We start from the raw sequence: 144179 nt of genomic DNA, 5'->3' as shown, positions 1-144179 counted from the left end.
CTTGCTTTTCCAATGAGATCCAGGACTTGTTATGGTGGGAGAGTTGGGTTCTGATTATGCCAAGTAACCTTGATTTCTGTTGCTTCTGTTCTTACATTTGCCTCCCGTCATCTGATTATCTCTAGTGCTACCTGCCCTTTCTATATCTGACTGTAGCCTGTCCTTCCAGTGATCCTGGTTGTGTTAGAACTCCTCAGATTTCAGCTGTCTCTTGACCTGGAGGTCCTGGGTGTGTCGGAGCTCCTGGGATTTCAGCTGCCTCTGGAAACATGAGATCCTTGTGTGACCAAACTCCTGTGATGCTGTGATCCTGGGTGTGTTAGAGCTCCTGGGAGTGGAGCTTTTTCTGGAGTTGGGGGTCTTATTGCAGAGTTTTTGCCCAAGGTCTGATCAGGGCATTGTCCCAGACTGGAAGGAACCCATTCCACTGTTCAATCGGAGTCCCTGGGTCCCACTGGTCCCAGTTACTCCCCAGTCTTGGGGCAGATGTTGTGTCCTCCTCACCTCTGATCCTATGACCCTACAAGTGTTAGAGCACCGCGGAGTCTACTTTTTTCTTTTCAACATCTTGCTGTGCAGCTTTCTTTGCCCTTTTTGCTCAAATGCTTGGCATTGCCATGAGCCGTGCAGATACTGGCAAGACCCTTAAAGTTCTTCTCTTCATCTGGATGACTCTGGTCTTGTCCTTTTTGTACACATTCTGGATGAGCATTACAGGTCCTTCTTGCTCCCTTTCTCTCTTCCCTCTGTCCCTTCTCTGTCCATTCCTCACCACCACCCTCTCTCCATATGTTCATGGCCTACTTCTACCTCTACCTCTCTCTCTCTCTCTCTCTCTCTGTCTCTCTCTCTCTCTCTCTCTCTCTCTCTCTCTCTCTCTCTCTCTTTCTTAGTCTCTACTACCCTCTCAACTTCCTTCCCTATGCCCTAAGTAAATTCTTTTCTATACTATACCATCTAGTGGCTGATACCTCAGAGGGAAAGGATGCCTCAGCATGGTCCTGCAGAGGCACCCACTTCCCCCACACCATACTGCAACTCCACCAAACATATCCCTGGCTTCTTTTTCTTTTTTATGAAACATAACACCATGTCTACCTGCACACTACCATGCTTCCCACAATGATGATAATAGATTAACCATCTGAAACTGTATGCCAGCTCAAATTAAATGTTTGCCTTATAGGAGTTGCTTTGTTGATATCAAAGCAATACAAGCCTAATACTGGAACACACACACACACACACACACACACACACACACACACACACACAAAATTGAAAGAGATTAAGGAGATGCTATACTACATTAGAGGTATTAGAGAGAAAAAAGAGAAGAGAAGACAGAAATGATGTATCTATATTATTATATAAAAAATACAATTATATCTTCAATTTTTTTCTGAGCGAAGGATTGGAATCTTTGGCATAATTACATAACCTTTAAATTTTATTTTTCTCAAAATGAAATTAATTCTAACACTGATACAATAAAAGTAGTAGTTTTCAGTAGCTAAATTATCTAGGGGGGATAGTTAGCTATGTCTTTTGGGGGTACTATTTCTATGGTCTTACATAATATTTATGTCTAAATTCTGTGTTTATGGAAACCTACCAAGGACAATTCTGCAGAGATATTAAAATTCTGTGTTACTACCCAGTAGTTTTCCATAGTTACTCTAAGAATGCATAAAAGACAACTTGAGGTTCATTCAAGAAACTATGTCATAACCCAGTGCAGTATTGAGTTCATTTGAATTAATGAATATTAATTGATACAATAAATACCATCAAACTATCTACTCAGTTAAAGATTATGTTGTGTGATCTGCCACCAGATGCAAGATAAAGTGCCAAAGTAGCTTCTATATTGAGGAGTATGAGCATGTTGAATGCCCCTGTGGTTCAGGTACAATTGATGATAGAAGATACTCTAGATAAATGAACTTATGTCACCACAATATAGAGAGATTATTTACAAAGTCATCATTGGCTTAAATTCATTTAAATATTCATAGAAACCATAACATGAAGCTAACTTCATTTCTATGAGAGCTTTGACAATAACTAAGTTGTGTTTCTCAGTTATTTTTTTTTTTTGTGGTTAGTCTATGTTCACATATTTAAATGTCTTTTTTGAAGCAAGATCTTATGAAGCCCAGGCTAGTTGCACGTTTAATATGTGGTGAGCTTCTTTCTCTAGTTCCAAATGGTGGTTTTACAACTTTATGCTACTACAAGCTAAGAATTTTGTAATTGTTACATTTATTTTTACAAAATATGATATGATAATTTTAAACATACGTGATATAGATAGTTTAACTTCATTGGGTTTTATCATTTGAAGTTTTTACTGACTTTTATATTTTCAGTAACTCACTAAAATGAGCAATGCAATCAATACTAATCAATTTTATAATTTAAATTTTGTATTATACCCACTGTTTACTTAAGTTTGTGAGGTATTTCCTGACACAGCTAAGTTATTTATAGTAAAATACCTTTGGAGATACTGATTTGAGCTCTTTTGTTATCTAAGATCTTTCAAGAAGTAATCCTAAATTGTTTGCATAGTAAACTCAAAGGAAGAATTTATAGTCTCCAGTGTTGTTCAGCTCACTTTCTCTGTGTTTACTTTATTAGTAGTATTTATGAATTATAGATATTTATATAATTTAAATGTCACAGGAATGCACTTAATAAAGCAGTTTCTGGGGATCTGGTATATACACTGAGTCACTGAAGAGTCTTTCAAGTTGATCTGTTTGTATCTTTGCTTTAAGACTTAATGGCTTTACAGCCTCACAATATTATGATTTGTAAGCTATCAGTTCTGTTCAAAGAGCATTTGTCAAAGAAAATTTGACTCCTGGGGCTCATAGCTTGTATATAGCTATTCATTCTCTTCCTGACTGCAAGCACATTGGCCTTATATATAGCAGCTAGGTGAATACCTAAGAAAGTATCTTTCAATATTTGAGAGGACATAAATGCAACTCTCTGACCTATTTTTTATCTAGCCTATTTCTTTTTCGAGACGGGGTTTCTCTATGTATCCCTGGCTGTCCTGGAACTCACTCTGTAGACCAGGCTGGCCTCGAACTTAAAAATCTGCCTGCCTCTGCCTCCTAAGTGCTGGGATTAAAGGTGTGTGCCACCACCGCCCGGCATCTCGACTATTTTAAACTGAATCTGAATAGTGATCATATAATTTGGTTATTTAAAAAGAACTATTTGAAAGAAAAATATTTAAACCACAAATGGGGGATGTATGTGATTTTATACAATGCTCTTAGGTTTTCTAGGTCCTACTCCTTTCTTTGTTAAGTGACAGTCACCTTTCTTGTTGGTCTAATATCTGATTACCTCACTTTAAACTCTCATAAAATTCAAGTTAACATTTCTGTACATTAGCTAATTGTGAATAATTATATTTGAGGAATAAGTCTTTTATACATTATTAAATTCAATTATAATGTAAATAAGTCAAGGTATGCAGTTTATACATAACCTATACTAAAAATTAGATTAGTTTAATTGCTTCCTGAACACCAAACATAGTTTAAGGCAACAGTAGGGATTTCAGTGTTCTATGATGTCCAATACCAACCCCAGGAAACCAAATTTGTTCAGTTTTGTAATTACTTTTTGAGTGTTAAATGATACTATTAAATGAAGTTTCACAAAATAAGTATTGAAATGAACTGACCTGAACAACAAGCCGAATGTGCCTGAGGCATCAAACAGGTTTCTACTTTATTTTTATTCCCTTTCATTTGTGAGGATGATACGACAGAAGAGTCTTTGGTGATTTTTGAATACTAAATAAATTAGTCATGCCTGGGATGGCATTTCAATCATCCTCAGTGAGCAGACTCTGTCCTCAAAGATCACCTGCTTATGGCTTTTCTGAGAACTGGAACAAGCTGGGATGAAGTGTTGACAAATGCCAAGCAATTCAGGACAGCCTGGCACTCAGAGGACAAATATGGGGCTATGCCATATGAGAGCTGGAGCTCACACAAAGGCCTTTTTCTGGTAATGTCCCACATTCATCCACCTTTATAGGACAAACAGGATGAAAGTGGGAGAGATGGAAAGAAAGAGACAAATACTACCCTGAATGAAGTACACTACATGGTAGTACCTATGCTACCTCTCCCTATGTTCCTTATTCCATTTAAGGAATTGTGGGACTTTTGGGAAAGCAGGAACTATTTGGGAGTCCAGATAAATTACTTAAAGAAGCCAGTACCTCTAACTTATAGGTTTATCGTAATTAACTAATAAATTATTTCATTTTAAAATTTATGGATATTATTTGTAAAAAATATTTGTTTCATTATGACATTTTCTTAAATGTGTCCAATGCACTATGATCACATTTTTCTTCAAAAAAATAAATAGAAAACATGGTCTCAGGTAGCACACATTGACCTTGAATTCCTTTTATAGTAGATGATGACCTTGAACTTCTAAGCATCCTGCCTCCACTTTTCAAATTTCTCTCTGATACTCATATCTTCCTCCCACCCGCAAGCCCTAAAGTACAAGAATGTGTCATCATGAACAGTGTATGTGGTTCTGGAGATAATTCCTAGGGCTTTGTGCACACTGAGTATGGACACTAACAACAGGGCTATATCTCCATCACCTTTCCTGCTCTTTCTTTTTCTCCTCTGCTTGACTGTAATTCTCCTTTTCCCAAGGGCTATTTTGCTCTACATTTTTTTTCCTCTTAGACTAGATTCTATCAAGGTTAAAAATTTATAATCTTGTTTTGGGCTGGTGGTACATGCCTGTAATTCCAGCACTTGAGAGGCAGAGGCAGAGGCCAGCCTGGTATGCAAACCAGATTCCAGGACAGCCAGGGCTGAGATGAAGAGAAGCTGTGCCTCAAACAAACAAACACCCATTAGAAATTTGTAAGCTTGATGAGGTCTGTTTGTTTTGTACATCTTAGATAGTGACTAAATGTGAAAAGAACTCACCACGAGGTCACTGCTATGAGCTTTATGTTAACTTATATTTTAGTCTGCTGAATCTGAGTAAATAAATATTTTTTCTAGTCCTTAGTATAGATTAAGATGTAACATTAAGTTCAGTCTTTTTGTCTTTATTCCCTCTTCTTCTAGCTTTAACTGTCAATAAGACAAAGCCCAGGCTATAGCCTTAGACTCCCCTTTAAAGGAGGTTTAAATTCAGGATTTGCTCAAATAAGAACGAACTATAGGCATATGTATGAATATTATATGATTGTAGGGTCTAGACCACTGAAGATGAAGCCATTCTCAGACAGAAAGCTAGCTAAAAATGAGTTGTGAGCTAGCCCGCTGCAGTCTGTGTTCCTCAATGGTTTCTGCTTCAAGGTTCTGCTTGAATTTCCTCCCTGACTTCCTTCAGGAATGAACTGCAACCTGTAAGCTGAAATAAATTCTCCCGCCCCCCAGGCTTGTAGTTGTCAGCCTATGAGTTACGACCCCTTCTGGACTCATTTCACAGGGGATGTATATAAGATATACTCTTTATCAAATCACTATTTATAACAGTAGCAAAATGACAGTTATGAAGTAGCAGTGACAATAATTTTATTTTTGGAGGTCATTACAACAAAATGAACTGTATTAAGGGGTTGCAGCATTAGGAAGATTGAACCATAAGGCAGTTTTGGTCATGATACTTGGAATAGCATCAGGATGAAACTAGAAAGTAGAGCAGTCCTTTAAGAAAACATGTCCTTATAAAGATCACATTGCTGCCGAGTTTCCATAGAATATCAAAAAGGAGTTAGCAGTAAAATCTTCTAGTATATGTGGGTTCATTAATAATGTGTTGCTAATTTCTTTAAAAAATCATTTCTTGCTGTTAGAGAGAAGGCTATGAAGTAATTTAATCTTGGTATTTGAAAAACAATGGCTGGAAATTTTGAAAGGACACACTAAGGATTACAAAATAGACTATTCTTACCAAATAAACTCCCACTTTCTGATTTTTGTACTTATTTGCTAGAAAAAGAGAAGAAGATGCCATAGGCATATGTTGGCGGTACATAGCTAGTAAGTGATGAACTTGAATTCCAACCTAAATTCCAATTTCAAAATCCAACCCCCTTTAACCATCAAGGCTTCTCTCAGTGTTCAAGATTTATAGATTTCAAACAAGCTCATGCTTGTATACCTATACTCCCAAGCTTAGAACAAGGAATACAGAGGGAACATACAGCTTGTATTAGAGGTACTTTTGTGTGCTTGAGACTGACCATCCACAGTTCAGTTTTAATAAGTGACCTTTTGAATAGTTAGCGGAAAAAAAAAATTCCTTCACAGTGCCAGGACATAGTATAAGGCTCTGGTGACCTTTAGAGCTTCTGTTTCCATTAGCAGGGTTGCCTTCTGGTATGCCTTTGTCACCTGGAATCATTGATTTAAATTACCTTACATCCTCTTGTCATCTGTGTAGTGGGGGAAATCAATAAACTTCTCTGATCCTCCACCCTAGCACACCCTATTGCCTTTTTCAAAAAGCCAGGTTCATAACACCAACCTCCTCACTTTATTGGAAGAGATAAAATCGTCCACTTTGAGTGATGATACTTAGAGCATAATGAATGTCCTCCGGTCTCATCATGAAGGGCTATTAGGCACGATAAGTCAAAGCTGGTCCAAGTGTGCATATAATTTTCTATGTTCTATGAGTGGGAGGGGCTGCTTCTTCTGTTTTATAATGTGATCATTGATGGAAAGGAGGGGGCCATGGAAGACAAATCACATGCTCTGGAGACAAATAGCCTTCAGAATTTCTTCTGGTTCTATTGTGCCAGGAAGTATTCGTGAACCCAAAAGACCACCAAGGACTCGATTCTCATGAAACCATATTAGGCTCTTTATTTGCAGGCTCTGGCATGGGCCATATTGCCATCTCAGACAGCAAATGAGTGGGTACAGCCCTGAGCTCTTAAGGGGAGAATGCTTTGGAGGAAATAATGAGCAAGCGAGAGGAGTTGAGCCTGCCAAGTATCTAATTGAATAACTATTATACTCAGACAGGTTGCTGAGCTGAAGCAAGACCTTAAACAATCATGAACTGTCTGGAACAATCTGTAACAATTAGACTAATCAGTGACTAACTGTTGCTAGGAAGTAGCTAAGGAGTAACTCTGCCCAGGGTCCCTTTCTTGTAGGTGGGTATAGTTTGAGTTCTGCTGTAGGCCAAGTTCTCAGAATTTTTTGTTTTTCTTTTCTTTTAAGATGGCAGCCTGTTCCAAGATGGAGTAGGTTTGGCCTCTCAGTTCAAATTTTGGCAAAAGAGAAAATGTCCATAATGTGCATTAGTGATGATAAATAGAGAATCACAAATTACTTATGATACAGTTAATGATTAAATGAGTAAAGTAACTAAAGTAGTCTTAGAGAGCATAAAGGGAAGTTGGAAGGACGAGCTATAGGAAAATCTATTCCATTATTATCTGTATTGTAAAAAAAGGTGTGCAATGCTTTCTTGACAAAGAATACATTCTAGTTACAGTATTAACAAACAGCCCTGACCCTTCTACACAAGACATTCACCAGATTTCTGCTTCTTGGAAAATGGGGTCAGTATTAGCCTATTTGTCTAAAAACTATATTTAAGTGATGATTATATCTTCAACTTTTGGGGCAAATTCTAAAGCATCTGTTATAATGCATGTGAATTCATGTGACGTTAAACACAATAAGGAAAATCAGGACAGCCTTTAGTATTCCTTCTGCCTTACAACATTTTAAAAAAGCAAGCATCAAGAGAAAGACAGCCAAGTACTTTCCCACTTGTGAAAGCCACTTCCTAAGTTCCCTCTCAGATCCCTTCCTTATTCTCTGTGCTTAGTTCAGGGTTGTCAGGGGAATCCTCGGGCATCGGTTTTGCTACTTGCCAGAGAATGCAATTTAGAGCATTCAGAGTATAGTTCCGTGGTGTTTAATTTCTCAAACTAAACTCACCAACTAGTTTAATAAGTGCACTTAAGCACATAAATTTGCCATTTGCAGTTGGATTCAATTAAATGTTTATTTCTCCAACCAAACATGCTCACAATAGATGTATACCAGAAGAGTGATTTGAGACAAGTAGGTCTTTTGTGACATTTTTTTTTGTCACTAGTTTTTCATGGAGAGAAGCTAATATTGTAAAAGTATGTGTTTCTGTTAGCCCCTATTTGATATGTGTTTCCTGGGGACAAACTTCTGAGCGTGCAAGACTCTAGGAGTTCTTGCCTGAATGTGTTCACTGAATCTCTATTTGGCAAAAGCAATCACACTGTCACAAAAGCAGTCACACTGTCACAGTACCTCTCAGTGACAGACAGAGCAAATTTATTTGAGCAGGAGTAGACAAAGGTCCAGTTCACTACTTAGAAGAATTCTGCAAGTGTTTTTACAGATCCAAACTTCCATCAGTTTTATGAGAAGGACCTATCCACATGATTGACAATGAGCCTCTTGTTCATCCTATAGAAACCCATAGGCATGTTTCTATAAAAAAACACATCAAATAATTTAATGCATATTTATGAATACAATTTGGCTGGAAATATGAAGAAATTAAAATAACACAGACATTTACAAGGAGTTAAGAGGATAACTATGAATATTCAGTGGGGTAATTCTAATGTAATAAGCCGGACAAATGATGTGGTGTTTCTTACATGGTTTGAGAACATACAAAGCACTTCATTATAGTGAAGTAAGACATTTTCTGTGGAAAACATAAGGACATTTCTGGCATTTCATGCATGCTTTACACATGTTCAAGATGAATTGTGTATTTTTAAAACTGTTTATGTGTGTACACTCATATTTAAAAGAAAATGATTTATCTCCACATGTACAGATACATAGTTTAGCTGACTGCACTGGTCACAGCTAACTGCATACTCTAGGCTCTAGTACATTTTGCTTACTGAATTCAATTTTGTCTCCCTTTGCATTTTGGGTAGACACTGCTGTAAAACCTATAAGAAAAATGTGCACAGAATCCAGCCCTAGTGCTCTGAGAGATCTCATCTCAGAAATCTAAATGCAAGTCAGAGGCCTGGACGGAGCTCTGCTTCTGACAGCTGCCCCAAGACTCCAGGGAACAGGGCCTGTAATCACAAAGCCCATAAAGAGAATTCACAAGGGGAGGTGCCTTCCACTCAACCAAGAAAAGAAAGGACTTGATAACCATCCCCCAGCCCAGCTTCCTCCAACTAGGACAAGTCTATCCTTCAATGATGGCTAAAGTTCTTAATAGAGAAACTGGAAGGCCTGACAGTCTGGAGGGAAAAGGGGCCTCATACAATGAGAATCTGCCCTTGGGCAAATCTACTTTACATAGTCATGGTAATTATTTTGTATGGTTATGCCTCTTTAATTATCATTAGTATTAGCACATTTAATATAGGAAAAAAAAGTGTTTTCTTTCTCCTCTCTCATAGACACCATTATTCAATAGTTTTAACATCCATTCAGAAACTAACAGTTAATGCTGTTTCTTATTAAAGTTCTTGAATTTTTGTTACATGGCTTGTTTTTTGGATTTGGTTTTGGTTTTGGTTTATTTTCACCAAGGTAAATATGCAAACTTACTTTCCTTTCCCTATATATTATTTGGCTCTGCAGCCTTATATGAAAGCAGACAATACAATATATATATATATGAAATGAATGATCAGATGTTGCATGAGAAATATAGGAAATTATTGCTATGTAAGTGAGTTTTCTATTGCTTTACAGATGAATCTCTTATTGGGATTGCTTATAGAATTAAGTTTCTAGACAATAAATAAGCTTGCATTAAATACTCTGAATACCATAAATCAATCTGTGTTTTAATTATTTAGGAAATAACTTTGTTGTGTTTAAAAGTAGTTCTGAAAAACCTTTGGCTGTACTTCCGACAACATCTGTTACAACTGCTGATTAATATCCTTCCTGGCAGGCCATGGGTAAGGAGGCATTAAGCAGTGCCTGCTGGTATAAGGAATGGGAAAGCCTCCTGTTTCAGCAAATGAGAGAAGCTCACCTTTGGAGATGTCTCTCTCCTGGGCTGTGATGACTAAGGACCTACATTTGCAAATTGATACAGGTGAGTTTTGGTTTGTAGAGAGGCAACAGAAAAAAAAAAGGGACTGTAAGCAAGCATAGTTGCACATTACCCAAATATGAAACACACTGCCAACTATTTTACCCTGGGCTTTGTTCTGGAGGCAGGTCTTTAATTCGTTAATTTCACTGTCTCCTTAGGGTCTGGTTTGGCTCCAGGCTGCTGAGTTACAGAATATCTTTCTCACTTTCTATACTGACAGGACCCGGACAACCTTTCTTCTGTTTGCTCCACACCTGCTCTCTGCTGTCTGGAGCCCATCTGTCCACAGCGCTGTCTAGATAGGTCTCTCATGGGTATATAGTATAGGTCCACGGTGCTTCAGAAGCAAATCAATTAAAGAAGTCTGAGAGTCTGTCTGTTCCGATTGTAGCTGCTAACATATTTTCTCACAGAAAATCGTCCATTTCTGTTGTAAGCTGTGAGAACTAAAGGCTTTTATTTTCTTGAGGAACCCTACCTGCTTGCAACTCTGTGGTATGACGAAGAACAGAAGATTGAGTTTTTAGACAACAACGTCTGCTTACTTTAAAATTGACTGTAATTTTACTTTCTTTGAACTAATGACCATGGACTCAGATGCTATAACAAACCAAGTGCCTTCCATTTCAAATATACTGTAGCAGAGTTAATGTGAGTCACCTAGACTAGCAATAACAGTAGCAGGACTCTCAAAGGCTATTGTTTTTTCACCTTTCTGGTTATTAAAACATGAATACCTGGTTCTGTGAACTGGAGAGAGATAAGATTCCAGAGAAAGAGAGCATCCATTGACGTTCTATAAAATCAAAACACTGTCCATTACAACCTGCCAGCATTAAGTAGATAACCTGATTTGCCCACTTCCAGTAGTAGGATGAGTAATGTTCAAATAAATTCCATATGGAAGATTGTGTTAGACTATCCAATTATCTAATTGGTAGCTTTTTTATTTTGATACACTTAGCTACTTCTTTGAATTCCATTTCTGTTCAATGTGAAAAGAATATTGTTTAGATTTTTAAGTTCTTATATTTTAGAATAGTTATAACAATTAAACAAAAAATTATATTAAAGGCATTGATTAACAATGTGCAGCAAATTATGAAGTGATGCTTTCTTTGTTATTACTGCCCCCAACTAAACAACCTGTTTTCATTAATCATCTTTGTTCCTGAGCTTCTGTCCCACTAATTAACTGTCTCCAACATTTAAAAGTTTTATGATTGTTTGTTTTATCCTCAGGATGCAGGACTTTTTCAGCGACTACATCAGGCAGTGAATAGTTAGGGTGAGTTCAAATTGCACATTATTAAACCAGGTCATATGCTAGGAGACCAAACAAATCGCAACATAAAACTTTTATATTTAGGAATAGGGAAATTAGAGCATTTTATTGTAAGATAGCTTCTTCCTTTCTCCCTTGGAGATATTTTGACCTCTTTTGCAGGGTTGTTGAGATGACTGTCTAATAAAAAGTGCTAGAAAGCACTTTGCAAAAATGAAGTACAACCATAATTGCTTAATAATAATAATAATTAGATTGGAGTCCATTAGCACACAAAACAATCGCCATAATGATAGCAAATAATTTAATTGTTCTGCCTGTTTTCCTATAGGATTTCATGTTTGGTCTCAGGATGGTGACCCTCCTTATTTCTGAATGGCTCTTTCTAACTGCACTGGCATCAACAAGGCTACAAAACTGCTGAGAGTCTCCCCCTCTCCAACACCTTTGTTCTGAGGCTATGGGGAGCTTTGCTGAGCTAAAAGAGTTTACTGCCCAAGTTCCCTGGGTTGAACTATGAAGTACGCAAAATAGCTTCACCTTATAATTAGAAACAGCCATGTTTTCCTTTTGAGTAACAGCATGCAGAATGGTTTCTTTACAATTACCCACTGTGTGGTACATTCATGACTTATGTTTCTGTTTAATATAAATGTCTGAGTTTTTAGTCCTTCCATCATATTTGATATACAAAAATGATTTAAGGTGTACCATGCAATATTTTGATACTGTGTATGGTGGCAGTGTTCAAATTAGGGCAGTACATTTATTTGTCAGTTAATTGTGGTAAGATCAATTAAAAAGTCCTTCTAACTTTTTTGAAAGATTTGTATTTCTTATGGATCTTTTTGCAATGAGCTCAGAAAGATTGAGACTTATTTTCCACACTGTAATCAATTAACAGCACTGCTACCACCACTGAGAGAACTAACTGGTATTCACTGAGTATTTGCATATATTCCTAGTTCTATGATAAGTGTAAAATAAGCATTGTGTGTTACTTCACAGCAACAAATCCAGTTCCTAAGATGTCTTGCTTAGATCCTTGTTCAAAATTATATGTATAAAAGAAAGACTCTAATTTAAGAGTTATTTCCACATATGTACTATTGTCATGATGAGGCTAGGGAGATGGCTCAGGGTAGGGTAATTATAACCAAGTCTGATGACATGATTTTGATATCTGCAACCCAAAGGGAGGAAGGAGATGACCAACTTCTATAAGATGCCCTCTGACCTCCACGATGCCACATGTATGTGCACACACACAACAGAAATACATAACCGTAGGAACTATTTATAATAAGAATAGTTTAACTGCAAAAAGAAGTCAGTGGGTGTTTTTTTTTTTTGTTTTGTTTTTTTTGGTTTTTTTTTTTTTTTTTTGTGAACCTATAAACCTCTGGTCAGTTATTTGTAAGAAATCCTGTTTTGAATTTTTAATGCCATAACTATCATGTTAGCTCCCCTTTTCCCCTGCATAACCATGGAGCCTAAAGTTAGCATTAGCTTCAACATGTGTACCAGAGGAAAGTAATAATAAATATGACAGTAATCTCTAACAACCTAAACTGCATAGAAGCACATGGTTGGGGATTCGTGTGAATTAACTTATTTCTCCTTCAGGGCAATCGTCAAAGGCAGGTCCTTAGCAACCTGCTGAAGATTCAGACCAGGTGAGTGAGAAGCTGATTCATCTCCTAACTTAAGTCAAATGCTCATAATATTAGTATATGTTTGGATATATATAGTTGATTATCTCATATGCAAGATGCTCTGAAATTCTCTTAACGCACTGGGTAACAATAGCAGTAACAAGGAAAGAACATTCCGTAAATCAAGTGCTCATACCCTTAGTATCTTTTTGGATGCGTATACCTGATTATCTTATATGCAAGGTGCTCTGAAATTCTCTTTAGGCACTGGAAAATAATAGCAAGAACAAGGGAGGATTATTCTAGGTGTTGTATATTTTAAGATTCAATCATAGACAAAAGCCATGAATAGGAAGCTTCTTTGCTCTCAAGAAGCATTGTTCCACGGTTTTAATATATTAGTTAGACATGTCCTTATGTCCTCAGGTTAAAATACCTTGTATTCCTCATCTTGTAGGAATTTTTTCATGAAGGGTGATTTATAAATCATTCAGTAACAGATGATGTTATAACTAAAGCAGTGGGAGTTTTGAAACATCTACTTTGGATTAAGCTTGTGTTTATTTCAAAAAAGGCTCTGATCTAGTTTAGATTTTTGGCAGGCTCAACATGAGCACAACATGAACTATTGTAATCAAAGCGCCTTTTTTTGAAAGTCAAACTTGGATTATTTCCAGTCCCAATTAAATATCATTTGATCTATTTAGACTTATCTTTTTGTTTTCCATTTTTTTGGAAAGAAAAAAAACTTTCTCATTCTACTCTTATACTGATGGTTATGAGAAGTTTATGATTTAAGAAGTTGTTATGGAAAATTATAAGAAATACTCAAGACTTTTTAAAATTTTATATGAAAAAAATCATAGACATGAAATCCATAGAAAATGTTAAATGTAAATATAGTCATCAAATACACAAATTTAACTTTGTCTTCTTTTTCTAATTGTTTCAAACATGGGAAAATCTGGAATAATGATAATTGCTTTGTATCTCCTCTATGGATTGCTTCAGTACTTTACAGATGGGACTTATAATTATGTACTAATAAATAACCCATTCCTGATTTAACCAACCAAAAGTGTGAGGCAGCAGTCACACCAATGGGGGTTACTCAAGGGAAGACTCTTTAAATGTCTCTCAAGAGATTTTGTTAACAAAATAATTTATGATTATCTCATACTGTGCATGAATAACCCTCATAAATAAGGCACAGTACAATCCAATTAATTATGCATCCTAAATGACTTGATAATTTATGAAATTGTGGGATTCTGTTTAGCCTGACTTTGAAAACTGAATACACAGATCAGGAAAAAGGGAAACTCACTAACATCAAATTATTAACATGTTATATATATGTGTGTGTGTGTGTGTGTGTGTGTGTAATGCAGCAGCTCTCACCATGCAGTGTGGATTTCTGTATTTAGGGTCAAATCAATTTATATATATATATATATATATGTATATATATATATATATCTTACAGTTTGGCATTTAGATTTGGAGGTATTTCTTGCTCAAGTGATTACTTCATATTTTAGCTGAGTTGCACCGTCAGTAATTCATTTTATAGCATGAAAAATATAAAATAAGAAAGTGTTCCCATCTAGTAACCAGAACTTCATGTCAGAATAAAAGTATATCAATTTGAAACCATCGACAAAATGCTTAAATAATTTACATTTTAGGTATGAAGGATGAGGAAAGAAACACAAAGCCAGGGAAGGCACAGTAGTACTTATTTTAAAGATGAGAAATGCAGTTGTCATCTATCCACCTGTGACAAAGCTCTACATGACCTTAGGAGGATTAAAGCCCTGGTTCTTTTGTAGGGTCTAAAAGTTTCACATTGCTGTCAGCTCTGGGAACAAAAGCCCAGCTGGCTGTGTAGCTTCCACAGCATCTGTGAGGGTTTCTTGCTGTATTCCACTGTTTTGAGGGTGTCTTGCTGTATTCCACTGCTTGGAATTACTATTACTTGTTTTAGAAGCTGTTAATTTTCAAAGGATCAATACATTATGGGTGCATTCCCTTCGTGAAGAGTGGATGAATGGAAATGCCTCTGACTGATATTGAGATAAAGGAGGAAGTTCGTATCTGTGGGCAGTTATTGGAGAAGAGGTAACAAGGCATCCTTATATCTCAGTTAATTTTCAATCAATAAAACTTGTAGAGGCAGTGCATTGAATTGATTTCCAAACCCAAGGATAATATTCCATAGCATATTGTTTTCAATTCTCTTAATAATGGCTTTTTAGTTTGAAGCAATTATATATTTACAGAGTTTCAATGACAGATTCAAGAAGACTTCATAAACTCCAACCCTTTACTCCACTTCTTCTAATAATATTTTGCCTATAAAACACTATTAACCCTGAGCCTTGGTTTGGTCACAAGTCACAACTAGATTTAGATGTCAGTACTCAGTATTTTTGTTTATTTTTTTGGTATTCGTGTGTATGGGTTTCTGTATAATTTTATGTTACTGTAGCTATTACCATAAAATATACTGTAGCTATTACCATAAAATATATCATTGTAGTGTAGTCTTTTTAGATTCATGTTGTCTATTATATACTCATCATCGATTATTTGAATCCTGTCACACTGGCTAATTTTTCTTTCCTCATGCATTTGATTGCTCAGAAGAGGCAATTAAAATATTTAACTGCAATGACTGATTTTCAATTTCTTTCAACTTATCAATTTTTGATGGGTTTTGAAGTTCTGGTATTTGCTTATTATGTAGCCAAAATTATTACTCATAATTTATGACTTGATCTTTTCACTGTTATGCAAAAACACTGTTTCCATAGTAATTTACCTGATTTTTGTCTTCTATTTTTATGACACTAATATTTTTTTAATGTCGGCATGAAATATTTTTAGTCTTTTTTCCATTCAGCCCATTTATGTTATATTTAAGCATGTTTGGATTATCACATAGTTGAGTTGCAAGCTCCTGTGTGTGTGTGTGTGTGTGTGTGTGTGTGTGTTTCAAGCTGACACTCTTGATCTCTGTGTTTTGATTACGTCTTTACCACTAAAACAACAACAGAACAAACAAGCAAAAACTAATCTGCTTCTTTCCTATTTCTGATTCCTAAACTTCTCAGTTTTTTTACTGTTGGATTTTCAACATTCACTTTTCAGTCATTAGAACCTATGATGTATTTTATCATTTCAAATGATTGTTGGAACCTTCCATTTAGGATACCCTTTCCTCTCAATTAGAATAAAGCACACTTTCTTTTGCTTCATATGTTGGAATTCCATACTAAGTGAATGAATTTTTATTTCAGTCATAAAATTCAATTGAAGAAATTTCATTTCATTTTAAATATCATCATCACTACTTTTACCCAATATGGCCTTCTTTCTACTTGAAAAATGCCAAACATGTTTTATTATCCTCTCTCTGTGTTTTAAAATGCACCCTTTAAACCTTCCTTAAAGTTAGATCTGGTAATCAATTCTCTTTATTTTGTCTTCTCAGATTACCTTTGTTTTTTTATGCTAGAGATCTGATAGTAGCAGTTCTTAAATTTCAGCATTTTAAAAAATGCCATCTTTTTCCTCTCTGCCTGTATATTCTTGGATGAAGCCAGAAATGTTAATGTGTAGCTTATCATTGGATCATGCTCACCTTACTATCAGTTCTCAGAGGATGCTGGGACTTGGTATAAACTTCTTTTACTATGTTCTTATAGTGAACAGGTTATATTTTTATCAACTTAACAATGACCCATGGCTCAGGCCCCATTTGTGGCAGAGGATAGCCTTGTTGGACATCAGTGGGAGGAGTTGCTCTTGGCCCTGAGGGGGTTCAATGACCCAGTGTAGGGGAATGCCAGAATAGGAAGACAGAAGTAGGAGGATTGGTGGGGAAACACCCTTATAGAGGCAGGGGGAGGGGAGACAGGATAGGGGGGTTCAGGAGAGGAGACCTGGGAAGGGAAAAACATTTGAAATGTAAATAAAGAAAATATGCAATAAAAGAAAAAATATTCATTTTTTAAAAAGAATGGATTTATTCAGTGTTTATGCTACAAATGTTTATAAGTTTTTGGCTGGAGAGATTTTTCAGTGGTTAAGAGCACTGACTGATCTCCCAGAGATCCAGAGTTCAATTCCCAGCAGCAACATGGTGGCTTACAACCTCCTGTAATGGGATCCCGTGCCCTCTTATTCTGGTGTGTCTGAAGACAGCTACAATGTATACATATACATATACATCATATACATATACATATACATCATATACATAGACATAGACATATACAATTTCCATTTAACAATTTCAAAGCAAATTTTGTTAACAAAATTTTCAATTCTTTTTAATTTTTAAAAAAATGAATCAAAATATCCCTACACTTTTAATTAAAAGTACTTTTTATATTTAAAAATATAATTTTGTTCCCTTTTACCTTAATAATAATATTGTATGTATGTTATGACATACCATGTTATATATAGCTGTTGGAATTTTTTTAGATAATTTCAATGTCTTACTTATCTTGAATTTAATTTTTCTTGCCTTCAAGTCATGTTTTACTTGATTGAGTGTGAGAGTTTCCCATTGTTTGAAGTAGGACATATTAATTTCACAAAATGTTATGCTGTCCCATAATATTTTCACGAATTCACATAATGTGTTGATTGTATGTGTCTCCCTTATAAATATATTTCATGTACCCTCCTTGCTGACAGTTTTCTTTTCTTAAAAGTTTCCCACTAGGTTCTACATATAAGATAAAACATGAGAGGCTTTTTTTTCTAAGTTTAATTTTCTTTGTGATAAACTCCAATTACATTTTGTTTGCAAAAAAATATAATTTTGTTTTTTTACATGATTTTGTATTTTGCCTTAAAATATGGTATGCATGATATACTATGGTATATATGGGTGTATGTGTATATACATATACATCATATACATATTAATTATCCTTTTGTCTTTTCTTGAATATTTCTGTCAATTCCATGTCTAAACATGCTGAGATTTGGTATAATTAAGTGAAATAATAGGACTTTTCATTTAAGTTTAAACTCGAAGTGTCTTCATGATAAAAAGCCCTGAGACAATTAGGAAGAGAACATTTACACATGCACCCAATGGTGTCTACAGATAAGAAATATATAGTAGCCCAGAGCACACTGAAGGACGTGAGAAAAGGTATCTATTTCTACTATTCTTATTTAGTGTCTTCCCTATACATGCAGGAAAAGCTGTAAAGGAAAGGAAAGAAATGAGGAAAGAAATTTATTTCCTGTAAATAAAAAGGAACGGAATCAAATTATCCTTAACAATAGAGGATATGGTGTTGTAGTTACATAATGTAAAGATTCCCTCAGAGGACTGATAAATTTGAAAAATTATTTTTAGCACAGTCGCAGGAAAGACAATCAATGTACTGAAATCGGAAGCTTTTCTTTAGAATAAGTTCACTAAGAAGGAACTGAAAATAAACATCTAACTCATATACCAATTTTCTCAATTAAAGTATCTTGGAATATACATAACATAAAGACCTCTTCAATGAAACCTATAAAATAGCTAAGAAACTATTAAGGCAGTAGCAGAAAGAACGCCTTTGCATGGTCATGGGTCAGTAGAATTAATATTGCTCAAATGGCCATATTGTAAAGTTCAACAGGTTGAATGCAATAACCACCAAAATTGTAATTGTATGCTTCAGAGAATGCTTTCAAACAATCCTATAATGAACATTGAAACAGACAGCCTTGAATAGAAAAAAGGTAATACTGAGCAAAAAGAGAAAAGTTTGAAGCATCACATATTAATATTCCAGATGGTTAATATCTAGAACCAATAAACTGAATATATATATATGTGTGTATATATATATATATAATATTCCAACCAATAACTTGGAAAATTATTTGAAAATACACTTTTGAAAAGAAGTACATATGACTAGCCACTATATGTCCAATCTTTTTTACCCATTAGAGAAATATAAGTCAAAACTAAACTGGGATTTAACCTCACTTCAGTCTAAAAACCTGTCATCAAGAAAACAAGAAACAACATCTAAGGGCTGGCAAATTCTTGATTCTATTTAAATATTTTGATTTGTCAGGCAGCCATCTTATATTAAGATCAGCATGTGAATACAGGCCAAGTTTACTACTAAACCTCCAAAAAATGGTACGTATTCAGAGACCTTACAGTACTGTTCTAATGTTCCTTGCCCTTTGGTGTCTCTGAGGCTACTGAATAACTATTGCTACGTTACTGCATAGCTCCTGCATTACTGGGAAAACCTAGTACTCTCCCATGGGAAGTACTGTCCAGGTTGGGAATGGTTGTCATCTGCCATGAAAAGCACGGCTAAAATAAGGTAGGAATTTTATCGATGGCCGCACCTAGATCTATGCAGGAGACTTTCTGGTTTGATCTGTAGCTGGAAGCTCCTAGAAAGTTCTCTGGGTTCCTTTCTATTTTTGCCATTGCTTTCTCTACTGAATGTACCTTTGTTTGGTTGGTTTGGTACTTTTAAAGATTTCATCTATTGTAAATTCTGAGTTACAGCTTGCTGGACAACGCATGAATACATATGGAAAATAAAGAGAAATTCCAAGAAGCTCACTGTGATTTGAAGGTCTGGGGAGCACTAACTTTGTGATTTTCCATTTTTATATTTATTAGTCATCTTATTGTTATTGTTGAACTCTATCCAGGATACCAACTTGTTTCTAGAACCATAGTCTCTAACATCCTAGAGTTTGATTATGCTACTGTTATGAATGATAATGTAAATATCTGTGTTTTCCATTGCTCTGATGTCTGAAGAACTCACAATTCACAGGTTGAGAACCTCTGTTCTATAGGCTTTCTTTTTTTTTTTTTTTTTTTTTTTTTTTTTTTTGAAAATTTGCATAATATAATTGAATTGTGTTAAATGAATTAACATTGAATTTTTAAAGATTGTATAATTGTCGCATTAAACTGTGAAGTCATTATTTTCTTAAAAATAAAAAAAAATGTCTATTAAGCCAAAATGTGTGATCCATTCTTTTTTTTTTTTTTTTTTTTTTTCCATTTTTTATTAGGTATTTAGCTCATTTACATTTCCAATGCTACACCAAAAGTCCCCCTTACCCACCCACCCCCACTCCCCTACCCACCCACTCCCCCCCTTTGGCCCTGGCATTCCCCTGTACCGGGGCACACAAAGTCTGCGTGTCCAATGGGCCTCTCTTTCCAGTGATGGCCGACTAGGCCATCTTTTGATACATATGCAGCTAGAGTCAAGAGCTCAGGGGTACTGGTTAGTTCATAATGTTGTTCCACCTATAGGGTTGAAGATCCCTTTAGCTCCTTGGATACTTTCTCTAGCTCCTCCATTGGGAGCCCTGTGATCCATCCATTAGCTGACTGTGAGCATCCACTTCTGTGTTTGCTAGGCCCCGGCATAGTCTCACAAGAGACAGCTACATCTGGGTCCTTTCGATAAAGTCTTGCTAGTATATGCAATGGTGTCAGCGTTTGGATGCTGATTATGGGGTGGATCCCTGGATATGGCAGTCTCTACATGGTCCATCCTTTCATCTCAGCTCCAAACTTTGTTTCTGTAACTCCTTCAATGGGTGTTTTGTTCCCACTTCTAAGGAGGGGCATAGTGTCCACACTTCAGTCTTCATTTTTCTTGAGTTTCATGTGTTTAGGAAATTGTATCTTATATCGTGGGTATCCTAGGTTTTGGGCTAGTATCCACTTATCAGTGAGTACATATTGTGTGAGTTCCTTTGTGATTGTGTTACCTCACTCAGGATGATGCTCTCCAGGTCCATCCATTTGGCTAGGAATTTCATAAATTCATTCTTTTTAATAGCTGAGTAGTACTCCATTGTGTAGATGTACCACATTTTCTGTATCCATTCCTCTGTTGAGGGGCATCTGGGTTCTTTCCAGTTTCTGGCTATTATAAATAAGGCTGCTATGAACATAGTGGAGCATGTGTCCTTCTTACCAGTTGGGGCTTCTTCTGGATATATGCCCAGGAGAGGTATTGCTGGATCCTCCGGTAGTACTATGTCCAATTTTCTGAGGAACCGCCAGACGGATTTCCAGAGTGGTTGTACAAGCCTGCAATCCCACCAACAATGGAGGAGTGTTCCTCTTTCTCCACATCCTCGCCAGCATCTGCTGTCACCTGAATTTTTGATCTTAGCCATTCTCACTGGTGTGAGGTGGAATCTCAGGGTTGTTTTGATTTGCATTTCCCTGATGATTAAGGATGTTGAACATTTTTTCAGGTGCTTCTCTGCCATTCGGTATTCCTCAGGTGAGAATTCTTTGTTCAGTTCTGAGCCCCATTTTTTAAGGGGGTTATTTGATTTTCTGAGGTCCACCTTCTTGAGTTCTTTATATATGTTGGATATTAGTCCCCTATCTGATTTAGGATAGGTAAAGATCCTTTCCCAGTCTGTTGGTGGTCTTTTTGTCTTATAGACAGTGTCTTTTGCCTTGCAGAAACTTTGGAGTTTCATTAGGTCCCATTTGTCAATTCTCGATCTTACAGCACAAGCCATTGCTGTTCTGTTCAGGAATTTTTCCCCTGTGCCCATATCTTCAAGGCTTTTCCCCACTTTCTCCTCTATAAGTTTCAGTGTCTCTGGTTTTATGTGAAGTTCCTTGATCCACTTAGATTTGACCTTAGTACAAGGAGATAAGTATGGATCGATTCGCATTCTTCTACATGATAACAACCAGTTGTGCCAGCACCAATTGTTGAAAATGCTGTCTTTCTTCCACTGGATGGTTTTGGCTCCCTTGTCGAAGATCAAGTGACCATAGGTGTGTGGGTTCATTTCTGGGTCTTCAATTCTATTCCATTGGTCCACTTGTCTGTCTCTATACCAGTACCATGCAGTTTTTATCACAATTGCTCTGTAGTAAAGCTTTAGGTCAGGCATGGTGATTCCACCAGAGGTTCTTTTATCCTTGAGAAGAGTTTTTGCTATCCTCGGTTTTTTGTTATTCCAGATGAATTTGCAAATTGCTCCTTCTAATTCGTTGAAGAATTGAGTTGGAATTTTAATGGGAATTGCATTGAATCTGTAGATTGCTTTTGGCAAGATAGCCATTTTTACAATGTTGGTCCTGCCAATCCATGAGCATGGGAGATCTTTCCATCTTCTGAGATCTTCTTTAATTTCTTTCTTCAGGGACTTGAAGTTTTTATCATACAGATCTTTCACTTCCTTCGTTAGAGTCACGCCGAGATATTTTATATTATTTGTGACTATTGAGAAGGGTGTTGTTTCCCTAATTTCTTTCTCAGCCTGTTTATTCTTTGTGTAGAGAAAGGCCATTGACTTGTTTGAGTTAATTTTATATCCAGCTACTTCACCGAAGCTGTTTATCAGGTTTAGGAGTTCTCTGTTGGAATTTTTAGGGTCACTTATATATACTATCATATCATCTGCAAAAAGTGATATTTTGACTTCCTCTTTTCCAATTTGTATCCCCTTGATCTCCTTTTGTTGTCGAATTGCTCTGGCTAATACTTCAAGTACTATGTTGAAAAGGTAGGGAGAAAGTGGGCAGCCTTGTCTAGTCCCTGATTTTAGTGGGATTGCTTCCAGCTTCTCTCCATTTACTTTGATGTTGGCTACTGGTTTGCTGTAGATTGCTTTTATCATGTTTAGGTATTGGCCTTGAATTCCTGATCTTTCCAGAACTTTTATCATGAATGGGTGTTGGATCTTGTCAAATGCTTTTTCTGCATCTAACGAGATGATCATGTGGTTTTTGTCTTTGAGTTTGTTTATATAATGGATTACATTGATGGATTTTCGTATATTAAACCATCCCTGCATCCCTGGAATAAAACCTACTTGGTCAGGATGGATGATTGCTTTAATGTGTTCTTGGATTCGGTTAGCGAGAATTTTATTAAGGATTTTTGCATCGATGTTCATAAGAGAAATTGGTCTGAAGTTCTCTATCTTTGTTGGATCTTTCTGTGGTTTAGGTATCAGAGTAATAGTGGCTTCATAAAATGAGTTGGGTAGAATACCTTCTACTTCTATCTTGTGAAAAAGTTTGTGCAGAACTGGAGTTAGATCTTCTTTGAAGGTCTGATAGAACTCTGCACTAAACCCGTCTGGTCCTGGGCTTTTTTTGGCTGGGAGACTATTAATAACTGCTTCTATTTCTTTAGGGGATATGGGACTGTTTAGAAGGTCAACTTGATCCTGATTCAACTTTGGTACCTGGTATCTGTCCAGAAATTTGTCCATTTCGTCCAGGTTTTCCAGTTTTGTTGAGTATAGCCTTTTGTAGAAGGATCTGATGGTGTTTTGGATTTCTTCAGGATCTGTTGTTATGTCTCCCTTTTCATTTCTGATTTTGTTAATTAGGATTTTGTCCCTGTGCCCTTTAGTGAGTCTAGCTAAGGGTTTATCTATCTTGTTGATTTTCTCAAAGAACCAACTCCTCGTTTGGTTAATTCTTTGAATAGTTCTTCTTGTTTCCTCTATAGGCTTTCTTGATGGACAAAATTATTTTCAAGTTCATTTTGAAGTGCCAGTTCTCTGAACAGGACTGTGGAATCTCAATTTGAGAACCACACCTGTTCTCCACTTGCTCAGTCACAAAATGATTCATTGGCAAGAAGAGTGAAAATAATATTTCTTCTTTCCAGAATCATAATTTGAGGAATTGTTTTTTTAACATTATTATCACTAGGAATTAAAAATACAAAACAGGGAGTAGATTCTACCCAATGTCACTATTGATGCATTCTTATATTTTCAACTCATCGAATCAAAGGAGATTCATATCAAGATTGAACAATTAACAGCAGAGCGAATTCAAAACTCCAGATACCAATTAATTTTGATTGAGTCACCCAATTTATGACAATTATGAGGCTGCAATATGGTAAGTAATTTTTATAGTAACTAGTTCCAGATCAAGTACATATTTACGTGAATCAATAATAACAAATCTCCAAGGTGTTAAGTATAGATACCTGCAGAAATAAATCTATATTGAACAAAATGGGCAGTCAGAACAATGAAAGATGATGATGAATGGGAAGACATATAATCACCCTCCACATACATCATGCCTGATACCATAAGTAAGATGTAGCATGAGCATACCTGTTAAGTAGACCTGTGGGCAATTATATGGTTCCACATTAATATTAATCTAGTGAAATATGTGAGGATGGGACAGCACTTTAGGGATGAATATAATTTTGACAAATCAACAGTATGTATACAAGTTTGATAAAAATGGTAAAAGGATGGTATCTGGTATACAAAGAGGTTCAAGAAACAGTTCAAGAACACAGTTCATTGCTGTGTGTGATGTTGATGATTTTTAAGGACAGTCCCAGAGTATACATGCATAGATTTCTGATGACAGAAAAGAATGAACTTTTGCTGAGGAAGTACTTTAGAGCATAAATTATTCTCTGATATGGGAAAGGCTCTGGTTTTGATTTCCAGAGGTTATAAAAAGGTAGGATAAGTTCTGGAACTGCATATTTTTATGTATCTTGGTGTAAAGAAGGTAAGCAGGAAAATATCTGTCAAGAGATAAGACATAAAGTGATACTGAAATAACAGTAGATAATAAGGCTTGTTTTTCCAGTCATAGGAATAAGTGAGTAGGGAATGGGTATGAGTTAAGCAGAAATGATGGTGACATATAAGTCAAGCTCTTGTGTGATACAGATGACAAATATCAGTAAGAACCCGCGATTATTGAGGAAGGAAGAAGGCACTTAGGAATATAGCATTCGTTTATATAGAAATGTGTGTGTGTGTGTGTGTGTGTGTGTATTCAAGATTTTTAGCATGTAAAAACCTGGGAGGGCAAGTTGTAAGGAATATTCCCCAGATACATTACAGTACTAGTTAAACACAACAGAATGAGTATTAATTTGAGGTTTTTATATTATCCATAACTCCTATCTCGCTCTGTCTGTCCATAAAGTACAGTTTCTTTCTAATGTAAAATTGTTCTACAATATTCACATTTCTCCAACTGAGATTTGACTATGATTTGCTATTAAGAGCAGTTACTAAATGCTTAGTGGAAATAATACTTCTCTTCTGAACAGCTTATGACTATTTTCAACATTCAATTGAAAACAATATTAAAAGCTAAAATAAAAATTCCCAGTTGTAGATACAACAACATAAAATGCCATTATATATTTTGATGATTTTATAGCTTTGGGCAACATGAATATCATTTACAACGTGTAACATTTAATAAGGCAATTATAAATATAACATGATGTAAAACACTAGACAATAACAAATAAATGGAGCCTTTTAATCTTAATCCTTGCCCCAGAAAGGAGTTAATGTAGTTTCCCCTAATTTATAATCAAAATACTAAATAAAATTCATTTTAAGAGTTATAGCATATCTGAGGGATTATGTGTCATAAATTTCATAAAGCTGAAGGCAACCCTATCTTTTTAATTGAATAGATGGGAGATGAAGTAAATTCTAATACATATATACATTGGTTTAAAATTATAACATGCTAGTACTTTAAATAGTTCTAACTTTTTGTCAATATGACTTGCCTCTTTTTTAGGATTCCGTATAAATTATAAATAAAATTACTAGTCAAATTCACGGAAATGACAGAGATGAAGAATTAGTGGAAAGCAGATTAATTAAATGTAGATCTTAAGAAAAGTAAGTGTTAAGCGTGCTTAGCACTTCCTGGAAATGTCAGCTCATTACAATTTTTAAAGCAAAGTTTCAGGACTGCAAAGATCAACTAGAAGTCATGAGTGCTTGCTGGTCTTTCGGAGGATTTGAGTTCAGTTTCTAACACTCATTTTGTTCAGAGCCAACTGTAAGTACAGCTACACCGGCTCCAACAGCCTCTTCTGGCCTCAATGTGCATCTGTGCACACATGCACAGACACATACATATTCACATAAATAAAAATGAATCTTAACATAATTAGAACAAAATGGTTGGATAAGAACCATATACAGTAATGCTCAATTTTTATGTCATTCATTGTCATTCATTCCTAAAATATAATGGGTATTTACATACAGTTTCCATGTATTCCTCTTTCTTAACTCACATCATTCTAGTTTCACTCTCTTGTTATTTTGATCTCCCTAAGAGTTTTTTTTTTTTTTTCCATTTTTTATTAGGTATTTAACTCATTTACATTTCCAATGCTATACCAAAAGTCCCCCATATCCACCCACCCCCACTCCCCTGCCCACCCACTCCCCCTTTTTGGCCCTGGTATTCCCCTGTACTGGGGCATATAAAGTTTGCAAGTCCAATGGGCCTCTCTTTCCAGTGATGGCCGACTAGGCCATCTTTTGATATATATGCAGCTAGAGTCAAGAGCTCCGGGGTACTGGTTAGCTCATAATGTTGTTCCACCTATAGGGTTGCAGATCCCTTTAGCTCCTTGGCTACTTTCTCTAGCTCCTCCATTGGGAGCCCTATGATCCATCCATTAGCTGACTGTGAGCATCCACTTCTGTGTTTGCTGGGCCCCGGCATAGTCTCACAAGAGACAGCTACATCTGCGTCCTTTCAATAAAATCTTGCTAGTGTATGCAATGGTGTCAGCGTTTGGATGCTGATTATGGGGTGGATCCCTGGCTATGGCAGTCTCTACATGGTCCATCCTTTCATCTCAGCTCCAAACTCCGTCTCTGTAACTCCTTCCATGGGTGTTTTGTTCCCAAATCTAAGGAGGGGCATAGTGTCCACACTTCAGTCTTCATTCTCCTTGAGTTTCATGTGTTTAGCAAATTATATCTTATATCTTGGGTATCCTAGGTTTGGGGCTAATATGGACCTAATGAAACTCCAAAGTTTCTACAAGGCAAAAGACACCGTCAATAAGACAAAAAGACCACCAACAGATTGGGAAAGGATCTTTACCTATCCTAAATCAGATAGGGGACTAATATCCAACATATATAAAGAACTCAAGAAGGTGGACTTCAGAAAATCAAATAACCCCATTAAAAATGGGGCTCAGAACTGAACAAAGAATTCTCACCTGAGGAATACCGAATGGCAGAGAAGCACTTGAAAAAATGTTCAACATCCTTAATCATCAGGGAAATGCAAATCAAAACAACCCTGAGATTCCACCTCACACCAGTCAGAATGGCTAAGATCAAAAATTCAGGTGACAGCAGATGCTGGCGAGGATGTGGAGAAAGAGGAACACTCCTCCATTGTTGGTGGGAGTGCAGGCTTGTACAACCACTCTGGAAATCAGTCTGGCGGTTCCTCAGAAAATTGGACATAGTACTACCGGAGGATCCAGCAATACCTCTCCTGGGCATATATCCAGAAGATGCCCCAACAGGTAAGAAGGACACATGCTCCACTATGTTCATAGCAGCCTTATTTATAATAGCCAGAAGCTGGAAAGAACCTAGATGCCCCTCAACAGAGGAATGGATACAGAAAATGTGGTACATCTACACAATGGAGTACTTCTCAGCTATTAAAAAGAATGAATTTATGAAATTCCTAGCCAAATGGATGGACCTGGAGGGCATCATCCTGAGTGAGGTAACATATTCACAAAGAAACTCACACAATATGTATTCACTGATAAGTGGATATTAGCCCCAAACCTAGGATATCCCTAAGAGTTTTTATTGAGGAGTGAGTTATTCACATCACAATGAGCACCAAGTTGAAAGCTTTTCATTGAACTCTACTTTTGAGAAAGATCAAACAAATAAATAAGAACGGGATCAGATGATAGTATATTAGCAGAAATTATGACATAGAAACAATTAGTAACCACCAGACTGATTTTCAGAGTGGTTGTACAAGCCTGCAATCCCACCAACAATGGAGGAATGTTCCTCTTTCTCCACATCCTCGCCAGCATCTGCTGTCACCTGAATTTTTGAACTTAGCCATTCTGACTGGTGTGAGATGGAATCTCAGGGTTGTTTTGATCTGCATTTCTCTGATGATTAAGGATGTTGAACATTTTTTCAGGTGCTTCTCTGCCATTCGGTATTCCTCAGGTGAGGATTCTTTGTTTAGCTCTGAGCTCCATTTTTTAATAGGGTTATTTGATTTTCTGGAGTCCATCTTCTTGAGTTCTTTATATATATTTGATATTAGTCCCCTATTTGATTTAGGATATGTAAAGAGCCTTTCCAAATCTGTTGGTGGCCTTTTTGTCTTATTGACAGTGTCTTTTGCCTTACAGAAGCTTTGCAATTTTATGAGGTCCCATTTGTCAATTCTCGATCTTACAGCACAAGCCATTGCTGTTCTATTCAGGAATTTTTCCCCTGTACCCATATCTTCAAGGGTTTTCCCTACTTTCTCCTCTATAAGTTTCAGTGTCTCTGGTTTTATGTGGAGTTCCTTAACCAACTTAGATTTGACCTTAGTATAAGGAGATAGGAATGGATCAATTCGCATTCTTCTACATGATAACCGCCAGTTGTGCCAGCACCTTTTGTTGAAAATGCTGTCTTTTTTCCACTGGATGGTTTTTGCTCCCTTGTCAAAAATCAAGTGACCATAGGTGTGTGGGTTGATTTCTGGGTCTTCAATTCAATTCCATTTTCTTGTTTGTTGAATATTAACATCTGAAAATATTAAAATCATGTTCTACAAGCATCATGGAAATATCATAGATAATTTTTCTCATAGTGCTTGAAATTAGCATTTTCTAAATGTTTAACTTCAAAGAGTTTTCGCTATTTTGAATTTTTAAAAATATACTTACTGATAAAATACAGAAAATGTGGTACATTTACACAATGGAGTACTACTCAGCTATTAAAAAGAATGAATTTATGAAATTCCTAGGCAAATGGATGGACCTGGAGGGCATCATCCTGAGTGAGGTAATCCAATCACAAAAGAACTCACACAATATGTACTCACTGATAAGTGGATATTAGCCCAGAAACTTAGAACACCCAAGATATAAAATACAATTTGCTAAACTCATGAAATTCAAGAAGATCGAACACCAAAGTGTGGACAGTTTGCCGCTTCTTAGAATTGGGAACAAAACACCCATGGAAGGAGTTACAGAGACAAAGTTTGGAGCTGAGACAAAAGGATGGACCATCTAGAGACTGCCATATCTGGGTATCCATCCCATAATCAGCTTCCAAACGCTGACACTATGCATATACTAGCAAGATTTTGCTGAAAGGACCCAGATATGGCTTGTCTTGTGAGACTATGCCGGGGCCTGGCAAACACAAAATTGGATGCTCACAGTCAGCTATTGGATGGATCACAGTGCCCCCAATGGAGGACCTAGAGAAAGTACCCAAGGAGCTAAAGGGATCTGCAACCCTATAGGTGGAACAACAATATAAACTAACCAATACCACCCTGGAGCTCGTTTCTCTAGCTGCATATGAATCAGAAGATGGCCTAGTCGGCCATCAGTGGAAAGAGAGTCCCATTGGTCGTGCAAACTTTATATGCCTCAGTACAGGGGAATGCCAGGGCCAAGAAGTGGGAGTGGGTGGGTGGGGAAGTGCATGGGGGAGCGTGTGGGGGACCTTTGGGATAGCATTGGAAATGTAAATGAAATAAATACCCAATTAAAAAAAGAAACAATTAGTAAAATTGTTGAGAATGTTGTGAGTTATTGTTTTGTGATGTCCTCTTCTTTATAAGAGAACCCACTATTTATGCAATATTTTCTATAAATTGAGTTTCCCCTCCAAAGCTCAACTTTGAAATTTGTCCCTGAGTTAGTACAAAGAGAGGATGTCAAGAAGAGATTGAATGATGGCTGGTGAAGCTCTGCCAGTACAAATGCTGCTATCAAAGGATCCTAAGAGCAAGAGAATGTAGGATTGAGTCTGGGCATTCTTACACTCTCCTTTTACAGGTGCTCCTGGCTTTCTGCCCTTCTAGGCTGATAAAACACAAAAACCCTTTTTACATGCTATCCTTCAAATTGGACTTCTCAGCCTCTTTATCTAATGGTGGGATGAATCGATGAGATTTATAAGTTACACAGTTGTGATGATCAGTTCTCATTTCATCCAGCTGACTGAAACAAAACTGGCATTATCATTGAGACCATTTTTCTCCTCCTTCTGCCTCTTGTCTTCATCTTTTCATTTCATTTCTTTCCCTTGTTCCTTTTCTTCTTCCCATTTGAACCTGATAAACCTTATGTTTGTTGTAGAAAATGTAATATTTTGATATATGTCTATGCTGAAATATCTATATATAGATAGTTATCATATATAATATATATTTTATTGTTATTAGATACTTGGAAGATATTACATACACACACACACACACACACATATATATATATGTGTGTGTGTGTGTTTGTATAATATATATATATATTCTGTAGCCACTGTAACCATAACAACCATCCTGACTTTGTGGAACCCTAGTGGTAGGAGTAGGTATATCTTTGACTGTTTTACCTGCCCTTGAGGTTCTATGATTTTTGAAATTGGGTTGCTTTGGGTTGTCTTGCATTGTCTTAATAAGAGGGCCTTGTCTTATCTTATTGTATCTTGTGCTGTGTTTGGTTGTTGTCCCTTGAAGACCTGCTCTTTACTGAAGAGGGAATGAAAGATGAGTGGATCTAGGGGAGAGGTAGTGGTGAGGAGGAGATTAAGAGTGGAAAAACTGTGGTTGAGATGCATCGTATGAGAGAAGAATCTAATTTCGATGGAAACAAACAAACAAACAAACAAACAAACACCCCCTAGTCTCTCACCGTACTTTCTTCTTGCTACTCCTAGTAAATACTGTTCCACTCTTCTTCCTCTATGAATTCTATTGTTTATTGAGATCACACAGCATATTTTATTATTGGGCTTGTTTGATTAACATGCTGCCCTCTGTGTTTATTTATATTCTAACAAATGGCATGACTTTAAAATGAATAATGAAAACCCATTGAATTAAGCTCAAAAATATTGGTCCACTTCCCCACCTTTCTCATTTTCCTGGCATTGTTTTTTCATGTAGGAAACATGACAATCTTATCTATACTATTAAGACCAAGAAGTCCTTTAAATAGTGGGAAAAGGGGAATTACTAGAGACATCTCTGATTCATTCTTCCAGTGTCTATATTATTAACTCATCCTTTATATGTCTGTTCATTATTACCTAAGAGTAGGTATTAATTAGTTCAAGAAGAAGTTTAAGGAGAACTGGCTTCCAGCCAGTTTGTATTATGTAAACATTACCTCTGTTAAGTCTATATGCAGAAGAGGAAAACACTGAAAAAATTCATTAAGTAAACTCTGCTCTTAGTCAAGGTGTCTTAACACACATCTGCAAGAGTGTTATCATTACTCTTGTAAAAGATCAATATACACACATGCTCTTGAAGTAGACTATCCATATGCCCACACAAACAAAGGTTTTTGAATGACAGTACAACTGTGTCATATAAAACCAGGCAGCTACAAACCTGCTTATTTTTAAGAAGATCTGAATTACAAGATGAAAAGGTTTCTGATCAAAATGACCATCCTGTTGTTGAATGTGCATACATTCTCAGGTCAATTGAATATTGCCTTTCTGCATTTCACAGATAACCTAAATAGTTCTATAACTCCCAGAGAAATGCAAGCAGTCACTACAAGTCTCCCAATTTGCGACAATGTACCTAATCCTGTATAAGCTAGATGCTCCAGGGAAAGGGCATAGGTTGGAAGTGGGAGTGAGAGGAGCACCCTCTCAAAGGCAAACGGGAGGGGAGATGGGGTGAAAAACTCTAGGACAGGGGCCATTGAAAAAGCATTTGTAATGTAGATAAAATATTTTTTAAAAATTAATATAAAAATAACTCTTCCAAACAAAACAAAACAAAACAAAACAAAACAAAACGCCCTTGGCCAAATTATTTTAGTGCAGAATTCTACCAGAACGGGAAGCACCACTAGGGTTTGCCTCTCAGGGTACCACTCCACACTGTGATACCCAGTTTTAGTAGGACTAAGTGCATCCTTTCCCACCTAGTCATTGCCAGACAGTTCAGATAAGGGAAGGAAATCTAATGTCAGGCAACAGAGACAGGTTCTACTCTAACTGTTAGGAAACACACATGAAGACAAAGTTACACATCTGGAACAAATATGTAGGGGAGGTATGTCCAGACCCTTCACATCCTTTGGTTGGTAGTTCAGTCTCTGTGAGCTCCCATGGGGCCAGATAGTAGACTCCATAGGTCTTCTTGTGGTGTTTGTGACTTAATTCTACACCCCCATTCTTCCACAGACCTGCACAATCACTGACTGATTAACTGTGTGTCTCTGCTTCTCTTTCCATCTGCTGTTGAATGAACCCTCTCAGGAGGCAGTTATACTAGGTTCCTGTTATTTCAGTCTCTATTATCTCTCACTGTGTTGTATTCTTCTTTCTTGCGTTTTTTCTTTTTCTTTTCTTTTCTTTTCTTTTTTTTTGTTTTTTTTTTTGTTTGTTTGTTTGTTTCTTAACTCCCTTATTTCAACTCTAAAGAAAACTTGGTATTAGATGAATGCTGACAAATAAACATCACATGCAAAATTAAATGGTTCAAAGACTAAAACATAAATAAATAAATAAATACCCTAGTTAAGTGATATTTTTTAATAACTCCTGACTCTTCTCATTCAAAAGTTCAAAACTTTTGTTATGGTTCACCAGAGATAGGCAGTAAACTTGCATGCATAAAGTTCATGAAGTATTCAAATGATTAGGGTACAGGTGGTCCTCTCCCAAATAAAAGGAATTAAGTTGGCATGTGAATCAAATATCTATTATTGGAAGTAGTCTATAGGAGAAGAAAACTAAGTGTTAATAGCACTTCCTGATAGTAAACCACAGGTGGGTAACATGGTTGATGTAGTTGCCATTTCAGTCTTTTCAAGCAATGTTGTATTAAACATATCCCAAAGACCAAATGAAAAAATATAAATCACTCACAGATTCAAGGTATAAATCATAATTGCCACTTGTTAAGCCATCCTTCTTTAATAGGCCTGGGAAGCCTGCTCTTTTCTGAAGGTATATGGAGATCAAATGGATCTGGAAAAAGAAAAGGTATATGTGGGAATTGGAAATATTGGACAGAGGAGAAATCATGGTCAGAATGTATTACAAAATGAAGATGATGATGATGATAATGAGGGGGAGGAGAAGGAAGAGGAGGAGAGGAAGAAGGAGGAGGAAGAGGAGAAAGAAGAGTAGGAGGAAAAGTAGGAGGAGGAGGAAGAGAAGGAGAAGGAGAAGAAAAAAGGAGATGGAGACAGAGACGGAGGAGGAGCGGGAGGGGGAGGGGGAGGGGAGGGGGAGGGGAGGGGAAGGAAGGGGAATAAGGGGAAGAGGGAGGAGGAGGAGGAGGAGGAGAAGGAGAAAAGAAGAAGAAGAAGAAGAAGAAGAAGAAGAAGAAGAAGAAGAGGAGGAGGAGGAGGAGGAGGAGGAGGAGGAGGAGGAGGAGGAGGAAAAAGAAGAAAAGTTGTTGTGGGAAATATTAAACATGCATTGTCCCACACTATCACTAGCTACTCTGGCCCCATCGACCTTGCTGCCTGCATAGCTAACCCCATGCAGCAACTGCCCATTTCACAGTTCTCTTGCTGCAGATTCTGCTCACATTCCCAGCCCTGGTAAAATCCAAACTCTAGAGACTTGTAATTTATCAGTCAGATTTATATTAGTAAATTCTCAATCCATAAAATGCTTACATCATGAACTCAAAATTCAGCCGATATAAACACAAGCTACACACCTAGATGAGGCAGACGTACCCTAATTATTTAATCATCTATCTAAGAAATACCCAACATTTACGACTCCCAGGACTGTGTGTTTCTGGCTCCTCTTCCTCTCCTCTTCCATTTTATCTCTTCCTCTCCTTCCCTTCTTTTCTCCCATCTGTCCCTCTGTCCTAGTCTCTAAAATTCTCCTCCCACCTTCCTTTTCCACTGCCCAATCACAGGCTCTCACCTTATCATTTGCCTGCTCTCACCTGCATATAGACAGCAATCCACAAATAGCAACAATAATAACAACATTAATAATAAGCTAACCTAGATATCCTTCCCAAAGTGCCCATGTCTGTTACATCACTATGTACCAGTGGTTCATACTGCTTATATCACTAAATTGACATTAATCTGTTCACTAATTTGTCATTTATGCTGGTCTTCTCCCTTTTTTTCAGACAGAATGTTGTAACACTTGGTAAATACATTATTTTCACCATCAAATAAATAATATCTAATTATATAATAATGCTTCCTCAATATGTGAATTGCTGACATATGGGCTAGATAATTTTAGCAGCAGGAAGTTGTCGTGTATACCATAGGATACTGAATGGCATCTGCAGTCTCTGATCATTTGAAGTCAGTGGCATGCTCGATCCTGCTGTTCTGACCATCAAAACTGCTCCTACTATCCGAAGATTTTTAAAAACAAAACTGCAGTACCAGGCGTGGAGTACCTCCTTATGAACTATTGGTCAGGAAATGTCGAGAGTCCCTCAAGAACAATACAATCTCTCACCATTCCTCCTAGTTGCCCATGAGAACTTGATGATAAGATTTTTCTTAATGGCTCATGAGGCAATGAAGGTATAATTGACCTGGAAGCATCCTTCATGATGGTTACTTTTTTTTCTTTTCCATTTTTTATTAGGTATTTAGCTCATTTACATTTCCAATGCTATACCAAAAGTCCCCCATACCCACCCACCCCCACTCCCCTACCCACCCACTCCCCCTTTTTGGCCCTGGCGTTCCCCTGTACTGGGGCATATAAAGTTTGCGTGTCCAATGGGCCTCTCTTTCCAGTGATGGCCGACTAGACCATCTTTTGATACATATGCAGCTAGAGTAAAGAGCTCTGGGGTACTGGTTAGTTCATAATGTTGTTCCACCTATAGGGTTGCAGATCCCTTTAGCTCCTTGGGTACTTTCTCTAGCTCCTCTATTGGGAGCCCTGTGATCCATCCATTAGCTGACTGTGAGCATCCACTTCTGTGTTTGCTAGGCCCCGGCATAGTCTCACAAGAGACAGCTACATCTGGGTTCTTTCGATAAAATCTTGCCAGTGTATGCAATGGTGTCAGCGTTTGGATGCTGATTATGGAGTGGATCCCTGGATATTTACTTTTATAGGTCTAAGATGGACAACAAAACTACTGGAGAAAAGGACATCCATAGTCTGCCCCACCTGAAAATCACACAAACTATGAGACCAACCTTACAGATGAGATGGACAGATTTATGCAACAGTGGCACTACTGTTAATCAGTACTCTACCACCCCTGATAGGATATGAAGCCTTTTCTATAGGAAAGGCTCTATGATGAGTAATGGAAAGGTGGAGAATCAACAGCAACAACAACCTGGATAGGGAAATCATAGGTCAAAGCAAGAAGTCTTGACTGTTGTTTAACTAAATTGTTACTTTTTCTTTTACTTGGAAACTTCACTTGAGGGGTACCCCTCCTGGTCCTAGCTCTTTCCATTGGTAACTTCAGATTTAGGTCTTCTTTAGATAGTTTCTGCTGCATTGTTTGAGTACTTGATTTAATGATATTATGCTGTATGTATGTATCACCTATTATCCATCATCTATCCATCTATTATCTATCTATCTATCCTCTCTCTCTCTCTCTCTCTCTCTCTCTCTCTCTCTCTCTCTCTCTCTCTCTCTCTCTCCTTAATCTATCTATCATTCATGTATATAGCCATCTGATGGCTATTTTCTTTGTAGTTTCCTTCCTTTTTACTTGGGGAAAAATCACTCATTCAAAAACAAATATATAACTATTACAGATTATCCTCCAGGCTATATAAAACAAACAGATTAAATTGTTGGACCATATATTTGTAACATTTAATAAATAATATGCCATACAGCTCTTCATTAGAAATTTTTAACTCTGAAACTTTAGGAATGTTAATATTTTAATTTACTCAGGTTCTTGATATATTTGGTTCTCCATGGTTTAAATATTTTCTTTTTCTTCCCCCAGTCATTGTTTCCTACATAACCATGGAAAAATAATATGCATGTGTGTGTGTGTGTGTGTGTTTATTTGTTTGTGTGGTGTGTGTGTGTGTGTGTGTGTGTGTGTGTGTGTGTGTGTGTGTGTTTGTGTGGGGTGTGTGTGTGTGTGTGTGTGTGTGTGTGTGTGTGTGTGTGTGTTTGTGTGGTGTGTGTGTGTGTGTGTGTGTGTGTGTAACCAGTGGGACATTATTACTGGTTGGATTTCTCCAAGATAAAAAGTAGCATAAATAAAAGCACAGTAGCATCTTCACAGTGTTTCAGCAATATCCACCTAGAACCAGGCTTAAGGTGCTAAATTAACAGTAATATTTCTTAATATTATAAACTTATCCAAAGCCAAAAAGTTACTTAATAATAACAAGTTGCAACTCCAGATATTTTAAATCTCTTATGAATCCTCTGTATGGAATTAATTTATTTTCTTTTTCTTGAGATAATTTAAAATACATACATAATTGAATAGAATTTGTAATTTTCAGAGGGCCCAATTATCCCTACATCTACATTTGTGCTGGGGTGTTTACCCTTACAGTTATCAGAAGTATATTTTAATAGGTTAATATTATCAGGGTTTTTCTTTCAAAGCCTCAGGCAGAACTTACACCACACTTGCCATGGTACCTAAGTGGACAACAGGTGACTTTGTTTCCAGGTACAATCTTCTTTCAACCAAGGATTGACAGGCACTCAAGGGATGCTATCTTGCTATACTTTTTTTACACAAAAGGAGAAGTATACTGGTGCTTATATGAGTAAATGTATTCACAATCTTTCCATGTTTTATTCTTAGCTTTTCTTCCTTGAATTTATTGCATTTTTATTCTGACTCAAAAGGCTTGTGAATGTCTGTGTCTTCCAATATCTGTACCCCAACTTGACTTCTCCAATAACCTTAGTAGTGTGCTGAGGAACATGGTATATGAGATGACAATAAGAAAGTTTTACTCAGAGTTAGAGCTCTGAACAGGCAATCCTCAATCCATCTATATTGCTTCTAAAAGTGTGTATGAAAGAACACCAAGTCTATTCATTCTCACATCATAGCCCAGTATTAATTCTTACATGTAAAACAGATTAGTAAAAACTCAAAAACATTACAAAGAATTTAGGTTTGAGATAGCTAGAGAATCCCTGAATAATTGTGACATCAAATCATAACAGACATAATTACAAGAAAAGGCATAATGCTTGAATAGCATGTGGTACGACAGTGAATCATCAATGACAAGACCTAGAAATAATAGATTTTAGGAAAGAGAAACAATTAGCCTTAGTTAAGGTTTTATTGTTTTGAAGAGACACCTTGACAAAGACAACTCTTATAAAAAGCAAATATTTAGTAGGAACTGGCTTGTAGTTTCTGAGACTTAGTGTATTGTTATCGTGGTGGGAAGTATGGTGGCAGTGTGCAGGCAGAAGGGAGCCTGGAAAAGCTGAGAGTTCTACATCTTAATCCACAGACAGCCTAAGGTGACTATTTCACACTGGGCAGACCTTGAGCATAGAACTCAAAGCCTGGACCCAAAGTGACATACTTCCTCAAACAAGAGCATACCTACTCCAACATGACCACATCTCCTAACAGTGGAATTCCCCATATACCGAGCACTGAAACACATAAGTCTATGGTGGCCAAACCTATTCAAACTACCAGGCTGTTTATTTGGCGGTAAGTAGGGGAAATGGAAAAAACTCACTTAATGAGAAAATAATCAAAGGAATGAAAGCCTTAACTCTACAATTCAGAATCTGGCAATTTATGTACATGTATGTAACACAAGAATTTTGAAACTCATCACAAAAATCTCCCTTTCACCCCTTGCTCAATTATCAGTGCTATAATAGGGAAATGTCTTAAGAGGTGTTCTGTTGTCTAATGTTACTCCTGGTAAAACAAAAAGCTCCTGTATTTTATGTCTACTAAGTTCCAAAAATCTTTCCTATTCTTTTTATCTGTAGACAGTCACCTGCAAAGACAATATAGGGTAAAGAAATTGTTACTTATGTATAAATCATGGGAATATATATATATATATATATATATATATATTTTTTTTTCAGAAGAAAGGCCGGTGCTACAAACTGAGAAGTGAGGATTTTCCATTTAGCAAGAAGGTGACTAATCTCTAAGAATAAGGGCAAAACCAACTGTATGTGAATTCATGTGGGGCATGGACAGACAGAGACTAAATGGATAGAGTTGCTTTTGCTTAGCAAAACGTTGGGATTTGGTCATATTCTTCATGTTCACCCAGTTAAGTACACCTAGAAAATATGTCAGTGATGAGAAATTCCCTACATCCATAAGTATACTTTCAGGACATCTTAGATGCAACATTCATTAACCTGAATAATTCACAAATTCTCTTTTGTAAGAACTGGTCACAGATAATCATTTATACCTAGTATCTGTGGCTGGCTATAGAGCTATCAAGCTCCATGTCATGAACCTAGCTGTATAATGGCCATAGCTCTAGAGTGTACAATATATCAGCTTTCACCATGCTATATTTTACTTCAGCTATGTGTATTGAACTGAGAGGAAACAGAGTCACACTACCCTTCCTTCCATACCCAGACAATTCCAAAACCGGAAGCCTAGGGAGATATTTTCTCCATGAACTTGAATCTTTTCTCTTTGTGTTATTTGTAATTCATTTTCTTTCTTACCATAATTCTGCATTCAATGCACATATTTTTTAAAGTGTTCTATATTGCTCAATATACTTTGCTTACCTTCAACCCACTTTGAATATATTTTCATTGTATTGTAGATCTGCTGTGAATGTAACTTGTTCATTTTTCTCTCTCTGCAATGCCTGGAATCATGCATGACTCTAAACTCACAGAGTATATGTTATGAAACTGAACTATACACACACCAGTTAGGAGAATTTGTCCCTTAACCTATGCATGATATGCTCCACTTGCATATATAAATATTGCTCTTAAATACTAAGGAAAAAAGATACAATTAGCTGATATCCAAGCAACTCTTAGGCATGTACATGTGCATCTTGGTTTTCATATAAGCCCCCTAACAAGAGGAATTGGGACTCTCTGTTCTGTCATTGGATTCCCTTCCTCCTACCTGGACTGCCTGGTTGGATAACAGTGGGAGATGATATCTCTATTTCTGCTGGTAAAAATATCCCATGGTGGGGTGGTACCCAAGAGGGGCTCTCTTTCTCTGAAGAGAAGGGAGGGGGCAGTGGACAGAGGGATTTGTAAGTGTGGGACTAGGAAGAGAAGAGGGAGGGGTGCTGTGATAAGTATGCAAAGTGAATAAAAAGTATTAAAAGAAAACAACAACAATGAAAGAATGATGTATTTCAAGTCCTCAAATAAAATAGTTATTCTTCAAATATGGATCAAATATAGATAGACCAAAACGAGTATAAAGGATAGAATTCACACCACAAGTCAACATTACCAGAGCTATTTGAAGTAATGTTATGGGAAGAAAAGAAAAAAGAAGCACAGTATAACAAGATCCAGAGAAAGAAAGCAAAGGATAAGTAGGAAAATATAAAACATTAGTAATTAGGTAATCAATGAATCCCTCAGATTAGTAAAGGAGACAAAAATAAAAGAACTTGAAGCAAATACCATAATAAGAGGAAGAGGGTACTATATGTCTTTCAACAATAATTCTGAATGTGATTTTTTTCCCAATTTTCCAATTAAAAGATACAGGCTCTGGCTGTTCAGATTAGAAAGCAAGACTCAGCTGTCTTCTTTTGTTGTTGTTGTTGTTTATTTGTTTGTTTTTGGGTTTTTGGGGGGTGGTTTTTGGCTTTTGGATTTTGGGTTTTGGGTTTTGGTTGTTTTGGGTTTGGGTTTTTGGGTTTTTTGGTGTGTTTTTTGGGGGGTTTTGGGTTTTGGATTTTGGTTTTTGGTGTTTTTTGAGACAGGGTTTCTCTGTGTAGCCCTGGCTGTCCTGGAACTCACTCTGTGGACCAGGCTGGCCTTGAACTCAGAAATTCGCCTGTCTCTGCCTCCCAAGTGCTGGGATTAAGGGTGTGCGCCACCACTGCCCAGCAGTCTTCTGTCTGCAAGGAACTCAAGTCACTGGCAAAAAACACAGAGACTGAGAGTGGAAGCATTGAAATGGTGTTCAACAACAATAAGCAAGCAAGCAAGCAAGCAAGCAAGCAAGCAAAAATGACCATAAAGTTGAAAGAGAAGAAGGCAGAGTGTGTGAGGTTTGGAGGGAACGGGGGGGGGGGGAGCAGGGCATGATCTAATTATAGTATATTCTCCTCTCTTTTTTTGTTATTTATGTATTTATTTATTTATTTACACTCCAGATTTTATTCCCTGCTTCTGTTCTACCCTACTACTACTCCACATCCCATACCTCCTTCCCACCTGCCTGTCCCCACCCCCCCCTCCCCCCAACCAGTCCTCTAAACTCCCTGGGACCTCTATTCTCTTGAGGGCTATGTGTACCTTCTCTGGCTGAACCCAGAACCTGTAATCCTCCACTGTAGCTAAATATGTGTTGGGGAAACTCAGATCAGCTGATGTATGCTACCTGGGTGGTAGTCCATTGTTTGAGAGATCTCGGGGGTCCAGGTTAATTGAGACTGCTGGCCCCTCAGGGTTGCCCTCTTCCTCATCTTCATTTGTTCTGTTGGATACAAATATCTGCATCTGACACTTTCAGCTGCTTAGTGTGTCTTATGATGTGTAGTCATGCTATGTCTCTTTTTGTGAGCACTCCATAGCTTCAGTATTAGTGTCAGGCTTTGAGGCCTCCCCTTGAGCTAGATCCCACTTTGGGCCTCTTGCTGGACCTTCTTTTCTTCAGGCTTCTCTTCACTTTCATCCCTGCAGTTCTTTCAGACAGGAACAATTATGGATCAGAGTTTTGACTGTGGGATGGCAACCCCTCCCCTTACTTGATGCTTTATCCTCCCCCTGGAGGTGGGCTCTACAAGTTCCCTCTCCCTACTTTTAGTCCCCCACTTTGAGCCCTGAGAGTCTCTTACCTCCCAGGTCTTTGGTGCATTCTGCAGGTTTCCCCAAACCTCCTACCTCCTGAGGTTGCCTGTTTCCACTCTCTCCACTGGCTCTTAGGACTTCAGTCCTTTTTCCAACCAGGTTTCCCATTCCTCCCCCATTCCACTTTCCCTCACAAGTCCCTTCCAGGTCCCTCTCTTCCTCCATCCTTCCCTCCTCACTTGTGATTGCTTTCTTCTCCTTCTCTAGTGGGACTGAGGCATCCTCACTTGGGCCATTCAGCTTGTGGACCTTTTTTTTTTTTTTTTTTTAGTTCTGTGGACTCCATCTTGGATATTCTATATTTGTGTGTGTGTGTGTGTGTGTGTGTGTGTGTGTGTGTGTGTGTGTGTGTGGCTAATATTCACTTATTAGTGAGTATATACCACACATGTCCTTTTGGGTCTGAGTTACCTCATTCAGAATGATATTTTCTAGTTCCATCCTTCTTTCCTGCAAAACTCAGGATGTCCTTGTTCTTAATAGCTGAGTAGTATTCCAATGTGTAAATGAACCACATTTTCTGTATCCATTCTTCTGTCGTGGGATATCTGAGTTGTTTTCAGCTTCCAGCTATCATAAACAAGGCTGCTATGAACATAGTGGAACACGTGCCCCTCTGGCATGGTGGGGCATCTTTTGGGTATAATACCGAGTGGTATTGCTGCGTCTTCAGGTAGATCTATTTCCAAATTTCTAAGGAACCTCCAGATTGATTTCCAGAGTGGTTGTACCAGTTTGCAATCCCACCAGCAATGGAGTAGTGTGTTCCTCTTTCTCCACATCCTTGCCAACATGTGTCACTTGAAGTTTTGATCTTAGCCATTGTGGTTGGTGTAACATGGAATTTCAGGTTTGTTTTGATTTGCAATTCTCTGATCACTAAGGACTTTGAACATTTCTTTAGGTGCTTCTCAGCCATTTGAGATTCCTCTGTTGTGAATTCTTTGTTTAGTTCTAGACCCCATGTTTTGATTAGGTTGTTTGGGTTTTTTGTATTTAGCTTCTTGAGAGCTTTATATATTTTGGATATTAGCCCTCTATTGGATGTGGGTTATTGAAGTTCTTTTTTTCCCCAACCTGTAGCTTGTCGATATGTTTTATTGATTATGTCCTTTGCCTTACAGAAGCTTTCCAGTTTCATGAGGTCCCATATATCAATTCTTTATCTTAGAGCATGAGCGATTGGACTTCTGTTTAGGAAATTTTCCCCGTGCCAATAAGTTCAAGGCTCTTTTCCAAAAGCAAATAAATGAAATTAAAGAGATACAAAAGACCTAAGCAGAAACCAATGTCTTTACTAAACACCAATAACAATGTTTTTGAGATTAGCAAGAAAATAACCCCATTAGCATCGTTTCCCCCGCATCCATCCATGAATATATCAATAAATATACCCAACTATGAAGGCAAAAAATCTTTTCAAAGAACAGTAAGAATCAAAATAAAGACTCTAGAAGATACACATTTTTTCTTTCTGGGTGAGTAGAATTAGTGCTGTTCAAGTGTTCATATTACTAAACCAATCTACAGAGTCAGTATAAGTCTCATCAATATCCTAATAACATTTTCCACAGAACTACATTGGCATTTTGCATAATTCATACTTTAACATGTGACAGATGGGTTAAAGGAGTACCAGCAATAAGTGGCACCTCTCTATTCTGTTTAAACTGAACTCCTTAGTGTGAACTTTAATTATTTAAAGTGTCTAACTCTTTCTTTTTCTAAAATATTCCATTAGCAATACTACTTCAACACACATTCATTATATTTATGCTCATGACATAGTCTATCCAAGATGACAAATATTTCAATATTTCCTTTTTGAGACTATTTCTAAAATTTATTTATTTATTCATTTTACAACCCAATAGTAGCCCCTCTTCTCCTTTCAGTACTCCCTCATTCAAGCCCCCCCCCATTCTACCTTCCCTTTCTCAAAGCCCCCCTCTGGGTGTCAAAAACCCAGCACTTTCCACACTGAAACTCCCTCCTTTCTACTCCCCTACCCTGAACATCAAGTTCAGGACAAAAATATCCTCTGTCATTTTGGCCAGACAAGACTGTCCATTTAGGGGGCAGATCCACAGGCAGGCAAGCAACAGGCTAAAGTACAGCCCCTGCTTCAGTTTTTTTTTTTTTTTTTTTTTTTTTTGGAGGGGGGGGACCACGTGAAAAACAAGCTGCTTATCTGCTGTATGTGCAAAGGCCTAGGTTCAACCTGTGCTTGCTCTTTGGTTAGTGATTCAATCTCTGGGGACCCACTAAGGTCCAGATTATTTGACTCTGTTGGTCTTTGTCCTCTTCAGGTCCCTCAATCTCTCTCCCAATTCTTCTGTGAGACTCCCTGAGCTCCATCTAATGTTTGGGTGTTTGTCTCTGCACTTCTTTTTATTGGCTTCTGGGTGGAACCTCTCAGAGGACAGTTATGTTAGGCTCCTGTCTGCAAGAATAACAGAATATCATTAATAGTGTCAGGGTTTAGTTCTTGCCCATGGGATGGGTCTCAATTTGGTCATTGGTTGGCTATTCTCTTAGTCTCTGCTCTATATTTGTCCATTCACATTTTATAGGCAGGACACATTTTACATTGAAGGCTTTGTGGGTGAGTTGCTGTCCTTAACCTTCCACTGGGAGTTCTGCCTACCCACAGGGTATGGCCACTTTAGGATTCATATCTCCCACTGCTAGGCATCTCAGGTATAGTCTACCCCATAGATTCTTTGGATCCTCTCCCCATCTCAGGTCTCTAGCACATCCTATAGATTCCCCCCTCCTCCAAGCCAGTCACCCTTCTCTCTTCCTACATATGATCTCTCCCAGACCCTACCCAGCCCCTCTTCCACCCAATTTCCTTCTTCTATTGAACTCACAAATCTTTTGTTTCCCCCTCTGAGAAAGATTAAACCATCCTCCATTGGGTATTCAACGTTATTTGGCCTCTTGGGTCTGTAGATTATAGCAAGGCTATTCTATATTTCATGTCTAATATCCACTTATAAGTGAGCATATAACATGCATGTCTTTTTGAATCTAAGTTACCTCACTCAGGAAGATATTTTCTAATTCCATCTATTTTTCTGTGAAATTCATGATGTCCTTGTTTTAATGGCTGAGTAGTGGTATTCCATTGTGTAGATATACACAATGTGTATAATCTTGTACATTGTGTAGATATACATTTTCTGTGTAGATTTCTATGTAGATAGAACATTTTATGTATCCATTCCTCAGATGAGAGACATCTAGGTGGTTTCCAGTTTCAGGCTATTACAAATAGAGCTGCTATGATCATAGTTGAGAAAGTGTCCGTGTGGTATGGAACATCTTTTGTATATATGCCCAGGAGTGGTATAGCTGGGTCTTGAGGAGGAACTATACACAATCTGAGAGACCACCAAATTGATTTCCAGAGTGTTTGGACAAGTTTGCACTCCCACCAGCAGTGGAGGAGTATTGGGCTTGCTCCACAACCTCTTCTGCATGTGTTGACCTTTGAATTTTTAATCTTAACCAGTATAGGGTAAAATCTAAGATTCCTTTTCATTTGCATTTCTCTGATGACTAAGGAAATTGATCATTTCTTTGGGTGCTTCTTGGCCATTCGAGACTCCTCTGTTGAGAGTTCTCTGTTTAGCTCTGCACCCTATGTATTACTTGGGTTGTTTGGATTATTGGTGTCAAATTTCTTGAGTTCTTTATATATTTTGTATATTAGCCCTCTGTTGGCTGTAAGGTTAGTGAAGATCTTTTTCTAATGTGTAGGCTGTTATTTTGTTTTAATGATGGTGACGTAGAGAAGTTTTTCAGTTCCATAAGGTCCTATTTATTAATTCTTGACTTTGGTGCACAAACCATTGGTATTCTGTTTAGGAAATTGTCTCCTGTATCAACAAGCTCAAAACCCTTCTCTTCTTTCTGTTCTATTAGATTAAGTATGTTAGATTTTACATTGAGGTCCTTGATTCATCTAGACTTGAGTTTTGTACAGAGTGATAAACATGGATCTATTTACGTTCTTCTATATGCAGACATCCAGTTAGACCAGCACCATTTGTTGAAGATGTTCTCTCTTTTCCAATGTTTGATATGAGTTTCTTTGTCAAAAGTCAAGTGTCCATAGTCATGTGAGTTTACTTCTGGGCCTTCTATTTGATTCCATTGATCTACGTGTCTCTCTATAAACCAATACGCAGTTTTTGTGACTATTGCTCTGTAATAGAGCTTAAAGTTGTGGATAGTAATACTTCCAGAAGTTTGGTTTTTTGTTTTGTTTTTGTGGTTTTTGTTTTTTTTTAATTGTACAGGATCAATTTGGTTATCCTGGGTTTTTTGTTTGTTTGTTTGTTTGTTTTTCCATATGAAGTTGAGAAATATTCTCTCAATATCTGTAAAGAACAGTGGTGGAATTTTGATGGAGATTATGTTGAGTCTGTGGATTGCTTTTAGTAAAATGGCCATTTTCACTGTTAATCCTACTAATCCATGAGCATGAGAGATCTTTCCATCTTCTGATATTTTCCTCAGTTTCCTTCCCCAGAGACTTGAAATTCTTGTCATCCAGGTCTACACTGGCTTGGTTACAGTTACATCAAAGTATTTTATGTTGTTTGTGGCTATTGTGAAAAGTACTGTTTCCCTAACTTCTTTGTCAGTCCGTTTATCTCCTGTGTAGAATAGGGCTACTAATTTCTTTCAAATAACTGTTTATCCGTCCACTCTGCTGAAGGTATTTATAAGCTGAAAGAGTTCTCTAATAGAGCTTTTGGGTTTGCTTGTGTATACTATCACATCATATGTGAACGGCAATACTTTGACTTCTTTACAAATTTGAATCTCCTTGATTTCTATTAGTTGTCTCATTGCTCTAGCTAGAACATCAAGTACTATATTCAAGAGTTATGAGGCAAGTTGACAGCCTTGTCTTGTCTGCAATTTTAGTGGAAATGCATTATGTTTTTCTACATTTAATTTGATGTTGGCTGTTGGCTTGCTGTATATTGCCTTTATTGTGTTTATTTATGCCACCTGCATCTCTGCTCTCTCCAAGACTGTTATCATGAAGAGGTGTTGGATTCTGCCAAACAATTTTTTGGCATCTAGTGAGATGACCATGTTTTTTTTTATTCCAGTTTGTTTATATGGTGAATTATGTTGGTGGATTTTCATATACTGAATCACCCCTGTATCTCTGAGATTAAGCCTACTTGATCAAGATGGATGTTGTTTTTGATGTATTCTTGGATTCTGTTTTTGAGCATTTTATTAAGTATTTTTACATCAATGTTCATAAGGGAAATTGGCCAGAAATTCTCTGTATTTGTTGAGCCTTTGTGTGGCTTAGGTATCAGGGTGACTCTGACCACATAGAATGAGTTTGGCAGTGTTCATTCTGCTTCTAATTTGTGGAACAGTTTGAAGAGTATTGGTGTTAGCTCTTCTTTGGAAGTCTAGAAAATTTTGCACTAAAACCATCTGGCCCCAGGGCCTTTTTTTGATGGAAGACTTTTAGTGACTGCTTCTATTTCCTTAGGGGTTGGTTGTAGGACTATTCAAATTGTTTACCTGATCAAAATTTAGTTTTGATAATTAGTATCTGTTTATAAAATCATGCATTTTATTTAGATTTTCCAATTTTGTGGAGTAAAGTCTTTTGAAGTAAGACCTAATGATTCTTTGAGCTTTCTCAATGTCTGTTTCTATGTCACCCTTTTATTTCTGACTTTGTTAATTGAAATCTCTCCTTTTAGTTCATTTGTCTAATGATTTGTCTATCTTCTTGATTTAAAAAAATAACCACCTCCAGTTTTCATTGATTCTTTGTATTGTTCTCTTTTTTCTCATTGATTGATTTAATTATATTCTGCAATCTACCCTTCCTTGTGTGTGTTTGATTCTTCTTTTTCTTTTTCTTCTCCTTTTTCTACAGCATTAAGATATACTTGTAATTCATTAGTATAAAGATTCCCCAATTTCTTTGTTTATTTAGTGTAGAATAGAGTTAATTAATTAATGACATAGGGAGGGGAGTTAAGAGGGTAGCAGCGGCAGAGAGAGAAAAAGAGTAGAGAAGTAGAGGAATAGAAGAGCAGAGGCCAGCCATTAGCACTTGGAGAGAGAGAGGGGAAGGGAATGGGGAGAAAGGAAGGAAGGGAAACAGAAAAAGAACAAGAGAGCAAGAGAGCAAGAGGATCTCAAATTTCCTTATGATGGCAATAGTAATCACTAAAATCACTAAAAGTCTTCCATCCAAATAGGGCCCTAGGCCAGGTGGCTTTAGTGCGGAATTTTACTAGATTTCCAAGGAAGAGCTAACACTGCGAGGAACTTTTCTCTTAAACACTGCTTTCATATTGTCCCATAAGTTTGGGTATATTGTACCCCTCATTTTTAATTAATTCTAAAAAGTCTTTAATTTCTTTCATTATTTCCTCCCTGACCCTGTGATTACTGTGTAGAGAATTGTTCAGTTTCCACAAATGTGAGGAGCGGGTGTGGCCAAGGCCCAAAGATGGCACCCGGGACTTCTGCCAAGTCTTATGACTAGCACCTGACGTCCTCATATGCCTCAAGATAGCCACATACCTTGAGCTGCATTGCGCAGATGCACCACGACATAAGATCAGATGATGTGACGAATGTAGTCCTGAGCCAATGAACTGTGCCTACGTGGACTGGGGTGATGGGGAGTGGACTAGAGGGTATAATGGGGGATGGCTGAGAGAGGTCAGGAGATATTTTTCCTGCACTTTGTTAAGTTCCTGAATAAACTGCTTTGAGAAGGACATCGGTTTCGTCGCTCCTTTTCTGCTGGTTGGAGACAGTAGCGACACACGAATATGTAGGTTTTCTGTTGTTTCATTTTGTTCTTGGAGTCCAACTTTAATCCATGGTAATTTTATAAAATGCATGAAGTTATTTCAGTCTTCATGTATATGTTGAGGTTTGCTCTTGTGACTTTTATATGGTCAATTTTGGAGAAGGCTCTGTGAGGCATTGAGAAGAATGTATATTCTTTTGAGGTAGGGTGAAAGGTTCTATAGATATCTGTTAGGTCGATTTGGATCATAACCTCTGTAAGTTTTGTTATGGCTCTGTTTATTTTATGTCTTGCTGACATGTTCATTGGTGGGACTGTGCTGTTGAGGTCTCCCACTATTAATTTGTGGGGTTTGATTTTGATTAACTTTAGTAATGTTTCTTTTACAAATGTGAGTGACCTTGCACTTGGCACATAGGTCTTCAAAGTTGAGATTTCCTCTCAGTGGGTTTTATCCTTGATGAGTATGAACTGTCTTTCCCTGTCTCTTTTGATTACATTTATTTGAAAGTCCTTTTTACTAGATATTAGATTGTCTACCCCAGCTTGTTTCTTAGGCCCATTTGCTTGGAAAATTTTTTTCCTGATATTTATCCTGAGATAATGACTATCTTTCTTGCTGAGATGTGTTTCTTGTATATAGCAGAAGGATGGATTCTGTTTATGCATCTATCCTCATAACCTGTGTCTTTTTATTAGGGAATTGAGTGCATTGATATTGAAAGATATTAATGACCAATGATTGTTACTTCCTGTTATTTTGGCGTTAGTGATGAGGGTGTGTGTGTGTGTGTGTGTGTGTGTGTGTGTGTGTGTGTGTGTGTGTGTGTTTCTCTTCTATTACTTTTCATAATGGGAAATTATTTATTTCTTTGGTTTTCTTGAGGAGAGTTAACCTCAATGGGCTGGAGTTTTCCTTTTAGTATCTTGTCTAGGTCTGAGTTAGTGGAAAGTTACTGTTTTAATTTGAAATGGTTTTTTAATGGAATATCTTGGTTTTTCAGTCTATAGTGAAGGAATGTTTTGATGGGTGTAGTAGTCGTGGTTGACATCTGTGGTGTCTTTGGGTCTGCAAGACCTTTGCTTATGCCCTTCTAGCTTATTGAGACTCAGATGACAAATTGGGTGTAATTCTGCCTTTATATTTACTTAGCCATTCTCCCTTGCTTCTTTTAAAATTCTACCTATGTTCTGTATATTTAGTGTTTTGATTATTATGTGACAGGAGTATTTTCTTTTCTGACCCAATCAGTTTGGTGTTCTGTAAGTTCCGTGTACAGTTATAGGTATCAATTTTTTTGGTTAGAGAAATTCTCTTCTACAATTTTATTGAAGATGTTGTGTGTTCCTTGAGCTGGAAATTCTCCTCATGCTCCTCCTCTTCCAACTCCCCCTCCTTCTTCTTCCATTTCTATTATTTTTTGTTTGGCCTTTTTATAGAATCCAAAATTTCTTGAACATTTTGTGTAACAGACTTTGTAGGTTTTGCATTTTCTTTGACTGATATATTGATTTGTTCAATTTGTGTCTTCTATGCCTGAGATTCTTTGCCAGCTCCTGTATTCTGTTGGTGATGCTTACATCTATAGTTCTTGTTCTCCCTGCTTCCCCATCCTGGCATTCCCCTACACTGAGGCATCAAATCTTCACAGAACCAAGGGTCTCTCCTTCCACTGATGTACTACAAGGTCATCCTCTCCTACATATGTGCCTGGAGACATGGGTTGTTGTTCCATGTGTATTCTTTGGTTGGTGGTTTAGTCCCTAAGAGCTCTGGGGGGGTCTGGTTGGTTCATATTGTTATTCCTCCTATGGGTCTGCAAACCCTTTCAGCTCCTTCAGTTCTTTCCTTCACTCCTTCATTGGGGATTCCATGCTCAGTCCAATGGTTGGCTATTAGCATCCACCTCTGTATTTGTCAGGCTCTGGTAGAGCCTCTCAGGAGATAGCTATATCAAGCTCCTGTCAACATGCACTTCTTGGCCTCCACAATTGTGTCTGAGTTTGTTAACTGTATATAGGATGGATCTCCAGGTGGGACAGTCTCTGGATGACCTTTCCCTTTGCCCACACTTTGTCTCTGTATCCCCTCCCATGGGTAATTTGTTCTCCCTTTTAAGAATTACTGAAGTATATACACTTTGGTCTTCCTTTTTCTCGAGCTTTAAGTGGTCTGAGAATTTTATCTTGGGTATTCTGAGCTTTTGAACTAATATCCACTTATCACTGAGTGCATACCATGTGTGTTCTTGTACGATTGGGTTGCCTCACTCAGGATGATATTTTCTAGTTCCATCCATTTGCTTGAGAATGTCATGAAGTCATTGTTTTTAATAGCTGAATAGTACTCCACTGTGCAAATGGATACCTATTCTGTATCCATTCCTCTGTTAAAGGACATGTGGGTTCTTTCCAGCTATTATAATAAGGCTGCTATTAGTCATCTCATTTTCCCTGGTGTTGGCTGCATGATCCACATGTCAGCAGGACTTCTCAGGGACCTGTGGGCCCTACAATAGAGGTCAGGATGCTTTTAGGCTGTGTCTCAGTCACACCCAACTGAGGTAGTGGTCAGATCTGACTAGTATGGTGGTTGGATAGGGATTCAATCTGGTTAGTTTGGGAGGCCCCAAAGTTTTCCTCAGGGAGGCAGGATGCTTTTGGGGTTCTCCAAGGCTCCTCTTGACTGAGCAGCAAGGCAAGAGATTAAAAAAGGGACTTAGGAGACATGTGCTACTCATCTCTGCTGACTCTCAATATTTTTTACTTATGGAAGTATTTAGCATCAAATATGAAATAGGAGTGCAAGACATTGCACATCTGGTTAAGTTCTGGACTATTTAAGAATGTGTATGAGGAGGATATTGCTCTTGGTGCTTAGTGATGGTTTACTAGAAGTGATAACTTATTAATAAAAAACTAACAACAGTTTATTTTGCAAAGAAAGCAATGAGATGACCTGAATAGAATTTGTAAAGGTTAAAAGAGTCAAGAGAATGATTTAAGTTGGCAGTGACACCACACTAAGAAAGCCAATAGTAATATGAAAAGAACTCAAACAAGTAAATAAGCAGAGTGACATGAGAACATATGGCTTAAAATATTTTATATTATGGTATAACACATTTCAGTGTCACTTGAAAATTATCTGAAGCCACTGATATTTGAAAGCCTGAGACAATTAGTCTCAAATGAAGAAGTTACAGTATTAAATGTTGGACTATTGTAAAGAAGAGGACAGGTATGATGGAAAGCATGGAGTAGTAGAGGGCAACCTTCCAGGCAGGACAATTAGAGATAAGGCCATAGATGGTATTAGTCTAATAAAGTGACGATTTTGTGAACCCATGAAACTATGATAGCTGTGGTGTGGCGACTCTGAGAATGGAACACAGAATCTCCCGTTGCAGTCAATATAACTGACATCCCTAGATGAGGCATTCTGAAATCTACTTCTAAGTTTTTACTGCAAAACAGTTCCTCATACCAAACAATAAAATGAAATTCACCAGAATTGGCAAAGCATGCAAACTTCTGGGAGGTATGAGACCATGACAGGGCAACCCTGGCTCAGATTCTAAGACAGACTTTCCTAAGTTTCCTTTGGACTATAGTTCTCAATATTCCTTCCTTCCTTTCTTCTTTCCTTCCTTCCTTCCTTCCTTCCTTCCTTTCTTTCTTTCTTTCTTTCTTTCTTTCTTTCTTTCTTTCTTTCTTTCTTTCTTTTTCTTTTTTTTAACTTTCTAAGAAACTATTTTTATTTTTAAAATGTTAAGACAAAAATGTGTGTGTGAATTATGTACAACATGATGTTTTGCAATATACATGCATTATAAATGGTTAGATCTGCTTAACTAATGGTAGATTGATTCAGATGCATTAGTTCATGCAATAGTCATTTGGGGATGAGAGCTTTTTTTTTTTTTAGATATTTTCTTCATTTACATTTCAAATACTATCCCAAAGGTTCCCTATACCCTCCCTCTGCCCTGCTCCCCTACCCAATCACTCCCACCTCTTGGTCCTGGTGGCCACCTGTACTGGGGCATGTAAAGTTTGCTAGACCAAGGGGCCTCTCTTCCCAATGCTCAATCTTTCTAATACTGACCCCCTTTAATACAGTTTCTCTTATTTTGGTAGCCCCAATCATAAAATTACTTCATTATTATTCCATAACTATAATTTTGATACTGTTATAATCATAATATAAATATCTGATATGCAGGATATCTGATATGTGACCCCTGTAAAAAGGTCAGCTTCCAAAGGGGTAACAACCCATAGGTTGAGAACGGCTGCCTTGGACCATCTGTACACATCTGTACACATCTGTACACATCTGTAACATCTGTACACATCTGTACAGTCTTCTCAGATTCTTCACTTGAAGGAATTTCTCTTTTTCCCTAGACCCCGTTCTCCCCTCTATCACCTTAACTCATCATCATCGCTGCATAGGTGTCTGATAAATTATTCATTCTCCAAACTCTTTCACTCTTTCCTCATAGCTATTTCCCTGGTGTCTGGCATGGTTAATACCGTTTAGCATCAGTTTCTTGGGGAAATTGAAATAACAGAGAAAGAAGGGAACAGATGGAGAAATCAAGGATTTGACCCATATTTATGACCTATGTTCCTAACTAGCTAGAAATGCTATTCTCAGAAATAGAAGGAGTCTAAATCTGGGCCATTGCTGATAAATTTTATTTAATATAGGTTGAATTTTTAACCTTTTCATGTTATTCTCCTCTAAACTCTTCACTTTCTCCCCTCCCTGCTCTCTCTTCCCCCTTTATCTCACTCTTACATGTGAACACACACACACACACACAATAAAACACACTTTGAGCAATAACTAACAATTGTATTTGTTCTTAAATAGTCTAACCAAATTTTGCTATGCTCTTCTCATTTTTTATCATTCTTTTCATTACTGCCTGATTGACATTATATAACTCATGACATCTCAGAGTGATCAATTACAAAGGGGATTTCTCTTGACAGGGATGGAGAGGAGGTGAGTTGTACTTCACAGTATGCAGATCTCAAAGGATGAACAGGGCTTTAAGAATGTTTCAGTATTCACTTACATTCATTTCTCCCTTAGTAGAGAGAAAGACAAGATTTTGATATAAAAAAAAATACAGGACAGAAGTTTGGAAATTGCAGCTCCCTCTCTGATGATTAAAAAGGCTGTTATAAATACTTCCCTGAAAACATCCACACAGCCCAGGTCAGAGAAAAATGCCTTTGCTTCAGTATATCCCAGAAACTGTTTATAGTACTGCACAGCTGGGCTTAGTTGTTTCAGACTTTGCCATACTGATGACTATGGGGCTTCCTAACTTTGCTAATCAGAAAAAGATCAGTCCAGTAGATATTTGGGAAATCAAGATGTTTGGACACCAGGTTCTACTATCTCAAGTGAAGGTGTTGATGATTCAAACCACTCCTAGTTGTCTAAAAATGGTTATATTTGGAAGGGGCTGTACCTGACTCTTTCATCTACTTTTGTGACCCGTTCCTCCTACTTGGTTGCCTTGTAAAGCCTTGATGTGATGGTAAGTGCCTGATCTTATTGTAGCTTATTATGCTGTGTTTGGTGGATGTCCCTGGGAGGCCTGCTCTTTTCTGGGAAGGGATGAGTCTTGGGGAGAGGAGAGGTAAGTGGAACAGGTTGGAAGTAGAGGAGAGAGGAGAAATTGCAGTTTGGATGCAATATATGAGAGATGAATGAAAATGTTTATATAAAATGTCAGCTTCCCTTTAAAAATTCAAACTTAATTCAAATTATAACATTAAGTATGGATACATCTGTTGCTTTTATGCCTGAGATACATGAATTTTAAGTTTTTATTTGGTAGACAAAGAATGTCTAGTAGTGAAACAGTGGTTGATTGGCATCACCTAAGGAATGGTCTTTAAAGCGTGGAATCCATATCTAGAAAATGACATGTTGACTCACAAGGGAAAGAATAATCCATGTTATTAGCAAGAAATGCAATATAGAGCATCTTAGCATTTTTCTTTCATTCCTGAAGATGAAAAAACAGTTTGAAATTAGATATAAATTATATAAATATACAAACTAATTTAGAACTCCAACTTGAAATTTACTATAAAGGAAACTAATATGATCTTGTACTAAGGGAGTGATGAAGAGCAGAATGCTTCAGAGTGTAGAAATATTTGAAATGCCTGTGGGGTCTTGACTTTCAAATCTAGGCTAGAAGTCCACCCAGAAAAGAGTTCATGAAAACAGCATCATTTAAATGTCCTCTTCCTGTTATGACCTACAGTGAAAGAAATGCACACACGCTATCATTAGATGACATAGCATCCCCACCTCCCAATGGTATTTTAAACTGAAAACTTTCAGTGACATTAGACTGCTCAGTTATTTGGAATCTTTGAATGGCAAGACCTTCTAGTCTTTGTTAGCTCTATGGTCTACTCCTCCAGAACCATTAGGTAATAACTATCTATTCAATATGTTTGCCTTAATCTCACACTATTTCCTACATCTGCCATTTTTATTCTTGCAGAAGGCCTCTATGTGTGTATATCTTACCATTACCCCTAACTACACACCCCACCTACCTAATTTCTTGTTGCTGCTATAGTTGTTTTTAGACAGTGTTCTCTTTGTAGCCCTAGCTACCTTGGACCTTACTCTGTGGATCAATATTTCCTCTAACTCACAGAGATCCTCCTGCTTCTGCATCCTGACTGCTGTGATTAAAGGCATGCACCACCATGCCTGGCTTAGTTAATCATTATTCAAGTTTTGATATCAGTTCTACCTACTTCCTCAGAGTAACTTCATATAATTACCAAGTTAACTGAACAAAAGCTCATATTAAGATTGTAACTATAGCAATGTCTCTCTCATCTACTATGCTATGGGAGTAGGGGAAGTGGCACATTTGGCTTTTTTTGCTTCAGTGAAAGCCTAACCATTAAGTACACAACAAAATGCTCAGTAAACATTTATAAAGGGGTCAAGTAACTTGTCAGTGAAAGTATTTGTGGTAAGCTCGACGACTCAATAAAAAAAGATGCATTTGAGTGGTTTCTGTGTCCAGGCATCAAAGTTCTGTATCATTTTGCTTTCTAGCTATAAAATGGGATCATTATAAAATTTCCCCATGTTGGACCTCCCCATTCTGAGAGAAGAAGGGGAGGGGTCAGGGAGAGGCTTATGAGAAAATGGGGGCTGTGATCAGATGTAAAATGAATAAATAAATGAATTAATAGAAAAATTTTCCCCAAGATGACACTTGGAATGAAAAAAAAAAACCACAAATCTTAAAATATTCTGAACACTTGCTAGATCTATACTATATCAAACATATGATTGCCACTGTTAATTAGATGTTAACACCAACACTATAGCCTTCCCACTCTGGTTGCTGCTTAATTTTGAATTGATTCCCACTATAAAAATATTATATACCCTACAAACACTTTTTATTGTCAACATATCTCAAACCAATGCACACTTTCTCCATAATTGCATATATACATCAAAGTACAACCTTACTCACTTCATCAATACTACCACTACCCTATTCATGTTGTCATCACAAACCCTTCCTCTGAGTGTGTATGTGTGTATATTTATATACATATATTAGAATGTATATTGTAAGCGTTATATATAAATACATTCTAAGGTGTTCATTAAATATATAGCCCCTTACTTATTTTATGTTGTGGTACATGCACAGTTTTCTTTAATTGACTCTTACAACCTCTAATATACTCTATAACACATATGCCATGCACATTAAATTTTGTGTGTGATTATACAAAGCCCATGTATAGGCTTTCCAAATGAATTTTAATGCAAGTGTGGAAAATAAGTGTATTTTCCAAATGGGTCTGTTGAATCCGCGTTCAATTCTTTCTGGTAGAATGGAAGTATGCCCCAGTGGCATGGCATTAGCCCTCTTATTTGGTCTCCACCCTCACTTTAAACCCCTAGTTAAGTAGCACAGTGGCTTTTCACCTCTCTGCCTGGTTCATCTGGCCCAATAGTGCTCTTTCTCCCAATTTGCCCACACTGAACCATGAACACTAAATGAAGCGAATAATTTGGTGCATTGTTGGGGGGTGGCATGGAGGTGGAAAGGGGAGGGGACAGCTGACAGTGAATGGTGTCAGCTGCAGAGGCAGCAGAAAAAGCCGACATCTTAATAAAACAGCCTCAGGCAAAATCCCATTAAAGCCTTCAGAAGGTTGTTTCCCTGCAGTTGAGCAGGTAGGCGTTGAGCACTATGAGGCAGCCCTGAGTGCTCTCAGGGAGCCCAGTTCAAAAAAAAAAAGTGCTTTTTTTTTTCTTATTATAAATCATCCACCAGCATAGCTCCTCAGAGTCATCTGCAAGGCAGAGAGAAATAGAGGTAGCATAGGAAGGAAGTATAGAGGAAGGGAGGATGTTGGGGAAAGAACGGCATAAAGGGGTGGACAGAATTCCTCTGCCACTGCAGGAACAGTGAGAGGGCTGCTTGTGCACCCATTAGTAGTGGAGTGAAGACCCCAGGCTGACCTTTAGAGAGGCAAGGAGGCAGGGAAACAGTCAAAACCCAGGCAGAATGATAATGAGAAGGAGACATCCAAGAAGTGCATTGTCTGGCTGGCTTAAAGAAAGATGCTGCATTCTTTGTAAGCAACGCTGGCCTGTGAGCTGAACACTGCTGAAAAGCATAACAATTGCTCTTGAGAAAGGATGACAGGCATGCCATACACCTATAGTAAAACATGAACATAAGCACATGTATGCCTGTCTCCAATCCACACCCTCAATACACAGCAACACAGGTAATAGGAAGTGTTCTCAAATATTTTTTTTTCATGTTCTCATAGTACACCCACAAGTGCTTTGTCTGTAGCATGTTTGCTGGCTGGCACCTAAGGTTTACAAACCTAAAAGTAAAAAATAAAAAATAAAAAAAAGAAAGAAAAAGAAATGGATTGCCATTGACCTAGTACCTCCTCCAGCATTCAAGAGTCCTTCTCCGAGGAAGTTCATTGACATGTGTACAAAATATTCCCACTGTTACTGTAATAGGTTGGTTTTTTTTTTAACAGAATGACCACATTTGTTGACAAGCACTACAATTAACATAAGCACAGTCTTTTTAATTATTGTGAAGCTTACTACTCTTTAGTTGGTAGAAGTTATAGTACCCCCTAAAGGGAGGATCACTTGTTCAATTGTCATTATTTAATAATAACTAAATTAAAGTTTGCTTAAATGCAGACATCTTTCACTACATACAGTCTGTATGGTCCTGACAAATGTGTAGATTTAAAGTCATTCTAAATTCAATCACACTTGAATATAGAAAAGTTTTGTATTTAAATAACAAATATTAGGAATTGAATCCTCCGTTAAGTAAGGCACCTGTCTCTAGGTTTCTTTTGTGTTAGTTTAATGCAGATTTTCCTTATTAGGTTTTTCCAAAGATTCGAAGCTAAATAATGCATATTCGATGTTACAGGTTTCAGCTTTAGCCTTTCACACCTGGGAACTATGGTTAACAGATTTAAATTCACACACTAAGGAAGACAGTAATAATAGCCAAGATTTTGAGAGAATTCTACACTTAAGCTTATGTACATTTTTTGTGGTACTGGGAACTGAACTTGGGTTTTGTTTTGTTTTTTCACATGTTAATTGTATGCTGTAGTAGTGGGATGGATCTCAAATCTTCAGACAATGTTTTATTTTTTTATAGCTTTACCATAGACCTATGGTTTTCCTTCCATAGCCTCTCAAGTAGGCGATTATAGGCCAGGTATCCTCTGTATTAGCAAATTTGATAATCAGTCCCCAAACCAGCTCTAAACAGGTTTAACAGATGTAGATAAATCTTTAATTCTATCAACTTGAGTGAGTTTTTTGCCTTTTAGGTAAAGTTTGAGGCTATTTTTCCAGCCTATCATTCCTCTGTGTCTCTCTGTAGCACCCTGCTAGCCTCAGCTGTATGCAAGAGAAATAAGGGCATTGATCAAGTCTAAGAAAACTAAACAGAAAATCAATTTTCTAATTCTATATTGGGGTTATGTGGCATCTAAATCTCAGGAGTTTCTTCTTCTTCTTCTTCTTCTTCTTCTTCTTCTTCTTCTTCTTCTTCTTCTTCTTCTTCTTCTTCTTCTTCTTCTTCTTCTTCTCCTCCTTCTCCTTCTCCTTCTCCTCCTTCTTCTTCTTCTTCCTCTTTTTTTTGAAAAATTTCTTTCTTTAATTTTTAAAGTATACTCCAGCATTTCTTTAAGTTTGAAATATGTTCCTTATTCAAATTAATACTACTGTAAAATAAACTTAAGTTACATGGTTTTGTTTTAGTATCCTAAGTGTGGACTTAGAAAAATCCTATATTTCTGGTCATGTCTTTCACTTAATAAGAAAACTCAAGATGTAACATGTGATTTGAGTAGGCCTGAGTAACATTATATTGCTCTATTGAATTTTTATACATCATACCTCAAGGGTGTATTAGTGCCAGAGTCTATGTGACCCAAGAAGATAGACACTTGCCTATTGCGCTGGATAAGCTATCTCCAGCTAGCAGGGACTATATGAACCCACTGGGTCCACAAAGCTTCACTGGGTACTTTGGTTGTAAGGGGGTCAGGGTGACATTCTATAAGGATAGAATTCTTGGTGATTTTCCTCATTGCTGTTATATTTGTAGTTGAAGTGAAATGTCATTTTGCTGTTGTTTATAGAATATGACATGCCACTGGAAAAAAAAAAGATAAATTCCAAGACTTAGCTTGAAGAACATTTGGTTTGCCTATAAACAGATCAGGTAACAACTAAATCCATCATGCTGTGGTGTGAGACACAAAGCTGTCTTCCAAGAAAAAGGCTATATTTTTTTCAAAATTTCTATTATATATTTTCTTCATTTACATTTCAAATGCTATCCCAAAAGTCCCCTATACCCTCCCCCACCTTGCTTCCCTACCCACCCACTCCCACTTCTTGGCCCTGGCGTTTCCCTGTATTGGGGCATATAAAGTTTGCAAGACCAAGGGGCCTCTCTTCCCAATGATGGCCGACTAGGTCATCTTCTGCTACATATGCAGCTAGAGACACGAACTCTGGGGGTACTGGTTAGTTCATAGTGTTGTTCCTCCTATAGGCTTGCAGACCCCTTCAGCTCCTTGGGTACTTACTCTAGCTCCTCCATTGGGGGCCCAGTGTTCCATCCAATAGATGACTGTTAGCATCCACTTCTGCATTTGCCAGGCACTGGCATAGCCTCACCATATCAGGGTCCTTTCAGCAAAATCTTGTTGTCATATGCAATAGTGTCTGCATTTGGTAGCTGATTATGGGATAGATCCCCAGGTGGGGTCAACCGAGGAATAGATACAGAAAATGTGGCACATTTACACAATGGAGTACTACTCAGCAATTAAAAACAATGAATTCATGAAATTCTTAGGCAAATGGATGTATCTGGAGGATATCATCCTGAGTGAGATAACCCAATCACAAAAGAACTCACTTGATATGCACTCTCTGATAAGTGGATATTAGCCCAATAACTTAGAATATCCAAGATACAATTTGCAATAAACAAGAAAATCAAAGAGAAGGAAGACCAAAGCCTGGATACTTCATTCCTCCTTAGAATAGGAAACAAATACCCATGGAAGGAGTTAAAAAGTTTGGAGCTGAGATGGACCATCCAGAGAAAGGCTATTTAACAGGGAGAGACCTCTAGTGTTAAAACCTCCAACTGCACTTACAACTGAGGCTAGCTGATGAACCCTCAGAGAAAACAGGATATGTTGAGGGCAGAGGGGTTGATGCTTCGTATCTAGAAGATTTCTCTCCAAAGGCCTAGTGATGCCTCGACTCTGAAGTACACACACATACACAAAGAGAGAGACACAGAGAAAGAGAGACAGACAGACAGAGACAGAGAGACAGAGACTGAGAGAAAGAGAGAAAGACAGACAGACAGATAGGCAGACAGACAGCAATAGGATTAATTTTAAAAGTTCTTAGTCTTCTGAATATTAGCATCTTTGATTGTGAGATTGGCAGATGTTAAGTTTCTGCGCTCTCTCTCTATCTCTCTCTCTCTCTCTCCTCTTTCGTATAGAATAGAGTTTATTCATGCCATGGGGAGGGGAGTTGAGAGAGAGAAGAGAAGAGGAGGGGAGGGGAGGAGAAAGAGAAAAAAGAGAAGAGGCTGGCCATGAGCACTTGGAGAGGGGGAGTGGAATGGGGAGAGATGGAGAGCAAGAACAGAAAGCAAGAGCAATAGAGCAAGAAAGCATATGCATACCGTCTTCAAGCAATTTCTCAGGCACTTTGGATGAACATGATGATGTATTTTAAAGTACCAGGTTTTTCAGGAGTAGAGGAAACAAATTCTCCTTTCCTCTCCATGATAAAAATTCTTAGGCAAAGACTTGAATCATTTGCCTTGTATCATATATGTATTGCTGACCTGATCGGGCTCGAAGAATAATAAAAGTTCTACTACTGCATTAGATAAATCACGGGACAACTGAAAAGGAATGAGAGATGGGTGCTGCTGACTTTCCTCGTGTGCCAGAGCAGAAATGGGAGAGTAACTGTTCTCAAAAACTGTTGACAAAGAATGTCATAAAAATAAATGTTTGTTATAACCTCTTTTCCCCCTCTCAGAGCATTTTAGGTATATAATTTTCTTCTGTGTATATGTTGTATTTCATATAAGGTTATCTATTTGATCAGTAGTAGTAATATTCCGTGCTTTAAAGTCTTCACCATAGGCCATGATACAGTCTCTATCTATCTATCTGTCTGTCTGTCTGTCTGTCTGTCTGTCTATCTATCAATCATCTGTCTCCTCACATATGGAGATTCTTGCAAGGTAATATGGTATATGTTGTAATGAGCCACAGAGATCTTTAAGGAGATACCTGTTACCAGGATTAGAACCAATAAAAGCAGGCAGAAATTTAAGCTCATTGCTCTGCAGGAATTGCTTCCCATTTGGAGAGCTACTCTACCCAAAGCCATGTCTGAAATCAACGTCATTCATATCTAATGTCTGATTAATGTGTGCTTAAAAACTACATGTCATCTTATGTAACTAAACATATCTAAAAGGGTGTTCTAGGTTGAGATATTCCTCAACAACTCATATCTTACATTGTATATGTATTATGCAATTTCTGCTGCTCAGTTCTGCTTCTTCACCTTCCTTTTGTAACTCTGAATTTCAACAGAACATTTCAGTAAATCTCTTGTGTCGTGTTCTCCTCAAAGCATTTCCTAAAGAAGGGAGTACTTAATGCAGGTGACTTGAATATCTCCCATTTGAAAATGAGGAAGTGAAGGCACAGGAAGGAATAAGCCTTTCTCTTTCCAACCTGTAACTTTGTACCGTTATATTTGTATATATACACAAATATAATAGTTTTCCTAACAGTAACATTTTGTATTATTGTCTCGTTGTATTATATACATGCATATAATCGGGTTTGATCAAATCCACCCCCAATCCCCTCCCAAGTTCACGTGCTCTTTTACCTAGAGTTTAATTAGTACTGCCAGTATGTGTGTGGGTGGAGGGCCATCTGCTGGAGGTAAGATTTTTGCCCCCAATCACTAATGTCATAAATGGCAGGACTAATGCAAAGAATCTAGGCCCCCTACCCAAAAACACTGTTCCCTGATGCTTGAACTTGCCTGGATAAGTTCTGGTTTACCACCAAGCTCCACAGTGTGAGTATAGGACATATGGCCTGGGGCTCTAACTGAAGACCTCAGAAGAGATAAAGAAAAGACCACTAGGATGAAATGTCACTGCTGTGCTCTGCATACAGAAAAGGAGCTCTGACATTTGGAGAGCAGGACAAGATTTCTTTTTTCCTACATAAATGTGCAGCATGTACTTTAGGAAAATAGTCATAAAATATGAAAATATGTGCTCAATGTCTTCAATTACAGAGGTGTTTAAGGTAGTATTTATGACTGCATCAGTTTCATTACCTTGAAGCTAAATCTTTATCCAGGGAAGATTATGACGGAGAAGCCTTAAACTAGGAATTATATATGACCTCGAATGAGTTTTATTTCAATATGGCAGTCTGGTCCTCTCACTAAATGAGCATTCTCTTAAGTGTGTATAGTTTACTTAGAATTTCAAGGCGCATCTGCCTCTTGGTCTCCATTCTCCCTCGGATCCCCGTATGTGACTGCTTTCTCCTGTATTCTGCACCCGTTCTCTTGGCCTCCATATTCTGAGGGAAAACAACAGTGTGGTTGTAGTTATGTCATTAGGGATTTTGAGGTCTGCGCACAATCATTCTGTGTGTGTCATTGGCTTGGTATTCAGGAAACAGTGCAACAGCCCCTGTCCCCCATCTTTATGCCTCCCTCTCTTTCCCTCTGTGTCTATCTCTCTCTCTCTTCCTCCCCCTCCTTCCCTCCCTCCCCTCTCTCCTTTTTTCTTTTTCTCTTCCTTTAATTCGTGTCAGTGTATGAAGAAATTTTCAGAATGCTGAAAAGCTTGTAAAGCTAAATTATGAAGTGAATATATTCTTAGAAGCATGGATAATTTTCTGTTTGTATGTATTATATCACAAAGCAATTGCAAACCATCCTTTCCTGAAGCTCTAAATGGTCTGTGCTCACTGATAAACGCTTTTAACACAAAACAAGAAGGCAGCTATTAATGTCATACAATAAGTAATATGAAAGATAGTTGAACAAGTGTGAAACAATAAAAAGATGAGACCATCATGCCATTTTTGTCAGTCATTAATAAGAGTGAATACATAGTAGTCAGATTGTGTCCACACAGTTTCTTCTGAAACATCAGAATTTAATAAGCCCAATAGTTGTGATAATTATAATATATTAAAAGTAGCATAAATTGCACTTACAGATGAAAAATATCTTAGTTTTGAGCAGTTTCAAAGGATTTCTTCTTAATAATTTTAAAGCTATTGGTACTTCATACTACGCATGTAGCTGGAATTAGTTCCACTCCATGGGGCTTGGTAATATGTATATCAGGAAATTGAGAGACATCAAAATGATACACAAATGTTAGACGAATGCCCTCATTGCACCTTGACATCAACATATAGCTTGTTGTGCTTGAACATGAAGCTCAAGAGCATGTGAACATGAAGTGAAACTACAGATGATGGACCAATCACCTTCTAAAGAGAGGTTCTTCCAAGTCATAAAAATGGTACAGTATCTAGAACCATAACAGTGACTGCATTTCAGTTCAGAGACGTTTGACTCTGAAAAGGTATGGTGCAGTGAATCTATTTTGTCTTTGAGTGACTTAAACTGTAGATGAAAATATAAGCTATAGTGTGATGATCTGAATGATAATGGCCCCCATTTGCTCACATGTTTGAATAGCTAATCTCCACTTGGTAGAACTGTTGGAGAAAGGTTAAAACAGGTTGGCTTTCTTGGAGGAGGTATATTACTGGGGGTGGGGGTGAGGAGGTTGGGTCTCAAAGCTTATGCCATTCCCAATTAGTTTTCTCTGTCTCATTCTTGTGGATCACAATGAAAGTTGTGAGCCACTGCTGTGCCAATGTTAGTGCTGCCTACTACTGCCATGCTTCCTGTGACGATGGTATAACTACCCTCTGAAACTTTTAACAAGCCCCAGTAAAGTATTTCTTCTATAAGTTGTTTTTGATATGGTGTTTCTTCGCATTCATAGAAAAGTAACTTGTAAGCAGCCGGGCACCTAAAAGATGGCGCCGGCCTCTGGTACACCGTCACCATAAATAACGCCACTGCGCAGGCGCTAGCCCGAATCTGGCGCCAACCCCTCCCTAGCGGGTGCATATAAATCAAAGTGCCAGCAGACTGACCAAGGAGGACACATAGCTCTCCCCAGTGCTGGGGTGTATATAAGCAGTCCTCCCTAGGTTTCCGGGGTTTCCGTAGCATCGAGGTGTTCCTGAAATAAAAAAGGCTGTTGAGAAGAATCCGACCGTGTTGCGTTCTTTCTTGCTGGACAGTTGAACGCAACAGTAACTAAGATATATTCTTTCAAAATTGTTATCAGTTGTTCTTTTATAAAAAGATTTTATCTTTTGTTTACTTGCATGTGTGTCTCTGATGTGGATGCTCACAGAGGCCAGTAGAGAGTATCAGATCTGTTAGAGCTGGAGTTACAAGTAGTTATGAGCCACCAGTCAGGATTTTGGTAAGAAAATCTAGTCCTCTATAAAAGCAGCAGAACTTCTTAATCACTGAACAATCTATCCAATATATATGTAGTAATTTTTACACACAACTTTTAAAATAAAATAAAATGTTATTTTATTTTCTAAAGTAAACACTGTCAAGTATGTGTTCAATATGGTCAATAGGTACAAACACAGACATGTCAAGTGTAAACTATATGCTAAATGCATTCACTTATATATTTATTTTTTAAATATATTGGTATAGAGATTTTTATTGGGGGTAATCTGCCAGCCATAGATTTATTTGTTTCAACTGTTTGTGTACGCATACACTAATTTTTGTATTTCCATAGTCATTAACTTTTCCCACAGTTTATATTTTATTTTTGTTTAAAGTTTAATGTCTTTTAGGGTGAATATATTTCTCATTTTAATTTAGTTAAAGCTAACCCTTTGTCATTATATGAATGCTTTTGTGCCTTACCTACCAAATGTTGCTCCATTTCTACATAATATTAAGAAACTCTATTCATTTTTACATAAGTACTTACTCTGATAGATCATCATTTGTAAGAAAGGCAATTAGATTTAAATTAATTGTTATTCTTTCAGATAGACAAATATTTTTGCAGCCATTTTTAATATTTAGTGCAAGTTCCTAGTGGATTTACAATACTATTAATATGTAGCAAGTGTTCTGCTCATATTACTTTCAGGTTTATAGGCTTGCTAGTACATAATACTGCTCCATTTTTTAAAAATTAAAACTGGGTTAATTTTACAACTAAGAAATGAGAATCAACAAGAGTTGGGATTTTTAATATAGGTTGCCAAATACAATGAATTGGTACTCAACTAAGAATTAAGTAACTGGGCACAACTGTAAGAAATTTTATCTGATTCCATAGGTGGGAAGACAGAAATCTAGATGGCACTTTTTGGTGGTAGCCTACAGAAAAAGCCCAAGAGAAGAACTTCCTAGTTTTTGCTTCCTTGACTTTGAGTCTAAGTGGAGAATTCCTCCACTCTGTTTCTATTGTTGTTGCTGCTCCTCCTACATTCCTTTGCTGATGTCAGAAGCCAGCTTCATTAGACTGTAATGTGAACAAATCAGAGGTTCTCCAAGATCACCCAGTCTTTCAGCACATGACTGGGAATACTGTGTTATCCTGCTCAGGGGACTGAGAGGCTGCTGGGTTCTCAGTCTTTCCAGGGAGGATAGTCATGTTAGCCTATCCAGAATAGCCTGTGAAAGAACTTCTAATATGTTTTTCTGTTCTGCTAGGGCAGAAGTTCTCAACCTGTAGGTTGCAAACCTTTTGGCAACCCTGTATCTAAAAAAATACATCAAATTTGTAATAGCAGCAAAATTACAGTTATGAAGTAGTAATGAAAACAATTTCTTGGTTGGGAGTCACCATAACAATAGATGCTTTATTAAAGGGTGACAGCATTAAGAAGATTGGGAAACACTTCCAAAGAAAAGCATGACTAGACACATGAGTGTCTAGTATTCTGTCCAAAACAAATACTATACATTTTCTCCTTAATTCCAACTTCATTGTTGCCTTTTAAATTAAAAATAGACTTCATTCTTACTTCAAACAACCCCACAATTTTTAAAGTAATATATTTCACTACTGATATTTTATTTTTTAAAAAAAATTTATTAGATATTTTCTTCATTTTAATTTCAAATGCTATTTTGAAAGTCCCCTATACCCTCCACAGCCCTGCTCCCCAACCCATCCACTCCCACTTCCCGACCCTGGCATTCCCCTGGACTGGGGCATGTAATTTTTGTAAAACCTAGGGCCTCTTCTCCCAATGATAGCCAGCTAGGCCATCTTCTGCTACATATGCAGCTAGAGACAGGAGCTCAGGGGGTACTGGTTAGATCATATTGCTGTTACTCCTATAGGGTTGGTTACAAACCCCGTTAGCTCCTTGGGTACTTTCTCTAGCTCCTCCACTAGGGGCCCTGTGTTCCATCCAATAAATGGTTGTGAGCATCCACTTTTGTATTTGCCAGGCACTGTCATAGCCTCAAAGAGACAGCTATATCAGGGTCATGTCAGCAAAATCTTGCTGGCATATGCAAAAGTGTTGGTGGCTAATTATGGGATAGAAACCCAGGTGGGGCAGTCTCTAGATGGTCCTTCCTTCCATCTCTGCTCTAAACTTTGTCTCTGTAACTCCTTCCATGGATATTTTGTTCCCAATTCTAAGAAGGGACAAAGTATCCACACTTTGGTCTTTCTTCTTCTTAAGTTTCATGTGTTTTGAAAATTGTATATCAGGTATTCTAAGTTTTTGGGCTAATATCCACTTATCAGTGACTGCATACCATGTGAGTTCTTTTGTGATTGGGTTACCTCACAAAGGATGAATGATATCCTCCAGATCGATCCATTTGCTTAAGAATTTCATAAATTCATTGTTTTAATTGCTGAGTAGTACTCCATTGTGTAAATGTACCACATTTTCTGTATCCACTTCCTCTGTTGATGGACATCTTGGTTCTTTCCAGATTCTGGCTATTATAACTAAGGCTGCAATGATCATGTGTTCTAATTACAAGTTGGAACATCTTCTGGATATATGCTCAGGAGAGGTATTGCTAGATCCCTGAGTAGTACTATGTCCAATTTTCTGAAGAACTGCCAGACTGATTTCCAGAGTGGTTGTACAAGCTTGCAATCCCACCAACAATGGAGGAGTGTTCCTCTTTCTCCACATCCTCGTCAGCATCTGCTGTCACCTGAGTTTTTATCTTAGCCATTCTGACTGGTGTGAGGTGGAATCTCAGGGTTGCTTTGATTTGCATTTCCCTGATGATTAAGGATGTTGAACATTTTCTCAGTTGCTTCTCAGAAAAATAATTCTGTTGTGTGTATGTGTGTAGTGTGATTATGGATTTTTAATGCCAGGACAGATATCTGCAGACTGGACGACAACTTTGTGAAGTGTACTTTGGACATCAGTACCTCTTTTATATTGCGCTATTTGTTTTCTTGGTGTCTATTCTTTGATGTTTTCCTTTAGTTTCTTTGGTTGATTTTTTTAAATTTTTCTATAAATATTTTAGATATTGTCCTTTATTAGATATATAGATGGTATCATTTTGCCTGATAATGTAGTTTGATGTTTTGTCAAATTTTGATATCCTTTGCTATATAAAAACTTTTCAATTTCACGAGGTTCTATTCATTAATTGTTGTTCTTAGTGGCTGTGCTTTTGATGTTCTGTTCAGAAACTGTTTGCCTGTACCAGTGAGATTAAGACTATTCTCCACGTTCTCTTCTATCAGCTTCAGTATAGCTGGCATTATGTTGAGGTCCTTGGTTCATTTCAAGTTCGTAATTCAGCTATTGTGTCAGTTTGGTTTAAGAATCTGTGGTTGACTTCAAAAGTTAGAGTAACAATCAATTTTTTTTTACAGAACAAAAGTTAAAAGAAATTAATACAGTAATTTACAACAGTTAAAATTTGAGTAATATAATAATTTTAATGATGTATGTGTATATATGATGTATTTGTGTGTATGTGTTCACGTGCATTGTTATTGTTCAATGTGCATTGCTATGGAATGCTTGTATTATTCAAAGTCATCAGATGTCAGTTTTTAATATCCACCTTTTTTGAGGCAAGATCTCTTTTGTAGTTCTCTGCTAGGTCCACTATACAAGTTCGTTTCCAAAATTCTAGGCTGTGTTCATTTAATAAGAAATGTTTCCCATTGTCTTGAACATTGGAATGCTTGTTCCCTAGTTGAGGGAGCTTATGGTATGCATCCTGGTATGTATCACTAAAGGTGAGCTTTTAGAGTTTAAAGGCTTCTGTCATTTCTAGTTCTCTTTCTCTAATTTCTTCTTGAGTACAAGATGTAATCTCTTAGCTTGCTGTTACTGACAGTATGCTTTAATCTAATACTATGCATTCTAATGCTATGGAATGAAAAAAGTGCCCTATTTCTTTTCTAAGATACCTTAGTGGTGACATTTTATACAAGTATTCTAAAAATAATTAACACTCAGGCATTCTCCCACCTCCTATCTTCACTGGAACAGTCATCATTATTCTGTGTGACTTTATAAGGGCTTTATATGTTTGAACTAAGGCCCATTAACTTGTGTGACCTATCCCCAAAGCCCTACACATGTTGGTTTTGTAAAGTTTGTCTTATTAACAGTTACTTTTGCCTTCCTTACTTATCCTAGGTTTTGAACATTTCAGAAGCCAGGTTCTCTCTGTCTCTCTCTGTGTCTCTCTCTGACTCTCTTCTCTCTCTGTCTCTCTGTCTCTCTGTCTCTGTCTCTGTCTCTGTCTCTCTCTCTCTGTCTCTCTCTCTGTCAGTCTCTCTCTCTCTGTCTCTCTCTCTGTCATTCTGTATCTCTCTCTCCCTCTTCCTTTCTCTCTCTCTCTCTCTCTCTCTCTCTCTCTCTCTCTCTCTCTCTCACACACACACACACACACACACACACAATTGCATGATTTTTCTTTAAGGTCCAGAGGTATCGAGACCTCTTTGAATTCTAACTTGAATGGCTTTTAGAGGAAAGAAGATTAAGTGGATGGCATTTCTATTGCCCTCGCTCATAATTAACAGAAGTTCCTCTTTGTCATAATTGTGAGTTCTGATATATGCAATAATATTCCCTAGTTATCTCTAATTTTCTTGATATATTATTTTAAGTAATTTAAAAGGAAATATATAGATGATAAAATAACTAAGTTAAAAGTAAGTAATTTTTTCTCTGCTTTTGCTTGAGTTGTAATAGAATACTGTAAAATGCCACCCAAAATTACAGTGCCTTAATATAACCGAGGTCCAATTTCATTAACATCACATATATATTACAGCACAGTATGGTTTCCAGGTGGTCCTTCTATTACGGTTACTCTGTACAAACTGTAGGAATACTGACCAAAATATACCTGTCCAGTTACCAAGTTGAATTTAAATTATTGTTTGGTCTTCATCAAGAATTATGCAGGACAGCAACTACTTTCAATATTGCTAACAAAATACCTACTATACATTGTCATATCCATCATAAAGAGAACACTGAGAAATAAATTCTTAATGTTACAAGAAAAAAAACAACAGATAAATATTTCATGGTCAGCACTCACAAGTCTCAAAATAATTCATTTGTGTTCATTTGTGTTCTAGAACTTCTGTAATTGAAGAGTGTATTTCTGAGAATTAACCTTTATGATTTCTGTGTTTCTATGCAGGTTTTGTTTAGATTATGCATTTCTACAAAACATCCTTACATCCAAAATTATGTCTGCACTGAAGTTCATGATCAGTTGTTATTATTATCTTTGTTCCATTAACTCCAGTGATTTTAATTTTACTTCTTTAATTTCTTTGTAAACATAAAGCTTATTCATCATCCTTTCCTTGTATCACTACTTTTATTCATGTCCCATCTCTGTTTAAAATGACCTTGTTACCTATCAAATATGTCAAATTCATTTTCGTGCTAACACCTGATAGAGGTTAGTCACTATCGCTGTCACCAATATTACTATAAAAACTCCTGAGCTTGTCTGAACACTTCAGCTCATGTGTCAATTCTGTAAGCCAAAATATCTTTTAAATGTGCCATGATTCATATGTTCAGAATATACTAGTTATTCCTCATCATACTAGAATAAGAATGAAATACCTTTCAGTAGCTAGTTTTCCTCTCTCTCGTTCCCTCATCTATTTACCTTGTTCAATTCTAGACACACCAACTTGCTTCCTGGGAATATCCCAAAGTTATTCTCTTCTTGAATGTAAATGTGGTTAAAACCCACTTTGTCTACACTCAAATTCCTCACCAAATTTCAATTTCCTTCATTCAACACTTTTGATAGGGTATTTATTTTAGGACTTACTTTGGTTCCCACTTCCACCCTGTTCCCCATGGTCTTGCCTTTAGTTTCCTTCATAGTACTTATTGTTTCTTAGCAGTGTGCTATGTATTAGGTTATGTAATACTTATCTTTTTTCCTTTGAATGATTAGCAGAGAGCAATGGTTTATGTATTTAATATTTATTTTTGGTATGTTTTTCTCTCCTACATGAAAAGTTTTCTTAAAATTATTGATGATGTTTGGTTACTTACTCATTGCACTTATTTCCTCTAATGAGGATTCTGTATGTGCTACGTAGAACATCTTAGAAATGATAGCAAGAACTAAAGCAAGAAATAAGTCCTAACATATCCAACAGTAAGAATAGTCACGACCTCCTTGTCCTGACCCTCACAATGCTAGATTTATTTGTGTATTAATCAAGTATATATTAACATTTTTACATGTATGGTGAGCTTAACAATTTTCATTGAAAGCATGAAACAGTAATGCCATATTCCTATGGAATAACCAAACACACAGCTACATTGATAGCAAAAAAGTGTCTAACCACACAACTATATCAACATCAAAGAATTTATCAGCCATTCTCAAATGAATAAGAATAGCATGATCAACACATGGATTCCATAGGAACAATCAGTGATGCAACCACATTGTGGTACCTACTGCTTTATTATCACTTCATCTTAACCCCATCATTTTTGTGGTGTATTAAAAACATATTTACATTAGGGAGGATTATTTAGAAATTAATAAGAGACAAGCAAGAAGGAGACAGAGTCTCCTGAATGGGGAAGGCAGTGGGGGAAGCACAGCAAATAAGAACATATTGACATATACCTGTAAATGTATCACAGTGAAACCCATCATTTTGTAAGTAGCCTACAAATTAATAAAAACAATTCAGATTAAATTTACATAAAATAATATGTACTCATTTAATACATAATTTGATGGGGTTTTGACTAAAATATACACCTATTTACAAATTATGACAATCATTAATATGGGTTGAACAGCCAGTAAAATATTAACACGATCATCCAAAGCTCCCCTATAGAACTTCATCATTTCTCAAGGTTTTGTCTCCTGCCCCATTACCTTATCAAAAGAACCAGAACAACAACAACAACAACAACAACAACAACAAAAAGAAAAAACTTACAAGAGGACAGGTTTGATTTTACATACTGTTTGAGAGCAGAGTCCATCCTGACAGAGAAGACAACTTAGAGGAAGCTTGACACATCTGGCCACATTATATCTGCAGTCAGGAAGCATAGAGAGATAAATGCTTAGCTTACTTTTTCTTTTCTTTCTTTTTTTTTTTTTAATTCAGTCCAGAACCCAGTCCACAGGAAGGTACTATCTAGAATCAGAATGTGTCTTCTCGGTGAAAGTATGGTCCCACATTCCACTTCCTCCCTAAGGGTGTTCAAGCACTGAGGTACACCAAGCAGGAAGGGATGACGTGGAACCCTGAATTGATGAGGCAGCAAGTACCAGAGGTAGAAGGCCTTCTCAGAGGATATTAATGTTGCAGTTCCCTTAGTCAATATTCAGTAAACAACTATATTCAGTGAAACAGCTTGTAGGCACCTATTTTATATTTCGGGTGAACAAGAGTCTATATAAGAACCTTCGAGAGTGGAAACAAGTTTTCAAGAATGTAAATCATTGGCTAGAGCTTAACATACTGGCTCATTTTCATATAAATAGACTCTAGGAATCCCAGGTGCTTGCTGAAAAGGTTTGTATCAGAAGACAGGAAGTTGAACTTGTAATTTTGCCAAGGACTATGTGACATTCCCGGTGGAAGAAGTGGTGGTCCATAGTCCTCCATTTTGCACTGAGCTCAGAAAAGCTGTCCAGGCATAGTAGACAACAACCTTAATAGTGGGCTCCAACAGAATAGTACATGTATGTTTGTCTGCTTTCCTTCCCTCTGTACAATTTATGAAGACTGATTCAAATCAGTGTGCCTTGTTTGATCATTACTAACTATTGCTGAGTCTTAACAGTATCTTCAAAAGTAAGAAATGTCAAATTATATTTATCGATTCAATTTTTGATGGGCATTTAGAATTTCTATCTGTTAAAGTATTATGGACAACGGTGTTATGGGTATTTCTGTGCAAATTTTTGTGCCCAGATACATTTTAATTTCTTCAGAGTAAAAGCATATGTGTGGGGTGTTATATTGTATAGTAAATGTAAACTTATTTTTATAAAACTTTTATAGAAACTTTTATAGAAACAGTCTTAACTATTTTCAAAAGCTATTCTTCCATTTTATGTTTGTGTGAGTGCTACTGTCTATTAAAATACTTGCAAATACTCAACATTGTCCATATATTTATATTAAATTGTTTTAATTGTCATGGTGGCTATGCAGTGACTTTTTCTCTGGTTTGTTTGCTAATATGCTTTTTACTATAAGTTCATGTGTGTATGTCATTGTTATTTCATTTTCTTTGAATTGTTTCCTCAAATATTTTTATAATATAAAAATCAGTTTATTCATCTTCATGATATTAAACATTTTATATATGCTGTATACAAATGCATTGATCACTATGTATGTTGCCAATATTCTTCCTAGTATGTAATTTGACTTTTTTTAGTTTCCTAATTTTGCTTTTTGAAGGGCAGAAATGATAAATTTTAATAAAGTACACTATAGTCTTAATTCATGATTTCTGGTTTTTGCAGATAGAATATATATTCATTTGATCAGTATTATGACAGATTGTGGGAACAGAAACTAAAAAGAGACACACTGAAACTAACTGAAGTTATGAAACAAATGGATTTAACAGATATCTACAGAACATTTTATCCTTATTAACAACAAAAGGATGTAAATGTAGATGAAGCCACAGCATATCCAAACTTATGGTGCACAATGAAAGTATTCCTAAGAGGAAAACTCATAAACCTGAGTGCCAGCAAACAGTGCACACACTAGCAGCTGACAGCACACCTAAAAGCTCTAGAACAAGAGGAAGCAAATTCAACCAAGAGGAGTAGACGGCAGGAAATAATCAAACACAGGGCTAAAGTCAACCAGGTGGAAACAAAAAGAACTATACAGAGAATCAACCAAACCAAGAGCTGGTTCTTAGAGAAAAATCAACAAGATAAATAAACCCTTAGCCAGACTAACTAGAGGGCACAGGGACAGTATCCTAATTAACAAAATCAGAAATGAAAAAGAAGACATAAGAGAAAGTGGGAAAAATCCTCAAAGATATGGGCACAGGGTAAAAATTCCTGAACAGAACTGCAATAGCTTGTGCTCTATGATCGAGAATTGACAAATGGGACCCCATAAAATTGTAAAGCTTCTGTAAGGCAAAAGACACTGTCAATAAGACAAAAAGACCACCAACAGATTGGCAAAGGATCTTTACAAATTGTCAATTTGACAGGGGACTAATATCCAATATATACAAAGAACTCAAGAAGCTGGACTCCAGAAATTCAAATAACCTGATTAAAAATGGAGTACAGAGCTAAACAAAGAATTCTCAACTGAGGAATACTGAATGGCTGACAAGCACCTGAAAAATTGTTCAACATTCTTAATCATCAGGGAAATGCAAATTAAATCAACCCTGAGATTCCACCTTACACCAGTCAGAATGGCTAAGATCAAAAATTCAGGTGACATCAGATCCTGGAGAGGATGTGTTGAAAGAGAAACACTCCTCTATTTCTGGTGCAATTGCGAGCTGGTACAACCACTCTGGAAATCAGTCTGGCAGTTCCTCAGAAAACTGGACATAGTACTACCAGAGGATCCAGTAATACCTCTTCTGGACATATACCCAGAAGATGTTCCAACTTGTAATAAGGATACATGCTCCACTATGTTCATAGCAGCCTATTTATAATAGCCAGAAGCTATGAAGAACTTAATGTCCCTCAACAGAGGAATGGATGCAGAAAATATGGTACATTTACACAATGGAGTACCACTCAGCTATTAAAAAATGGATTTATGAAATTCCTAGGCAAATGGATGTATCTGGATGATATCATCCTGAGTGAGTTAAGCTAATCACAATAGAACAGACATGATATGCACTCACTGAGAAGTGGGTATTAGCCCAGAAACTTAGTATACCCAAAATACAATCTGTTAAACACATGAAACTCCAGCAGAAGGAAGACCAAAGTGTGGATACATCATTCCTCCTTAGAATGGGGAACAAAATATCCATGGAATGAATTTCAGAGACAAAGTTCAGAGCTGAGATGGAAGGAAAGACCACCCAGTGACTGCCCCTCCCTGGAATCCATCCCCTGAACAGCCAACAATCCCAGACACTATTGCATATTTCATCAAGATTTCTCGGACAGGATCCTGATATAGCTGTCTGTTGTGAGGCTATGCCAGTGCCTGTAAATACAGAAGTGGATGCTCACAGTCATCTATTGGATAGAACACAGGGCCCACAATGGAGGAGCTAGAGAAAGTACCAAAGGAGCTGTAGGGGTTTGCAACCCTATAGGTTGAACAAAAATATGAACTAACCAGTACCCCCAGAGCTGTGTCTCTACTTGCATATGTAGTAGAGGATGGCCTAGTTGGCCATCATTGAGAGGAGAGGCCCTTGGTCTTGTGAAGATTACATGCCCCAGTAAAGGGCAATGCCAGGGACAGGAAGCGGGAGTGAGTGAGTTCTGGAGCAGGGCCGGAGAATGGTATAGGTGATTTTCAGGATAGCATCTCAAATGTAATTGGAGAAAATATCTAATAAAAAAACAACAAAAAATATTATCAGGATAAATATGATCAATATCATCATTTATCTTTAAATTCTGAGGTTTTTTTTCTATTTCTTTTTATTTCCCATACATCATTATCTTTTGTTTGTTGAAGCTTTGGTGTTCTTTTAGAATTTGATATTTTTTTGAAAAATATGTCATTTGGTATTCTCATTTTTACTCTATGCTCTCATGTTTATTATCTTGATTTCTTTTGCATTTTGTGAAGTAATATTTTGTATATCTCTTTGTTAGATTTTCATTGGGTATTTGCTATATTTTTATTGTCTAGTGATGTGGATTCTGTTTCTTTTTCCTTTCAATCTTTAATAATATGTCAGTTGTTTTTTACCATGATTAGTTTCTATTGCTTATTTAATTTGTAATTTATCTTGGGGGAGAATTCCGAAATGAGTCAAGGCTTTGGAAAAGTTTCCCAATATCAAAGAACTTCATCTTCCTTTTTTATTGACCAACTTTGACTTCCATAGCTTTTTTCTCCTTCTTTCCATATTGTACAGCTTATCAGCTGGGCAACTTTTCTTTATTACAATTTCCTGTTTCAGAAAGGAATACTGATTGGGTTAGAGAGTTAGTGAGGAAGAGTCCTCTTTCAGTTCTTTTTGAGCCTCTGAGCTTGTATTCCTTCTTGCAGAGAGTGAAAATTCCTCCTCCTCCTCCTCCTCCTCCTCCTCCTTCTTCATCCTCTTCTTCGTCTTCTTCTTCTCTTCTTCTCCCCTCTTTCTCTCAATCATTAAGTTATTCAGTATTCACTTTACATCCCAATTGCTGTCACTCTCCATCCTCTCCTCTCAGTCCCACCCTTCCATCCCCCTTCTCTCATCTCTGCATTCTCTTCTCTAAGGAGAAGGAGCCTCCTTGCTTTATTGCTCTTGTCCACTTAGTCAGCCTGCTTTCCATTCTGTAGCTATTAGATCTTGGTTGTTTTCCGGTTAATCCTGTTAGGATTTCATCTGTTTTGTGCATGTTGTGTATGTTGTCATACCATACACACATGAACCACTCTGAATTCATGTGTAGCTCCCATGCTGTGTCCAGAAGAATTAATTTCTTTGGAAACATTCACTACCTTCAGCTCTTATGTTTTTCTGCCTCCTTTCCTTCATGACCCCCTAAAACCTGAGAAAAGGGGTGAAACTTAGATGCCCCATTTATCATTGAGTATTCCATATTCTTGTACTCTCTGCAACTTGACCAGTCCTGCATCTTGGTGTTAGTCATCATCTACTATAATAGCTTCTCTGATGAGGGTTTAGAGAATCATTAATCTGGGGCTATAGTAATAGTCATAAGGAATTGGCTTAATGATATTTTTACTTAGCAAAATAATACCAATCAGTTCTCCTCTAGGTCCTGTGACTCATTTAACCATAGGCTATTTGTCCTTAACTGAGTAATGGGTCCAAACATACTTTTTATCCTGTGTAGTAGGTCTTAAATAAAAACAAAAAAGCAGTTTGTTACATCCCTAATGTTCATGCCATTATTTCATTACTGGTCATTTCTTGCCAGACCAGTCATCACTGATATGAAAATGTCACAATAAAACCCATTATTATGTAAATTAATACATGCTAATAAAAACAATCATAGAATATATATTTTGTAACATAAAATTAAACATGATATTTATGGATGGGTGAGTTTGTTTACAGATGGTCTCAGGTAGAATGTATAGTACCTCTAGCACTATAAAAAATAGCCAAAAGAACATAAAACAAGCCTCAACAGATACAAAAATATTGAAATTGTCCCATGCATCCTATCAGATCACCATGGACTAAGGCTGATCTTCAATAACAAAATAAATAATAGAAAGCCAACATACATGTGGAAACTGAACAACACTCTCCTAAATGATACCTTGGTCAAGGAAGGAATGAAAAAGAAATTAAGGACTTTTTGGAGTTTAATGAAAATGAAGCCATAACATACCCACACTTATGGGACACAATGAAAGCATTTCTAAGAAGAAACCTCATAGCTCTGAGTGCCTCCAAAAAGAAACTAGAGAGAGTGCACATTAGCAGCTTGACAACACACCTAACATCTCTAGAACAAAAGAAAGCAAATTCACCCAAGAGGAGTAGACAGCAGGAAATAATCAAACTCAGGGGCAAAATCAACCAAGTAGAAACAAGAAGAACTATTCAAAGAATCAACCAAACGAGGAGCTGATTCTTTGAGAAAATCAACAAGATAGATAAACCCTTAGCCAGACTCACTAGAGGGCACAGGGAAAGCATCCTAATTAACAAAATCAGAAATGAAAAGGGAGACATAACAACAGATCCTGAAGAAATCCAAAACACCATCAGATCATTCTACAAAAGGCTATACTCAACAAAACTGGAGAACCTGAATAAAATGGACAAGTTTCTAGACAGATACCAGGTACCAAAGTTAAATGAAGATCAGGTTAATGATCTAAACAGTCCTATATCCCCTAAAGAAATAGAAGCAGTCATTAATAGTCTCCCAACCAAAAAAAGCCCAGGACCAGATGGGTTTAGTGCAGAGTTCTAGCAGACCTTCAAAGAAGATCTAATCCTGGTTCTTCACAAACTATTCCACAAAATAGAAACCGAAGGTACTCTAGCCAACTCATTCTATGAAACCACAATTACTCTGATACCTAAACCACCAAAATTCCCAACAAAGATAGGGAACTTCACACCACTTTCCCTCATGAATATCGATGCAAAAATCCTCAATAAAGTTCTCCCTAACCGAATCCAAGAACACATAAAATCAATCATCCATCCTGACCAAGTAGGCTTCATCCCAGGGATATAGGGATGGTTCAATATACGGAAATCCATCAAGGTAATCCAGTATATAAACAAACTCAAAGACAAAAACCACATGATTATCTCATTAGATGCAGAGAAAGCATTTGACAAAATCCAACACCCATTCATGATAAAAGTCTTGGAAAGATCAGGAATTCAAGGCCATACCTAAACATGATAAAAGCAATCTACAGCAAACCAGTAACCAACATCAAAGTAAATGGTGAGAAGCTGGAAGCAATCCCACTAAAATCAGGGACTAGACAAAGCTGCCCACTTTCTACCTACCTATTCAACATTGTACTTGAAGTCCTAGCCAGAGCAATTAGACAACAAAAGGAGATCAAGGGGATACAAATTGGAAAGGAAGAAGTCAAAATATCACTTTTTGCAGATGATATGATAGTATGTATAAGTGACCCTAAAAATTCCACCAGAGAACTCCTAAGCCTGATAAACAGCTTAAATGAAGCAGCTGGATATAAAATTAACTCAAACAAGTCAATGGCCTTCCTGTACACAAAGGATAAAAAGGCTGAGGAAAAATTTAAGTAAACAACACCCTTCTCAATAGTCACAAACAATATAAAATACCTTGGCATGACTCTAACTAAGGAAGTGAAAGATATGTATGATGAGAACTTCAAGTCTCTGACAAAAGAAATTAAAGAAGATCTCAGAAGATGGAAAGATCTCCCATGCTCATGGATTGGCAGGATCAACAGAGTAAAAATGGCTATCTTGCCAAAAGCAATCTACAGATTCAATGCAATCCCCATCAAAATTCCAATTCAATTCTTCAACGAATTAGAAAGGGCAATCTGCAAATTCATCTGGAATAACAAAACTCCTAGGATAGCAAAAACTCTTCTCAAGGATAAAAGAATCACTGGTGGAATCACCATGCCTGACCTAAAGCTGTACGACAGAGCAATTGTGATAAAAACTGCATGGTACTGGTATATCGACAGACAAGTAGACAATTGGAATAGAATTGAAGACACAGAAATGCACCCATACACCTAGGGTCACTTGATCTTTGACAAGGGAGCAAAAACCATCCAGTGGAAAAAAGACAGCATCTTCAACAAATGGTGCTGGCACGACTGGCAGTTATCATGTAGAAGAATGCGAACTGATCCATTCTTATCTCCTTGTACTAAGGTCAAATCTAAGTGGATTAAGGAACTCCACATAAAACCAGAGACTCAGAAATTTAATGAGGAGAAAGTAGGGAAAACCCTCGAAGATATGGGTACAGGGGAAAAATTCCTGAAGAGAACAACAATGGCTTGTGCTGTAAGATCGAGAATCTACAAATGGGACCTAATAAAATTGCAAAGCTTCTGCAAGGCAAAAGACACTATCAATAAGACAAAAAGGCCACCAACACATTGGGAAAGGATCTTTACCTAGCCTAAATCCGATAGGGGACTAATATCCAATATATATAAAGAACTCAAGAAGATGGATTCCAGAAAACCTAATAACCCCATTAAAAAATGGGGCTCAGAGCTGAACAAAGAATTCTAAACTGAGGGATACTGAATGGCAGAGAAGCACCTGAAAAAATGTTCAACATCCTTAATCATCAAGGAAATGCAAATCAAAACAACCCTGAGATTCCACCTCACACCAGTCAGAATGGCTAAGATCAAAAATTCAGGTGACAGCAGATGCTGGCGTGGATGTGGAGAAAGAGGAACACTCCTCCATTGTTGGTGGGATTGCTAGCTTGTACAACCACTCTGGAAATCAGTCTGGTGGTTCCTCAGAAAACTGGATATAGTACTACCGGAGGATCCCTCAATACCTCACCTGGGCATATATCGAGAAGATGCCCCAACCGGTAAGAAGGACACATTCTCCACTATATTCATAGGAGCCTTATTTATAATAGCCAGAAGCTGGAAAGAACCCAGATGCCCCTCAACAGAGGAATGGATACAGAAAATGTGGTACATTTACACAATGGAGTACTACTCAGCTATTAAAAAGAATGAATTTATGAAATTCCTAGGCAAATGGATGGACCTGGAGGGCATCATCCTGAGTGAGGTAATCCAATCACAAAGGAACTAACACAATATGTACTCACTGATAAGTGGATATTAGCCCAGAAACTTAGGATACCCAAGATATAAGATACAATTTGCTAAACGCATGAAACTCAAGAAGAATGAAGACCAAAGTGTGGACACTTTGCCCCTTCTTAGAATTGGGAACAGAACACCCATGGAAGGAGTTGCAGAGACACAGTTTGGAACTGTGTCGAAAGGATGGACCATCCAGAGCCTGCCATATCTAGGGTTCCATCCCATAATCAGCTTCCAAATGCTGACACCATTGCATACACTAGCAAGATTTTGCTGAAAGGACCCAGATATAGCTGTCTCTTGTGAGACTAGGCCGGGGCCTAGCAAACACAGAAGTGGATGCTCACAGTCAACTATTGGATGAAACACAGGGCCCCCAATGGAGGAGCTAGAGAAAGTACCGAAGGAGGTAAAGGGATCTGCAACCCTATAGGTGGAACAACATTATGAACTAACCAGTACCCCGGAGCTCTTGACTCTAGCTGCATATGTATCAAAAGATGGCCTAGTCGGCCATCACTGCAAAGAGAGGCCCTTTGGACACGCAAACTTTATATGCCCCAGTAAAGGGGAACGCCAGGGCCAAAAAGTGGGAGTGGGTGGGTAGGGGAGTGGGTTGGAGGGTATGGGGTACTTTTGGGATAGCATTGGAAATGTAAATGAGGAAAATACCTAATAAAAAGTATTAAAAAATAAGCCAAAAGAGATTAAGCTTCCCAGTCAGTACCAGCTTGATATTTCAAGGTTTAGTGGGCTATAGTATGTGGTATTTTAGAAATATGAACTAACCAGTACCCCGGAGCTCTTGAGTCTAGCTGCATATGTATCAAAAGATGGCCTAGTCGGCCATCACTGGAAAGAGAGGCCCATTGGACACGCAAACTTTATATGCCCCAGTACAGGGGAACGCCAGGGCCAAAAAGGGGGAGTGAGTGGGTAGGGGAGTGGGGGTGGGTGGGTATGGGGGGACTTTTGGTATAGCATTGGAAATGTAAATGAGCTAAATACCTAATAAAAAAAGGGAAAAAAAAAGAAATAGGTTCATACTTTCAATTTCTGGAGGGTATGCAATAGCCTTGGCAATATGTGTAATGTTTGTGGGTCTGTGGGAACACACTGGCCAACAACTTTAAAAGTGGTAATTAATTTCTGGCATTGGACTTTTTTTATTTGTTAGCTGAAAAAGTCAATTAATTGGTTTTCTATTTGTTTATTTAGTTTTTGTTGGTGATGGGTTTCGTTTGGGAGATTTAATTTTTTTTTTTTTTTTAATTCTGAGGCAGTGTATCATATAGCCTAGTCCACTGAATTGCTACAGCACTAAAGCTGGCCTTAAAATGTGATCTTCTGCACTCCACATCCCAAGTGCTGTGATTTTCTTTTGCTCTTCCTTTCTTTCTTCCTTCCTTCCTCCCTCTTTCCCTCCCTCCCTCCCTTCCTTCCTCCCTCTTTCCCTCCCTCCCTCCCTTCCTCCCTTCCTCCCTTCCTTCTTTCCTTCCTTTCTCCTCTTTCTTTCTTTCTTTCTTTCTTTCTTTCTTTCTTTCTTTCTTTCTTTCTTTCTTTCTTCCTTCCTTCCTTCCTTCCTTCCTTCCTTTCTTTCTTTCTTTCTTTCTTTCTTTCTTTCTTTCTTTCTTTCTCCTTTTTCTTTCTTTCCTTCCTCCTTCCTTCCTTCTTTTCCTTCTTTTTTTTCTTTCTACAAAATTGTATAAAATTATTTAAAGCCATATTTGAAGAGTATCAGTAACTATATACTGATGTTTTGCTAATCAAAATTTTTTAATTAGTTTTGGTAAGTGGCTTGATTTTATTATCAAATATTGTTTGTTGTTTCAGAAAAAAAAGTACAATGTAACTGACACCTACTAGCAAACGAAGATGTCCTCTATCTCTATTTCCTTTTCTGTGTATTTGATTTTTCTCTAGGTACTCAGCCTTACATTTATGTGGCACTTTGTTTTCTACAGTTTCTTTCTGAAAACTTGAAATATGTTAGATAATACTATGCTAATACTATATACTGTCAAGTAATACTATATGTATATAGTCTTGCTGTAAAATTAGATCTGAATAGACTCTAAAATATCTTCTAATACAAACTGTTAACTAGAATTATCAAACTGATAAGTGGAAAGATGAAATGAATTGTGCATGTTCACTTGTCCTGCAAAGATATACATCATCCCCTCTGATGTCTATTGCAATACTTTTACCACATAAGGCACTATGATTGCTCTCTCCCGACCTGTGCTAATGTGGGGAATTATATCTGGGTAGATTCTTGCTTTCAGCAAAAAGAAAATTACATGCATGAAGATACAGTAGTGGTGCTTTCTGATGTTTAATTTTATATTACAATATATATATATACTATGATTGTTTTTATTAGCATGTATTAATTTACATAATAATGGGTTTTATTGTGACATTTTCATACATCTATATAATGTTCTTTGCTTGTCATTTGGATTGGTTACACTGTGTTTAATGGGCCATTTACTATTTTATTAGATAAAACCTTAATTTTTAAAACATTCAAAATTGCATATAGTCTCATACATTTGTTATAGTGTAAAATTGAACCTTATTCACAGCATATTTTGTAGAAAATATTGTAATAATGATACATTTTGAAACTATGCACAAATAAATATCTATTAACAATGAAGCCTCTTCAAGAGTTTTTATGAGCTATGGAATAACAAAGTTAAAAATATCATAATTCTCAGATGTGACCCACTATGCCACATCTTAATTCCTTTTTCCTCCATTCCTATTTAGAGGTTCTGCTTTTCCACAACTTTGCCTCTTCATTCACATTGCTTCTGTATCCAAGTTGCTAATACAGAATGCACTGCGCTTCCTGCTGTTCTGAATGACAAGACACTGAATCTCAGTTGACACATTTGGCACTTGGACAGTGTGAAGGTCACAAATAGATGCTTTGACTAAAGAGGACAATCACATTTCAAGTTTCAAGGTGTAACATTATGCACATTAGATTATAGCACAAAACAAGTTTGGTGTTATATAAGCATGTATTTCTCTTTACTATTTTAGACTACAAATATATTTGTTCCCCAAAAGTTGATTAACCAGCCTAGACAGTCCATGAATTGTCAGAGCATGTATGGATCTTCTATACACTGGTCTCAGGAGATCAGAGCTTGTCTGCCATGTTGCTATTTCCTAGTCAGATCAATACAATCCCATAACCACTCACCCCCCCACACACACACACACACACTTTACTAACAGAAAAATGTTATCAAAATACAGAGCTATTGCTTTCTGTTGCTTTTGTTTTGTCTAAACAGGAAGTAACATAGATCCAGAACTCAAGAGGAAAAGTAAGCTGATGAATAAACACTCAAGAACTTGGGGGGAAAAGTATATTTTTTTATTACCCACTAAGCTAGGATAAGGGTTATTATCATGAGATAATCATTCCTCTGGAGCCATACAAGACAGGGGACACAGCTGAGTGCTATCATGCCCATGGGATGTGATTAGCTCATGATAACAGCATCCCCTGGACTCATCGCTTTATGAAATGTCTATTTCTCCCCATTTTCTATATATAAATAAATGATTTTGGCGGACAGATTCAATTCCCCCAAACTGCAAGTTTGCATTAAAATGCGTCAGCTGTGAGATTCACAGATATTAATCTACCCTTTTGGAATGCTGAACAGTCAATCAGAATCTTTCTTCGTCTCAAGCTGTTTTATGATATTATTACAATGTATTTTGTGACGGAATGGCGGGTAAGGCAAGTTTCAGAGAAATAGGCTTGTTTGGGCTCGATTTAGTTGCTTGAGGGAAACCTCTACACAAAATGACTCTGGCTGCTCATCTAGGCATCCTAACTTTCTCATTATTTTTTTTTTCCTGCCTGACTCAATTTCTTTGCTGTGTCTTAGAAGTCTGAAGTTCATTCCTCTAACTAGATTAATAAAAGCAGATTTCTTAGTTTATATTTCAGAATTGGCAGAAGAAAATACTACTGTGGTAATGTCAGAATAAAGTGAGAAAATGCTAGAACATAATTTGGAAATTAACTTGGAAGTAAGTTTTTTTGTTTTTGTTTTTGTTTTGTTTTGTTTTGTTTTGTTTTAGGTGCAAATGGGAAGATTTTGCTATAGTACAAAATTGGTGTGATAGCTTTATCTGAATATAAATGAACATTGTGAAAATGTAATAATGAGTTGATACAAATTTAAGACTTAATATCATTTAAAAATGCCAAAGAATTTGGATAATAATATTACTAGGATGAAGCTATCTCCTTCATTGGGTGCATGAGAGGCATAAAAATATATTCTCATACATTTCTAATAAAATGTTTTATTATAAAATTTCTGTGTGCATGCTAATAATATTAGAATAAATTATTTTATATGAATAATGTTGGTATCTCACCATGAAGAAGTTCAGGACTTAATCCCAGTCCTCAAAGCTATTCATTCCTTTGCACAGACTGACTCTTTATCACCCTTTATCTCTAGTGTTCTGTATTGCTGAAACCATGCAGGCATTATCATTCAAATATGTAGTATCTTTAGCAATAATACACCATTTATTATCTTTTCCTATTTCTATCAACAAATGCTGCCTTTGTGCGATCAATGAGAACAAGTTTCCCACATACCACACTAATCCAGTAAACAGAGTTGCACACTAATTTTTCTGCAATGTTGGACGGAAACAAAAATTCAGTTTTCAACTTGGATTCATAAAGCATAAAAATGCAAATAGTGTTTTGCATGCGATTTTAAATTATAAATACTATCAATATTTTATGAATCAATAGACTGATATTGCTGGCACAGTCTCTTAGAATAAAATGCTAGCTTCTACAATTCCAGGAAAGAAATTCCCTTTTCCAATTTCTGTAGATTTTTGTAAAGTGTGTGTCAAGATTTGTGAGACTACATGAATACATAAAATGTTAGTCTAAGCATGGAGCATTTGCTTATAATAAAAGGATTTAAAAGCACTTTGAAGATACAATTCAAGATGCTGTAGATATCTTCCAGTCTAACTAGTCAGTTGTTACCCATCACCACCTAATCTCATGATCTCAACATCTGTTTAAAACATTGTCAACAAATTCTGACAACTTTTTAAGGGTTCGTTTTGATTTGATATGTACATTTTTATAAGATTTTATTTTATATTTTAAAATATGTTTATGTGTGCATGTATTTGTGTCTGTATCAGTATATGCTTAGCCTATAGAGGCTAAAAGAGAACATTGGGTCTCCAGGACATATTTGCTGAGAATTAAACTTGTGCGCCCTATATAAAGAGTAAACACTCTTAACTGATAAGGCATCTCTCCAACCTCAGATTTTTCATTTTATGTACAAGAATTATGTTTTATATTTATATATCTATAGTTTTCTCACATTTATGTCTAAAGGTAGATCAAATTATGAAAAGTAATACATATCCAATAATTAGAAACATAAGTTTTTTTAATTATTTAGGATATTTGCTATATGGATGATCAGGTTAGCTCAAAACTTGAAGAAATTCTAGAGCTAGAATGAAGTTTGAAAGTAAATAGTGTTTCAAAGTCAATATATATTAAAGATTAATTTCAGATATATTCAAACAGTACACCCCAAACACGAAAACATGACACTAACAATCTTTATTCTGTTGGTCATTGTCTCTCCCCTCAAATAAATGATAATAGAGAATACAGTTGCTGAGCTCATGGTCTTACATGGTGCTCGCCTTGTAGTTGCAAGGTTCCTAACACTGTTGTTCCCTAACACTGGGGAGAGGGGAGAAAAATAAATTCACTCCAAAAATATATAAAATACTGATTTATCATCAAATGATTATTTTCTATGATTGATCTTACAGTTCTAGCCTTATCTTAAATTTTAGTATCAGTATTAGAAAGTAGAGTGAAAAACCTCCAATTAAATAGATATTTTACATGTGCACAATGAATGGTTAATATGATAGTGTGCTGAATTAATTCTGAAAGAAAACTGCATGAGCATAATGAGGATTTATCCGTGTGTTAGGAATAAATTTGTCATAGCACACTTTTGCCAATGACAGTGTTTCCTCTAGATTTTCAAGAAACTTGTCTAAACAAATTTTCATAAAAAATACTAAGTTTAGAAAACAATGCTACGTTACTAATAAGGCTGAAATATAAAATATTTTGCCATATATTCTTCAAGCCTGCCATGGATAAAACTGAGTATAGAAACAAAATTGTGCTTAATTCAGGTTTTCCAAACCTGTGTACAAGAACTGAAAACTGCCTCTCTGGCTTCAACGTAATGCTGTTGGTGCCAAAAGCATTAGTACACATATGTACAGAGGCATCAAATCACTGCTTTCAGACAACTGGTGCTGGTTCCATTATTGCTGAAATTACAATGTGATGCCAGGATGGCTGTAAAGGCACAGAGAGTAAGTATTTTAGGATCTAGGGTCCAGAAATGTGTTGCATAATCCTTTGTTTCTTTTACCAAATTTAGAAAATGCAAAGTTGTTTCTAGTTTGAGGGCCGTATATAAGCAAAATTTATTCCACAATGCATATGGCCTGAGAGTCAAAGTATGTGGACTCTGAATTAACAGAAGTGCATTTTAATAGATGGCTATGAAGAAGAACATAAATTACATTAAGTCAAATCACACTAAGGAAGCTAATCAAATGAAGTTTGGGGCAAGTACACATACTGACAGAGAAAAATGGGAATGGATGATGGGTTTAAATTATAATGAGTAGGGCTGGGTTTAGACATTCATTGAATTGAAAATTATGAAACGTTTTGATTAAAGATACCTAGGCACCACTTATAATTAAACCTTATATTACAAATTATTATTATTAATGGTATTGTCTTATATGTGAATATCAATTTGTGGGGGTTTATGTGTCATAATGTATGTGCAGAGAACAATTTTATGCTATTGGGTCTCTTCCATCATCTTTATGGGGTTTGGGAATCAAACTCAGGGGACTAACCTTGCACATCAAGTTAAAAACACACTGAGCAGACTCATCAGGTCCTAAATGAGATCTTATAGACAAGAGTTTATTAGGGTACCCTGTAATCCTTAGCTTTATTTTTTATAGTGCTCTGACCTGAGTAAGGACAAATACAAAACCTCTTCTCATTTTTGTAGTTTATATATAAGAAAACACAACTTAGTATGCTCTAAATTCCTTAGAGGAAAACAGGAAGCAATAAAAATTTGAAGTCCAGATTTGTGATTTGAAATTATTAGTGGATCAAAGTTAGAAAAAGTAAAGTAACTGAATTTAAATAGAATATTAAGCAGTAAGAATAATGAGTATATATTAAGAATGTTTATTTAGGGGTTGGGGTTTTAGCTCAGTGGTAGAGCACTTGCCTAGCAAGCACAAGGCCCTGGGTTCAGTCCTCGGCTCTGGGGGGAAAAAAAAGAATGTTTGTTTAAGTGAATCTGATGAGAAAGAGGATATATATTTTAATTTATAGTATTCAAAATATCACCTTGATGAAAATAGCAAACCAAAAAATGTTTATGCTTTCAACTGCTGCACTAAGATGAAGCTGATTTTTCTAGACATGTGCTCATAGGGAAAGACAAATGAGGTAAACAACAAAATACAATCTATGTATTGGTCTGAAATATTTATTTATATACAACTATACAAATACTGTATTAATTCTTACATTTGGAAAAGAATGAAGAGGATAATTTTAGCTAATGCTATCATATGATGTTTCTATTCTTTATATGTCCTATAGAATTTTTACAACACCAGGAATACTCTTATTAGATTGTTTGCTTTGACGATATATTCTCTGACTTAAAAAAAAAAAAAAAAAAAAAAACAAACAAAAAAAACCTTATCACAGACAGTTTCATTTCTGGAATTACAGAGTCCAGACATGAACTATAAAGTAGAAATTCCAATCCATTATCTGGCTAGTGTACTTCACGTATAATAATGATGCATTTGGAATTACAACTTTTGAATCTCCTTTTTCTAGGTGTTGTATAGTGTTACGCATTTGTGCAAACTGAAGTCAACAGACTCGGGTCTTGCGCGGGCTTTAATATATGATCACAGTCATTCCATCTCGCTGGGCTTGGCCAGATGGGAATGCCTCTCTTAATTTAACAACATATCTCTATTGTGTTATTTTTTCTCTTTTTGTGTCCTGACCAGATAGCTTTATTGAGCTATCCACAAGGCTGTCTGGATCCCTACTCTCCAGCTCACTGAGATATGTCAGTGTGAAGGCCTAGATAAGCCTGAGGGAAATGCTCTACCATTCCTTCTGAAGTGTTTGCATCAGGACTGGCACTGTTTGGTCAGAGTTTCATCTGTCATTTGACTACAAGGTGACTTCTAACTTCTTCCTAGTAGCTACATCTTACTTCTAAATGATAGTGTCCGTGTCAGCACCACTGTTAAACAGAAAGCAGGTTTTGTCTTTCTTTTAACATAGTTAAAATTCCTGCAAAGAGTTTTAAGCCCAGCTATCCTGTTGAGAAGAGCATGGTCCTCTGTGCATAACTAGGGTCTTTGTGCCTGAAGGACTCCCTCACTGTACACCTGTCTTGACAGATTGAGGCCCCGAAAAGAGTATCGCTTAGTCACACACTAACCAGCAGGGGGAAAGCCTGTGCTTTTTATTAAAGCATACCTACTGGCTTAGTGTTTGGAATTCAGTTCTACCTATAAATCAACATCAGAGCATACAACCCAGCATGTTCAAATGCTTTGTTTAGACATCAAAAGAAGAACACAAGGCAAGCAGTATGATAGAAATATAACTAATCACTTGCAAATACGTCTTTCCTGTCAGTCGGAGCTTAACCTTTCTGTTTAATGTGACTGAGAAAATGCAGTTATTTCCATCCTATCTGCTTCCTTTAAAGAAACAGAGTCTTGTTTCTACGAAAATAGATATTTGTTCTTAATACAACACAGAGTAAAGTGTGGCAGTTCAGAACCATGTAACTGAGGGAAGCCACAAGAAAAGTAAGTCCTGTCAAAATTTAAAAGCTGATTGTCACTTAGTGAAGGACAAATTGACTCCCATTGAATCTTCTGTCTGACAGAAGGCAGTGTGAGGAAGAAACAGCAAACCTTGTGATTTGGTAGCATTAGGATAAAAAGTCAAAGATAATTATTAAAAGGAATATTTAATATAAATCAGAAGAGCAATTTCTTATTATTTTATTGTGTGTCAGTGAATGCAGTTGGTTGCTTTGTGGTACATCGATCAGGATCAGTTTAACTTCAGTTTCTGCTCATGGTTCTAACTATCCATGAGGGGCCTAGCAAGGATTTATTTGCGGTGCTCAGAAAATCCTAGAATCTATACACTCCTCCTTTACTTTGAATGCTACACATTATGGATGAAAGATTGGTCACCTGCATATGGATCTGAGGGATTAGAGACTTCAAAGGAAAGGAAAGCTAAGAAAGGGAAGTAGAGAAACAACAAACAAAAAGTGCCAGGGCACTAACTCCGGAGGCAGAGCTGCAGGGAGTGTGAGGGGTGGCTGAGAGTCAGTACTCCTGGATGAGCTCTGTGTTTGTGCTGGCCTTCTGTCTGAGTCTGGAATAAAGCACAGAAGCATCGCAGTGCAAACGGAGCATCTCTGCAAAGGAGGGCTTTTTGTTTATTTGTTTGTTTTTTGTTTCTGTTTCATATCTATCTCCACCTAGGATTAGAAATCTTGATTTTCAAACACAGGAGGGTTATGAAAATGTGTGATGGATATATCAGTGAGAACCACATACATGATTGGTAATCATGCTATCTGACGATTGTACATTGGTGTAGTTATTACCATGCACCCTAATGAGAGTTGATGTTTTCAAGTGTTACATTAACTTCATAATAAGAGGGTCAAGGATGGAAAAGCAGAACTACAGACTTTGACAAATCCTAAGATGTCTTCTTGAGCCACTAGTACAAGTTGTGAAATCTTAAGTATCAATATTTGGAAGTTTTGGAAATTAAATGAACTCGCCCATATGACATACTGACTTGTACTTTCTGAAACCTATATATCCTATTTAGCAGTGGTAGCATTGTTATGTACAATACAGCATGGGGTCAATGCTTTTATTTCAAATCTAGATGATTCAGTAAAGAGCATATCAATTGATTCAGTATCTTCCTGCTTAGTATTTAATGATGATACATGTTAATTTAAAGGCGTAAGGTAGTTTTCTTCTGATAATTCTGGCTGAATAATGATGACTTGTCACTGGTCACACAAAGTTGTACCTGTGCCCTGGTATCTGAAAAGACTTCTCTAATCTACTTGAAGCTATATCAGCATTGCTAAATAGAGCATGGCTGTGTCTCTCCCCACTCTTTGCTCCCCTCATACTATTCCTTAGAAATGTACTCTGTGCAGAGCATGGACATTGCATGTGGGAGTATTCACATATATCAAGGTTAATAGCCACTTCCCACTGGCAAATGCTAATCCATGTTGCCAATGAGTCTTCTCTGGAATAAAATGTGGCAGTTGAGCCCAATTAAATAAGGCTTGTCTAACAGCATCACAGAATTATGGCACTATTAAAATGCTAATGCACACACAGTGATTTGAAAGAGATGGTAAGATCCTTGAGGGCAAGTATTTGTTCTGTCCTTAGGTTGTGTACTGCATGGCAGAAAGTGGAACACTTAACGATTTTGTTCTTAACAGCAAGCTAATTCTCTTTGTTTCAAGAAATATTTAGGGGGGAAAATAACTTCCAGGGGCTGTCTTCGCAGGAGGGGGAAACAAATTGGTGACTTACAGAAGTCAAGTCTGCAGGATATGAACAGCACTAGAAACTTCTGCAACATTCAAAAGACAGATAGCTGAAAAGTCTTAGGGAAATCATATGTGCCCTGGAAGGGAAAAGAGCCAAGACTCCCCTAAGTAACTCTGTGCAGAGCACCACCATTCTGAAGGTCCCTAGAGTGTCCACATCTCTCTCCTTTAGACTTAGATCAAGAACCCACCCAATGATACCATTTCCACATGTTCTGCAGCACAAAGGTGGCTAGAAAGATAGATGCAAACTGTTTAGAATAGGTTGTCAGATCAACTAACACTTCATAAAAAACCTATACAGAAGTATAGAAGGCATTGCCTTGTATAGATGACCAAAATAAAAAGTCTTTCCCAAGGAGACATAAGCCTCTGAAATAGTCAAACGAGTGTGTGAGCATGCTTGCTCAGATCTTCTTACTCTGCTCCTTGAGTTTGGCATGTAGAATGTCTGACTGTGTCACTACCCAGGAAAGATGTCTCTTACTAGTTTCGCAGCTAAACTAAATTCTAGTCTTCTCTCTCTGAAAAGTCTATAGGTTCTTCTAGAGAAGTCCAAGGAATTATTAGAAAAGCAAACTTACTGTATTTAGTAGTAAGGTGTCTGAGTTCAGAGTCAGTTTATCCCATTAACTTTATTTTTTTTCATTTTCAGCCATTTCTTACTAATAATGATCAATTTTGTTTCTCACAAACTGCTGAAATCCATGAAGTACAAGCTTCTATAGTCCCAATAACACACAAATAGAGGGTTTTACATTTTTTGACATCACATCCTATGAAGACTTTAATCCATACTCAAATTTCTCTAAATCCAATGTCTATACAATGCATAGATGTAAAAACAAAAACAAAACAAAAAACAAAAACAAAACCCACCACCACCAACAACAAACATACCTTACTTATTTTAGAAAGCAAGGAATTTTTCCCATATTGTATCTGGAGGATGACAAATTCATGCAAGTTAAAAGCAGATTGTGTAATATGTGGTGCTATTGATTAGATGTAGTAAGGTCTCTTTTTGAAATCTTTCAACCAAAAGAGAAATTGTGTGCCAATGAAAAGTGAAGTGGATTGGAGATGCTTACATCCTTTGGGTGTAACTACATCATGATCCATATTATATTACCTAATTCATTCTAACTCATGGTGTCTCGCTTTCATCTTCTGAATATGGATAATAAATATACATTGTGGAACCAAGGTAGATTTTGTGACATTTTATAAAAGGTCCATATAATTTTGAGTTACTGTTCTGCTTCCCAAGCCTGAAGAGTATAATCCAAATGGAAAAATTTAAGTCTACCCTATCAGAAAAAAAAAGATATTATATAGAATATTAGACTTCAAAGGTGTCATAGGTAGGACACACAGCTTATGTTTATAGATCTAGAAAAGAAATGACCAGGTATTATACAGGATACACATGAGAAAATCAGGAAGGTTGGGGTTAAAGCAGCCTGTGAGTAGCAGACCCTTCCTAATCCTTATCCATTTTTGCTAGAGGTAACATGCTCAGCAACAGTTTGCTTGCTACATAATCTCTCCTAATAAAGGATTTACCAGAGGTAAATGTTCAATACTTCATTAAGATATATATATATATATATATATATATATATATATATATATATATACATATACATATATATATACATATATATACATATATATATACATATATATACATATATATCACATATATGTATGTATATATATGTACATATATATCACATATATGTATGTATATATATGTATATATGTGTATATATATTGAATTATATATACACATATATGTGTATGTGTATATATATGTATATATTGAGTTATATATATTCAACATAGAACACCATGCTATAAAATAATGTGTATTTGATACAAACATTGATAATGTATTATTCACATTATGGCTATTCATATCATATGATGTGACTGTCATGTAATTGGCAATGGTTTTACATCACAGTTAATAATTCCTTTCTTCTAACACTAGAAATATTCTGGCCAGAAAGTATGTTTTATAAGACATTGTCTTATCTAAAATATAAAAACAATACAGAATATGTAAAAATGCAAGAGGTTCAGAAGCAGCTGAGCCAGAAAAGACTTATTAACTCAGAATTGGAAAAGTTGAACTATTATGTCTCTTTTAATTTTTATTTATTCTCATTCTAGGAGATTATTATAAATTTTAGTTAAATATTTTTTAGTGGAATGCTATGGTAACACGTTAGCTAAATTTTAACTTGTAAATAATGTTACATTATTATTAATGTGGAATACAATATTCATAATTTGGAATATAGGTATAGTTTTATATCCAATAAGGATAAGTTCTATAGGTATAGTTTTATATCTAATAGAGACCACTAATTATAAGAGAATTTAGGGAAAAAAGGGGAATGTTAAAATAGTTCTACTTTTAAAAGTAATTCTTAATGAGGACTACATGCACATACACACAGAAACACATTTTATCACTTTTTATAGAACCATGTCACAAACAACATCTAGCTTTTTTTTTTTTTTCTGTCCCAATGCTGCTTAGTAAATACCTTTAAACTTTTGAGGTTTTCTTTCTTTGTCATTTTACTTTACTACCTCCAGAATTATAAGACCCACACTGGCCCTTCCTTAGCATGAGGGACTGCTAATATCTAATGATATTACTGGTATTTATACATTCCTCCTCTTTATTTCCTAGTGTATTAAATACAGTGCATCTTCTCCTAGCGGTAGTACAGGGGAACTCACAAGCTCACTGTAAAACACTGCAGTCACAGAATGTCATTTCAATTTCCTTATTAACCATATGAAAAAATATATCACAACAGTGAGAAAACTTCTCAGTTATCTTTCCCTTAGGCTATTGTCATGAGCCACTGGCATACTAAGGGGAGTGTACTAATTCAGTTGTCAGCTGCCTCACCTATTAAAAAGGGGGAAAATATGAGCGGAAAATATAAAACCCATAATCAGAGTGCCGAAGTGGTCTGGATAGCTCTGTCCACTTGTAGTCCTGAATTAAACACTCAAAAAAAAAATCCTACTTGAACTGTCAGGGATAATGTTGTCACACATCTGGCTGGGTAATGAGGCATTAACAGTGTTGTGAAGGCACCTTGCAGGGAAACATAAGACTAGGGGCTCATGCTTGAAGCTTTGAGGTGGAGTGTAGCAATTGTCTCCTGCTCTTTTATGACAAGAGTTCATGATAAGGTTATTAAGAGTAAGATAGTATAGAAGTAGGATCAGAGTCTTAGGCTAGACTACAGGAGAGAGAGAGAGAGAGAGAGAGAGAGAGAGAGGGGGGGGGGTATTAGTCTATACAAGTATGAAATATCGAAAACTCAAAGTTGTTAGATTTAACCAGGAATTATGCTGATCCCCAAAGGCTCTTAATATGCCAGTCTAACAAAATGAGCATTTGATCCAACATATAAATGTTGTACTTTTAAGTTACTAAATATGGGAATATGTGTGGCAGTTGATGTCTAAAACATATAAAATCTGCTTAACTATAAACTGTCAAGGTAACTCCTTATATACGTGAAAATTACTTTTAAACATTGGTACTTTGCTTTTGAGGTTGAACAGCTTTTATTTTGTTTGTTTCTTTGTTAGAGACAGTCTCACCATGGAGTTTGACTAGCTCTCAACTCAGTGTGTGAGCCAGGCTCAAACACATAGAGACTGAACTTCCTCTAGCATCTGATTATGGAATTTAAAGCATGTGCCACTATTCCTATCTGTCACATATGCTTGGCACTAGAACAGTACTTTATATGATGACACACAATGATACCAAAGCGATATGCTGTTCATACAGTACACACTGCACAGTGCTTTATAGTTTATTATGTTGTTGTCTTTTGTCAGTGACTCTGTGTGTGTGTGTGTGTGTGTGTATGTGTGCATACTCATAGTTTAATTTCTGTACAAAGCATGCTCTTCACCTTCCATTACATACCTAACAAGTTATTAGCGGTATGACCTTTGAACACAAAGCTAACTCCAGCCTTTTGGGTTATTACTTTCAAACACAATGACTCATTAATCCACACAAGAAATTCTCATTTGGAATCCACATTAAAAGTCATAAGTGGGGAAAGTAAATGGGCTTACATATAGGTAGCAAGACTTTAATACGTCCTTTGAGATGATGCATTATTCTGGAATATTGGAAACATGAACTTGGCCTCTCCTTTTCAACAGTCTTGGGCAATTTTTTATCTAAGTATAAATAACTATGTTGCTGTTAACATTTACTAGCTTCTAATTTCACAGATTCTGAAAGTATTCTAGCAAAGAAAATATAGCTATATGTGCTAGCTTTAATGTAGCCTTTAAAAAACTCGTTTCCTTTGAGGATATAGAAAATGTCAGTGTATATTGGAGAACATAGAAAATGTACAAGGTTATATAAAATTCATTAGAGAAGGTTTTAAATTGTGACTATCTTTACGACTTTAGACACATACAAGCCAACACTGCATAAAGTATACTGTCACTGTCCTTACATCTATTTTGAGTTCTCCATCTGCCTTTTGTCAGTTTACTTAAAGGAATGTGGTTCGTCTAGTTCGTCATATCCAAAAGAAGACCCAGAAACTCCTATGAGCTAGTGGTCTTCAAAAGGATGCTTACAGCTCATCCAATCAGCTGCGGGAATGGTAATCTATGATTTGGAATGTTTTATTCAGACGTCCTTGGCTTGGAGACGTAAAGAAGTAAGTTATATATGGCTTTATGAGGTGAATAGGTTGATTGCCTCTTTTTATTATCTTTTTATTATCTCTTGCATAAAAGAAAGACAGTGATCCGCTCAGGATGTCACTGTTCCACAACTATGTTTTAGGAATATTGTTCAGAGTGAAATGTCACAACCCATATGTACAGTGCCAGCCTACATTACATTTGTGGATCCTCAGGAATAGATTATTTTTGTTTGATCTGTCGCTCCTCTGATACTAATACATATAAATCCTATGTGATAAGTGCAATAGCTGAGAGATTAGAAGTTTAGTCCCAGATTATAAACAGCTTCTTACCTGCTACTTACAAGTATGCTGTTCCCAAGTAAACCAAAGTTGTCACAATAGTCAAGTGAAAAGAGTGAAACTTAAATACGAAAATAGCTTTCATAGGTTTTCCTTAAGGTATGTAAAATAAGTGATGCACATCTACTGAAGGACTTACTACTAAGATACTCTAGCAAAAAAAGTACGTGGGACATTATGATTTTATTCTCAGAAAATATGAATTATCATAGACATCATGAATGTAACTGCATAGATGACCAGTCTTAAATTTTTATATTTTATTAGTTCTTGAGACCTTCATACAATGTACTTTCAGCCTTCCCATGAATTACTCACATTTCCTAGATATAAAAGTTTGTATATGTTTAATAAAATATCTCAAGACCAATTTGTGGTGCCTGAAAGTTGGATGCATGGCTTTCTACTGAAGATTAGTTGAATTACCAGGGAGTATACTCTTAGAGAAAACTTTGTTCCTTCCCCAGCAGCTAATAACTGTCAATATCTCCATGGTTAGCGATAGGATTTTATGCCCAATCTCACTCTCAAAACTAGAATTTGGTCTGGCTTGATGATGGTTTAAAGAAACATAATTAATACCCTTTAATTCCAGCTTTGTCATTATTACTGATTTAGAATAAGTCACCTGTGATTCTGTAAAATGCTAATAAATATTAAATTTAAAGAGTATTGTGAAAGAAAAGTTTGGGATGGAAAACCTCTAATATTTAAAAAAAAAGGATAAGTTTCTCAAAGAGCTAATCTTTAAACTTATCTCTTATCTATGATGAATACATCAATCTGTATTCTCTATTATGTTCTTGTTTCACCTAATGGTTTATAACAGTACTTTCTGGAGCTTTAGATAGTAAGAAAAAAGTATGTGTGTGTATGTATGCATGTGTGTGTTTGTGCGTGTGCATGTGTGAAGGAGAGGGAGAGATATATTGATTGTATATTGGCATATGGAAAGACAAAATGTCTAGCTTTTAACAATTTATTTTACTCGCTACTTGCAGATTTAGAGATTTCAACCAAGGGAATCATTACTAGTTTCTTTTTTGGAGACCAGGGAATACATTTTAATAAAGGTCTTATAATCACTGAACATGTGACTTAAAGTTTGTTGTGTTAAGATTTGAAAGGAATGATGAAAGGTCTTAGGGTGATCAACAGGAATAAATTCCTATGAGTACTACAAATTTAGAGGTCACTAATAGTGAGGATGGATGTTGTCAAAAGGAAACATCACACTCACAAGGACATTGTCACTAGATATAGGGGCCATAGAACAAAGTGTCTTCTTTCCTTTGGGTTTTAATAGTCTTACCATGGGACTCGTCTCCTCAGATTCTAGACCTTACGGCTTAGGTCACAACATTGCATCAGAAGGGTGCTTCTACATGTACAGTTCTCTGTGCCTTTGCCAATGTTCCCACAACCATTCTGTTTCTCCTTACTAGTGGGTAGCTTCACCACTACTCTGCTGCTGCCATATGGTTGGATGCTTCTTCCCATATTTCACAGTGAGAGGTATATAAGCTACTATGACCGCCAGCCATGTTGCTCCATTTGCCATGTCACAAATTTGGCCCTCAGACATTAAATTCCTGGGGATTTTTTTTTAATATTGCTTCTGTCATTAAAAATTAAAATACTAACTGCAGATGCTATTTAAAAAAAACACCTGGACAAATGCAACTTACAGGAGAAAATTTCATTTGACTTAAAATCTAGGTTACAGTTGATCATTGCAAAAGAAGTCAAGGTCAGAGAAATGTGAAGCACCTTAAGCGATTGCATTCACAATGAAGAGAAGACAACAATGAATTAATACACATGTACCTTCTTCTTTTCTTTCAGACCACATGAAGTAATGCCTTTCACATTCAGTGGGTCTTCTCATATTAAACCACCGGGTTAAGAAAATCTCTCACAGGCAAGCCCGTAGGTCAATCAATCTAAACAGTTACTCTTTGGGACTTCTTTCTCAGGTTAATTCTAGAATGTGCCAAGTTCATGATAAATCCAAACATCACATACATATTAGAAATATGTCATCTATCCACACAAAACCAGAGACACTGAAACTTACAGAGGAGAAAGTGGGGAAAAGCCTCGAAGATATGGGCACAGGGGGGAAATTCTTGAACACAACAGCAATGGCTTGTGCTGTAAGATCGAGAATTGACAAATGGGACCTCATAAAACTGCAAAGCTTCTGTAAGGCATAAGACACTGTCAATAAGACAAAAAGGCCACCAACACATTGGGAAAGGATCTTTACCTATCCTAAATCAGATAGGGGACTAATATCCAATATATATAAAGAACTCAAGAAGGTGGACTTCAGAAAATCAAATAACCCCATTAAAAAATGGGGCTCAGAGCTAAACAAAGAATTCTCACCTGAGGAATACCCAATGGCTGAGAAGCACCTGAAAAAATGTTCAACATCCTTAATCATCAGGGAAATGCAAATCAAAACAACCCTGAGATTCCACCTCACACCAGTCAGAATGGCTAAGATCAAAAATTCAGGTGACAGCAGATGCTGGTGAGGATGTAGAGAAAGAGAAACACTCCTCCATTGTTGGTGGGATTGCAAGCTTGTACAACCACTCTGGAAATCAGTCTGGTGGTTCCTCAGAAAACTGGACATAGTACTACTGAGGGATACAGCAATAACTCTCCTGGGCATATACCCAGAAGATGTTCCAACTGGTAAGAAAGACACATGCTCCACTATGCTCATAGCAGCCTTATTTATAACAGCCAGAAGCTGGAAAGAGCCTAGATGCCCCTCAACAGAGGAATGGATATAAAAAAAAAATGTGGTACATTTAGACAATGGAGTACCACTCAGCTATTAAAAACAATGAATTTATGAAATTCCTAGGCAAATGGTTGGACCTGGAGGGCATCATCCTGAGTGAAGGAACCCAATCACAAAAGAACTCAAATGATATGTTCTCACTGATAAGTGGATGTTAGCCCAGAAACTTAGAATACCCAAGATATAAGATACAATTTTCGAAACACATGAAACTCAAGAAGAACGAAGACCAAAGTGTGGACACATTGCCCCTTCTTAGAATTGGGAACAAAACACCCATGGAAGGAGTTACAGAGACAAAGTTTGGAGCTGAGACAAAAGGATGGACCATCTAGAGACTGACATATCCGGGGATCCATCCCATAATCAGCCTCCAAACGCTGACACCATTGCATACACTAGCAAGATTTTGCTGAAGGGACCCTGATGTAGCTGTCTCTTTTGAGACTATGCCAGGGCCTAGCAAACACAGAAGTGGATGCTCACAGTCAGCTATTCATGGATCGCAGGGCCCCCAATGGAGGAGCTAGAGAAAGTACCCAAGGAGGTAAAGGGATCTGCAACCCTATAGGTGGAACAACAATATGAACTAACCAGTACCCTGGAGCTCTTGTCTCTAGCTGCATATGTATCAAAAGATGGCGTAGTCGGCCATCACTGGAAAGAGAGGCCCATTGGTCATGCAAATTTTATATGCCCCAGTACAGGGGAATGCCAGGGCCAAAAAGTGGGAGTGAGTGGATAGGGGAGTGGGGGGAGGGTATGGGGGACTTTTGGGATAGCATTGGAAATGTAAATGATGAAAATACCTAATAAAATTATTAAAAAAGGAAAAAAAGTAAAGAAAATGTAACATGAGCAAATAAACTCTTGTACTCCTCCTTCTAAAAAAAAAAGAAGAAGAAGAAGAAGAAATATGTCATCTAAACTATAATACTATTATTTAATTCAGTTACCAGTCTAGGATAATGATCATCAAAATTTTACTTACTGGTGGACTACCCCCATTAGTATCTCCTGAAAACTCTGTGTAAAATAAATTTATTATTATTATTATTATTATCATTATTATTATCTTATAGGATGAATATTCTATTACTAGGTGAATATTTGGAATTAAGAAAGGTGAATATTTGGAATTAAGAACGTTATTTGTGATTCTTTTCTTAGCTATGGTTCTTCACTTTCCTGAATGGCTTCCTTGAATGAGTTGTGTGAAGCCTGCAGCGACTTGCAGACTCTAAACTGCCAGAGAAATCTTATGATCTGGTAGTTAATGTAAATAATGACAAGTTTATCATGACCTTTCACAGAGACAAATCTGCTTAGCACCTTATGGCTGTCCCTTGTGCCACTATGGTCTGCTTCTAGCCTACACACAATTCACTTTTGTTTTAATTTAATATTATTTAACTCACACAAAGCACATCTTGTTTGTTTTTCTTTTCATTCTCTTCTATCTTTTCACTTCCTTTAAACCCACCCCCTTTGCAAAATCCACCTCCCAACTTTGTCTCATGAGAAAGGTCCATATACAGACATTTAAATAAACGATATGAATACAAAAATACTCATGATATGCATCTTTGATTCTTTCTTATTTCATTTAATATAATAAACTCCATGCCCATATATTCTCATGCCTTAGCTATATATTAGCATATAATAAATGTGATATGCAATGTACATATAATACATACATAAACATATATAAAACATATAAACAATCTAAATATAACCATATATATAATCATTCTCTTTAATATTTCACCTGATGAAATGTATCTAGGTCAATTTTATGTATTGGTTGCTATGGATAATGCTTCAGTTAACATGCCACAGAGGTCCCTGCATATCATGTTTCCTGAAGCACTATCCAGAGGTATACCAGTAAGTTGTGTAACTGAATTACATGATAGTTCTATTTTTAGGTTTTGAAGGTTCTGTATCTGACTTCCATACTGACTGCCCTATATATGTTACCAGCATTGAATAACATGTTCTTTCCCCTCCATCCTTGTCAACATTTATAGCCATTTGTTTTTGAAACACAAATTGCATATAATAATAAAATCAATTACTACTACTTCAAAATTACACATACTTTTTTCAGAAAACTAAATGTGTCAAGTTCAAACAACCTTATTTTTTCTATACACAATCCATTACTCAAATATTTTCATCTGTGGTGTACTAGTCACACCAAGTGAGAAACCATTTTCCATTTTGCCATATAAAAAAGAAAACAGCCTGTGTGGAAGGTCGATGCACACTCTTTGAAAGTGCATGGTCACATTGTGATGAAAAATAGTTTGGGGGTGGATAAAACAAGAGAAAGGCAGATATATTTTTAGACATGTCATAACATTTACAGTGAGTTTGGGTGAAAAGAGCAGTAAATTCCAGCAGACGGAGAAAATCTGCAGCACAGGCAGCCCAGGGGGATGGAAGAACAAAAAAATCTGTCTTCCACTGAGATCTTAAACCCTTCTGCTGTAAAGGGTTCCTGAAATGGGAACATGCTGGGTATTTATTCCAGAATACTGTACTTGCTACACTGTTAATTTAGCATCCCCAAATGCTTAATCCTTTCTTCTTGTCTTTTAGGGATCCCTGGGAGTCATGCAGTTTTAAGATACTCAGCAGCATCACTAATGCTTATGGGGACCGATTTTAACTCAGGGTATCATTCTTGCTTAACTGGAGGTGTAGGTAATTGTGAGAAGTGACAGAGTGGTCGGAGCTTCAGTTTCAGATGCCCAATTCCTGCTCTTAACCTGTGCAATACCCTCCTTGTATCTAGCCAGTTCTACCACTTGGTGCATTTCTCTCTAGTATAATATAATATAACATATATAATATAATATAATATAATATAATATATATAATATACTGAATATAATACAATTATATCACATATGTTATATAAGAATGTATATGATAATATACATATTAAATATAATACTGGTATATGATATATTGATATATGTAATATATTCATATATACTACATAATATATTTACATATTATATAGTCACATACATAATATATTCATGTATATTACATAATATATTAAGATATTAATTATAGTGTGTTATTCTTTACTTCAGTATACTGCACATCATGTGCTCTATGTGTGACTACCAAGAATTTACATGTTGCTAGAGAAGTTTAATGGAGTCACAGGTTGGACATACAGAAAACCACACTCAACTCATTCAGATGTGGAAAGAATTCATTTACCATTATTATTTTCTTCTCTTTCTCCTCCACAATTTTGGTGTTTTCTTTTCTTTCTCTTCTCTTCTCTTCTCTTCTCATCTCTTCTCTTTTCTTTTTCTTTTTTCTTTGAATTTCAGTTCTGAGTTATGTCTGGTATAGTACACATTAAGCTAGAACTTGAACAGTGAATTATATGTCTGGGATGTTTTTGCCTTCCTTAGAAAGCTTCAATGCTTGAGTACACACAGCCAGCTTTGACAGCTATGAATATGAAAATACTAAATATATGGTGCATTTTACAGTGTATAATATTTGGATTGTACCACACAATATTGTCATATACTGAGGCTTTCATCTCTTACTGTACTCTTGTTTTTACTACTTAAAATAAAAGAAACCTTTCATAGCCTGAGATAGTTTGTTATTTAGGCTTTTCAAGAGGACAGAACTAATGGAATGATTCTATCTTATAAAAGAGATTTACTAGAATTTCTTGTTCAATGTGGCTGGGTCTCTAATCATGAATGTCTGCATGTTGGAGAGGCTAAAAATTCAGTAGCTACTTGGTCCCCTTGGGCCACGGACCATACATACTCAATCTTTTGATGGAGGTCTAAAGGATTCTTAGCAAGCCATGAGTCTTCCAGTCACTGTGGAAGGACAAAGAAAATGAATTTTGATACCAGCATGCATAGCAGCAGCATCAGAGAAGTATCAGGGGATGCATTCACTAATAGAGTAGAAGTATATAGACAAAAACATATTCACAGAATCACCAAGAAATGTTTCTCTTAGAACATTGCAGATTGAATTAAGATAGCAGTCAAGATTAACTATTTCACATGTCTCACATTGTCCCAATGGTGGGTCAAAGGCATGGGCAGACATTATATTTCCCCCCAAGAGTCTACTCAGCTGGCTCAAATTAGCTTTTTTCTTTAGTATTAAAAAAATTAGTTGAAATATTACATCATCCACACCCCCTTCCTTTTCTTCCTCCACCCTCTTCTATGCACCGTCCCCCAAACACTCTCAAAGCTGTGGCCCCCTTTTTGTGATTACTAGGATTAGACACATGCACATGCAAGTGTGTGCACACGCACACAGAGAGACACACAAAACTCTATAAATACTGAATTCGTCTAGCCTTACAACATATACATAATTTTAGGGCAAAGTACTAAACAATAATTCTTCCAGTCTTGCTAATCATTAATTTTCTATACTTCTATATTTTTTGTGTAGTGGTGGGCCCTGAAGGATCTACCCCTCTCACTAACATGTCGTTTGGTGTTGTCCATATTCAGGTTTGTTTAGGTAGCCTTATTGTTGAGGTAACAGAGGTGTAGCTCAGCTCTCTCTTCTAGGATACTTATTCCTCTGGCTTTTATGATTACTGCCCTTCAATGTCCACTGAACCTTAGGTGCTAGACTTATTCCCTTTTTTAGATGTATTTCTTGTTACAGCTGGGTGCATCATGATCTCTTTATTTTCATGAAGTCTGGGTTTCTGTGATGGTATCCATCTGCATCAAAGAGAGGGTGAGAGCTACACTTAAGTATTTAGGATGCAGATATGAATTATTTTATGAGATATTTTATTAAATATTTCATGAAAAATATAGGCAATTATTTACTGTTCTAGTAAAGTAGCAAAAGGAAGTTCTCCTTTATTATTCATGACCTAATCAGTTCCAGGGTTTTGTCTAGGTTTCTATTACTAGAATTATTTCCTTGTTGAATGTTCCTTGGGTCCAATTAGAGCAGTGTTTCTCAACCTGTGGTTGCAATTCCTTTGTCATCAAACTGCCCTTTAACAGGAGTCCTCTATGAAAAACTGAAAAACACAGATATTAGCATTACAATGCATAACCATGACACAATTGCAGTTATAAAGTAGCAACAAATATAACTGTAGGATCAGAGGCCATCATAACATGAGGAACGGTACTTAAAGGTCTCAATATTCAATACCATTAGATTAGAGAGCTTTATGATACTGCAAAGATGCATATATTATAAGGCTAGTCAGTGATATGTTTCATCAGCATCACAGAACTATTAATGGCTTCACCGTTTAGCAGCTTTCACAGCAGCTTCTCTTACCCTGAAAAGTTAGTTCTTCATGAGGAGGCCCAGTCAGAGCTTAATTGAATCTACTGATTTCTGTGTCCAAAGTGCATTATGTATTTTTTGGCAGGTAGCAGTCACAGCAGTCCACTGTAGGAATTTGGAATATCCAAAAAAAAAGCCCAAATGATCAGTCCACTTTAGCTACTTATTTTTATTTGTAAATATGGTAATTTCTATAATATGGTATTTTACCACGTGCCACTACTACACTTTATAATTAGAAAAAAATTCATAAACTAAACTGTTGAAGAACACACACACACATTAAAAACAAAACATCACTTATTTTTATTTTTATTGGATATTTTATTTATTTACATTTCTTTTTTTATTATGTATTTTCCTCAATTACATTTCCAATGATATCCCAAAAGTCCCCCACGCCCTCCCCCCCATGTTACTCCCTTTCCTAGTTTCCCCTCTGCAAACCCTCATCCCATACCCCCCTCCTCCTCCTTCTATGAAGGTGTTCCTCCATCCACCTACCCACTCCCACTTCCTGACCCTGGCATTCCCCTACACTGGGGCATTGAGCCTTCACAGGAACAAAGACCTCTCCTCCCAGTGATGCCCTACAAGGCCATCCTCAACTACATATGCAGCTGGAGCCATGGGTCCCTCCATGTGTACTCTTTGGATGGTGGTTTAGTCCCTAGGAGCCCTGCAGGAGTCTGGTTAGTTGGTATTGTTGTTCTTCCTATGGGGTTGCAAACCCCTTCAGCTCCTTCAGTCCTTCCCCTAACTCCTCCAGTGGGGTCCCTGTGCTCAGTCCGAAGGTTGGCTGCTAGCATTCAAATATGTATTTGTCAGGCTCTGGTAGAGCCTCTTGGGAGAGAGCTATATCAGGCTCTTGTCAGCAAGCATTTCTTGACATCAGCAATAGTGTTTGGCTTTGGTGTCTGCATATAGGATGGATCCCGAGGTGGGGCAAAACATCATTTTTAAGCAAAGTGCCTGGAATTAAGAGATCTGGGACTTTTGGGATAAAAGAAATCCTTCAACACTTGTTCTGGGAAGAAATTTTCATCTCTAAACCTCTATGGAATAATAATTTTATCCCTGGGTAAAGTAATGTCCCATACATCATTGCAGAGTTTTCACCATTTTTAATTTCTTACTTTACTTTTCAATTTGTAGGCAATAAGTTCTTGTATCCATATAGCATATTATAGCTTATAAGAATATTCCCACACAGGGCCTTAGAGATGGCTTAGTGGCTCAGAATGCAGGCTTGTCTTTGAGAGGATCTGAGTTCTTTCTCAGCATGAATATGTCAGCTCTCAACAGTCTCAAAGAATGTGATTTATTCTTCTGACCTCTGTGCACAAAACCACATAAGGCAAAAGACTTATGCACATAAAAGAAAGATTAAGGTAGACAATTTAAAATGTTTTTGCACATTTAAACTTTTATAGTTCCAGGGATAATTTCCTAAAATCATTCAGCATTTGTATACTCGTTTATCTAATAAAAACAGAGCCTCAGCATGATACATGTAGATACAGAAGGCCATTGTGAAGCCCTGAAGAGTATACTCCCTTATTTGTCTGATCATGACAATGACTTTTGGACTTTTACCAAGGGCAGAGGAACATGAGCCTCTTTAATATTAACTAAATAAATTCACTTTAGGCAATTTAATAAAAAGTTAGAAAGAGTACAATTATGAGTTCTCTTCCCAGCAACTTTTTTGTCTGTGGAATACAGTCTGATCAGTGGACTTTGTACAAGATACTCTTTGCAGCCTAATGCTAACAGGATCAGGGAGAGAAGACAGGGAAAATAACAGAATTTCCACTTATATGGATTTTTTTTTAAACTTCTGTCTAAAGAGAACTTCATCCCAGGAGAGAAGTAGAATAATTAGTTGGAGTTCTTTGAACCTACCAACAGTTTAATGAACTAAAATCTCCATCCTCTCAGCTGTACAGAGGACAGCTATGTTTTCTCCTTTCCTACAGGACTGCACTGAGACCCAGTTCTAAAATTGAGCAGACACTGAATTCAATCCCAAATCCAGACTGCGTATTAGGAAATTGCTTGGGTAAGAGTCTTATAAGGGTCATTTGGCCATGCACATATGTAGAGATTTCTTTTTGCTTGGACATATATATTCTAAACCCAGACACTATTGCATATGCCAGCAAGAATCTGCTGAAGGGACCCTGGTATAGCTATCTCATATGAGGCTATGCTAGTGGCTGGCAAATACAGAAGTGGATGCTCACAGTCATCTATAAGGTGGAACACAGGGCCCCCAATGGAGGAGCTAGAGAAGGCACCCAAGGAGCTGAAGGGGTCTGCAACCCTATAGGAGGAACAACAATATGAACTAACCAGTACCCCCAGAGCTCGTGTCTCTAGCTGCATATGTAGCAGAAGATGGCCTAGTTGGCCATCACTGAGAAGAGAGGTCCCTTGGTATTACAAACTTTATATGCCCCAGTACAAGGAAAAGCCAGGGCCAAGAAGCAGGAGTGGGTGGGTAGGGTAGCAGGGTCGGGGGGGGGGGAGGGGAGAATAGGGAACTTTTGGGATAGCATTTGAAATGTATATAAAGAAAATATCTAATAAAAAAAGAAATAAACTCAACAAATGAGGCTGGAGTTGATTTGGTATTTATGTTTTAAGATTAATTACTGAGACTTTGGATAAAAGAGCAAAGATCGCTAACAAATACAAAGGTTCCAACAAAACAGTTATGATTTTGTTTTGACTCCATTTTCCCTGCTGCAATTTGTGTACATTTTCATTTCTTCCTAAATAATAATCAGTTTCAGTATCAGAATTAGATAATAGATTTAGATGAGAATTTCCACTAGGGACTCCCATGAGTGTTAAAATTATTTTTTTCTGCCTTTGACTTTTTCAGCTTCTTGTTGGGTCTTCCAAAGTGCGATCATGCTAGATCCATTTTTGTGAGTGCTCCATAGCCCCAGTAATAGTGTCAGGCCTTGGGACCTCCCCTTGAGCTAGATCCCTCTATCTTTAAATAGATAAAGGCCTGTTGATGGACCGTCTTTCCCTCAGGCTCCTCTTCATTTCCATCCCTGTAACTCTTTCAGACATGAAAAATTATGGGTCAGAGGTGTGACTGTAGAATGACAAACCCTTCTCTCACTTGATGTCCTGTCTTCCTGTTGGAGGTAGACTCTGTAATTTCCCTCTCCCTACTGTTGGGCATTTCATCTAAGGTCCCTCCCTTTGAGTCCTGGGGGTCTCTCACCTCCCAGGACTCTGGTGCATTCTGGATAGTCCCCTGCAACCTCCTACCTCCTGAGGTTGTCTGTTTCCACTCACTCCCCTGGCCCTCAGGTCTTCAGTCCTTTTCCCTCACTCAACACCAGATCATGTTACCCTCTCCCACCCATTCCCCCTACCCCACCCACTCTCCCTCCCAGATCCCTCCCTCCCTCCCCACTTGTGATTGGTTTCTTCTCCCTCCCAAGTGGGACTTGTGACACTTCAGCTTGCTGACCTTTTTGAGTTCTGTGAACTGAATCTTGGGTGTTCTGTACTTTTTTTTTTTTTAATATCCACTTATTAGTGAGTACATAACATTCATGTCCTTTCGGGTTTGAGTTACCTCACTCAAGATGATATTTTCTAGTTCTATCCATTTGTCTACAAAACTCAGGATGTCCTCGTTCCTAATAGCTGAGTAGTATTCCATTGTATAAATGAACCACACATCTGTTGTTGAATTAGCAGAAGACTGAAAAAAGCTGAGGACGGTGACCTTGTAGGAGAACCAACAGTCTCAATTAATCTGGATCCCTGAGATCTCTCAAACACTGGACCACCAAAGAGGCAGCATTTACCAGCTGAAATGAGGCCACCGACACACATACAGTAGAGGACTTCTAGGTCTGTGTTCATTCAGAGAGGATGCACCTAACCCTCAAGAGACTGGAAGCCCAGGTCATTTAGAGGTCAGACTTTGTTGGGGGTGGGTACATCCATATGGAGATGGGGGCAGGGGGTGGAAAGGAGGAATGGGATGTGGAGCTGTAGGAGACTGGATGGATGGGGTGGATAAAATTCGGAGTGTAAAATAAATTAATTAATTAAAAAAGAAAAAAATAATATTTTCTTGCCATGTATACATTCTCAGTATCAACTTACAGCATCAATTATGGAACTTTATTTTTTAACTGTCTATTTTTAAGTGTTTGCACATGAAGGGGAAGGATCAAGTAGGTCTATGATTCACAGTACAATTTCTCTTGGGACTGAGTCATGTCTCTGGAGATAAGTCCTTTTCAAGAAGAAGAATGAGTATACATACAGAAGTAAAGTTAGTGAAAGAAATGATGGTAGGAGGTTTAATGATAGTTTCCCCTGATATTTAACCTGTTCATAATTATTCATTTTAAAAGTGCTGTTCTTTGCTTATTCCCCTTTAGACTTCAGCAATTTGGATATATGCTCTATCACAATTAATCTGAATACACAAAAGAATGATAACTGTTAGAGTAAAGGCAAAGTAGTAAGGTTTAGGACAAAACCAAGAGCAGAGAGACAATATGGATAGAGATAGAAATAGAGATAGAGATAGAGATAGAGATAGAGATAGAGATAGAGATAGAGATAGAGAGATAGAGAGATGATATAGATATAGATATTGATAGAGAGAGAGATATAGTCGTACAATATAAATAACTGTCATCCTGAATATTTCCATCACCTCTGTCTCATAGGACCTTCATATAATTTCTGCAGTGTTACAATAGAATCACTCCTCTGAGAAATCTCATACTGTGAGAATGCACTGGAGTAATTGAGCTGGCAGATGGTCTTAATATAAGAAATATATTGATACAACTACCACTTACCTTCTTGAGCGATGAAGCTGATAAAAGACAGAGTAGAGCAGAGAGTATATGAGGGGAAAGCAAACCGGCTGCTTAGTCACCTGCTGTGGGAGTTAGTCAACACAATATAAGCTACCTCATTCACTTTGATTAATTTTTTCCTCTGGTGGTATTCTTTTATTCTCATCTTATTGTTCAAGATATTTACTTCGCTGGGGTTATTTTCCATTTGTTGATATGAAGTATCAAGTCCCACATTTTATTTGTAGCCTGAACATAACGCCCTTTGCCTAACTTTACCTGTTCCCATGACCATGGTTTCCCATTCATGTGTAAGCTCAGTCTCACTAGAACCTGTTTCAATCATTTCACTTATTTCATTCCTCTGAACTTGGCACACAGGAGATAGTCCAATGAGCATATTCTGAAGTGAATGGGACTATTTACTAGTGGCTGTACCTCCTCCTGAGCTTTGTAGACCTGGATAATTTCCTCACTTCAATATATTAGCTTGTTTACTTCCTTCTAGAGGTGATCTTTAAGCAATTAGCTATGTTGTGTTTGGCTGATATGTCAAGCACATATAGCCGTAGTTACCTCAATTAATTATCCCTTCAAAGGGTGACTGCTATTTCTACAAGCTCTTCGAGTAGGAAAATATAACTATTGAATTCAGAAATACTTGGGTTTAAATGCCAGTTTCCAGAGAGATTAATGGTGTGAGCATGTATAAGTTGCTAAACATCACCATGGTTAAATTCCCTTACTTGTTTATTTGGGTGGGGGTGGGGGGGTGAGACAGGGTTTCTCTGTATAGCCCGGGCTGTCCTGGAACTCACTCTGTAGACCAGGCCGGCCTCAAACTTAGAAATCCTCCTGCCTCTGCCTCCCAAGTGCTGGGATTAAATGTGTGTGCTACCACTGCCCTTCCCTCCCTTACTTGTTTTAATATCTGCCTTCTGGAATGACTGAAGCACAGTATCACTGATGAGAAATCTGTACCAACTTCTGTAGCATAGGACAGCTCATCCTAAATCATCTAACAATACTGTGCATAGGCGTCACTGTGCCAAAATGCACTGCGCCTAATTATCTAATGATGTAGCTTCTCTCATTAATTTAAACCAAAAACATACTCAATGAAAACAAACTCATGTTGGGCTCCAAAATGTATTGAAGTATTCATTTCAAATCTCCTAATTAGAACTGTACAGATTTAGAGTAAATGCTAAAACTAATGAATTTGATAGCCCCTGTGATTTCCCTAACACATCTACAATGAACTGATATTATTTAACACATCATTGAAGTGAAAAGAATATGAAGCCAGAGTCTTCTGGTAACTAGTGATGCTCCACAAAGTGCCTGAATCCATCTGGCTTTCTCTTTGTCTGTATACAGAGCCTCACATTTCAACAGTTAAAGACCTATAGGTTAAAGTAAGCGAATCACGCACAAGAAGTGATTTTTACTCTAATTCCAGGAAGAAGTTTTAAAAAGAAGCCAGCTATAATTCTTTTAACATAATATTTGCTATTTTTCTTTATTCAATTCTTCATTCTTTGGAAAGACTATTATTGTATAATGTGTACTGATTCAGTTGATTGTTGTGCATATGAAACTAATCTTCTCTCTCAAGCACCTTATATTCTAATGAAGAAGGGAACCTTTATAGTAAATAAAATTATATGGTTGCATGTATTTTAAAATGCAGATTAAATGTATTTTAATTTGACATATTCAATTCAGAAACAAAGAATGAGTTAAAGTCCTCAAATAGCAGCAAGTTACTCACATCTATAATTCAAATATTATTTTATTTTAAATGTTTGTTATTTTGAATTTTTAGTGAGTGGGGTGACTTTTAAGTTTTTTTAAAATTCCTTTATCGCTGATAAATCATTTTCTCGCACTGTCAGCAGAGACACAAGCCAATTACTATATTGTATGAGTATACATAGTTCAGATGCTAAACCTTTTGCTCCTAAGTTGAAGAGGATATCCTTTCACAGTATGAGGGTTCTCATATATAATAAGAGCAGCAGAAATGATAAATCATAGAAGTACAGTATCAAACACAAGCTGGGGTTCGACAGCATTTCTCATTGTACGGAGCTGTTCACATGATGTTTCCCTGGAGGTACAAATCATGACCTTTGTTTTGATTTTACACGATATAAACTAAGAGTCTAAGAAGCTGTAATTTCCAGGATTCTGGAGTGGGAAGTGATATCCTGTAGAAACAAGGTAACAAGAATCAAGGTTCTTTCAGCTCTATAACCACAGGCCAGTCTCTGTATAACACAGTGGTATGTCCAGTTTCTATAACAGATAGCTCCGTGATCAACTATAGAGAGTATCAGTCTATTTTGATCTCCTGTTTTAGAGGTTTCAATTTGTGGTATTTAACTGTGCTCTGGGGTCTGGGATAGATCCCAGCACTTTGGATGTGGAGACAAGAGAATGAAGATTTAAAAATTGCCTTCAGCTACAGAGTAAATATACATGACTTAGGGTGTAGGAGACTCTGTCACACACAAACAAACTAGCAAGCAAACAAACAAACAAAAATGAAATTTTTGGTAGATAAGCTGTTCATATCATAGTGTTGAAAAAGAGATAAAACACCAGTTTTTCAATAATACTTTTAAAACAACGATGCTAAGATGCCTCAAAGTCTCCCATGAGTCTCCACATCTGAAGATTTTATCACCTTCCTATAGAGGCAAACTCAAGTCCAAAACTTAAGTATATGCATCTACCTTGGGGAGGCATTCCAAAAGTCCTTTCTAATCAGACTTTTCATGTCTGAAGGCTACATGTCAGCAAGCGTCTGGCCCCACTTGGGTAGTTCTAGGACTATGTTACCAATAGCAACCTTACACTCTGACCTCTGACATCCCCATTGTAACAGAAACTTATCAGTCCCAGTCCATCAGTCTTTCTTCGTTGATTTTTCAGATCATCTCCACATGATATAGTTACTGCTATGTTTACCCAAGAACCCTGAAGTCTAGAGGTTCAGTGAGTGGCTTAAAGTGGCAGAATTGAAATTTGGGCATTTTATCTCCAGATCTGTGTTCTTCTTTACTGAACTAAATTATGATCTTGGGCAGAAATGTACAAAAGCATTATTGTGCACCAAAGTGTATATTAAACTTCCCTTTTTGTTTCTGTGTACCATGACCTAAACTTATATAAAGGTATATATTGGTATTTTTCAATTTTAATTTATTGCAGATTAGGTGTTGTGTCTAGAATTATTTCTTCTATAATTTAAAAATAATAATTTTTGGTTTGGTTTGTGTGTGTATGTGTGTGTGTATGTGTGTGTGTGTGTGTGTGTGTGTGTGTGTGTGTGTGTGCGCGCGCGCGGTGGTGGTGATGGTGGTGGTGGTGGTGGTTAAGTCAGCCATAAAACTCCAGGCAATATTTTTCAGGAAGCTTTGTTTAAAGTATTTTAGTGTAGTATTGTAGTCTAAATAAATAAAGAGTTCTCTCCTACCCCCCCCCTCGTGTGTGTGTGTGTGTGTGTGTGTGTGTGTGTGTAGATAGGGACTAGCCCAATTAGCTTCAAATCCATGATCCTCCTGCCTCAGCCTTCCAAGTGCTGACATTACAGGCAAATATAATTATTCCCATCATTACAGTAACAATTTTGGACAAAGAAAATAACATACTTATTCATAACACCTACTTATTCAAATATTTTTTTAAACTACAGGATTACAAGAATATATCCTTTAGAAGTTATGGTTCACACATTTTGGTGAATAGCAAAAGCTGACAATGAATTTTAAACTATTTTATGTTTATTACAGATAGATTGTAATCACACTGGAAAAATGAAAGTTAATATGTCTCTAAAGCTTTAAAAGATAATTTCTAGAATGTAAAGCAAAATGGCCATGCTGTAGTTTTTCGTTGTGACAACACTGCCACCTAGTGTTGATATATAACTATAAAGGAAAAATCAACACATTTTGGCTTTAAATCCTAAATCTCTATTCATACAAAGGTTAAAATTAGATAACGCAAACATCAACACAACTGAACACATTGCTTCAAAACACGAAGAAAGTATATTTAATTCCTCTGATCATCATGGAAAAATAATTTCTCTGTTGTCCTAGTAGAAGGAAAAGAAAGAACTATTTGCAACATAAGAATATAATTTGACTCTTTTCCATTTCATCTATTAGAAGAATGGGAGTTATTAAAGTAATTCAGTGTAGTTAAATTGTATCCTTATTAATTGGAACATAAGGAGATGAAACCTTTGTAAATTGGTAAACATTTGAATTACACTCTAAAGAATGCAGATTCTGTTGTACAATTAACTAGATATAGTGTCACAGAACAGGACTTAATAAACATCCAGAATGACAGGAATTCTGTGGGTGCCAACCCAGGCATTTGATGTGACTAGGAGTTGTGTGCTTTATTATGTTGGTTAAATGGTATTTTAAAATTCTTCCTAATAAGTCAAAGGAAGAAAATTGTATACTTCATTACAACCTTTGTCCAAATTGCCTAACAATTAAATTAAGAAGCTTGCTTGTATGCAAGCAAGCTCCAGAACCTGTCCGCCATAACTAGCACTTTCTAAAATAAATTTTAAATGGGCTATTTTGTAGAATGTGTTTCCCCAATTGCACAGAATGTATTTCGTGAAGATGCTTGTGATAGAAACTGTAAATCAAGTTAATATTGCAACCATACTCACTCATATTTGTAATTGTCACAGAACGATATAAAATAAAAGTAATGTTTCTTGGAATGCCTTAGCCTCTCTGTAAGGAATTTATCATTTACTATTTTCACTTCCTGCCTTTCTCCTGCTTTTTGTATTATTATTCTTAAACGAGTTGCACAGCTTTACCAGCCAGTTCATACCTATCACAGAAACGGGGAATACCTTGAGAACTGCTGCTCCTGTTCTTGTGATCTAGCAACATAAATGTGTCATCCACTAAACAAAATAGAGTAAGACACTGTTCAGACAACTTTGCAATAATATTATCTGTGAAGCAGCTAAAGAGCTCTGTATTACTGAAAGTTTCTTCCACTGGGAGAAGAAACGGTCTATTTCAGCTTACAGTTGAGGTCCAGCATGAAGGAAAGTAAGGGCCAGAACCTGGAAGCTGGAGCTGATGGGAGTGCTGTGGAGAAATGCTTCTTATTGGTTATTTCCTCAGAATATTTTTTTCAGCCTGTATTCTTACACCATCTTAGACCACCTGCTCTTGGGTGGTTCTGCTCACAGCGAGTACTTGGACCCTTCCACATCAATTATAAATAAACAAAACAAAACAAAACAAAAATCAATGCCCTATAGACTTATCTATGAGACAATCCTATGGAAATATTTTCTTGATTAGGAGTCCTTCCTCCCAAATGACTATAATTTTGTTAACTTGACATAAAATATAGCAAGCACATGGTCCATAAATTTCGATGCCAGTTACTGATACTGTCTAGGCAATGTGATGTGCATAAAGGTCAAGAATAAAATCTGTAGCTTATCTGTGTTATACAGCACTGCCATCATGGACGTTCATGTGGCCCAGGGCTAGGTTAGTAGATTAATCAGCAACTGTTTGAGTGACTGTTTCATTGTTGACCAGGGTCTTTGCTTGCATTACAACTGACAGAGGACCATAGCACAGATAGCATTGTCAATTCTATGGTGAAACAAAACAAAACAAAACAAAACAAAACAAAACAAAACAAAACAAAAAACTTGAAGCATCTGATATGGCAAATCAGCTGCTGTGTTTCAAATAAGTAGATAGGCAATATTTGTTTCAACGTATGCTCGAAGGATGTGGAGAGATTGATAATCAGTCTCTTAGTTATGGTTTCATTGATGTGATGGAACAACATGACCAAACTAACTCTTCTAAAGGAAAATGTTTAATTTGGGCTAACTTACAGTTTCAGAGTGTGATGGTTTGTATATTCTTGGACCAGGGAGTGGCACCATCTGGAGGTGTGGCCTTGTTGGAATAGGTGTGACCTGGTTGGAGTAGGTGTGTCACTGTGGGTGTGGGCATCAGATCCTCACCCTAGTTGCCTGGAAGTCAGTCTTCCACTAGCAGCCTTTGGATGAAAATGTAGAACTCTCAGCTCTGCCTGTGCCAAGCCTGCCTGGATACTGCCATGCTCACACCTTGATGATAATGGACTGAACCTCTGAACCTGTAAGCCAGCCCCAATTAAATGTTTTTATAAGACTTGCCTTGGTCATGGTGTCTGTTCACAGCAGTAAAACCCTGAATAAGACACACAGATTCAGTCCATTATCATCGTAACAGAAAGTGTGGCAATGGGGCTGGTGAGATGGCTCAGTGGGTAAGAGCACCCGACTGCTCTTCCGAAGGTCCAGAGTTCAAGTCCCAGCAACCACATGGTGGTTCACAACCATCTGTAACAAGATCTGGCACTCCCTCTTCTGGAGTGGCTGAAGACAGCTACAGTGTACTAACATATAATAAATAAATAAATCTTAAAAAAAAAAAGAAAGTGTGGCAATATTCGAGCACATGGTACTGGAAGAGCTGACAGTTGGTTCTACCTTTGATGTGGAGGCAACCAAGAGGAAGCTCTGATTAAAGACTTGTTGGACCTTGAGCACTAAGAGAGTTCAAAGCCCATCTCAGCAGTGACACACTTCCTCCAACAAGACCACACCCAACCCAACAGATCCACACCCCCTAATAGTGCCACTCCCCATGGGAAAAGCGTTCAAACACACGAGTCTATGGAAACTGTACCTATTCAAGCAAGCCACCAGAGCAGGTAAAACATATGTTGTGCAAGTGGAAGGACGGGGGTTCAGTTTCTGTAGGTGCTGGGAGGCAATGGTAGCCCCAGTTTATTCCTGGAATGTGCAATGCAGAGAAAAGGATCACTGGAATAAGCTGGATATCTAATCCAGCCAAAACTCAAGAAAGACACAATGCATGTATATACACTTGCACTCAAACATACTCTACACACATACACATGCATACACACAAGCACAGCACACACACAAACAGAGCAAAAAACAAAACCCCACAATACTAAAGATATATGTGTGTGTGTGTGTGTGTGTGTGTGTGTGTGTGTGTGTGTGTGCTTTGATGGATATAAAACAACATGATTGAGAGGAAGAGTAAAGACATTTATTGTTAAGGTAAAAATTGTTAAACAAAAAAATTGAGAGGTGGTGGGACCCTATAACTTGTATGTATATTTTTACACAGTGTTCAATGATCAGTGCTGAAATGGGTTTACACTGATAAAAGAGAGCCCTTTGCTCAGTTGTCTGTCTTAAGAGACGACTTGGTACTTTCTTGGGGGAGGGGTATAAATAAGCAATGGAATCTCCCAGAAAACTATGTGGGTGACCATAGCTCAGACTCCTAACAATGGGATATAGGGATCCTGAAACATTGACTTCCTATCACCAGGCAATGAAAGTTTTTGGTTACCAACCCATCCCCAAAATCTTGGACCTACAATTTGTCCTGCCCACAAGATGTGCTGGAGCAAGTGTAAAAATTGTGGGAGTGGCCAAACAATGACTGGCCTAGCTTGAGACACAAATTATATATTTCTTCCAGTCTTTGTTAATAGCATTACTGTAAATACAAAATGAACTTATTGTGGTGACAGAAGATATATCTGAGGCTTGTAAAATGGGACTGCAGATGCAGAATTGCAAGGCATAGCAATGGTCATGTCATCAGTGATGGCCATCCTGGGCTCCTGGAGACTAAAAGTAATAAATCATAACTGTCAGTGTTTTACTCTTTAAGAATTCAAGTCTACACAGTAGTAAACATCATGAATCTATTTACTTACTGACTCTCTATTTTTGTGGTGTTGTAGATGAATGTAAGGCCTTTTTAATATTAGCCACATACTTTAGCAATAAGCTACATCCCTCACAAAAGAAAGAAAGAAAGAAAGAAAGAAAGAAAGAAAGAAAGAAAGAAAGAAAGAAAGAAAGAAAGCATTTTAAAAGCTCTGTCTGTACATTTAATTTGAATATGACATTAAAACTATAAGTTATTTTATCCTTGACTTTCCTGTAACATTTCAGTTTTAAGTTTAAAATATGGACATTTCTGTAACTTATATCACTAAACATCCTTTCATTAAACTTATACAATGTTTCTTAAAAAAAGAGTATGAAGCCTATGGGAAGGATTGTTGGCATGCTGGGGAGGAGGGCTGAGCAGTACTAAGAATGGATTTGTCAGTATATTTTCCAGAAGACTTTGTGAAAAACATGTTTATGAAGGAGTTCTGTGCTCTCTTGACTTCTTGTTCTAGCTCTGCCCTCTCCCTCCTGATCCTCCTCTTTCCTCGTTCCCCTCTCCCTCTCCCTCTACTACTCATGCCCAGCCTTTACTCCTCTATTCTCTTTCTTTCTCTCTGCCTTTCTTTGCCCCTACTACTTTCTCAACTCCCCTCCCTATGTCCTGAATAAAATCTATGGGTGAGTATGAAAGGTACAACCTGTTGCTAATCTAGGTGTTGTCAAACCAGAAGCTATATGTAGTCAGAATTCAAGGAGAATTCAGGGAGGTTGGTGGTTTGGTTTTGCTTTTATTTTTATTTTGTCTTTTAAAGTTAGTGAATACTAGCCGGGTGGTGGTGGCGCACACCTTTAATCCCAGCACTTGGGAGGCAGAGGCAGGAGGATTTCTGAGTTTGAGGCCAGCTTGGTCTACAAAGTGAGTTCCAGGACAGCCAGGGCTATACAGAGAAACCCTGTCTCGAAAAACAAAACAAAACAAAACAAAACCTTAGTGAATACTTTGCAAATATTTAAAATCAACAGCCTAAGAAAGAAAGAAAGAAAGAAAGAAAGAGAGAGAGAGAGAGAGTAAGAGAGAGAGAGAGAGTGAGAGAGAGAGAGAAGGGGAGGGGAGGGGAGGGGAGGGGAGGGGAGGGGAGGGGAGGGGAGAGGAGAGGAGAGGAGAGGAGAGGAGAGGAGAGGAGAGGAGAGGAGAGGAGAGGAGAGGAGAGGAGAGGAGAGGAGAGAAGAGAAGAGAAGAGAAGAGAAGAGAAGAGAAGAGAAGAGAAGAGAAGAGAAGAGAAGAGAAGAGAAGAGAAGAGAAGAGAAGAGAAGAAAAGAGAAGAGAAGAGAAGAGAAGAGAAGAGAGAAAACACCAAAGATGGAGAAAATGTCTCCACAATGAACACTGACACATGACAGAGCTAAGAAATCAGAGAAACAATGGACAACAGAAGAGTAAACATTCTAGAGATGGGGGTGAAGCCTGCTCACACAGCTGGATCAGAATGACAGCAGTGTTGCTCATTTAATGGTTTCATTTTATGAAAATAAGTGAAGTTTTAGCCCCGAGAAACTTGAGAGCATACCTCCTTTAATTCAGTGAGAGGGAATACAAAGGAAGAGCTCATGTAGGAAATTTGTTGCATGTTGTCTCTAATACTATTTTTTTATTTTGATATTCGAAACTCCTTGAAAACCTCAACTAACAAGGCCTTGATTTTCAGACGATGGGAATTAACCTTCATGCATGTCTAAAGTACGTTCTGGAACACTGAGACTACATCAAATGACACAATCCATCATAGCACCCCTTCCGTCTTACTTAGGTTTTTTTTTCTGGAAACACTTTATTAATGTACCAATAGTCTGTTTAAAGTTTTAGTGATCAGACTTAGGAAATAAGAACAGTGTATGTTTTAAACATAATTTCTCAAAACCCTGGCTATTTAATACAGTTTGCAACCTTACCATAGAAGCCCCTTGGAAAATGCTGTTTTATGCATGGATTTTGTTGCTTATGAACAAGTAAAATGTTTTGTGCCCTGGCTGTCATTAAATGGTTGACAGATTTGGAAATGGAATGTAACAAGATGCCCATAGTTATCCGAGGCAAGTTTTTCTTCTTCGACAAAATAGAAAATCAGTCCCTGTATGAGTGCTCATCAGACTGTACACTTGGTGAAACAAACTGGTAAGTGAAAGGCCTGAGCCTCCCATTTCTATAATTGGGCCAGATTTGCAGCACACATTCATAAAAGATGGTTCATTCTGTAAAACATGACACGAATGTGATTTTAAAGAGGAGAAAAAAATCATTTGCTTGAAAACAATTTCCTCTGAGCTCTGGATCACTTGTCATGGTGGAGGAAGGTAACCTACTAAAGTGTTCAAGGCAACTTGTATCTCCCTCCATGATATGTCACTTTATGTAGAAGCTGAAAATGACAAAACAAGATTCCATTTGGAGAAAAGGCAAACCTGCATGCTTGGCATGTAGACAGTTGAGAAGGGGGACGATGCAGAAATTGATATTGTCAAAGGACTTTGTAACTGAAAAGTGGACAGTTTATGGAATGATCCTACCATCAGTAGGGTGTGTAATATTGAGTCTGAGAGAGCCAATGTTACTTAGAGATGCAGATATAGAGTCATCAGAGTGTGCAGAGGGAAGGTGGTAAGCTCCCATCTAATGACAGAGAAATTCCATTGTACACTGCCATTTGCCTACCAACATCTCATTTTGAAAACAAGACAGAGAAATTGGGAGGCAGAGAGGTGAGATGTGGCGCCCTGGTTGAGAGAACGATGAGCAGGCATCCTGGAAGCATCAGGCAAGCAGATGGAAATGTGAAGCTCTGAAGGAACAGCAGGGCAGCATGGGTTTCACAGCTGCAAGTGCACTGCACTGAGGTAAAATAGGTCAGAGGCTGAAAGTGGGACAAATTAGGATTCTGCTAAAGTTATTTACTCTTCTTTTAAATACTCAAGCCATTACTCATTTGTCATTTGAAACCTTTTTTTTTTTTAAATTGGAAACCCACTTTTTTTTTTCAGCAGTATTCATGAAGCAGAAGACTATTATCATTAATCATTCTGAGATCTATAAAATCCTTCCCAAGAGATGAAAGGCACTGCCCAGTGTGTCTCACAATCATGAAATAATAACAGTATCAATGATATTTTAACTTCACTTAGGTAGTATAAAGTGTTTTCAGTACCTTGCAGAACATCTTCATAGTTGAATGTTCATTTCCAGAACCACATCACCTAAAGTTGTCCCTAAGCATCCATCACTTACTCAAGTAAGAATCCCATTTGTTCACTGACATGTGCACTAACTGATTATTTCTCATCTCAAGCTTCTTTCATTAGTTAACAGACTACAGCCCATGAGCAACATCAGAACATAACTCAGAATCACAGGAACTCTCTTTGTGACATAAATTGGTTTTTTTATGACACTAATGAGTCTTATAGTTTGATGTTCATGAGCGATTATGAAAGTCTCAGCATCTAACAAAACCACTTGGCACTATGCCTAAACTGTGGTCTAGCTATTTTATTTTCAAGGTGAAATGAGCATCCCATCATGGACCACAGGTATGGCAGTAAAATGAGTCAACTAACACAGTAACAACTCCATTTATGGTGATGGTAGTGGAGCTGATATACACCAGAAGAGAGGGTTGGTTACCAGAAACTCACTTGATATTGGACCCCCACTGACTCCTGATATTCAGTTTTGCTGGTCTTGGCATATGCTGGAATATATAGTAGATATAAAGTAGATTGGGTTTGTGGCTGCTCTTAATGGCATAAGAAGATGTATATTTCTCTCACACCAGGAAATGTGCCACAAGTCCAATTTATAATGGTGCCATAGAAATATAATCTATCAGCACGGAAAGGGTGAAGTAGAATCCACTAATACAAAAGGGCTGCAGTCATGGTAACCAGGTAGGCAGAAAGAAGCTAAAGCACAGGGCACTTAGAAAAGAAATGAGAAGCAACAATGTAAAGATCAGATCTGAATGTGGTTTAGAAATGGGAAGAAGTAAAAAACAGTTAGAGAGGGTACATATTTGGCCAAAATATGTGTTCACAACATAACATGTTGTTTTGGGAACAACAGGAATTCTGGGGAATAAATAACTTACCTGCTGGTAAAACAAACATTGATGGACCTTATTGGAACACAACCAAACCAGAGGGATAAAATCATATCAACAGTGACTCTAAATACTGCTTCAAGTTTCAATTATAACTATAATTTTCCCCATCAAAAGAAAGAGAGAGAGAGAGAGAGAGAGAGAGAGAGAGAGAGAGAGAGAGAGAGAGAGAGAGGAAAAAGAAAAGGAAAAAGGAAAAGGAAAAGGAAAAGGAAATAGGAAATGGGAAGAAGTTGAAACAGGCCTGAAAGGTCATTGGCATCTGAGATGTAGGCAGAGTCAGGGGCATGGATTAAGACTGGGCCTAGAAAGCTCACTCAGAACAATTTTCATTTTTAGTAACCATCTCATTGAAAATGGAAGTTGTAAGTGGCCTAAGAAATGCTACTCATGTGTTATGAGCCCTGAAGTGTCTCTGTCCTTAACTTAAATAGGTTCAACATCTTACTATTGTTACTTTAGGAATGATTCTTGCTGTGGCATGAAGATGAGGTTAACTCACAAGATATAGTCAAGTGTTTAAAAATATTTGCTAATTAGAATTAATGAGATTATTAAATACCAACTATCTGAAAGCAAGGTGGACTATAGACTCCTAAATAAGTTTTGGAGTTTGAACAAGAAAATACATGGGGGTCAAATATTTCCTATCTAAATTTGAAGAGGCATATTGAGAGTTGCTTGATTGCATTCTGGATTTTTATTATTCTAACAAAAGCAGAGTGGGATTAATAAGGAACACAAAATAAGTTATAAGCATTTTAACATTAATTATATATTAAGATATATTAAGTTTATTTATTTCTTATCTTAGTGTTACTCGTGTTTAAACTTAGGACTTTTATCCTCAACCTGCAAAGAACATTCATTATTTCCTTCTTGGTAAGGTGTAAGACTGCTTTAATGTTAGCCTAGTACAGATGTGAAGATACAGATTTTCCTGCTATATTTATGTTTCATTAAGCATTCAGAGAAATACAGCTCCTCTTGGTTATTCACAATGCTAAAATGTATGTTTACAACTACAATTTTCTTACCTACAGACATTACCAGAGACTTCTAGCAGGGAAGTAGACTGTGACAACCCCCATCCCAACACCCAATGAAAGAAATGAGTAACAGTAAATGGTAGAGAAAGGAGTTTCATTCAGCAGAGTCACAATGCGTCCAGTGATCCTTACGTCCATATTCAGGTTACTGAAATGAGCTTCAGATTTAAACAAAAGTTGGTGCAGGAGAGAAAGGGCATGCATAATTCAGCAGTCTTGGTCAATGTTTTGATTTGTGTCTCAGTTTAGTTTGCTATATGGTCCTGAAGAAGTTGTCTTCACTGTCATCACTTAAGGGAGAGCAATCTGATTCTCATGAAATGCTTATTTTGCTCCAGGGTGTGACCTTACCATCATAGATAATTGCCTCATTGTGCTGTAGTCTATTCAGAAAACTGACAGTTGTTTGGAGATACTTTGGGATCCAGGTCACATAGTTATTTATCTATCTTCTAATTTCTTCAATTCAAGATGACTCAAAAAGAAAGACAAAGCAGACACATTTAGAGACAAAGCTAGAAAAGATGGAATTAGGCCAATGGCTAGTGCATTTTTTTCATACATATACACATACATATAGAATAGACACACACACACAAAGACTTCATGAATTTTCTTTCTTGATACATAATTACTAATTTACAATTTATTTTTCACATACAAATATACACAGAAATGTTGTCAGTTTTTCTTTCTATCTATTTAAGTCAAATTTTTTCTTATTTTTTGTGAAGTTATTTGTTTGTGTCTGATTCTCCTCTTCTCTCTTCTTCTAGATAGACCACGTCTAGGTAGACTCCACTCTCCACTCTCCTAGTAACATTGATCTTCTTGAGGTTGCCAGTGTTATGGGTAAACTTTTTCTACTGTATTCCCATTAGATACGATATTTTATTACATATTTAAATTTTTTATTGATTATTTTGTTCATTTACATTTCAAATGTTATCCCCTTCTCAGTTTCCTATCCAAAACGTACCCCCATCACACCCCCTTCTCCTGCCTCCACAAGGGTGTCCCCCCCCCAACAACCTGCCTATAACCACCACACCACCCTAGCATTCCCCTACACTGGGGTATCAAGACTTTACAGGACCTTTAATTTATCTCCATTATCCACTTAGTACTCTTCTTATCCAAGTAACTCCAGGATGACTTGAAGTCTTTGTGGGAACACTTTATCTATATAGTGACATATAAAGCTCTACTGATATCATAACATATATTTAAGCTCTTTAACTAGATTCATTTATCTATAATACATTATTATAGTACATATGTTGTATTTATCTCCTTTTTAAAACAATTTTTCTATTATTTTCTTTATGTACATTTCAAATGCTATCACAAAAGTTACCTATACCCTCCCCCTGCCCTGCCCTACTCCCCTATCACCCACTCCCACTTCTTGGCCTGCTCCTGTACTGGAGCATATAAAGTTTGCAAGGCCTAGAGGCCTCTCTTTCCAATGATGACTAGGCCATCTTCTGTTACATATGCAGCTAGAGTCTCGAACTCTGGGGGTACTGGTTATTTCATATTGTTGTTCCACCTATAGGATTGCAGACCCCTTCAGCTCCTTGGGTACTTTCTCTAGCTCCTCCATTGGGGGCCCTGTGTTCCATCCTATAGATGACTGTGAGCATCCACTTCTGTATTTGCCAGGCACTGGCATAGCCTCACATGAGACAACTATATCAGGGTGCCTTCAGCAAAATCTTGCTGGCATATGCAATAATGTCTGTGTTTGGTGGTGATTATGGGATGGATCCCAGGGTGGGGTAGTCGCTGGATGGTCTATCCTTTCCTCGTATCTCCAAACTTTGTCTCTGTAACTCCTTCGATGGGTTTTTGTTCCCTATTCTAAGGAGGAATGAAGTATCCACACGTTGGTCTTCCTTCTTGATTTTCTTGTGTTTTTCAAATTGTATCTTGGGTATTATATGTTTCTGGGCTAATATCCACTTATCAGTGAGTGCATATCTAGTGACTTCTTTTGAGATTGGGTTACCTCACTAAGGATGATATCCTCCAGATCCATCTATTTGCCCAAGAATTTCATAAATTCATTGTTTTTAATAGCTGAGTAGTACTCCATTGTGTAAATGTACCACAGTTTCTATATCCATTCATCTGTTTAGGGACATCTGGGTACTTTTCAGCTTCTGGATATTATAAATAAGGCTGCTATGAACATAGAGGAGCATGTGTCCTTATTACCAGTTGGAACACCTTCTGGGTATATGCCCAGGAGGGGTATTGCTGGATGTTCCTGTAGTACTATGTACAATTTTCTGAGGAACAACCAGACTGACTTAAAAGTGGTTGTACAAGCTTGCAATTCTACCAGCAATGGAGGAGTGTTCCTCTTTCTCCACATCCTTGCCAGCATCTGCTGTCACCTGAATTTTTGATCTTAGCAATTCTGACTTGTGTGAGGTGGAATCTCAATATTGTTTTGATTTGAATTTCCCTGATGATTAAGGATGTTGAACATTTTTTTCCGGTGCTTCTCAGCCATTCGGTATTCCTCAGTTGAGAATTCTTTGTTTAGCTCTGTACCTCATTTTTAATGGGGTTATTTGAATTTCTGGAGTCCAGCTTCTTTATTTCTTTGTATATATTGGATTATAGTCCCGTATCAGATTTAGGATTGGTAAAAATCCTTTCCCAATCTGATGGTGGCCTTTTTGTCTTATTAACAGTGTCTTTTGCCTTACAGAAGCTTTGCAATTTTATGAAGTCCCATTTGTCAATTCTTGATCTTAAAGCACAAGCCATTGCTGTTTTGTTTAGGAATTTTTCACCTGCGCCCATATCTTCAAGGCTTTTCTCCACTTTCTCCTCTATAAATTTCAGTGTCTCTGGATTTATGTGGAGGTCTTTAATCCACTTAGAGTTGAGCTTTGTACAAGGGGATAAGAATGGGTCAATTCTCATTTCTCTACATTATAACTGCCAGTTGTGTCAGCACCATTTGTTGAAAATGCTGTTATTTTTCCAATGGATGGTTTTAATTCCCTTGACAAAGATTAAGTGACCATAGGTGTGTGGATTCATTTCTGGATCTTCAGTTCTATTCCATTGATCTACCTGTCTGTGGCTGTATCAGTACCCTGCAGTTTTGATCACAATTGCTCTGTAGTACAGCTTGAGGTCAGGCATGGTGATTCCACCAGAGGTTTTTTATTGTTCAGAATAGTTTTTGCTATCCTAGGTTTTTTATTATTCCAGGTGAATTTGCAAATTGCACTTTCTAACTCAGTGAAGAATTGAGTTGGAATTTTGATGGGAACTGCATTGCATCTGTAGATTGTTTTCCACAAGATAGCCATTTTTACTATATTGATCCTGCCAATGCATGAGCATGGGAGATCCTTCCATCTTCTGAGATCTTCTTCAATTTCTTTCTTTAGAGACTTGAAGTTCTTATCATACAGATCTTTTACTTCCTTAGTTACAGTCACACCAAGGTATTTTATATTATTTGTGACTATTGTGAAGGGTATTGTTTCCCTAATTTTGTTCTAAGCCCTTTTATCCTTTATGTAGAGAAAGGCCACTGATTTGTTTGAGTTAATTTTATATCCAGCTACTTCACTGAAACTGTTTATCATTTTTAGGAGTTCTCTGGTGGAATTTTTAGGGTCATTTATATATACTATCATATCATCTGCAAATAGTGATATTTTGACTTCTTCCTTTCCAGGTTGTATCCCCTTGATCTCCTTTTGTTGTTGAATTGCTCTGGCTATGACTTCACATACTATATTAAATAGGTAGGGAGAAAGTGGGCAGCCTTTTCTAGTCCCTAATTTTAGTGGGATTTCTTCGAGTTTCTCAGACATTTAGTTTGATGCTGGCTACTGGTTTGCAGTATATTGCTTTTATTATGTTCAGGTATGGGCCTTGAATTCCTGATCTTTACATGACTATTATCATGAAGGGGTGTTGGAGTTTGTCAAATTCTTTCTCAGCATCTAACAAGATGATCATGTGATTTCTGTCTTTGAGTTTGTTTATATAGTGGATTACATTGATGGATGTCCGTATATTAAACCATCCCTGCATCTCTCAGGTAAAGCCTACTTCGTCATGATGAATGATCGTTTTGATGTGTTCTTTGATTCGGTTTGTGAGGATTTTATTGAGTATTTTTGCATCGATATCCAAAAGAGAAATTGGTCTGATGTTCTCTTTCTTTGTTGGATCTTTGTGTGGCCTCATAGAATGAATTGGGTAGAGTACCTTCTGTTTCTATTTTTGAAATAGTTTGAGGAGAGTTGGAATTAGGTCTTCTTTGAAGGTCTGATAGAACTCTGCACTAAATCCATCTGGTCCTTGGAATTTTTTGGTTGGGAGACTATTGATGACTGCTTCTATTTCTTTAGGGGAAATGGGAATGTTAAGATTATTAACCTGATCCTGATTTAACTTTGGTATCTGGTATCTGTCCAGGGAGTTGTTCATCCAGGGTTTTCAGTTTTGTTGAGTATAGCATTTTGTAGTAGGATCTTATGATGTTTTGGATTTCCTCAGGATCTCTTGTTATGTCTCCTTTTTCAATTCTGATTTTGTTAATTAGAATACTGACCCTGTGCCCTCTAGTTAGTCTGGCTAAGGGTTTACCTATCTTGTTGATTTTCTCAAAGAAGCAGCCCCTGGTTTGGTTGATTCTTTGGATATTTCTTTTTGTTTCCACTAGGTTGATTTTAGCCACGAGTTTGATTATTTCCTGCTGTCCACTCCTGTTGGGTGAATTTGCTTTCTTTAGTTCTAGAGCTTCTAGGTGTGCTATCAGGCTGCTACTGTGTGCTCTCTCTTGTTTCCTTTTGGAGGCACTCAGGGCTATGAATTTTCCTCTTTTCACTGCCTTCATTGTGTCTCATGAGTTTGGGTATGTTGTGGCTTCACTTTCATAAAACTCCAAAAAGTCTTTAATTTCTTTCTTTATTTCATCCTTGACCAAGGAATCATTGAGTACAGTGTTGTTCATTTTCCATGTGAATATTGGCTTTCTATTATTTATGCTGTTATTGAAGATCAACTTAGTCCGTGGTGATCAGATAGGATGCATGGGATAATTTCAATATTTTTGTATCTGTGGAAGCCTATTTTGTGACCAATTTTGTGACCAATTTTGTGATCAATTTGGAGGAGGTACCATGTGGGGCAGAAAAAAAGGTATATCCTCTTGTTTTATGATAAAATGTTCTGTAGATATCTACTAAATCCATTTATTTCATAGCTTCTGTTAGTGTCCCTGTGTCTCTGTTTAGTTTCTGTTTCCAGGATATGTCCATTAGTGAGAGTAGGGTGTTGAAATCGCCCACTATTATTGTGTGAGTTGCAATGTGTGCTTTGAGCTTTAATAAAGTTACTTTAATGAATGTGGCTGCCCCTTGCATTTGGAGCATAGATATTCAGAATTGAGAGTTCATCTTGGTAAATTTTACCTTTGATGAGTATGAAGTGCCCCTCCTTGTTGTTTTTGATAACTTTGGGTTGGAAGTCAATTTTATTTGACATTAGAATGACAACTCCAGCTTGTTTCTTCAGACCATTTGCTTGGAAAATTGTTGTCCAGCTTTTCATTCTGAGGTAGTGTCTTTCTTTGTCCCGGAGGTGGGTTTCCTGTTAGCATCAAAATGTTGGGTCTTATTTGTGTAGCCAGTCTATTAGTCTATGTCTTCTTATTGGGTAATTGAGTTCATTGATGTTAAGAAAAATTAAAGAAAAGTAATTGTTGCTTCCTGTTATTTTTGTTGTTAAAGTTGGGATTCTGTTCTTCTGGCTATCTTCTTTTAGGTTTGTTGAAGGGTTACCTTCTTGCTTTTTTTTAGTGTGTAGTTTCCACCCTTGTGTTGGTGTTTTCCCCTTATTATCCTTTGAAGGGCTGGATTCGTGGAAAATTATTGTGTGAATTTGGTTTTGTCATGGAATACTTTGGTTTCTCCATCTATGGTAATTGAGAGTTTGGCTGGGTATAGTAGCCTGGACTGGAATTTATGTTCTCTTAGGGTCTGTATAATATCTGTCCAGGATCTTCTGGCTTTCATAGTCTCTGGTGAGAAGTCTGGTGTAATTCTATTAGGCCTGCATTTACATGTTAGCTGACCTTTTTCCCTTACTGCTTTTAATATTCTGTCTTTATTTAGTGCATTTGTTGTTCTGATTACTATGTGTTGGGAGGAATTTCTTTTCTGGTCCAGTCTATTTGGAGTTCTGTAGGCTTCTTGTATGTTCATGGGCATCTCTTTCTTTAGGCTTGGGAAGTTTTCTTCTATAATTTTGTTGAAGATATTTGCTGGCCCTTTAAGTTGAAAATCTTCGTTCTCATCTACTCCTATTATCCGTAGGTTTGGTCTTCTCATTGTGTCCTGGATTTCCTGGTTTTGAGTTAGGATCTTTTAGCATTTTGCATTTTCTTTGACTGTTATTCCATGTTCCCTATGGAACCTTCTGCACCTGAGATTCTCTCTTACATCTCTTGTATTCTGTTGCTGATGCTCACATCTATGGTTCCTAATTTCTTTTCTAGGGTTTCTATCTCCAGAGTTGTCTCCCTTTGGGTTTTCTTCATTGTTTCTACTTTCATTTTTAGATTTTGGATGGTTTTGTTCAATTCCATCCCCTGTTTGGTTGTGTTTTCCTGTAATTCTTTAAGCGGTTTCTCTGTTTCTTCTTTAAAGACTTGTACCTGTTTAGCAGTGTTCTCTTGTAATTCCTTGAAGGGTTTTTTTGTGTTTCCTCTTTAAGGACACCTACCTGTTTAGCAGTGTTCTCCTGTAAGTCCTTGAGGAATTTTTATGCTTCCTCTGTAAGGGCTTCTCTCTGTTTAGCAGCATTTTCCTGTATTTCTTTAAGTGAGTTATTAATTCCCTTCTTAAAATCTTCTACCACCATCATGAGATATGATTTTAATTCTGAGTCTTGTTTTTTGGGTATTGGGGTATCCAAGACTGGCTGAGGAGGGAGTGCTGTGTTCTGATGATGTTGAGTGGTCTTGGTTTTTTGTTAGTAAGATTCTTACATTTGCCTCACCATCTGGTAAGCTTTGTAGTTAGTTGTTATAGTTGTCTCTGGCTGGAGCTTGTTCCTCCTGTGATTCTGTTATCCTCTGTCAGCAGTTCTGGGAGTGAGCTCTCTCCTGAGTCTCAGTGGTCTCAGTACTCTGTAGGCAAGCTCTCCTCTTGCAGGGAAGGTGCACAGAGGTCTGGAGTTCAGACCTGCCTCCTGGCTGAAGATGAAGGCCTGAAACAGGGCCTGTTCCAGAAGATGTGTTGCCTCTGCAGTCTGCACGCTCACCTGCACAGACTGGTCTCTATGGGACAGGGGACACAAGGTGGCTCTCTCACCTTCTCTGGAGGTCAGAGCTCTCCCAGGTGGCCACCTCTCCTCTGGAGGGATGGTGCCCTGATGTCTGGAGACCAAAATCGGGGCCTGTCCCAAAAGCTGTGTCACTTCTGCCTGTCCCAGAAGCTGTGTGGCTTCTTCAATCTGCTTGCCCACCCTCCGCAGTCTGTGAGTTGACCCGCTGACTGGTCTCAGAGAGACCCAGGACACAAGACCATATTTATCTCTTCTATGTGTCTCGTTTAGGATCTTTTATATTTTCCTTATCTTACATCATGACACTATGTTTCCTACTGTTCTTTCTATATATTCTACCATCACAACATGGAATGCAATATGCTCACAATAAATCAATAATTTAATTGCTCAAATTATGTTCCAATCATTTAAGATATGTTTAAAGCTAATTGATTTGGACCCTTCATCAGAAAACAAGTTTCATAGTTAGCACTGAACATATATTTTCAGACTAAATTTGAGAACATCTTTATAATTTTAAAATAATAATCAAAGTGATTTTGTTGGCTTGTCATAATAGTTAAAATGTCCAAAGTGGTCCTCAGGTTCATGAAAAATATATGCCTGTACTAGGCTACTGCTTCCATCTTAAAATACTCTATACATTATTTTTCTTTTTAATAAAAATAACTAGGAAAATTTTTGCCTTGTACATGATGTAATTCATGTGAATCAAACTGATAATGATTAGACACTTCTAAAGTATTGGATCATAGGTCAGTCAACTGGAGATGTTTCATCTATCCCCAAAAAAATGCCAGCCATACATAACAAGAATCAGATAACTCTCAAAAGTATAATGTAGGATGTTTAAAAGTACAATTGAAAATTCTATTTCCTTGCATTGAAACAGTGAAAAGAGCCACCTGGGAATCTGACTGGGACTCGCTTTGACCATTTTAAAAGCAAGATTCAGTGATTAATGCTTGGGGGAGGGGTGGTGATGAACATATTGAATCAGGGAATATTTAGCTGGGACCTATGTTTAGAACACATGGATTTCAAGGCCTGGTATATGAAGATGTGTCTTAGAGATAAATCATGAGTTCCTGTTGATCTCATCCCAGAAATGAGATCAGTGAGGTGTGATGCTATAAAGTCAGAAGTATGGTAGGAAATATTGAGTTTGTAATACTTTAATATACCGTTAAAAACACATTCCCCTGGGCTTATCATGTATATGAGCAGCCATATTTTCAAGGTTTTAGATATCTGAGAAATTCAGGCTTGCTATCTATCCATAAACATGGAGATTGTACTTAAGTCTATTTATAGAGAGATGCTTCCTAATAAGGTAACCTAGGTTGGGAAATAGGCGAGCTTGCCCTTAACTCTGATCAAGGATTTGCTAACATGAATGGAGACATTTTATGGAGGCTCAATCAATGATAAAAAGCTAAATGTATGTAATAAAGTCTGAGAGTAGGAGATATAATCTTGCTTAGGGAAGAGCCCACCAAATTGATTGTCCAATACTATGTGGTCATCCACCAAATTACAAGATTACAAGTAACATTTAAAAGCACTCAGTAGACTGTATTCATTGGTTTGGGAGTAATTAAAGAAAAAGAGATCATGAATTTGAGAGAGACAGCAAGGGTAATGTTGGAAGTCCCTGAAAGGGAAGGCAGAAATGATATAATTAAGTATATTTCTATTTTGAAAAATAGAAATAAAATAAAAATGAGGACAAAAAGAGCTCATTGGACAGCTTTTTCTTGAGGCTTATTTCTGTAGCTCTAGTACTCAGAAGCTGAAGCACGTGGATTTTAACTACAGGCCAGCTTGGGCTACAATGCAACCTTCCTTCTACCCCACTTCCCTCACAAAAAAAGAAAAGAAATAATAAGAATTGAAAGTGGTAGAGATTAGAGAACTGCATTAGATTCAATTAGGTGCATTTTTCCTGAGAATAAATAAATACATGTGAAAGTCAATAAATAAGAAGGAAAGAAAGAAAGAAAGAAAGAAAGAAAGAAAGAAAGAAAGAAAGAAAGAAAGAAAGAAAGAAAAGAGAGAGAGAGAGAGAGAGAGAGAGATAGGGGAAGGAAGGAAGGAAGGAAGGAAGGAAGGAAGGAAGGAAGGAAGGAAGGAAGGAGCTGAGAAGGAACTGAGATTGAGACACAGGTTGAGAAATGAACAGAAGACTTCTATGCTTTTAAAACTGCATACCCTTGGGGCTCTCAGACTCTAAACCACTAACCGAAGAACATACAGGGACAGGACCTTGACCTCCCTGCATATATGTAGCAGATGTAGCTTTGTCTTCATATGAATGCTGAATAAATGGAATGGGATCTATCCCAAATGCTGTTGCCTATGTGTGAGATATGCTCTTCTAGCTGGGCTTGTGTGTCTGGCCTCAATGGGAGAAGAAGTGCCTAGCCTCTCAGAGGCTTGAAGTGCCAGGGTAATGGGATATGGTGGCAGAGGTGGGGGGCATCTGCTGAGAGGAGAAGGAAGAGGGAATGAGGAAAGGATTATGGGAGAAGGTGAACAGGAGTGGGGCTGTGAGTAAGATTTAAAGTGAATAAGTAAAAATAAAAAAAATAACTAATTGAATTTTTAAAAATGCAGAATGTGTACTCAAGTAGCGTAAAAGCATCCTGTGAAGAGATATCAATGATTAGGAGTCCCTCGCTTTCTCATGCACAACAGGGGGTCAAAAGGAAGCAGCTTTAGCAAACAGACACACACACACACACACACACACACACACACACACACTGAAAGGACAGAGAGATGGAGCAAAGGCTCATCTAGAGTAACTCCCACAGGAGCTCCTACTTACAGTAAAGACATTGTTGACATGAGGATGGGTTTCGAAACAAGCTATTGACTTCATATATTGCTGTTTAAAAGCATCCCCCTAACTTCTGTCATCAGAGACTACTCAGAGGGTATTTCTTTCTCAAAGCTTGGAATCAGAATTTGTTTTAAGACGTTGAGATTTCTTTGCTCTGCTTTCTGGTAGCAAACAAGAGAAAGGCCTCCCTGGGCTTCCCCTCAAATATACTCCTAAGTATCTGTTTGACTTGATATTCTTTGCTTCTGTATCAACTAAAGAGAATCTGTGCTTCAGATCCCTGGAGTTAACTGTCCTTTTAGAAAAAGAGACATAAAAATTTGACACTTTGTGGATTCAGGTTGGAAACAGCAAAGCACCTGAAAACCAAGCTGTCATTTGAGAAGTACATGCATGTTGAGTGAATTCTCCATTTGCTTTCTGTGTGTGGTGGCTGAGAGTCTCAGCCGTTACCTACCAAAGGACTTAATGTTGACTTAAACAGAATTTCAAAATACACACTAACAAGGAAAACACCATTCTTTATGGAGGTTTCTTTTATGTGGGCCACTGTGTACTGATCTTTCTCTTTGCCTCTGTAATTTTACAGTGTTTGCAAGTTAATAGCTCCCTATTTCTGTGCATAAGAGAAAAATAAAAAGACAAAGATAGAAGCTAAGTAGTTTGTCCAAGGTGACAAAAGTTTACCAGTTACAAAGGAATTCTTCAAAGGTCAAGTTCAGCTTCAGCTCTGGCCCTTGTTCTATTATTATTATTATTATTATTACTATTATTATCATCATTATCAATATTAACCATTCTACTTGTTTACATCTCAAATGATATCTCCCCTCCCTGTTTACCCCTCCACAACTCCCCATCCCATTTGCTTTCTCTGCCCTCCCTTTGTCTCTATGAGGGTGCTCCCCCACCTACCCACCCACTGTCCCTTGTTCTTAAGCACTGTATATTACTTCCTCTTGAGGGGAATTCCTAAAGGTGATTTTCTCAGAACCATGAAAAGAATTGGTGGGTTTAATGAATATCTATATCTTTTCCTCTGCCAAAGTGAGACTCTAACGGATATATATGCATTAAGCAATTAAGTAAGAAGAAATTAATTTGCTCCAGCTTTCCAGGAAACCAGTTTCTTGGGAGGGGGGCAGTGTCAAGGATTATAGGAGTATTGGATAGTTTCTGTTTGAGGACTTTTATTAATTTTGTATGAACCTCCGACCCCTTTGGAGGACATGGTTGCCCCATTTGACACTGTCTGCTTCACTCATTGTGAAACTCAGTAGATCTGTTTTATTATCTCCCAAACTAATTGAGACTGATGTTCAGCAGCTCCATTTGTAACTTGTCTCTGCTTCTTGCTGTTGCCTGGGATGTCCTTTGTTTGGCTCTGTTGCTGTGGAGGAAGGGGTGGTTTTCTGCCCACCTGTGCGTGTGTCCTTGGGAGGCTACCCAGAGTTTCCCCTGTCATCACAGCCTCAGGTTGACACTCGCATAATAATAGTCATTGCTGGTACAGGACCTGCGGAAAGCACTCCAATTCTCATGTCAACTGTGTCTGAATTGCTTTTTAAAAACAGAAATCTCTGACAGATCTCACCACGGACCTCTGATTAGGCAGATGACATGTAGATAAGGTTTCAGGTCCCTAGTACAGAGAATAAAACTTCAGGGTCTGTCACCAATCTTCTTTTTGTGAAGCAACTTCTTCATCCAGATGTGTCAAGAGGGCAAATCTCTAGCAAAAGGAAGTGCAGAGAGAGCAATTGCTGAGCCCACCACACTGTAGAAGAGACAGAATCAGGAACAGATGTGACAGCCACAACAGCAGGGCTGCAGCCCAAAAGTCCTGCCTGGCTCACAAAGGCATCAGAGTGCTGAGTGCCCTAGGCAGGATACACCAAACTCATACTCTGTTCCCTAGGATTCTCTGGTGCTCTTTTTCAGAGAAGCAGAAATAGTCTCACATTTTGACGGATATTCAAGGAAAGAAATTGTGCATGTTATACATGCCTTTAAAATGTACCATTTAAGTTATGCCACTAGGCAATAATTAAACATCTGTGTGTTTTCCTATACCTAAGATGTTAAAGTAAAGCATCATGTTCTCTGCTCTTAGCTGAGGTCAGCTACATAAAACTTTCAGGTTCTGGGAAAGTAGTAGCGTGTACACAATGGTCATTCTCTGTCTTGATCTCTCTTTCTCTCTGCGTCTCTTTGTGTATGTGTCTCTCTCTGTCCTCCTCTCTCTGTGTGACAGTCTTCTGTCTCTGCATCTGTGTATGTCTCTGTGTGTCTCTCTGTCTCAGTCTATGTGTTTCTGTGTCTCTATTTCTGTCTCTGTGTCTCTTCCTGTCTGTTTCTGTCTTTCTCTATCCCTGTCTTCTTGTCTCTCTCTGTGTGTCTGTTTTTGTCTGTCTTCGCCTCTGTCCTGTCTCTCTCTGTGTGTCTGTTTTTGTCTGTCTTCGCCTCTGTCCTCTCTCTCTCTCTCTCTCTCTCTCTCTCTCTCTCTCTCTCTCTCTCTCTCTCTCTCTCTCTCTCTCTCTTCCCAGGCTGGCCATATAGTCATGTCAACCTTCCTCCTCTTTGAGTAATAGGCATATGCTACCCAACCACCTTAGGTTGTTTTAAGATTTACTTTATATTTTATGTGTGTGAGTGTTGCCTGTATGTGCATCTATTCCTGGTGTCCAGAGAGGCCAGGTAGGGCACTAGGTGTCCTGGAACTAGAGTCACAGGAAGTTGTGAGCTTCCATTTGTGTTCTGGGAACCAATTCTTGGTCCTCTGCAAGAACAGGAAGTGCTCTTAACTACTGAGCCATCTCTCCAACAGCAACTCAAGGTACCCATTTTGTTTAAAATCTTCCCTTGCTGCTCCTTAGCACTTTTGTTTCTCTCTCATCAAAACATGCTGTTCAGGATTGTCATAAGCTTGGCTTTCCATGTTTCGGCCAAGGAAAGAACAGGGAGGGATGGATTTTAATTGGCACTCTGTTTAAACACAAGAGAATCATGATGAAAACTCTGATATGTGACATAGAAATCAAAAGAGACTGTAAACTTGTTCCTCCTTAGTTTGATGGAGTCACATTCTTGAGGGACAATTGGGGCCTCTCATCAGCTATTATATTCATCCTATTTGAAATCTGAGGGCAGGCAGTTCAGACAATTGAATTATTGGTTAAGAGTCCTGGGGTTACACAAGAATGCGGAAGGTAGGACTTAGAGTCAAGAATGGATTCTATTACTAATTTTAGCAGCTATGAATCAGGGTTGAACATCCACACCCTGATTGACAGAGATTGCATTAACATCTATTGAGGTGTCTCAATGATGGTGAGATTGTATTACTTTTCAGGTAATTAAAGAGTGTGGATACAGAAAGCATTGGAAAGTAGTCCACCCATCAATCCCCCGAGTTGATAGAATATGACGGTGGCCTCTCTTAGAGAACAGAACAGAAATTCCTTTCCTTCAGAATACTACCTATTCCAGATCAAAGATTCTGGTTTTGGTAATTGAGAAACTGTTCTCTGCAAAGAAGAAAACTCATCAGTTCAACATCTTCCTGAGCATGTGCATCCATGTGTTGCCTGTGTCTACTGCCAGGCAAAGGCAAGAAATGCACTAGCAGAGTGCATCCACATTGAAAATAAGTGTGCTTTTTATCCATTTCTTGTAGCAAATGCAGCATGAAGTAGAGACAAGAAGTTGGTTCACTTGTCATTCACCAAGTAATCTTTAATGAGAAGAGGAGGCTCGTGGAATCTGAACATTCAACAATTTCTAATCTTTTCTTAGAGAAGGAAATAAAATCTGGGACATTATAATAAGGCATAAAAAGCACTTGTATAAAATGAGAAAATGTCCCAACAAGATAAATAGATACAGATGTATATGTGTGTATGTATATGCATATAAAAACTGAGTAATACTTCATATAAGCGCAAAAAATTGTAATGAATTTAATATGATTGTCATTATTGGGAAATGATTGTATTTGTATTTTTTGCATGGTACCAAGTATTGAGACTACTGCTTCTGTTTTGACAAGACACCAGTAAGAATAGCATGATTATGTTCTTTCCTTGGCTACATTCTTCTCCTTCTCACTGCTATAGAACATTCTCACAGAGTGATAGGACACCAGGCCATTCTTTTTTGAGTGAGCACAAAGAAACTCTAAACTAGTGAATTTCCTACTAATTTAATTACTGTATTCCCAATTTAGATTTTCTTTAGAAATCTATGGTTTCTATGGTTGAATTCCCAAAGAATGAGACTATTACACATTGTAATTAGAACAAAAGTAAAATACCTCAGCTTTGGAAAACTTAAAAAATATGCATGTTTATGTCTCATATCTAGAAACTTTAGTAAGATACTTTACAGGCGCATGTGTAAATGAAGTCTTTAATTTTTAAACTTTCTTAGCCACCTGACACTTTGAGAGAGTATAAAGGAAGAAACTAAATGCTAGGAAAACAAGAAAATGAAGAATGTCAGAATGAGAAAAGAGAAACAATCAAATGTTTCTTTGATAATGGCCATAGTGTTTTACCTTTAGTAAAGGAGTTTGGTAAGTGTTGTTTTTAATTCTTCTTCATCTATATATCTCCATAGTAATAAACCATATGTGATTGGTTACTATTCGCACAACTTACCAAACACTTGATGGAAACAACTTAAAGGATTAATTTAAGAATACATATATTCTTCATCAAAAAGAAGGAGGGGGAGGAGGAGGAAGAGGAGGGGGAGAAGAAGGAGGAGAAGAAGGAAGAAGATTTAGGATTTAGGAGAGAGCAAGGAGTATTCAGTGGGAGGGATTGGAGATGTAATGAAAAGAGGTGGATATGATGTAATTATGTTAAAATGTAAAAACAAACAAACAAACAAATATTATTTTAAAAGATACCTTTAGCATCTGGTTTCAAGGCTGTGTCCACAATTTCAGTATGGCATGGCAGAGGAAGTCATTTGCTCTGTGTAGTGACTATGTGTTCTGGCAGGTGTTTACATAAGAAGGCAGAGCTTGTGACCCTGAGCCAACAGGGGCCAGCTGTTATTGAGTACTTCTGCCACTGCAACCTTTCTTCATACAGGCTTCAGATCACTAAAAGTATTGCCTCAAGCTGGGGACAGAACATTCAAAGAGCAAGCCTGTGAGAGACATTTCAGATTAAGATAGTAACAATATGCAATTTAAGTAGAATTTTTTAAAATGTACAGGGTACACTGTAATTGTTACAACAGTGACTTGAGATCTATGCAAGTGTTAACAGACAGACATCCTTCTCCATTCTTTCTTTGTTTGTTTTTTGTTTTTTGTTTTTGTTTTTGTTTGTTTGTTTGTTTTAGAGACAGGGTTTCTCTGTGTAGCCCTGGCTGTCCTGGAACTCACTTTGTAGACCAGGCTGTCCTCGAACTCAGAAATCTTCCTGCCTCTGCCTCCTGAGTGCTGGGATTAAAGGCGTGCACCACCACTGCCCTGCAATAATGATCTTTATTTCACCCTATTTTTATTTTTCATCACAAAATATTCAATGTAGGTATGCTTCATCTCCATTTAACACATACCATTTTAAATATTATTTCACATACTGTCTGATTTGGTTTGGGATTTTGTTTGGATTACTATATTTCTTTGTTCTCATATAACTTGCTCTGAAGAAGAAGGTGGCTTCGACTTTTACCTTCCTGTCTTGACCTCCAAAGTGTTGAGAAACAAGTTGGGTATCACCATGCTCCGCAAACAATATTAGAATGAAACTAATTAATATCAACAAGGCTATTATTGTATGCTATAAGTTTGTGTAAAATCATACACCCAGACATTATATCTAATCTCTTTTAAGACAAATACAGCAAATTGTGAATTTTGCTGTACCAATACTGCTAGGTATTGTGGTACAGACTAGCCATTGAAAGGCAGCACAATCAGGAGTCCAAACTAATTCTTTTTTATTTAAATCGATTTATTTTTTACACTCCATATTCCATTCCCTGCTCCCCCATTCACCCTCCTACTACTCCACATCCCACACCTCCTCTCCATCCCTTTGCATCCATTGGATGCCCCCACCTCCCACCCCACCTGACCTCTAAACTTCCTGGGGCCTCCAGTCTCTTGAGGGTTAGGTGCATCATCTCTGAATGAACATAGACCCGACAATCTTCTGTTGTATATGTATTGGGGGCCTCATATCAGCTGGTGTGTGCTGTCTGTTTGGTGATTCAGATTAATTGAGACAGCTGATCTGCCTACAGGATTGCCCTTCTTCTCAGCTTCTTTCAGCCTTCCCTAATTCAGCAACAGGGGTCAGCTGCTTCTCTCCATTGGTTGGGTGCAAATATCTGCATCTGACTTTTTCAGCTGCTTGTTGGGTCTTTCAGGGGCAGTCATAATAGATCCTTTTCTGTGAGTGCTCCATAGCCTCAGCAATAGTGTCAGAGCCCACCAAAAGCTACTTCTTATCTACACAGAGAGAGTTCTAGGATAGCATAAACAGTATGAGGCTCCATCAAAAGAACAGATGAACAAAGAAGGAGGGAAGAAATGAAAGAAAAAACAAAGGAAGAGAGGATGGAAGGAAAGAGAGAGAAAAAGAGAAGAGAAAGAGAGAGAGAGAGATATTTACAAATTCTTCCAGGACTGTAGTAAATTTTACTATCTGTCCATTTCTTACAAGATCTGAAATGTTTCCTGTTATTTATGGAGCCACTTTTTATTCTCCAATATTTTCCAAGCATGCTCTGTTAAAACCATTCATAGATACTACAGTTTCTTCATGTCTATTTTAAAATAAGCTTGATGAGGACTGGAGAGACAACTCAGCAGAAAAAGCATGGAACACTATTACAGAGCATCCATTTTTGTTCTCAATACCCAATTTGGTTGATTCACAACTGCTTGTTACTTCAGATTCTGGAAAACTAATTTTCTTTCACTCTATATCACCTGCACTTACAAATATATGCCTTGCACGCACACACACACACACACACACACACACACACACAGAGAGAGAGAGACACACACACACACATTTAAAACTGATAAAAATAAATCTTTCCCCCTTTTATTGAGAATAAATGACTTGAATATAATATATCCTAGCTACTCTTTCTACCTGTCTCAGTTTCTCCCAACCTTCTCTCTTATCTCGATCTCCTCTCTTTCTTTCTCTCATCAGAAATGAACTACTCAGCTATTAAAAAGAATGAATTTATGAAATTCTTAGGCAAATGGATGGACCTGGAGGGTATCATCCTGAGTGAGGTAACCCAATCACAAGAGAACTCACATGATATGTACTCACTGATAAGTGGATATTAGCCCAGAAACTTAGAATACCCAAGATACAAGATACAATTTGCAAAACACACGAAACTCAAGAAGAAAGAAGACCAAAGTGTAGACACTTTGCCCCTTCTTAGAATTGGGAACAAAACACCCCTGGAAGGAGTTACAGAGACAAAGTTTGGAGCTGGAGCTGAGAAGAAAGGATGGACCATCTAGAGACTGCCACACCCAGGGATCCATTCCATAATCAGCCTCCAAATGCTGACACCATTGCATATGCCAGCAAGATTTTGCTGAAAGGACCCTGATATAGCTGTCTCTTGTGAGACTATGCCGGGGCCTGGCAAACACAGAAGTGGATGCTCACAGTCAGCTATTGGATGGAACACAGGGCCTCAAATGGAGGAGCTAGAGAAAGTACCCAAGGAGCTAAAGGGGTCTGCAACCCTATAGGTGGAACAACAATACGAACTAACCAGTACCCCCAGAGCTCGTGTCTCTAGCTGCATATGTAGCAAAAGATGGCCTAGTCAGTCATCATTGGGAAGAGAGGCCCCTTGGTATTGCAAACTTTATATGCCTCAGTACAGGGGAATGCCAGGGCCAAGAAGTGGGAGTGGATAGGTAGGGGAGTGTGGGGGGAGGGTATGGGGGACTTTTGGGATAACATTTGAAATGTAAATGAAAAAAATACCTAATTAAAAAAACAAAAACAAAACAAAAAAAGGAAAAAAAATTAACAGTTTTCTAAGAGATCATAAACAAAACACAACAAAATAAAATATAAAACAAAACCTGTCACTTTGAAGTTGGACAAAGCAAACCAACAGAAGGCAAAGAGCCCAAGAGAAAGCACAAGAGTCAGAGATCCACTCACGCACCCTTAGGGATCCCAAAAAGACACTAATCTGAAAATTATAATGTATATTCAGTGGACTTGGTTCAGACCACGCAGACCTGTTATTGCTTCTTCATAATTCTGTAAATTCCTTTATCTTTGCTCAGTTGATTTAAAGGATCATTTTCTAATAAAAATAAATCCTTAAAAATTAAACATGAAATATTGCTTGGACAATACAATATAGATATCCTCTAACCCTTTAAAGTGCTTAAAAACTATCCACTGTAACCATTACACATCTGGTTTCTTGTAATCAGGTTTGTGCCAATTGTGAGTATTTTTGGTAAAAATAAGCTTTCCCCTGTCTTTTGCATTTTCTGTAGATTTCACCAAAGATTTAATACACTTTAGACTTGCAACAACTTGAAAGATCATGCACATGGTTATTTAACTCTCAGGGAGCATGACTTCCTTGCCTGGCTTTAATTCTTTGGGGGATGCTTATAGGTATTGAGAGGTCCCCAGTTACCAAGGAATAAAAAAAGATAACATTTTTTAAAAAATATTTTAACATCTTAATGTATACTTTTGATAGGGATTAAATGTGACTTTTTCACTAATTCATTTATTTACTCACTTTACATTCTGATCAAAACCCCCTCCTGTTCCAGTCGTACCCTCCCACACCCCTTCTCCCATTCATCTTTTTCGTTTTGATCAGAGAAGGGGAGTCTCATCTCTCAGGGTAGCAAAGCTTCCCTGGCATATCGGCATATCGAGTCCCATCAGTACTAAGCACATCCTCTCTGCCTGAGGACAAACAAGACATCCCAGCTAGGAGAAAGGGTTACAAAAGCAGGCAACAGAGTCTAAGTCAGAGACAGCCCTCATTCCAATTGTAGGGGGACCAACATTAATACCAAGCTGCATATCTGCTATATATGTGTAGGGATCAAGGTCCAGTCTTTTCCTTGATTTCCAGAAGACTCTTTGAGCTCTGCCTAATATTTGGCTGTGGGTCTCTACATTGTTTCCATCAACTGTTGGATGAAATCTCTCAAGAGACAGTTGTGCTGGGCTTCTATCTGCAGCAATAGCCAAATATCATTAATAGTGTCAGGGGTTGGTTCTCTCTCATGTGGTGGGTCTCAAGTTGGGCCAGTCATTGATTGGCCATTACCTTAATCTCTGCTCCATCTTTATCCCTAAATACCTATAGACATGGTAAATTTTAGGTTGAAGGTTTTATGGGTGGGTTGGTATCCTCCTCCCTCTACTGGAAGTCCTGCCGGGCTACAGGAGGTGGTTATTTCATGCTCCATATCCCTGATGTTAGGAATCTCATATAGGGTCTATATCCTCCCAAAAGCTTCCCTCACCCCAGATCATCAGCTTGTCTCAGAGATGCCCCCCACACACTAATTTCCCTGCTCTTTTTCAGCCCTCTTACCCCAAATCCTACTTTCCTCTTACCAGATCCCCACTTTTGTTCTCCTACCAAACCTTTCTTCCACTCAGTTCCCTCTCTCTATCAACTCCCAATGTCTACTTTATTTTATCTTCTGTGTAAGATTCAAACATCTTCCCTGGGGTTCTTATTATTATTTAGCTTATTTGGGTTTCTAGATTGTAAAATGGTTATCCTGCACCTTATGGTTAATATCCAAACTAACAACATAAAAAAGGTGGGAAACTCAGAGAGTCATTAGGTCTTACCTCAAAAGTGTGTACTCCATAAAATTTGAAAATTCAATTGAAATGGATAATTTCTTTGACAAACTCTAATTACCAAAGTTAAATCAAGATTAGATAATCTACCTAAACAATCCTATAGCTGCCAAGAAAATAGAAATAGTCATCAAAAAGTCTCACAACCAAAAAGATACTGGGACCAGATAATTTTAGTGCAGAATTCTACAAGACTTTCAAAGAAGGGCTAATACCAATACTTCCTAAACTATCCTACAAAGTCAAAACAGAAGTAACATTGCCAAACACACAGTCACCCAGATACCTAAACTTGACAAAGATTCAACAAGGAAAGGGAATTTCAGACCAATTTCCTTTATGAACATTGATGCAAAAATAATCAATAATCCAGAAAGTAAATCCAGGAACACATCAAAAACATCATCCACCATGACAAAGTAGGCTTTATTCCAGAGATGCAGGGATGAGTCAACATATGAAAAAGAAATCTATCAATGTAAGCCAATATATAAATAAACTTAATGAAAAAACACATGATCATTTCATTATATGCTGAAAAAGCCTTTGAAAAAATCCAGCTCTTTGTCATGATAAAAGCATTGGAGTGATCATGGATACAAGGCCTGTAACTAAACAAAATAAAGGCAATATACCACATGCCAATAGCTAACACCAAATTAAATGGAGAGAAACTTAAAGTAATTCCATTAAAATCAGGCACAAGACAAAGATGTCCACTCTATCCATATCTATGCTATACAGTATTTGAAGTTTTAGCTAGAATGATGGAATACTACTTAGCTATTAAGAACAAGGACATCCTGAATTTTGCAGGCAAATGGATAGAACTAGAAAATGTCATCCTGAATGCGATAACACAGACCCAAAAGGACATGCAAGGTATGTACTCACTAATACGTGGATATTAGCCAAAAAAGAGAAAGAAAGAAAGAAAGAAAGAAAGAAAGAAAGAAAGAAAGAAAGAAATTAAGAAAGAAAGAAAGGAAGGAAGGAAGGAAGGAAGGAAGGAAGAAAGAAAGAAAGAAAGAAAGAAAGAAAGAAAGAAAGAAAGAAAGAAAGGAAGGAAGGAAGAAAGAAGAAAGAAAGAAAGGAAGAAAGAAGAAAGGAAGAAAGGAAGGAAGAAAGAAGGAAGGAAGAAAGGAAGAAAGGAAGAAGAAAGGAAGAAAGGAAGAAAGAAACCCATACAGAATGCACAAGATACAGTCCACAGAATTCAAAAGGCTCAACAAGCTGAAGTGCCCAAGTGAGGACACCTCAGTCCCACTTGGGAGAGAAAAGAAAGCAATCACAAGTGGGGAGGGAGGGAGGGACTTGAGAAGAAAAGTGGATGGGGGGTGTGGGAGCAGTGGGGGGTAAAGGGGAACCTGATCTAGTATTGGGTGACAGGAAATGGCTGAAGCCCTGAGGGCCAGCAGAAAGAATGTAAACAGGCAACCTCTGGAAATAGGAGGTGGGGGACCCCCCAAAAAATATGCACCACAGACCTGGGAGGAGAGAGACTCCCAGGACTCATAGGGAGAGACCTTTGATGAAATGCACAATGGTAGAGAGAGGGAACTTATAGAGCCAACTCCAGCAGAAAGACCTCAAGTGAAGGAGGGGGTGCCATCTCACAGTCAAAACTCTGACCCATAATTGTTCCTGTCTAAAAGAACTGCGGGGATGGAAATGGAGAGGAGCCTGAGGAAAAGAAGGCCCAGCGACAGGCCCAAAGTGGGATCCAGCTTAAGGGGAGGTCCCAAGGCCTGACACTAATACTGAAGCTACGGAATGCTCACAAAAAGAGACCTGTAATGACTTCCCTCCCAAAAATCCAACAAGCAGCTGAAAGAGTCAGATGCAGATATTTGCACCCAACCAATGGAGAGAAGTAGCAGACACATGTTGTTGAATTAAGGAAGGCTGAAAAAAGCTGAGGAGAAGGGTAATTCTGTAGGAGGACCAGCAGTCTTAATTAATCTGGACCCCTGAGATCTTTCAAACACTGAATCACCAAACAGACAGCATACAGCAGCTGATATGAAGCCTCCCAACACACATACAGTAGAGGACGGTCAGGTCTCTGTTCATTCAGAGATGATGCACCTAACCCTCAAGAGACTGGAGGCCCCAGGAAGTTTAGAGGTCAGGTGGGGTTGGGGTGGGGTGGGGTGGGGATGAGGTGTGGGATGTGGGTCAGTCAGAGGGTTGATGGGGAAGGGCGGGGAATGGTATATGGAGTGTAAAAAAATGAATTACAAATATTTTTTAAAGGCAACTAAAGGAGATCAACAGGCTACAGACTGGAAAGGAAAAAGCCAAAATATCAGTATTTGAAGATGATAAGATAATATACATAAATGACCCTAAAATCTCTATGAAGGAACTCTTACAGCTGGTAAACACCTTCAGCACATTGACTGTATACAAAATTAACTGAAGGAAATCAGTATCCCTCATTGATACAATCAATAACCAGCTGAAAAAGACATCAGGGAAATAACACCCTTGACAATACAAATAATATAAGATATGTTGATGTAACTCTAACCAAGCATGTGACAGATCTATATGACAAGAGCTTCAAGTCTCTATAGAATGAAGTTTGAGAAGATATC

The sequence above is a fragment of the Mus musculus genome, chromosome 1 (assembly GCF_000001635.26).
Source record: "Mus musculus strain C57BL/6J chromosome 1, GRCm38.p6 C57BL/6J".
Classification (NCBI taxonomy): domain Eukaryota; kingdom Metazoa; phylum Chordata; class Mammalia; order Rodentia; family Muridae; genus Mus; species Mus musculus.
The sequence above is the reverse complement of the archived record's forward strand: the minus strand, read 5'-3'. Positions refer to the sequence as shown.